At 38.9% G+C, this 144179-nt stretch overlaps 1 protein-coding gene across 2 annotated transcripts; it reads left to right on the forward strand.

The window, feature by feature from the left end:
- The first annotated feature begins 9531 nt into the window (after positions 1–9531).
- On the forward strand, positions 9532–110763 carry L3MBTL3 (L3MBTL histone methyl-lysine binding protein 3). Of its 2 annotated transcripts, XM_083379938.1 has the most exons (22): positions 9532–9602; positions 29694–29805; positions 35502–35613; positions 41045–41204; positions 45486–45615; positions 46467–46551; positions 54244–54335; positions 57066–57170; positions 57784–57919; positions 60384–60475; positions 62086–62237; positions 64699–64775; positions 66376–66461; positions 69618–69728; positions 71317–71431; positions 72430–72532; positions 84055–84204; positions 86760–86888; positions 101499–101587; positions 103399–103562; positions 107773–107835; positions 109336–110763. In XM_083379938.1, exons 2-22 carry the CDS (start codon positions 29704–29706, stop codon positions 109477–109479), a joined length of 2397 nt encoding a protein of 798 aa, XP_083236064.1. In that variant the 5' UTR covers positions 9532–9602; positions 29694–29703; the 3' UTR covers positions 109480–110763. The 2 variants fall into 2 exon arrangements, with proteins under 2 accessions (XP_083236064.1, XP_083236065.1); XM_083379939.1 differs by lacking the exon at positions 9532–9602 and having other exon boundaries at positions 29782–29858.
- The last annotated feature ends 33416 nt before the right edge of the window (positions 110764–144179 follow it).

Genomic DNA, 144179 nt, shown 5'->3' on the forward strand with positions numbered 1-144179 from the left:
ACCACAAAGAAATCTGGGCAGTTTGGCAATCGCTAAATAGATTGTGCATAGGTACAGCAAGATCAAGGGGTACCTTGAATAAATGGAGATACTTGGTGACTTCTGCCTACAGTGAATGTGGAGACCTGCAGACTACCACACTTATGTACACCTGCTCCCTGTGCCCTACCCAATGTACTCTTGAGGACCTTATGATCGCACAACAGAATGAAATCAACGTTGCACGCTGCTGGGTAAGCACTACCTAAATTAGGCTTTTATACATTCTAAATTTTAAGTTTGTATGTTTGTACTTATATTTGACACATAAAATTTAATAACGTGCTTCTGACACTAATAAATAAATAACCCTGGTCTTTTTAATTTCTTTCTTAGCTTTTTATTATTTCTTTTGAAAGGTTTATTTCTCTATGTCTATTTCATTGTGTCTAAGCCCACACCTGCTTGCACTGATGATGTTATCTAGTTGGATAATGAGACATTGCCAAACAAACAATTAAGCTCACAGACCACCAATGATTCCATAGTTCAACCTTAAGCTACAGATATTCTGTTCTCTTGTATATGTATGTATATGTGTGTCACACACTGTCACCGGTGTGACTACTGCCTGTCGATGGCCTTCAGGATAGGCTGACACAGGAAATAAAGATTTGTCCCATGTTTGGGGCCTAGCAAGGTAATCTAAAAAATAGTTAACAAGCGTTTGACATATATATGTCCCCTTGCTTCTCAGCTAACAAAGCGAGAGAGATCCTGTGGCTTAGAGGTGAAAACAACTGCCTAATGTGTAATCAGCCCAGGTTTGAATCTCAGAAGGGTATGGCTGACTGATGAAAACTAATAAGTTTGAAATGCATATCAGTCTCCCTTAATTCTTTGTTAGCAATTTAAAATTTACACAAATATGAACTGTCACCGGTGTGACTACTGCCTGTCGATGGCCTTCAGGATAGGCTGACACAGGAAATAAAGATTTTATATATATATATATATATATATATATATATATATATATATATATATATATATATATATATATATATATATATATATATATATATATATATATAGTTGCTATTGTGTTTTTGTATGCAACAGGAATAAGGAACTGTAGGCCCTCCAGGACCAATTCACTAACATCTGGAAGGTCCGTTTTGCACTTTCAGACATATAGTTTTATAAGAATCAGACAGTAGTCAATTATTTCTGAGTTCCTTTTTCTCTATAATTTATCTCCCTTCCCTCTATTTAATGTAATGTTTACTGACAAGGTATAAAATGTTTTTGTTTAATATAAAGGTAAAGGTAAAGGTTCCCCCGCACATGCGTGCTAGTCGTTTTCGACTCTAGGGGCCGGTGCTCATCTCCGTTTCAAAGCCGAAGAGCCAGCGCTTGTCCAAGGACGTCTCCATGGTCATGTGGCCGGCATGACTAGACGCCAAAGGCGCATGGAACGCTGTTACCTTCCCACCGTAGTGGTCCCTATTTTTCTGCTTGCATTTTTACGTGCTTTCGAACTGCTAGGTTGGCAGAAGCTGGGACGAGTAACAGGCGCTCACTCTGTTACGCGGCACTCGGGATTCGACCCAAACTGCCGACCTTCTGATCGACAAGGTCAGCGTCCTAACCCACTGAGCCACCGCGTCCCTTTGTTTAATATATATGGTCTTTTTAAGATATTATACATGATCTGTTTTTTATTTTTATGATTTCTTGATTTTTTAAAATAATAAGTGTAATGTATGGAGTCAGGCAACCTCTAAATTGTATATAACAAAGAAAAACTGTAAGATATTTGTTCCTGTCTTCAAAGGGATGCTCTGTTTAGTTATTTGACATCTTTAATTGAGGTGAGGATGTGGAGAGATAGTATCATGAATTTATTCCAATCCAGCCAAAGGTTTCAGGAAAGTAACCAGAGAGAGATACAGTAATTCCATGTGGTCAGCTAAATTGCCCATATTGCTGGGGAAGATGGGTGGTGCCTTCTCTGCCTGCCAGGAGGAGAGAAAATGACCTAGATAGGACCTACAAAAAATGCAGCCTCTCTAGGCATCTCATTTCTGTGGCTGTTTTTGTTGTGCATGTCTGGGGGAAGGGGGGAAGAGGCAGAAACTTGTAGAAATGGGCAAACATCTGCCAATCCTTTCTTAATGTTGTTGATCCCCATACCTGTTTTTTTTCCTAGTAGAAGAATGTGAGAAAGGAACCAATCCCCGAGCCTTCTCTATGGCAGTTGGGATGACCTTAAATAAAGCTGAACACAATTGGGACATCTTTGATAGTGAAGTACCAGTGCATGGAAGTGAGATAAAAAAAATGGAAAAAGGGAATGTCTTCATCGGTTGTGTCATGCAAGCACAGTTTCTATAAAAGCATAAAAACAATTCCTATTAATATTTCTATCCATTTCTGTTCAGCTTCTAGTTTGTTTTTTGTCAGCATCATGACTCCCACTCTGTCAAATATTAGTCACTTGTTACTGAAAGAAGAATGTGCTTCATTGGCATAACCATGTTTTTCACCTTTATTGGAACCGTGTGGTTTTGAAACTCTTTAAATAAAGTATGGGCTTTATTTCAGCAGTTCATGTAGATTGGTGAAATTGGAAAAGGGGCTCTTAAATTCAACCACAACCAAGTTTGCTAAGTGGTAGAAAAAAAGGAGAAAACATACATTCATCTCACTATTAACCCCATCAAGTTTTTGTGGCTACCTCGTTATCACAAACTAAAGTGCCAGTTTTTGCAACTGGTTGTGGATTGCAGGAAGAACATTTGCTTATTGGTTTTAAAATTTTGTAGCAAGAGAGCATGGAATTCCTCACAACCAATTGAGCAGTTTCCTGATGAAAAAGAAATGATTGTCATGCTTTTTTTGAAAGGTTTGTCTACCATTCCTGGTCTTTTCCATTACATTTATTTCAAATCCCCCTTGCTATTCATTGTGAGGATTTCATTCTGCTTCCTTGAGGGAGGTGTATTCATAAAACTGCATTTTCTGAAATAGAAACTGGATTCACATTCTATGCTAAACATAAGCATCTCTTGCCAGCCATGGGAATGTCCTGCACATCATCATGCCATTGTATAAATAATGTGAATTTAGTAATTAGCATCATTTTCTTGACATTTTAGCGTGCATGATGTTACTTACACTGCCCCCTCACCCATACGGTAAGTCCTAGTATGAGCTTGTTGGTTTTGATCTAGTATGTTGTATGATCCCAGCCTTTGTGATTAGAAAACCATGGCTTATAACTTCAACTATGGTCACACAATATTTTAAAGTCAAGATTTATTTGATCATTGGTTTATGAAAAAGCCATTGTTAGTGGGGCTCATACAATATCCCAAGTCAAACTAGGCACTATCTCATTATGGCTTGGTTTGATGCATAAACTCAATCAATTACTGTATGACTTACTCTTTAAACTGGGTAAGCAAACCTGTCAGTATAAAACAGTATTATATGTCTTATTTATTTGACAGACAGATTGGAGAGACATCTTTGGATTCTCCTGGTTTATTCTTTCTGTTTAAGTTTTTATTGGCTTTTATAATTTTAACTGTGCTTTGATGTTTTGGGTTGTAAATTGATAGAAGTCATTTTTGTTAAATCTGGTAGCATAGAAACAAAATACTCTGAAAGTCATTTTATCCAGTTTACATCAGATTTACATCAGTTTCTTGAGAAAAAGAAACATTCCATATAATAATGTGATATAGTTAACTTTAAGGCCTAGTATGTGTATTCATACCATGCTATAATGCAATTTGGTTGTCCTGTCTTGCAGAGTGAAGTTTGCCATTACATAACAGCTATTAAAATGTGATTTATGATTTAGTATTTTGTCTGAAGCCATTCATTTATTTAAAATATTTATTCATATTAAATGTATATCCTGCCTTTTTATTTATATAAACTGTTAAGATGCTTATAGCAGTGTCCATGGAGGAAATAAAACAACCTTCAAAATGGTGGTTACAACCATGTGACTAAAGCCCTGCATGTTTACATGCATGAACAATTGTGGGATGGTTGTGGCTGCCATCTTGAGATTTTTGTTTACCCCCTTTTGAAAAACAATCTTAGTGGCTTACAAAAATTAATTGTAATGTGTTCAATAAAGCAGGGCTAAGGAGGTAGCATGAGGTGTGAGCAGTGAACAACCAGTTCTCTGTGTGGATGTCGCTTCTGGAAGTCCATTCTGGGCCTGGGCAACAAAAAATTAGCTACCGGTTCTGCTAAAGTGGAGCGAAACGGCTGAATCCCACCACTGGGTATGACCCCAATCCACCTGCAGCATTCAGCATATAAAATCTCTTTTACTAGCCTGAAAAGACAAAGACCTCCAAAAAGCATTAGCATTCTGCAGTAAAGTTAGGCTGCTGAGTGGCCAACATCACTGACACTCCCAGCCTTGCTCTTCTTCTTTTCCCTTGCAAATTTTTCACGTTTTGTCAATTTTTTTCTATAGCGAAGAGGTAAAATAAATGATGAATGTATATTTCTAAAAAATGTATGCATGTTCCCATGCCACTTTAAAACATTTATAAAGAGGTAGACAATACATGGCTAAGATTCAATACTGTCAGCATTTTGGGACTTTCATTTATATCCAAGTACACGTGTGAGATAAATGCTGAAGTTGGATTTGCAATCCTGTAACAAAATATTCCCCTGGTTGTTAAAAGCTACTTTTTTATTTATCTTGCTTAAATAACATCCATTTTGACCAGCATATTTACTTCAGTTCACAGCTTCAGAATTGTGTTTTGGATCTGTTTTCAACACTGACAGAGAAGGCCTGAAGCAAAGATTCTATCTAGCCTTGCTTGTTTTCCTAATTGGAGAACTAACTTTATGAAGAAACAACGTGATCAGAGCTTAATTCATCAAAGTGACCAGAGTTTGAGATGCAGCGGAGTACATACATGCTTTTCAAGATTTGAATTTAAAAAGATACGACATATTTCAGCTTGGCCTTTTACCTAAGACTGTACTGTATCTTTGCAAGAATGATTGTTGTGTTATTACAGGTGTTAGTACACAAGAACTAACCGATTTTAAAGAACAAGAATTATGATGGCATCATTCTTACAGAAGTATTATTCTGTGTTTCATGCATGCATGTTATCCAACAGGGTATCCAACAAAAGAGTCATCCCATATGGTAGCCAAAATATTATAAATATATAGGTTGAGTTTGGTGGCTTTAAAGACAGAGGGCTAAATCTTGTTATGAGGTTCAAAGTTAGAAAGGTGAGAATGGTGACCGAGTATCCAGTAAGATTCAGAAAAATATTCCAGATGTTGTAATCAAAATTTCATTATTCTAATATCCCTCTCATGACTAATTGCTCATTTATGACCTCTTTTTGTTTGCATTATAGTTTTATATAAAAAAGCAATCTTTCCTAGGAGTTCTGTTTAATATGTTTGTTCTCAATATTCAGCTAACTTCCTCAACAGTAATTTGTAAAGCCCATGTTTGTGAACATAAGAAACTCGTATATAACACACAAAATTCTTGTTTAGGCCTATTTCTTTCCTTCCAAGAAGAACTGTGAAGTAATGGGATACATGCCCAGAATTAGTAGACCATGAATGGCCAACTTTCTTCATAGTCCAAATGACTGGATTTGCATGAGGTTTTAAATCACCTTCTAACACAGGCGTCCCCAAACCTGGCCCACTACTGGGCCTTGAGCTGTTTGGAACCAGGCCGCGGAAGTGGTGGGTAGGTGCCCATGCGTGCGCATTCCCCACTTGCGCGAGTGGCAGACAAGTGCATGCGCACCCCATTTGCATAAGCGGTGGGTGCACATGCCCATCACTTGCACAAATGGAGTTGCACATTTGTGCTGCTTGCCCACCATGCCCACCATTCACGCAGAACCATCCCCTCTCCCAACCCCCAGATGGTTCATAAAGCCAGAAATGTTAGGCTACTCTTTTCTAACATATAGTATCATATCTTGTGTGAACCCAGCTAAAGGACTCTTGGGAATGAATTTGAGACAATCTGTTTTAGGGCTGAGGTCTCCAACCTTTCTCAGTTGGTGGACCGGAGAAAAAGGGAGGGGGAAGCATTTTACACCCTCAGACGTGCACAGAAAGCAAACAGGACCGCAAGCACGCGTGATGCAAATGGAGCAGTGCTAGTGCCTGTGTGACACTCACTAGCATCACCTTGTTGTTGCCACGCATTGCCTCATTTTTGCCACACGGCGCCCCGTTTTTAGTGCAAAGTGCCCTGTTTTTACCACAGCAACGGTGATAGCACGAGTGGGGGTGAGTGCATGAACTCACAGCCTGTTCCGCGGCCCAGTGGCCAGTAGGCCACGGCCCGGTAGTGGGCCACGGACCACAGGTTGGGGACCCCTGTTTTAGGGCATTTTTACATATAATACTAAGTACAGGTAGTCCTCGACTTACAACTATTTGTTTAGTGACTGAAGTTACAATGGCACTGAAAAAGTGACTTATGACTGTTTTTCACTTATAACCATTGCAGCATCCTTATGGTCACGTGATCAAAATTCGGATCAAAATTCGGCAACAGTTGCAGTGTTTATGACGGTTGCAGTGTCCCAGGGTCACGGGATCACCTTTTGCGACCTTCTGACAAGCGAAGTCAATGCGAAAGCCAGATTCACTTAACAACTGTACTACTAACTTAACTGCAGTGGTTCACTTAACAACTGTGGTAAGAAAGCTCATAAAATGGGGCAAAATTGATTTAAAAGTTGTCTTGTTAACAACGGAAATTTTGGGCTCAGTTGTGGTCATAAGTCAAGGACTACCTGTATACTTTTTTGTGAACATTATTAATATGTGGTATCATGCACTAAAATGAATAGATTTTTAAATCTTTTCAATAATTTAAATATGAGTTTATTTGTGCACACATGTTCACATAATTTGGCAATGTATTAAATATATATCTTAATAACATACATTTAAAAATACAGTTTATTATATATAGATACCTTTTCGCCTTTAAAAATATACACACATTCTGGCATTTCTGTTTATGCTTTTTAAATCAGATACAGTACTGACAGACTGCACTGATATAATCTTTGATGAGAAGATTAATAACTCTGATTCTACTGTGTCTAGAAGTAAATCATGCTATTAAAACTCCACCCATTATTTCTAGGAAACAGTGTTTTGATCCTTTTTTTCTTTGATGCTACGAAGTAATTCAGATTTCAGATCTAATAAATAACTTATCACATGGAAAGTTTAGATGGAAGCTAGGTTTTATACTTTGGATGAAATAGTAGGTGAAGATGGGCTTTTTATACTTTTCCACTCTAAAGGACAAGTATTATTTGTCTGGTATGGCACAGTATAGTATAGTATACTGTATAGTATAGTATACTATAGTATAGTAGTAGTATATGGTACTACACCTAGTCCTCGACTCACACCAGTTCATTTAGTGATCATGCGAAGCATGACCGGTACTGGAAAAAGTGATTTATGACCATTTTTCACACTTATGACCATTGCAGCATCCTCTTGGTCATGTGATTTACATTGACAACTGATTCATATTTATGACAGTTGCAGTGTCCTAGGGATCATGAGATCCCCTTTTGCAATGTTCTGACAAGCAAAATCACTTAACAACTGTGTTACTCATTTATCAACTGCAGTGATTCACTTAACAAATGTGGCAAGAAAAGTCATAAAAAGGGGCAAAACTCACTTAAAAAATTTCTCACTTAGCAACATAAATTCTGGGCTCCATTGTGGTTGTAAGTTGAGGGCTACCTGCATTGCTATCTCAGTTTGAACATATGTCATTTTCAACCTCAGAAACATCTAAACTACTACAATTAATGTTTACATCCAAAGGCGCAATATTTCATACAAATTTCTCTTTATAAAATTCTGTTGGGAGTCTAATCAATTTCATATGAAAAGTTTAATGGCAAAATGGAATAGAGTTAAAGATTCTATTTTGCCTAGACAATGAGAAAGGTTAATTTTAATAGTAAGAACTGAAGTAGATCTTAGAATGTGTCTCAATCAACAAAATAGTGTTTTGGATTTATTGGGCACTGTTTATGTAGAAAAGACATATGAAATTTGTTCTTTGAAGATGTAGTGAAACTGATGTTTCATTTAACCGTCTTAGTGATGGTTTTTAAGTCCCTACATGGCATGGGTCCGGAATACCTCGGGGACCACCTGCTGCCGGCGTCAACCCCCCTCCGCCCTGTGCGTTCCCACAGAGAGGGCCTCCTCAGGGTGCCTCCAGTCAGAGAATGCCGGCTGGTGGCCCCCAGGGGGAGGGCCTTCTCTGTGGGCGCCCCGGCCTTATGGAATGAACTGCCGGTGGAGCTCCGGATGGCACCGGATCTCCGCTCCTTCCGGCGCGGGTTAAAGACTCACCTGTTTGAACAAGCTGGCCTGGCCTGATGGGGAGTTAATTTGGGTTTTTAAATATTTGTATATTTTACTGTTTTATCTTGGGCATTAATTTAATTCTATTTTAACTTTTGTAGTTTTGTACTTTTATTATTTGCCCTGTTCACCGCCCTGAGTCCCTAGGGAGAAGGGCGGTATAAAAATTTAATAAAAACTAAAAAACTAAACTAAACTAAAAAATCTTTGTACAGTGTCCTATTAGTGTTTCATTTTGGGAGGAAGTTATTACATGTATAACCTTTAAAACAAGATTTAGCATTTTCATATGTCCATATGTTCGGATCTTACGCATGAAACTTTTGACATCTGGACAAAAAAAAAGTGGATTCTCCATGCTGAATTTATAGCTAAAAGAACTTCAGCACAGGAAAGATAAATATATAACCCCAACTACACAATAGACTGTAGTCAATATCATCACTACTGTTAGGGTTGTTGTTTGGCGGAAAATAGGAGGATGGAGTATTATGTACATTTGAGGCCTTGACTTAGTTATAAAGTAATAAAAAGAGGGTAAAAAAATCTAATAAATAAATAAATAGTGTAACAAAATATGGCTACCATTTATGGGAATGCCTGGTTAGAACTTTTATGCATGACTCCACGAATATGTGCTGTTTTTATTTCTCTTGTTTTTGTTTTCTTGCGTTTTCTTTCTAACTTTGGGGACTGTTTCTTTTTCTTCCTCTTATTTATTTATTCATTTATTTTTGGGATCCCATCAGTACGAGCAAAATAAATAAATAATACAATCCACCGCTCAAAATGAGGAGAGAGTTCAAGGCTGCTGCGACTCAGACGTTTCCTTGTGTTTCTCTTCCCCGGTTTCCATTCTATTCCTAGAGCTCCCGAGGCATCTTGAAGATGTGATCTTGGCGGATCGACGCGGCGTGGGGAAGAAAAATACCCACGATTACGGCTATCGCCCGCCTGCTTTTCCCAGAGTCTGAGACATAAAAGCGAAGGGAAGAAAAGCCACTTCGGCGGCGGCGGCGGCAGCTACAGCAGCGGCGGCAGCAGCAGTTTCCCTTTCCCCAGCCCTGACTCTACGGGCGCATGCTCACTTGTGCCCGCAGCCCTGGACCATATTTGTCAGGACTACTCGAGAGACGGAGAAAAAAAATAAAGAGAGAGAGAGAGGATTTGGGGGGGTAAGGAAGCGCTTGGTTCGGATATGATTGCTAACCCATTAACTGCAATGCACAATGCTCAGGATGGCTTTAAAATTGCTTCCGTTCCTTCGCTAGGGATGAAAGTTGAGAGAGAGAGAGAGAGAGAGAGAGAAGGAGATAAAGGAAGGCAAGCGCACCTCCTCTGCCTCCCTCAAGAAACGGGCAAAGGGGGGGGGATTTTTATTTTTTTGGGGTAAGGAATTGGGAGGGAAGGCTTCCCCCTTAAAACATCAAGCGAAGGAAATGGAAGTAATCCGGGGAAAGTGGCCGGATGACTCTGAAGTGGCCGAGGAGTGGGTGGGTCGTGGGGGAATCTTTCCTAAAATCCTTTAAGTGCGTGAGAGTGAAAGAGGAACAAAAGAGCGAGCGAAGGAGAGGGTGCCTTCGCCTTCTGCGCCCCCCCCTCCGCTCGGGCTCTGCTTTTCCCCCCGAATTCTTGACCGGCATCGGGAGCGGAAGGGGGCAAGAACGAGACCGAAGTGGCCGGGAAATAAGGAGGGCAATTCACAGTCGCCCACATATTGATGAGCCGGGGTGGGGGGTGAGCGATTTGCGGCGTCCTGCCCCACCGCTGGTGAGCCGGAGCCAGGGAATTCTTGACACTTCCCCAGGAATGCCGGGGAAGGGAGGACAAGGGGTACCGCAGCAAAGATTCGGGGTGCCGGGCGAGAGGGGCGGACGGGGACAATCCATCCCAGCGCTCACTCTTGTTTTGTTTAAGGGGATCCCTCGGGAGAGAGGATAATGGCTTGCGAAGGAAGCACCCAGGTTTGGCTGCAGCGGGATATACCGGTTGAATGTGTAGCATGTGTTGTGTTGTCTCCTTTGCAGAAGGGAGGGAAAGGAAGAAAAAAAAAAAAGGCCTGTTCCGATCAGCGCGTTAGCAGCCGCCGCCAGCTTCGGAAAGGGAGTATTTGTTCGCGAATTGTGGTCATTTCGCCTCCTCGTCTCCCTTGTTGTGCAGCTTATGGACTTTGTGGCGTGAGTGCGCGCGTGGCGGTGCACCCGTGCGCGCGTGTCTCGAGCTATAGAAATATAATACCGAGCTCCCCAATTCCGCCATTTTGGGCAAACTTTGCACACGCACGCACACACCACACGCGCAGAGAGACGCGCCTAGCAGTTTGTAGTGGGAGGGAGCGCGCGGGCGCGCGGAGCGGCGGCGGTGGTGTTGGGGGGGAGAGAGAGAGAGAGAGAGAGGCGAAGAGAGAAAAGCCTCTTGGGTTTCTGTGCTTGTCTTTCACTAAGTGTAAACATGTGTGTGCGTGCGTATGTGCGGTGGGGAGCGGGGCTCTTCCCGAGGGAGAAGCGTGCAATTCGAAGGTTGTCAGCAAAAGGCACACACAACCCCCCGGCCGGCGAAAGCTCAGGCGACCGCTGCGTATTTTCAGGGCAACGAGAAGGATGCCTTGGCTGAATTCGGCTCGCCACTTCCACACCTGGGTGCCCCCCCCCCCCGCGCGCTCTTCAACTTTGCTTGCCCGTCTCTCCTTGGGAGGCTGCGCTTCCCGGGAAGCCTATGAATGAAACGGGAGCTGCCTGCCCACTTGTTCGGCGCTCGTTTGGGGTGGGTGGGCGGGGGGGGGCACGTCTGAGGCTGGCTGCGAGAGTGTGAGAACCGAGAGGCCTGAGCTGTGGTGCGTAGGGGTAGAGAAAAAAAATAAAATAACAGAAATGGGTGTCTTGTGCGTGGGCGCTCCTGCGGGTCCCCTCTTGTTTTCTTCGCAGTCGCCTATGGCGAGAGAAGGGAGTAACGACGGGAAAAGTTTGAGAGGAGCCAGCGGTCCCCAGAGGGAGACCCCCCCCCCTCTTCGGCCTCAGGTTTGGGGCCGGGCTAAGGAGACCAAGGAGAGAGCGAGCCGTTTCCCCTCCAGGAGGAGATCTGGAGCCCGCCAAGGAGAAGCCTGGATCAAGTGGAAAGAAACCCTTGACCCCTTTTTCTCCTTGGGAGTCGAAAAGGGCCCTGGGTTTCCCTCCCCCCTCCCCTCCCGAGGATGGGGAACGTGGAAGAGGGTTTCCAAAATGAGGAGGGGACAAAAGGCTCCGGAGCTTGCTTTAAAGGCAGCCTCCCCTTCCCGGTTTCCGTCGCAGCAGCCGCCCTAAGAAAAACGGGACTCGATTGACAAACAAGAGCCTTTCATTATGCAACTTCCTCAGTCGAGCGCCCGGTTCCTTTCCTCTCGCTCCTGCCCCGCGTACACCTTTTTTTGGGGGGGGGGACCGCCGTGCAAAACAATCGTACCGCCCTTTTCGGACATTTCCCTGAACGATGGAGGGGAGGCGATGGTAAAAGTTTTATTTCGGGCGTCCCAAGGGCGAGCCTGAATCCAAGCTACTTTTAATTTCTAACGAGAAGGAAAGAGGCAGATTCGGCGTGGGGAAGGAAAACAAATCTCGCTGCAGCCTGAAGGCAGGTTTGGGGGTGGGGGAGGGACGCCAGGAGAAGATGTACGCAAAAGACCACACTTTTTCGACTCCCCCTCCCTCCCCCGCCGCTCTTAATTTTGGAAAAAGTCGGGGGGGGAGGTGTCTGACGGGCTGATCACAGTATTTCTTCGGGAAAGTTTCAAGTGCAGCAAAAATTTAGTTCAAAACTGGCCAAGGAGGGACCCCTACTGGTCAGACGTAGGCATTCACCCTGGGGAGCAAAGTTCAAATTTAATCCTCAAGTTTTACAGAAGACTGTTTTTTCGCTGGGTATGAACCGGCAGAGAACTAGGCAAAGAGTTTGAAAGGCATATCTATATCTATATCTTGCTAACGGTTGTTTCCATATATCTGTTTCATATTTCAAGGATTAAAAGTAAGGAAGGGTGATTGTTATTTAAGAACTTACACCGCTAAAGGCTTAACGGGTAAATATATCTGGCAGTTGGATACAATTGTAACTGAGTTTATATTCCCTATTTTAAGTTCCTTGTTAGAGTTGGTCAATTTCACCTTTGTTTCCATTGTGAATAGTGATGGGGAAAAAACCCTAAAACAACTTTGTTCTGTTTATTGATATAAATTTAGGCAATATTCTGCGATGCTCACTGCAAATGCGCAAAGGTATTTATGAACTGAAACTTAGATTTCCTTATAAAACTTGGAAGTAAGCTGAAGTTATGTCTTGTGTATATTTTGAAAGTGGCATTGGTAGAAATGCTGAAACTAAAAGCTGGTTTGGTGAAAAGCTTAGAGCAATGAAATTCTGTACGATTGAAAACTAGAAAATTAGTAGGAATATTTGTGACAAAGCTAATCATGTGTGGAATGTAATTCTTTTCAAGTCCTGTTCTATGGATATAATGCAGATATGTCAAACTCGCGACATCATATGACGTTGCACAAGGTATCAGGACGGTTTTGCCATTGGCACGTGCAAGGTATCAGGACGGTTTTACCATTAGCACAGCTTCCACATGACACATCCGGCCTGTGGGCCTGCAGTTTGACACCCCTGATATAATGGCTTCGAAAAAGCTGTTCTCAGGCCATTTCCTCAGTAACTACTTAGTACCTTCAAGCACCAATCAGCTATCTTTGACATAATATAAAGCCTGTCCTTGATGAGTTCTATACTGAAGATACAGATTTACTCAACTGGTTGATTAAAGCTAGCTATTTCGTTGGTGTTGAAAGACTCCTCCCCCCATCCCTTATAAAGAAATTTTATGAGATTGTTGTAAAAAGCCAGAATAATAAAAACATTTAGTCTCTGATCTTCTTATAATGTTACTCACCATCCTTCCAGTTGTTCATTTTACTCAGCAGAGTTTGTTTCATTCTACTTGGGCATTTTCAGTAATTGTACATGCAAAAAATCTGATGGGATAGTGGAAAACAGGGCGACTGAATGAATACTCCCATGAGATGGCACTGCAGACCTGCTGCTCAGCTGCTTATGGGATTCTGGTCTTTGTGATTTAACATATTCTTAAAGATGATTGAGGAGGTCACCTGGTTCATGTCACTATAGTTCAGAGGTCCCCAACCTTTTGGGCACCAGGGACCTTTTCCGTGGACTGGAGGGGATGTGGTTTTGTGTGCTGCCTGCATCCCCCGGATGGGTCTTTGCTTGTTTGTGTGACCAGTTGCTGACATGCCACGGACCAGTACTGGTCCACGGACCGGAGGTTGGAGACTGCTATAGTTGATTATACCTAGGTCTAACCTTCTTCCAACTAATGCTAAGTTTTGAAATCTTGAACCTGCTAAATGGGCTGGCTATTGAGGGTGAGTTCAGGTGAAACTATTCTTTCCATTGATAGAGCAAATAGAGATTGGAGGAACATTTTGTTCTAGTTGGAAGGGATCTAGTTCACGCTTTGTGAAGGTTGTTGTGCCTAGCAGTGCCTTGGTTGGTGCAGAAGTTGAAGAAAATTAAGGCTGAAAAGGGTTGGTTTTAGCAATATAGGGATCCATGGTCCAATATAGGCGTCCATGGCACAATAATCTTTTGTGAGACTGAGGTTGATGAGTGTACATAAAGTGCAGTTACTAGCAAAATATTCCTATTGCAACCAATTATATGAACATGATACTAGTTTAAAATTTGGTATGTTTCGCTATGCAGAAATCTAGTCCAATGGGGATATAAAAGAAGGCCTTTTCAATGGCTGCAATCAGTTTGTGGAATTATGTCTGTAAAAAGTACAGATAGCCTCAATTTTGTTTAGTTTTGTGTGTATGCTAAAGGCAGGGCTTTTTTTCTCATAGAATGCTCAGAACAGAGTTCCGGCACCTTTTTTGGATGGAACATTGTAGTAGGCAAGGTGGGTTGTATGACATGTGTGAGTTCCGGCACCTTTTTCTTTTACAAAAAAAAGCACTGGCTAAAGGATTTTATGTTTTTTCCTTTTGGCTATTCAGTGATTTGAAATATGATTAGTTTTACTCCTTGATAATGAGTATTTTATTTCTTTTTGCTATTGCTTTTTGAGAGGACATTTTATACACTTTTAAACTGAATAATGTCTTGGGAACTTTTTGGTAAAAAAGACAAATCATAAATAATCTTATAAATTAATATAAAAAGCTTGAAACATTTCAAATTTGGTTATTAGAAGGACTTTTTTAAGCACAATTTCTTCAGATGCATTTATTTAAATTTATATGCTTCTCTAAACCAAACAATGCTGTTAAGCAGCTAATGATTTGGAGTTAGTAATCTCATTTTTTACGTATTCACTCTTAATTGGGAGAGGTAGCCTTTCATTTGTAAGGATGGTATATTCTCATGGGGGTGATAGAATATAGGGATATTTTCTTCCTCCATTTTGCATGAGATGCCTTTTAGTTTATTGTAACACTTGACAGTGCTGGGAATATTGCTAGTCCCTGACAAGTAGTATGACTTCATTTACTCTCCACTTAGCTCATTACTAAATCAATTAAATAAATTACATTAGGATAGCTTTTTCACATAATCTGATGTATGTGTTAGGAAGTTTTATGTCGTTATTTTAAAATTTGTCTCATTGAATCACTCTGATTCAAACAGTACATTTCAATACACTAAGTCGTGATCAGTTTTGGAAACAGATTACTTGAATGCAAGATAGCGTTTATTATGTTTTATTTAAGAGCTTGGCTTTAAGCTGTTCTTGAGTTGAAATTAATAGGCTTCTTCTGATGCATGTTGACAAAAACAGTTTTCTGATTGATAGTAAGAATGCATTTCTACACATTGCTTATTTTACACTGTCAGAATAGGTAGTCTGAGTAGAGCTATTGCAAAACATACTGTATTGATTACTGTTGAAAGGTTAAGCAATGCTATCTCATTTAAAACTTGAAGAACAAGCTAATAAACTGTAGAACAAATATGTAAGTGCCATAGTAATTCAGTAAATTAGATGTTTAAGAACAAAATGACTTTAATGCTAGAATTGTTTTATCAATATATTTCCAAATAAACTGAGTTTATAAGATTTATGCTGAAAGCCAGACCTATGTAACAGCATAGGATAAGTAGAGAACATTCCATAGCATAATACATGATCTATCAAAAAAGTCTTGAATGTTCATTGAGAATCTTTTTTCTTTTCTTTTTCCAAATGTGAATTTTCAGTCTTGACAAAACTACTTGTGATTGCAGTAACATACTGTCCTGAACTCCTGTCCATAGCTTGAGGGACTATCTAGTTATTGTATTTTTGCGCTAGGATGAATTGGATTGTGTATTAGCTGGCTTGCTGAACTGAAATTGTTATTGCAGTAGAGACCTTGGTTCAGCTTCAGAATGAGACAATTTTCTGCTACTCTATAAGTGCTATGAAAATGTATGTGTGTGTGTGTGTATAAAGGGAGACTGATATAGCTATTTCAAGCTTCTTTGTTCTCATCAGTCAGCCAAACCCTTCTGAGATTCGAACCTGGGCTGCTTTGCATGTTAGGCAGTTGTTTTAACTTCTAGGCCACAGGCTCTTTCTCACTTAGTCAGCTGCATTAGGGAAGGAAGAGACGAGGGGAGGAGATATGTCTTGAGTGTTTTGAGCACCTCCTCGGCCTATCTATCTATCTATCTATCTATCTATCTATCTATCTATCTATCTATCTATATCTATGGGACGCGGTGGGTTAGGACGCTGAGCTTGTCGATCAGATGGCAGTTTGGTGGGTCGAATCCCGAGTGCCGCATAACAGAGTGAGCGCCTGTTACTCATCCCATCTTCTGCCAACCTAGCAGTTCGAAAGCACGTAAAAATGCAAGTAGAAAAATAGGGACCACTACGGTGGGAAGGTAACAGCGTTCCATGTGCCTTTGGCGTCTAGTCATGCTGGCCACATGACCACGGAGATGTCCTCAGACAAGCGCTGGCTCTTCGGCTTTGAAATGGAGATGAGCACCGGCCCCTAGAGTCGGAAACGACTAGCACGCATGTGCGGGGGAACCTTTACCTTATATATAAATATATATCCATCCAATACTCTTCTCTACGACTCATGCAGGATACAGTGAAAAGAAAATTAATGGCATTTATGGTTGAAATAAAATACACCAAAGCCAAACGTACTGTAGGCTCTGAGGGCCAGAGTTATAGCTTCTCAGTTGACTAGGACCAAAAGTTTTGGATTATGCGTACAGCATGATTCTGTGCAGGCTGCTTTGAAATTAAATACTATTGAATGCCACTGATCTTATTGCTAAACAGATAGTTGTAGGAGTTTGCCTAAACTAAACTGCCAAAAATAATGAAACTCATGACAATTATGTGCCATCAACTTGTGCGATGACGTACTGTAGATCGCTTTTCTCCAGGATGATTGTTCCCAATCTGATCTTTCTAATCTTCTAACAAGGTACCCACTGCTGCTGTCGTCTTGATTACCCTCTTGTTCTGCCTTTCATTCTGCCTTTCCCAACTTTAGACAGACAAGAAAGTTAGGTCTCTGCCTAGTTTGTCCAAATATGATAATATGAGCCTGTTCATTTGTGCCTCAAGTCAGAACTCTGGGCTGATTTGTTTAATGATTCATCTGTTTGTTTTCTTGACTTCCCTGCAGCTCCAAAATATCAATACTATTTTTACCCTGTTTCTTCAAAGACCAACTTTCATAGAGTGCCCCAGGGAAAACCACTGCCTGCACAATTCTGATCTTTATAGGTCTAGACCAGGGGTAGGCAACCTCGGCTCTTTTATGACTCGTGGACTTCCAGAATTCCTGAGCTCAGGAATTCTGAGAGTTGAGGTCCATGAGTCATAAAAGAGCCAAGGTTGCCTACCCCTAGTCTAGACCTAGGTCAGCACCACTAGGTACAGTACATCACATCAAAAAAGTAAATCCAAAGACTAGTTAAAAGTACTTAATTATTTGGCCAATAGTAACAAAATCTTGCAAGTCTAAGTGTGCTTTATTTCTGCCCCTCCCCCTGCAGTGCTGTGAAACTCGGAATGGGACAGCTTGCCACAACCAACTCTCTGCGGCCAACTCACCCTGGGACAATTTAGCAATTCTATTTTAATTATTTAAAATAAATAAAAAATATTCTAATTTGTGCAGTTCACATTTCATTCTGTCCCTACTTTTGCACCCTTGATGATTCTGATGATTCTAATCCACTATTTCTTTGATATTAGTGTAACTCATTGCGTTGTCTCGCAATGAATGAATTGGCCACGTGAAGCTGAGGAGGTTTTGTTAGAGTTGTTTCCTCCTCTATGAAGATTGTTATGAACTTGAGCTTTTTGCCTGAGTACACTAGGAGCAGATCAAGGTCATCTTCCTTACTTTCTACATCATCCTGTATCTGAATATCTTTTCAAGGCCTTCATTGAACGTGCTAGTCTGAGGTTTATTTCTCGACTGCTGGAACTTTGACTGTAGTTAGCCTGAAAAAGCAGGAGCTTCAGTATCTACATCAAATGTGATTTTAGTCCCATGTTTTCACTTTGCTCCTTGACTTTTCAGTAGTAGATCTGGCAGATCCTTTACAGTTATCAGCACAGTACAGTTTACTGTTTCTTCCTCCAATTTTAAATCACGCTAATCTTTTTCGAGTCCAGCCTCCATCAGGTTGAATAAATAAGGGGAGAACTCATGGCCTCGTCTCACTCCTTTTCTGATCTGGAGCCAGGCTGTATTGCCATTTTCCATCTGGAGTCAGGTTTCCTGTCCTACATATAGGTTTTACACAATGATAATGAGATGTTCTGGGATTCCCATTTTCCTAAGCACATTCTATAGAGCTTGACATGGTTGACACATCAACCATGATTTCTATAATCAATGAAGCATATATTGACTTCTTCTTTTTTCTTTTTCTTTTATTGAATTCTTTAGCTTTCTGAGTCCTCCGGTCTGAATCAGCAATCATATCTTTTATTCCTTACCTTTTCTAAAGCCAGCTTGAACATCTGGCGCTTCCCTTCCCATTTAGGACTTTAATCTGCATTGAATGATCCTGAGCATTATTTTACTAACACGGGACACTAAGGAATATTGTATGACAGTCTGCACACGCTTTAAAATCTTATTTTTTATATTGGTGCCTTCCCATGTCTTCAGATGTTTTTAGCTGTTACATTGTTCTACAGATTTGCTTCCATAGTTTGATTAGAAGTTTTACATATTCTTCTTTTGTGACCTGCCATATATTCCATCAATTCCTGTAGTCTTATGAGAGTAATAACTATCTAAACGTTCAAACTGTATCTTCTAGTACTCGAAGTTTTTGTAAATACTGCAGGAATTATCTGCTAAGGTATCTGGGTTGGATATTTCTATTGTGCAGAATTTTAGTATATTTGTTCCACCTTTGCTTAGTCTTCTTTGAATCAGCTACTACCTGTCCTATCCTAAAGCATACAGTTTGAGGTTGGAATTCCTTCTGGAAGACTTCCCTCCCCCCCAACCTCTATTTCCATCCTTGATGTTTTTATAGATGTCATTGTAATACTGCATGTTGTCTCTTTGAATAATTCTCTGAAATTCCTGAGATCTTTGTCTTTCTTGGCTTTGACTTCTTTTATCTTCTTAGCAATTTCCACCCTTTATTCTGAAATCTGGTTTTCTGTTCTTTTCTTTGGCAGTCTCTCTTTCACGTCCATCGTTATCAATTTCTTTGATTTCATTCCACAGTTTTGGTCCCCTCTCCACCCCTGTAGTGATAAAAGGAAGGACAAAGGCCTATGGTTAAATGATTGATTGAATTAAAACTCTATTTAGTGCTGATTATCTTGAATTAAGAAGAAAGGAATAATTCTACAAGAAGCCTACAAGACAATCAATACTGGGAGGCTTTTGTATACGGTAATTGTCTGTGGACTAGACAGACAGTATAAAAACTTGACTTTTGAACCAGCCTGTAAGGGAAGGAAAAATAAAAAGACATTGTGATTTTTCTCTCTCCATTATTCTAGGGAAACTGTCCAGCTCTGATCTTTCATCCTTCTGGCAAACTTTTCTGTATGCCAGGAAACTGCTCAGAAAAGCTATATCTCCTTAACAGACTGGACTTGAGCCTGGCCAGTGTGACCATGAAGTGAGTAATTGGGCTTGCAGTTAAGCCCAAGGAAGATAATTGGGCCATGGAGGATTAAACTTAGCTCCTCCTGTAAATTGCCATTTTAGCCCTGAGAAACACAACAGGGGATTTGAGCTCCTGCACCATTAGAATCAGAGTGCATGCAGCCAAGGTATTATTTTTACAGCCTTGATGCTTACAGTTCTTAGCTGAATTTCTATTAACAATGAGAATATGTCTATATAGTTTTAACTGTCCAATCAGCTTTTTGTTGTAAAGATTTTTTTTAAAAATCAGTCAATTGTATTGTAATATATGTATCTGCTGATAGTGGAACAGATCACGAACTAGTCATCTGCCAGTTGTCACTTGAGGCAAAAATGACCAGGCTCAAAATATTCTACTTCAGACGCATTATGGTAAGACCTAGGTTTCTGGAGAAGGCTCTAATGCGTTCCCACAGAGAGGGCCTCCTCAGGGTGCCTCCAGTCAGAGAATGCCGGCTGGTGGCCCCCAGGGGGAGGGCCTTCTCTGTGGGCGCCCCGGCCTTATGGAATGAACTGCCGGTGGAGCTCCGGATGGCACCGGATCTCCGCTCCTTCCGGCGCGGGTTAAAGACCCACCTGTTTGAACAAGCTGGCCTGGCCTGATGGGGAGTTAATTTGGGTTTTTAAATATTTGTATATTTTACTGTTTTATCTTGGGCATTAATTTAATTCTATTTTAACTTTTGTAGTTTTGTACTTTTATTATCTGCCCTGTTCACCGCCCTGAGTCCCTAGGGAGAAGGGCGGTATAAAAATTTAATAAAAACTAAAAAACTAAAACTAAACATGTCAAACTCGCGACGTTGTGCGACGTGTTGGAACTTTTTCCCCATTGCCGGTAATGGGGTGGGCATGATTTCTTCGTGATGCGTCTGGCCCGCGGGCCAGCAGTTGGACACCCCTGCTCTAATGGTTGGAAAAGTGGAAAGAAAGAGAAGACAATCAACAGTAAAATAAATGAACTCAGTTACAATAGTGATTGATACAAAGTTTGAAAATCTGACAGATCAGATTAGTGGATTGTCATGGAGAAAAACTATGTGCAGGTTGAGCCCAAGATTTGTTGTTAAAGGAGTTTTTGCCTCATTTTACAAGCTTCCTTGCCACAGTTATTAAGCGAGTCGCTGTAGTTAAGTTAGTAACAGTGTTGTTAAGTGAATCTGGCTGCCCTATTGACTTCGCTTGTCAGAAAGTCACAAAAGCCAATCACATGACTCCAGAACACTGCAATCATCATAAATATGAGTCAGTAGCCAAGTGTCTGAATTTTGATTACGTGACCATGGGAATATTGCAACTGTCATAAATGTGGGAAAATGGCCGTAAGTCACTTTTTTCACTGCCGTTGTAACTTCAAATGGTCACTAAATGAACTGTTGTAAGTTGAAGATTACCTATATTTCAGTTGTTGCTCACAGTCAACACTGGATAGCATATAATGATCTGTATGGAAGTTGTTTTTAACTCATTGGTTCTTTTGATGAACAAGTGGCTAGAGCAGGGATCTTCAGACTTGGCCCTTTTATGACTTGTGGACTTCAACTCCCAGAATTCCTCAGCCAGCCACACTGGGGAGTGCCTGGCTGAGGAATTCTGGGAGTTGGTCAATAAGTCATAAAAGGTCAAGTTTGAAGATCCCTGGGCTAGAGCAATTAGTTAATTCAGTTCAAGCCCAGTCATTTCTTAAAGATAAAATTGTGCCATGGCGACATATTTTTCGGTGTGTGTACATACGGTACACATAAATACGTATGTGGAATTGCACTGGAAAACCGTGTGGAATTGTAACTAATGCAAATATTGCTATGAATCCCTTATGAAAGTAAAATTTCACAAATACATTTGAATGATTTTTGTAATACAGGCTTAAATTGGGTTATTGGTGTAACCTTATATAGGTGGTCCTTCATGTACAACCACAATGCTCAAAATTTCCACTGCTAAGCAAGACAGTTGTCAAGCGAGGTGTGTCCCGTTTTATGACCCTTTTGCCGCAAGTAAATCATGCAGTTGTTAAGTGAATCTCGCTTCCCCCATTGACTTTGGTTGTCGGAAGCCAGCTGGGAAGGTTACAAATGGTGATCGCATGATCCCAGGATGTACATGCCTGTTGCCAAGCATCCAAATTTTGATCATGTGACCACAGGGGATGCCACAGTGGTCGTAAGTGTGAAAACCGGTGCTAAGTTACTCTTTTCAGTGTCATCGTAACTTTGAATTGTCACTAAACAAATGGTTGTAAACTGAGGACTACTAGTAATGCCTTTCATAATCTGATTCTCAAATATTTTCAAGAATAGCTATCAGTCTTGTTTTACCTTCCAAGCTTAAGCTTAAGTTTACCTTCCAACCTAATCTCTAGGCAAAATAAAATAGCGCTGAGCAAATGGCTTCCATCTCAGTCAGTTCAAGGCCTTGGAATGAGCTCACGTCTCGGATCCAGACTCCACACTATATTGGCCCATTGGAGGATGTACTGTGGCTTGACCTTTTAATTCAGCTGCTTACCTATTTTGATTTTAGGGGGGATGTTTTAATACATTTTTTGATCGACTTGCATGTTTTACTTAAACATTGCTTTTATTCTCTGACAGGCCTGGGAACCTCTAAGGTGGTTAAAGAGCAGATGAAATACAGTTTAGTCAACGAATCCTTTAGGTGGTGATGCTAACAAAATTCCTCACCTATTCTATGTTGTAGTTAGCTGCGAAGTTGTGCCATCGCGACCCTATAGACAACGTTCCTCCAGGCCTTCCTGTCCTCTACCATCTTCTGGAGTCCATTTAAGCTCACGCCTACTGCTTCAGTGATTCCATCCAGCCATCTCATTCTCTGTCATCCCCTTCTTCTCTTGCCCTCAACCTTTCCCAGCATTAGGCTCTTCTCCAGTGAGTCCTTCCTTCTCATTAGGTGGCCAAAGTATTTGAGTTTCAACTTCAGGATCTGGCCTTCTAAAGAGCAGTCAGGGTTGATCTCCTCCAGGACTGACCGGTTTGATCGCCTTGCAGTCCAAGGGACTCGCAGGAGTCTTCTCCAGCACCATAGTTCAAAGGCCTCAATTCTTTAGCGCTCAGCCTTTTTTATGGTCCAGCTTTCACAGCCATACATTGCAACTGGGAAGACCATAGCCTTGACTATACACACTTTTGTTGGCAGGGTGATGTCTCTGCTTTTTAGTGTGCTGTCTAGATTTGTTATGGCTTTCCTCCCGAGGAGCAAGCGTCTTTTAATTTCTTGGCTACAGTCCCCATCTGCAGTGATCTTGGAGCCCAGGAAGAATTGAGAGGGCCGGATGCCATGATCTTGGTTAATAGCAAGTATTAAATAATATGCTTGATCACATCGTAGACATGTTACCTAGTAAGCGAGATTTTCTTTCATACATAAGGCTGGCCCTGTCTCTCCACTTTCCTGCCTTGCACTTGAAGATATGGCTAAGTCCAGTGTGCCATAGTTAGAGCCTTCTGATTCACACAACTGAGTTTCAGATGGTTTTTTTCTTTAAGCTTAAATACTTACTGATAATGTTTTTCTCTAAAACATAATAGCAGTGGCTGAAATTGATGAGGGCCTTGGCTAATGAGAATGACTTCATTCCTTGGAATCCTGTTCCTTGGTAATAACACTATATTTCAGTATCTCACTTAGGAATTTCATTGCTTTCATATTGAGTTTTTGAAGTTGGCATATTAAAACAACCTTCCTCACTGGGGAAGATGCATTGGGCTATGAGTCCCAGAATTCTCACTTCATTTTTAATTGATAAAGATTTTTTCTTTGTTCTCTGGCTACTTCCAAACAAATGGCACCAGAATTCTGCATTTGCAATCAAGCTTAGCTCACCTGTTCAGGACACAGGTACTGTACCTTGTTTACCGTAATCATTTGCATTCATAATTAATGCAACTGTATAGCTTAGCAAGAAATGCCGATTTGGTGCATGAACTTTAAAGAGCAAATTCTTTGGTTGACAAATCTATTTCATTATTTTATATTTGTACAATACGTATTATTTACTATATCTGGACACTCATCTGAGCATATGACACCAGCCAAATTATGTAATTTATTATCTTTAACATTTCTGTACTTGCAATATTTTAGAATATATATTCCTTACAGATTTCTTTCATTTACTCAGTGTTTTATCCATATGTTTTTGGAATGAAGGTTGGCAACTATTTAGCACTTCTCGAAATTGAAATGACTCCTACAGCGTAAGAATAAAACAAAAGTATAATTAAAAATCAAAATGGAACCAACGTGGATAGTTTTGGTAAGCCATATGGTTCATTGGGGCACCATCATGTCTCATTTCCACTTACTACTTTAAACTGAAATTTTGAAGAGCATCAAAAAGCACTGTCAGAACATAAATACGGTAAATGTTTTTGAGTATTATATTTGAGCATATTTAATTTAAGGTATGCCTGTGTGCCGTTAAAGAAAAGGGGAAAACATAGGTGGTAGAGCCCATCTGTGATGGCTGTCTGTGACACTATTTCCTCATTCATAATGAAAGCAAGTTTCAGTGCTTTTAAAGGATGTTGATTTTGAACTACTGGATTTTCAGTGTTGCAGGAAGTTATTATGAGCCTTGGTGGTACAGTGGTTAGAATGCAGTATTGCAGGCTGATTTTGCCCACAGCCAGGAGTTTGAACCTGATGGGCTCAAGGTTGACTCAGCTTTCCATCATTCCAAGGTCAGTAAAATGATGTCCCAGATTGTTGGGGCAATGCGCCGACATTTTAAATTGCCCCAAGAGAACTATGGGGCAGTATATAACGCTAAGTGCTGTTGATACTTCTATTGCTATTATATGCACTATATGCAGAAATGATACTAAACTGAAGGATGAATGGTTTTTAAAAAATATTTTACAGTGGCATTTATTAGAACACATTTGGGTTGGATGCCCACATATACGGATTCACCTAATGCTGTTTATACCTGTAACTATACAGAGTGCATTCCTCATCTTAGAATCCTGGGCCCAAAATTTGAGAACATAAAAGGGAACTAGGGTACCACAGATTTCTAAGGCAGGAACTAAGTATTATTCACATCCACGTATTGATCTAGACTATTAGGTCAAACTGTTTCTATACACTCTATTAGCTATTATGACCTAAAACACTAATCACACATAAAAGTGATTGGGAGAGCTTTTGTGTGTTAATAGTTTGGGTGGGTGTCATATTTTGTTTGTTGGCAATGAAAGAAATGTGAGAGGTCATTAAATTGCATGATTTGTTCTTGTGAATTATCGATATCTTTTTGGAACAATATTTAATGTATATATAAGTTTATAATTATGGGAAAATAGGGAGGAATACTTTATTAGATAAATTTACCTGTGTGTGTGTGTGTGAGAGAGAGAGGGAGAGGGGCAGAGAGATTGTAGATTGCTGGCTGGTGGGATAAAAATGTAATAATATTTTAATATTACAGATATTAATGTTATGTGGAATACTCTTGTCGGTTTCTTCTGGGTTGTTAGTCTAAAACTAGTGTTATACATGCAGTGTATACATCCGGATTACCTACGGCAACACCTGCGGCCGGCGTCAACTTCCCTCCGTCCAGTGCGCTCCCACAGAGAGGGCCTCCTCAGGGTGCCTCCGATCAAAGAATGCCGATTGGTGGCCCCCAGGGGGAGGGTGTTCTCTGTGGGCGCGCCAGACCTGTGGAACCGCTTGCCGGCTGAGCTCCGGATGTCCCCCGACCTTCGCTCCTTCCGGCGCGATCTAAAAACGTATTTATTTGAGCAATCTGACCTGGTCTGATGGGTTAGGGTTGGGGTTTTAAACATGTTCTTAATTATTGTGTTAAATTTTAAATTTGGGCATTATATTTAATTGTATTTTAACTTTTATATTCTGTTTTTTATATTTATTGCCCTGTACACCGCCCTGAGTCCTTCGGGAGAAGGGCGGTATAAAAATATAATAAATAAAATAAATAAATTGTACATGAAATAGTAAAATACTTTGAAAGCAGAATCCTGGACTGACAGTGTTTTTATCTGATGCAGCTTTGTTTTCCTCTGAACGTTAAAGTTTATTTCCCTGCAAGTGTTGTTAGTTTCCCTAGTGTAAGAGCCAGTTGATATTGTTTTGAAGGGTGTTAGCTCTTTTGTTTTTTTGGCAAATTGCTTCACAGAGGTAAATTTGGTTGATCATGGAATTAATTATGACAAGTTCTACAATTCAGAGTCAGTTTTCATTTTAAATCTTTGAAATCATGGCAAACTGAAGTTGTTAAAATCACTGCTTTTGTGACCATAGAACAGAATAAATATTTGATTATGATTTGAATTGTAAACATCAATAAACACCAACATTTAATTTGATTTATGTAATTATCATAAATGTCTTCAATTTTGAACTATATCCTAGATTAAAAAATTATATTTTTGTTCTTGTTGAAACCAGTGAATTCATCATAATGATGGATTCATAGCTAAAGGATATGTCCTAATAAAATTTTTAGTGAAATCTATTCTTACGAGTAAGGTTTATTCTATCTCAGTTCCATTATTTCAATTATATCTGACTGAAATAAATAAAAATAAAGTAGATTAAATCTATATTTCTCTCTCTTGTTCTTACAGCATCTGAATTTATAAATTAAGCAGTTGCATAATTAGCATCCTCTAGTTACGAGGCAAAAATTAAAATGGAGAGTTTGGAATTAAGAATATCACTAGGATTTATCATGTTTTTTTAAAAAAAAATTCTTTTAAATATTTTTATAGTACTTCCCGTTCCAAGCGTCTGCCAGCTCTGTGTGCATTAAAATGCTGTGTTTCCAATAAAACGCATAAAGCAATTTAAAAGCGTAAACTTTGTAAAGTATATAAAAAGGCTATTATTGTAGCAGCGCTATTAGAAGGCATCAAATGCCAGGGTAAATGTTTTTACTGTTTAAAAAATTCCCAAATAATATTACGTAGCTCCAGGATTTCTGGGGAGGAAACAGCAAACCGAAGACAGAACAGAGCCAGTGACTGCAGTAGAATGAAGAGCCGGTGAGTGGAGTGGCTCTTCAGAATTCTTCTACAGTCAGGGAGATGACTTGGGATAGCACACAAGGGCTCCTCACGAGCAGCCCATAGGGCAGTGGTCTCCAGCAGGTTTAGACCTCTGGGAGATGAGAGAATGCCACCTTTGCCCAAACCATGGTCTATGCCAGGGGTGTCAAACTCAATTTCATTGAGGGCCGCATCAGCATTGCGGTTGCCCTCAGGGGGCCGGGTGGGTATGGCCTGGGTGGGCATGGCCTACTGGGTGGGTGTGGCTAGAGTGCATATGGCCTACTGGGTGGGCGTGGCCAGCTCTACATCGTTCGCATCAAGGGTGCCTATGGGGGCCTGGGCAGGAGTGGGACAGATCTGGGGGTCTCTGGCAGAGGGAGGGTCTCTGGGCCAGGGCCAAGGCAGTGGGGGCTGTTCCTTCACTGTTTCCAGGATGGCTTCGCAGGCCACATGAAACCACTTCACGGGCCGCATCCGGCCCCCGGGCCTTGTGTTTGACATGTCTGGTCTATGCCTTTACAGACCTAGGATTTTCATACTTCCTATCCCAATAACTTTTTGAAATTGATTGTTGACTGCTTTTCAGCTTTTAGGAACCTTTGAAATGACAAGTTACAGCAGGGGTCTTCAAACTTAGCCCTTTTATGCCTGGCTGAGGAATTCTGGGAGTTGAAGTCCACAAGTCATAAAAGGGCCATGTTTGAAAGACCCCTGAGTTACAGCATTGGAGGAGCTTCCTTTAATTCTTAGAGAAAGAACCTTTAAATATAAGTTTAAGGACTTTTTAAAAAATTCTCTTTTTGGAATATACTGCAAAAGGGCAATTACAACATTGATTTTTGGAAAATTACAAATGGACTAAGTTGATATGGATTTGAAATAAAATTTTGGAATTAATTATAAGAATTCTTCCCATGAGAAAAAAAATATTGTTTTGAATTCTTAAAAAAAGACGGAACTTTCAAAGTTGGATACATTTGAGGGAACTAAACATAACTAAATAGTACAATTAAAGGACGAGAATACTTAAATTTGACTTACTAAAACAACATGGAACAAAATACTTTGGATGCATTGTGAGATATTTGTAAATAATGGACCCAGAAGTTGATTTCAAGAGTATCTGCCATTACAAATAGACTGAGTTTTAAAAAAAAGTTATGGAAGAACAAGAAGTTTTACTGGGCAAGACTGAAACTAATTTGGAAGTGAAAATAAAAGTTTCGTTTTACTCTTTTTTTCTGAATTTTTTGCTTTTTAATTGCAATGTTTAATAAAATTTAAATTAAAAAAAAATAAGTTGTTTCTTATAATGAACCATGGTGGTGCTGTGGTTAGAATGCAGTACAACAGGCTAACTCACTGCTCACTTCAGAAGTTCGATCTTGTCTGACTCAAGGTTGACTCAGCCTTCCATCCTTACGAAGTCAGTAAAGTGAGGACCCAGATTGTTGGGGGCAATATGCTGACTCTGGAAACCGCTCAGAGAGGGCTGTAAAACACTATGAAGCAGTATATAAGTCTAAGTGCTATTGCCATTGCTATTCTTACTACTTGTTTTCCAGCTTTAAAAAAATTTAGATTCCTTGTTAAATTAGCAATTTTTATATTACCAAAGCTGGAAATTAATTTTCATTGTATGGGAATCATTTTGCTTATTGATCAAGGAAGATTTTTATATCTTGAAAATATACACATGGTGGATAATGTTAGCTCCTTTATTCTGGCAGCGATAGGTAAACTTAACTTGGATAATTTCCATTAAATTCAGTGGGGCTTACCTCTGAGTAAGTATGCATGTTCTATATCCTTTGCATTATATTTTAATCGTGTTTGTGAACAGAATTTTCTGAGTCCTCTATTTCTTTCCCAGGCACTCAATTTAATGGCTTTGCATATCTTCATCCCGGGTTTATTCGGACATTCCACCTCTTGCTATGGGGGGTGAACTATTACCCCCCGTAGATAGGGCTCGCAACTTGGGAGTCCTCCTAGATTCACGGCTCACCTTGGAAGACCATATAGGAGCTGTGACTAGGGGGGCTTTCGCCCAGGTTCGCCTGGTGCGCCAGTTGCGGCCCTATCTTAGCCGGGATGATTTATGCACGGTCACTCATGCGCTCGTGTCCTCTCGTCTGGACTACTGCAACGCTCTCTACATGGGGCTGCCCTTGAGGACCACCCGGAAGCTCCAACTGGTACAGAATGCAGCTGCGACAGTTGTGTTGGGAGTCTCCCGATACTCCCACGTCACACCTTTGCTCCGTGAGCTGCATTGGTTACCAGTTGCCTTCCGGGTGAGATTCAAGGTACTGGTAATGGTGTTCAAAGCCCTCCATGGCATGGGGCCGGAGTACCTCAGGGAACATCTGCTGCCGGCATCAAGCTCCCTGCGCCCTGTGCGTTCCCACAGAGAGGGCCTCCTCAGGGTGCCACCGATCAGAGAATGTTGATTGGTGGCCCCCAGGGGGAGATCCTTCTCTGTGGGTGCTCCGGAGCTGTGGAATCAGTTACCGGTAGAGCTCCGGATGGCGCCCGATCTTCGCTCCTTTCGTCGCGATCTCAAGACGTTTTTGTTTGTACAAGCCGGCCTAGCCTGATGGGGATTGGTGGGGTTTTTTATTTTTTGTATTCTTAATTTTATCTTTGGGGTTTTATAATTGTATATCAATTGTTTTAACTTGGGCAATCATTTAATTTCTTTTTAATGTTTGTATTTTGTATTTCACTTTTGCCCTGTGAACCGCCCTGAGTCCTCAGGGAGAAGGGCGGTATAGAAATATTATTAAATTAAAATTAAATTAAATTAATAATATCCAAGATGGTGAAGAATCCCAGTCAACTGAGAAGTGTCACACTGATCTGTGACATTTTCCTTGATTCTAAAAGGGTTTTGTGCATTTTGGAATCATGTAAAACTTGTTATTAAAATAATACCAAACAAATGCATTTTTAAAAAATTATCTGATAATACAGTGTTTTAGATAAACATGAAATTGAATTAGATATATAAGTTTCCTGATTTATTTTACAGGGTATCCACCATGAATGAACCAGCTTGTAGTGGAAATGGGCAAGACTTTGATGTATTTAGTGTAATGGACTGGAAAGATGGAATTGGTACCTTGCCTGGAAGTGATTTGAAGGTACTGTAATTGCAGAGATGTACACAGAGCGATGTGTAATGTTTTATAAAAAGGTGTGATTATTTTAGTTAAAGAACAAAACATATGTTATTTTTAATTGTAAAATATTACATAGCAGTAAAGTAACAAAGGTATCTGCATAATAGAAAAGTATTAAATGACCTAGTAAAAACAAGAGCAGCATATTAATCTTAGATTTTAACGTTAACATCTTAACTACAAAGTCTTAAAAGTAAGGAGCTTTGGAAAGAAACTCCTCTGATAGTTGGGATATCCCCACACAACTGCAACTGTCACAGCATCTCCACATCATATGATCTGGCACTTGGCAACTGGCATTTATTTACAGTGGTTGCAGCATCCTGGACTCATGTGACCACCACCTCAATAGAAAGTTTGCTGAGCCAGTAATATGAACATGGTTTTGGAAGATTGAATTGTAGTTATATGCAAGCTTCAACCCACCATAAAGGCATTCATTGTTATTTCATGGATTAAGGAACTGTTCTATGAATGAAAACACTGAGCAAGAAGTCATTGGGAAAATGATGATAAATGGGACAGGGAACTTGATTGTAAGATGGCATGGTTGTAAAACGCAAAGTCATATGAATACTGACTTATGACAGCAATTCTGGCAGTTCCAGTTGCAGTCGTTAGGTGAATCCTGCATGATCATCAGATGTGATGTCATGTGATTGCCATTTGCAGTCTCCTACCAGCTTTCTAAGTGATTTTCTTTGTTGGAAGCTGGCAGTGAAGGCTGCAAATTGTGATCACGTGACCATGGGACACTGCGACCTTGTAATTGAAAGCCATCTGCTAAGTACTTGAATCACAATCACATGACTGCAACATTGAGTCATGTGGCTGCAACATTGAGGATTGTCCATAAACCTCAGTGCCATCATAATTTCTAATGGTTGCTGAACAAATGATCATTAATTGAGGGTTACCCGTAATTCTGAGGGCTAAACCCTAAAAGTCACATCTCTGTATGATTATGCTTATATAAAGAATCATCTCCAATAAATACTTCAAAGAGAAAAACTTGTCAAATGTATCATTTGATCACAAATAGTGACAAAGAAATACATTTTTTTCATATTTATTTGGGGGTATACACAAATACCTTAAAGCAATTCCAGTGTGTAGTTCTGTGGAGCTGAATGGAGATTTGATTCCAAATTATCTCCTCAGCGTTCAGAACGTTTAATTGAGGGAAATGAAATGTGTCCTATTAAGTTTTCAAGGACCATGCTGTTTTGCCTCTGGTGCTTTTCATCTTCTCTCCTATCTTTTTTCTCTTCTTTCTAGATTGAAACTTAAGTTTAGAGTAAGTCCTTTTGAATTTCTGAATAAATAAATAGAGGATGTTTAACATCTATGTTTTATTCTTGAAGCATAATTTTTAAATAAGGTATAGGTGTGTGAGGAGAAAGCTTGGGCTCATCAGCTTCCTTCTGTGCAGAAAGGGCACACTTTAAATACAGGCTTTTAAACACAGGCATTTTGTTCTTCATTGCATTCCTTGTGCTGAGGAGATGACTTTTCCTCCTGCTTGCTTACATTTTGGAAAGTGGCTTTCTAACTAAAATGACTTGGGGTTTCTATTGGAAAAAAGATTAATGCAGCAATAATGCCAGAAGATTTTTATTATTAATTTATTATTTCTTTAAGTTGTTTAAGCCAAATATACATTTTTTTTCCAACACCCCTCCCCCACCTTCAGTGCATGGAAAGTGTCTTACTTAAGCGTTAGAATTTTTTTATTTTTCTACAGCACCTACGGTCGTTCATTACTCATTCTTCTCTGTCTCCAGCATTTGTATTCAACTTATTCTTCCCACCTAAATACACTTCATACTTTACTCATACTGTACTAATAATGCATAATCCCTCTGTTATAGTTGATAATGGTTCTTTAACTAGGAAAATGTGGGAAGAACTCTCCTGCTTTGGAATAACAGTAGTTTAGAGCAATCTTATTTGTAATGATATTAGATGAAAGAGGTTGCCCATTTTTAAGTGGTAAAGGTATCATTACTTATATACTCAAGGAAGTGGATCAGTTTTATGTGGATAGCCTCACATTGCAAAATGCCGGGGCAGTTTTCAGGGTAGGACTTTGAAAATGAATAGTTGGGGGTGGATCTTAAGGCAATTCTATGAACTTTAATTCTTCAACTTGATCCAGAACAGATTGTTTTTGATAATTCAAATAGTGAATTAAAATTTTTATTAAGTGAGAAGGCTTAGAATTACACCAACAACAATCCTAGTCGGCATGGGAAACTTCTTCCTAGCCTCAAAAGAAGAAAGATCAAACAAAGGATCGTTCCAGAAAAAAATATTTATTATAGTGCATTAAAATACAGATCCTTTGAGTTATCTAAAAAAAATCACACTGCACGGTTATTTTTCTTGTTTTTAGTATAAAATGGTGGATTATTTATAGAAAGCAATTTCATATATGAGCCATTTTTTCCAAGTGAAGACTGCCTGCAAGAAAATAGGTCTTTCATTCATTATTCAGATTTGCTTCAAACATTGTATGTTGCAAATTATTTCAATATCCCAAATCTGTTAGTAAAATGTTCAGACAAAATGAAATAAAAATGCTGCAGCAGTCTGGCATTTAATGCAATAAGTAACTTTCGTCTGCTGTAGAGTTTCAAGGTTTAGGAGTTTTCCATTTGTCAGGCAAAGCAGTATGTTCAAATCAGAAACACTTCAGTATATTACAATTGCTGTGAACTGGGTAGAGGACTTAAAAGTTGATATTTTCCAAACTGAAGAGCATATATAAAAGTGAAGGACCCTGCTTTTCTGAACCATTCTGATGAGTACATACAGTCACCGTCACCTTTGGATTCAAGTGCTCCAATCAAATTGGACAAGCTGCAATAATTTAAAATTGCTTCCTGGTAAAGTAGCAGTATGTGGAACATTTTTTTTTATTTTTTTGTACTTGTGTGCTTTTTCAAGTGCCCTGCTTTCAAAGTGACGTTGCAAGTATGCCTAGTACATTGTTATTGCTAACTAAACAAGTGAATGTATCTATTTTAAAAAAAGCATTCTGAAAATAGATATAGCTGAGCCTGGGAATATATTCAGAACAGGCATGTGCCAAAACCTAATGGCCAAAAAAGAGCTAGCCAGGAATAAATCTATTATCAAATCTGGTTTGCAAGCATCTGAAAGTGCCTTAAATTATTCCATGTCCTTACTTGGAAACTGTATCAATACATTCCATTTACAAGCAGTTCCCATTGTCATTGTGTGATGCAGGGGTGAAGAGATTTAAAGCTGGGGGGTGCTATTTTGATTATATGTGGAACCTAAGGTAGTGAACAGGAGCCAACTGCAAAAAACAAGCTCTTAGAAGGCTGAGCCCCAGAGGATTCTGTCCCTCAGAGCAAATATCAGAGGATGGATTCTCTTCAGGACCACAGCAGGAGAGAAAATAATTAAATTCTCCATCTATTTCTGCTGCTGTCCTAATCCATTCTCCCAGCTGCTGCTATTTCCATTTTTAACCACCTGCATGTTAAGTGTGCAGTTGTCACAGATATGCCTTGCTTTGAGAGTGCAGTGCTTTGAAGCAAAACCACAAATTGACCTTTATGTGGTTGAATACAGGTAGTCCTCAGCTTACAAACACAGAATCACAGCCTCCTCTATCACAAAGCGATTTTCTGACTTTTTTTTGCCATGGTTATTAAGTAAGTCACCATGGTCATTAAGCAAGGTTGCCTTCACCCGTTGACTTTGCTTGTCAGAAGCGCCCTGGGAAAGTTGCAGATGGTGATCACATGATCCTGGGATGCTACAACTTTTGTAAATGCATGCCGGTTGCCAAGCACCCTGGTATTTATTAATCAAGTGACTGCAGGGAACCTGTGGTGATTGTAAGTGCGAGGACTGGTCATAAGTCACTTTTTTCAGTGCTGTTGCATCTTCAACTGGTTGTTAAACAAGTTGTCATATGTTGAGGCCAAGGTGTAGTGGAGCAAAGTGGCTGTGTTATTTTTTTCTTGACTGATTAAAGTGATTTTTGCACATGCACAGAAGCCACTTTCTTCAAGGCAAAGGCACCAGTTTGATTAGCCCCATATCCATGCTTTGCAACTTACAAAGCAAGACTTTTCTTTATGAAAGACTAATGGAGTAGATCTGCTTTCCATATCCCTGGAACAGGGGTGTCAAACTCGCAACGCCATGTGATGTGTCGTAACGTATCGTGAGTTTTTTTCCCATTGTCAGCAATGGCATGGGTGGGGTTTCGGCATGACGCATCCGGCCCGTGGGCCGGCAGTTTGACACCCCTGCCCTAGAAACACACATTTAATTTCATTTGACCCTCTCTTAAGAGCATAAGTACAATGCAAGTAGAAATTTTATCAGGGAAGCAATAAAATTTGGCACAATAGTGAAGAAACATAATATCAAGAATGTTTATGTAATCTAGCACGGGCTGAAATGACATATTAATTTTTATTCTGGGGTGTTACGTGTCACATGAGCGAATAGCACATAAAAGATTTTAGACTAAACTATGTATACAGTTCATTTTTGAACTAGATAAAAGTGCTAATATGTATGTGCAGAGCAGAAAAAAAAGTAGCCCTTACCTCCGTGTTTACAGTCAAAATTCACTGCAGGGGAAACGAGAGAAAGGAGAGGCTAGCAGAGACAGGAGTTTACTGTATGCACTTGTCTTTGTGAAAGTGCTGGTATCTAGAAAAATTGATGTTGTCTTTTTTGTTGTTGAAAAATGAAACTGCATAAAGCCATTTGATCCCATTCAGAAAGTTCATTCTCAAATGTATTTTCAGTGGAATTATACGTGACCACTAGATGGTACTGGCATTCTACTATTTTTTTCTTTCAATAGCCTCCCTTAATTTTACTATCATTTAATTATATACCCTTGTTTATTTTATGTTCACACTTTCTGTAATTTTCCCCAACGTTTTCATCTTTGATATGCATGCTATCCTGAGAATTCTGATCCTTGTTCAGTCTAAAACTGGAACAGATGTTTAAAAGAATATATAGAAAACTCTGAACTCAGGAATATGTTCACCGAGACAAATGCACTCAGGGATAAGCAGCCTTTGCCTGTCATTTCAGTTCATGTGGGAGAGACTGATATTTAAAAAAAAAATCAGAAGATAATATATAAATTAGATACTGAGTGGGATATAGCACCATAACTGAATCAGTCGCTTCCCCCATTGACTTTGCTTGCTGGAAAATGGCTGGGAAGGTTGCAGATGGCAATCATGTGACACTAGGATGCTGCAACCATGGTATAAATAATGTACTAATTGCCAAGTGTCTGAATTTTGAACATGTGACCATGAGGATGCTGCAGTAGATGTTGGGGAGGAATTGTTGTAAGTCACTTTTTTCAGTGCCATTGCAACTTGTCCGTAAACAAGGGTTATAAGTCAAAGGCTGGCTGTACATATAGCAATATAAAAGCTACTTTTGATTTTACTGGCTAAAACCAAGTCCATTGGTATTTTAAATAAGTAATGAGTTAATTAAGGAGCCAGTATGGTGAAGAATAATAAATATCACCATGTACGTGTGTGTGTATGTATGTGTGTGTGTATATGTAATATACAAACTACAGTTGATACTAAAACGTAACCTGTTCATATTGTTTTTTTACATTTTAAAATCAGTTTTGTGTGAATGAATTTGGTGCTCTAGAAGTGATCACCGATGTAACAGAGATGGAAAGTGTTAAGAAGGCTACAGCTACCACAACCTGGATGGTACCAACAGTCCAAGAAGGTCAGTGTATTGATTTTAATTGTGTTTCTTGGCATCCCAATTCACATGGATATCAGTGTGTCTAGCTTCCTAGGCAAGGTTATAATTTCTGATGTGCATATATTTAAATATGAAGAGATGGAATCTAAGCAGAATTGTTCTTCGAATACGCTAAAATTTGTTTCAATTTGTGCTATCGTAAATTCCCATTTTTAAACAGTTTGGGGCAGCAAGTAATGGAGCGGGGGGAGGAGGAGGGAGAAAGTGAAGACTGACATTAGAAATAGGCATTTGGCATAATCTAAGCCAGGGGTGTCAAACTCAATTTCATTGAGGGCCGCATCAGCATTGCGGTTGCCCTCAGGGGGCCAGGTGGGTGTGGCCTGGGTGGGTGTGGCCTACTGGGTGGGCGTGGCTAGAGTGTGTATGGCCTACTGGGTGGGCATGGCCAGCTCTACATCATTCGCATCAAGGGTGCATATGGGGGCCTGGGCAGGAGTGGGACAGATCTGAGGGTCTCTGACAGAAGGAGGGTCTCTGGGCCAGGGCCAAGGCAGTGGGGGCTGTTCCCTCACTGTTTCCAGGATGGCTTCGCGGGCCGCATGAAACCACTTCGTAGGCCGGATCTGGCCCCCGGGCCTTGTGTTTGACATGTCTGATCTAAGCATTCCACCTAAAAAAACCTTGCTGTTCTACCTTCCCTGCTACTGCCATAAGGGAAAGAAAGGATTAGACCTGTTTGTCTGCTGGATGGGGCCCCAATCAAGTGCTTGCTCTCTCGGCCTGGAAACAATAGTCATGTTAAATGCAGTTAAAACATTCACATAAATCTTGGCTCCAAATCAGCAGGATTTATGTTAAAAGTAAAAAAAGTTACTGTTAATGAATTTTGCTTAGAAGAAAGTTGCAGCTTCTGCTTTCTTGTAATATACAACACTATCTCTCAGCTCACAGAATCACATTTTGTCTTTTCAAATACCGTATTTTCCGGCGTATAAGACGACCCGGCGTATAAGACGACCCCCTACTTTTAAGAAGTTTTTCAAGGTTTTTTGTCTTATACGCCGGAAAATACTTACATGCCCTGCCCTCCCTGTCCGTCATAATCCAAAATTCCGTTTGGATCAATCAAACACAACTCAGTGATGCCAGACTGGATTTGCAAACAGATCCAAAACTGTCACATTCAGAATCACCATGGTATCATGTTCTCCTAGAGTCCTCCATTGAATTCAACAGACTGAAGTAATTAAGGAGAGGTTTGAATGAAAAATATGCTAGACAGTTTTAACTGGAGTGTTAAATCACCACTCTAACACTCACGCGCCCCCCCTTTCAAAGGATTGTTTTCATGGTCCTGTCTTTCGATGTTCTTATCCCATCTCTTTCCATCTGCAATTTTCGGACAGCTTTTTGTTTAAATAAAAAACGTATCCCAAGAGTTATCGATAGTCTTTACAAAAAACTAAGGCCCCTCGAGTTCAGAAGTCTGCTCTCCCCCCCCAAAAAAAAAATCCCAGGAGGAAAAAAACATTTTCTACCCGTCAAATAAAAATATAATGGCTCTCTCCTCTTCCCTTCCCCCGTTTCACATACCATTAAGCAGAGCCGAAAACCCCGTGCCCCTCCTGTTTAAAAAGTTTTGATCTTTGCAAATGACCTTAGCAAAACTTCTGCGCAGCAGATGTGGGAACAGCGGGGGCGTCTCATCCTTCCTCCCGCTCCGGATTGATCCCCGTCCCGCCGCCCTTCTTTTTCCAATTTGAGGCCGAAGCCAGTTTCTGAACCAAGAAAGGGGAGTTCAGTGCAAGGCGCCCCAGGATCGAGCTAAATTGCCGGTTAATGCAGAACGGAGAAGACGGGAAAAGTTCCCCAAGAGTTAGAGCAGGAAAGGCGAGGCAACCACTGACCAAGGGGATGGAAATCGTCCGAATCCACGCAAGCGCTCCTCGCAACTGCTTCTTGCCCTGCTTCACCCTCCCCAAATGAAATTAAAACAATCTCTTACCGCCTCGCCCGAGACGCGTTTCATTCAAAATAGTCAACAGGGTCGCAAGAAGCGTGTGGAGAAACCAAGGCGCAAAATAACTGCCCATGAACTGAGAAAAGTCAAGCGTGCAGCTGCCAAGATGCCACTTGCCACCAGTTTGGCCATATTTCAGAGCTGCAACATCACTGGAGTGCCCAAAAGCACAAGGTGTGCAATACTCAGAGACATGGCCAAGGTAAGAAAGGCTGAAAGACGACCACCACTGAACAAGACTCACAAGCTGAAACGTCAAGACTGGGCCAAGAAATATCTCAAGACTGATTTTTCTAAGGTTTTATGGACTGATGAAATGAGAGTGAGTCTTGATGGGCCAGATGGATGGGCCCGTGGCTGGATTGGTAAAGGGCAGAGAGCTCCAGTCCGACTCAGACGCCAGCAAGGTGGAGGTGGAGTACTGGTTTGGGCTGGTATCATCAAAGATGAGCTTGTGGGGCCTTTTCGGGTTGAGGATGGAGTCAAGCTCAACTCCCAGTCCTACTGCCAGTTTCTGGAAGACACCTTCTTCAAGCAGTGGTACAGGAAGAAGTCTGCATCCTTCAAGAAAAACATGATTTTCATGCAGGACAATGTTCCATCACACGCGTCCAAGTACTCCACAGCGTGGCTGGCAAGAAAGGGTATAAAAGAAGGAAATCTAATGACATGGCCTCCTTGTTCACCTGATCTGAACCCCATTGAGAACCTGTGGTCCATCATCAAATGTAAGATTTACAAGGAGGGAAAACAGTACACCTCTCTGAACAGTGTCTGGGAGGCTGTGGTTGCTGCTGCACGCAATGTTGATGGTGAACAGATCAAAACACTGACAGAATCCATGGATGGCAGGCTTTTGAGTGTCCTTGCAAAGAAAGGTGGCTATATTGGTCACTGATTTGTTTTTGTTATGTTTTTGAATGTCAGAAATGTATATTTGTGAATGTTGAGATGTTATATTGGTTTCACTGGTAAAAATAAATAATTGAAATGGGTATATATTTGTTTTTTGTTAAGTTGCCTAATAATTATGCACAGTAATAGTCACCTGCACACACAGATATCCCCCTAAAATAGCTATAACTAAAAACAAACTAAAAACTACTTCCAAAAATATTCAGCTTTGATATTAATGAGTTTTTTGGGTTCATTGAGAACATGGTTGTTGTTCAATAATAAAATTAATCCTCAGAAATACAACTTGCCTAATAATTCTGCACTCCCTGTATAAGACGACCCCCCAACTTTTGAGGTGATTTTCAGGGGTTAAAAAGTCGTCTTATATGCCGGAAAATACGGTAATTAAGCCATGATTCGAAGACGGAACAAAAATAAAACAAAAGCAGCATCAGATAAAAGGATCAGAGAAGGCAGTTCCGTAGATTGTTTAAGGTTTTTGTGGTTCCTATATATTTGTCTGTGGTAAAACTAAAACACAATCTTCTTGTGCCCATGGAAAACTAATAATAAGCAATTAAGAACTAGGTGATAGTATTCTGAATATTTCAGAAAAGAGCTACTGAATTAAATTGTGTTCTGGGCTGAAGTAGGCAGTTTCTGGCCTCAGGGATGTATAAGGCTGTGTGGGAAGACCTGGAAATTGTTTTGTAAGCCCCAAAGTGGCCATAACCCAGTTTAGGAAAAAAAGACAAATTACTTCATCTGCTTAAGCTCTGCCCACTCATTTCCCTGCTCACTATGGTTTCACCCTCCCCCAGATTTTATATTTGATTCCCCAATAACTAGAAGATTGCCCATTCCTGCTCTAGAGGCTGGAGATATACAGACTTGTGCTTCCAGGAAAAGGAGCTTATCTTTCATTTATGAAAGAGACCAGGTTCAACAAACTTAGCAATAGGGAGAGTAAAGGAGATTTCATTTGTGAATTCTTTCATTGCCTTGCAGCTAACATGCTGATCTGCAGTCCTCTGGAACATCCCTGCAGGAAGATGGCAAATTCATCAAAAATCACTTGTCCTTATTTCTCTTGTGAGTTCCAGTGAGCAGAAGTTTGCTCATCTGGGATCCAGTCCAATAGCTTTTATATATTGAAATCTGTTTGATGGAATATTTTTCCAAAGTTCTTAAGCTTGCAGACCACCTGATATAAATAGTAATTTAAATGTTGATTAGTAAGGACTTAAGAAGTGTCTTGCTGGATTCAACTGTTGGTCAATCTAATCCATCTGATCTCACAGTGGCCAACCAGTTATACAAGCAAGAATTCTTCCATGAATTTGGCCAACCCTTTTTTTTGAACCCAGCTAAGTTGGTAGCCAGTATTATATCTCATGGCTCCAAATATCAGAGTTTAATTATTTATGGTGTAAAAATACTTCCTTTTGTTACTTCCTATAGTTTTATACACCTTAGTCATGTTCTCTCTTGTTCCTTTCTAAAATAAATGCCCCCAAAGTTGCAACATTTCTTTGCAAGATGCAGTCCTTTTATCATCTTACTTTCTTTCCTCTGGACTTTCTCTAGTTCCACTATACCCTCTTGAAGATGTGGTAACCAAAACTACCCACTATATTCTAGATGTGGCTGCAACATTGATTTATATACAGTTATTATTTATTTAATTGTTTGTTTGTTTGTTAAAATTTTATTCCTCCCATCTCCACTACAAGGCGACTCTAGGTAGTTTACAGATTATAAAACAAATAGAAAAATAATTAAAATGATTAAACTATTAAAACAAGACATATTTAAAAATTTAAAACTACACAAAAAAACAAAACCATGGTTTTATGATATTGGCTTCTCTATTTTCAGTACGAATTTCTTATTATCCTTGACACGCTGTTGACTTTTACAGCAGATGGATGCTGTACTGATATCTTCATCGAATTGCTCACCATCGCTCTGAAAAATAAGGTTGTTGTTGAGTAAATAGTTCAGATCAGGGGTAGGCAACCTTGGCTCTTTTATGACTCGTGGACTTCAACTCCCAGAATTCCTGAGCCAGCATGGCTCAGCTTGGAAACTCTCCCTTTCCCCTCAGCATGCCTGGCTCAGGAATTCTGGGAGTTGAAGTCCACAAGTCATAAAAGAGCCAAGGTTGCCTACCCCTGGTATAGATGAAGCCAATAAGATTTTTCTAAAGTGTCAGCACTGATAGCTTGTGGGAAGCCTGAAATCCCTTTCCAAAATGTGTATTGGTAATTAAAGAGGTGCAGGAGGTTGAACTCAAAAGCAAAAAGATGCTTTGTAGCATGCATGTTGTAGTATAGATTGTTCTACAGCTGCAAAAGCAGCCACAAAATCCTGGGTAAAGATACAGCTACTTTAAGGAATGGTAGACATGTTCTAGGTGTGTTTCCCAGCTGAAAGTCTTGGTCATTTTGTTTGACATGATTTATTGATATCTTTTTTTTCTCACCTGTATATGTCATATTGAGTATACACTGCTTTCTTTCTTCGGTGTAGCATTCTCTGAAAAAACAGACGTACCACCAAAATTGAAGGAAACTGCCAAGGCAGATGGGCTTCATTTTTGTGAAAATTGTTTTCAGTCTGGAACATCAGTGGAGTTTGTAGCTGGAGAAAGAATGTGCAGCCAAAAATGTGCCCATCTGTTTAAAAACAAGTAAGAGTTAATGTAATACATACAACACAATATCGTTGCAAGTACATTGCAAATTCTGCTGTCACCTAAGAGAAAACTGATTAAAAATACTTGCTGAGCTGTCAGTTGATTTTTAAAAAATGAAATCTGTGTTGTATTACTGTGCTAATTACTGCTGGGGTTTTTTTCTGAAGCAAAGGAGAAAAAGTACAGGGATATTAGAAGCACTAGGTGCTATTATGCAAGCCTTATACCGGTTGCAGGTGCAATTCATCCACCCTTAAGAAATTCCAGGACTAGAACACAAACGACCTTACAAAAATTCAAACATTTATTTGTTAAGAATGCTTCTATGTGAGTTTGGGGATACTGTAGATAGTGTAGTGCTTTTAATGCTGCATTATTGACCCCTGTTCAGTTAGATAAAAGAAGGCAGATATTTTCTACAGTTGTTTAAGTAAGTTTATAAATAAAAGAATTCCCAAGAGCTTGAAACAGAATTGACCTTACACATCTCGGGGAAGCCATATTTTCTCAGTAATTACCACTGTTTGTTTGTGAGCATAATATAAATCTGCCAAAATAGTCATATATTTGATTACCGTTCAGTATAATTCATAGCTAAGTGTCAGTAGGAAGCAGCCTTGGGTGGAGTCTTGTGCACATTAGGACAGCCATATTCTTTGAAAGAGAACAGGAGCATAAGATATTCAGAAGCAGTCTTAAAAGAAATAAACCTGCAAAAAACACATGGCTGTCAAAGATAGGTGCTTCATTCACATTCCTGCATGCTGCAAGAATTGGAACAGTTCTGATACATATCTATTAAGAAATAAATCCCAGTAGGTTTGACTTCTAGTTAAAGATTGCAACATCAGTATATATTTATAGAATTTTGCTTATTATATCAGCTTGTGATAAAAAAAGTTTGCATTATTCACTTTGATTTTATAAAGGTTCTATTTAAATGCAATCAAATATATTGGAATTTACAGAAGCAAAGTCATGTGTTTTTATTCAGGACCATGCATTAACTGTTTCACTCTCTGTCAATAATAGTATAGTTCAGTTTATTCCTAATGCAAATAGTTATTGCATAGTTGCTTTTACTGTGTTTGTTCATTTGAGAAATTTGTTTTGCTGGGATTGGACTCATTCTTACATAATAATCTCCAGTCTTTCTTCTTTTTTAAAAAAGGTTTTTTTTATTATTTTTCCATACATTCAGTAGTATTTATTCAACAAATGTGCTGTCTGAGTTTACATTTGCCAATACATATTTAGTTCCTAACCCTTTATTTTTTCCTCTAGCCATCGATAAACTAAGTCCCAAGTTTGATAATATTCCGTTTCTTCTTTTTTTTTTCCAGTCTCAGAGTATCTATCCATCTCCGCGCATTCTGATATTTTAAAATTATTTCTTCATCTGATGGTATTCCTTCATTTTTCCAATATTGCGCAAATATAATTCTTGCCGCTGTTGTATTATGCAAAGTCAAATATATGCTTTGTTTACCAGTCTTTTCTGGCATTATACCTAATTAAAAAAAGTTCAGGTTTAAAATCTACGTGTTCTCCCAACATCTTTTCTAGCAAGGCATGTATCTTTTTCCAATAACTCTTTGCTTTGGCACATGTCCACCAAACATGGTAATAAGTGCCTGACTTCTGTTTGCATTTCCAACATCTGTCTCACATATTTTTAAACATTTTTGCTAGTCTTGCTGGTGGCAAATGCCATCTATAAAACGTTTTATATAAATTTTCTTTGTAGGAAGTTGACACTGTCAGTTTATAATTTCTTTCCCATAAATTTTGCCATTTTTCAAATTCTATATCCAATTTTTTTGCCCATCTTATAATTGTTTCTTTAACTTGTTCGCTTTCCATTTTCAAAGTTAATAAAAAATTAAAAAATTTCTTAATTACGGTAGTTTCTCATCAGAAGTTAACAATATCTTATCAAACAAAGTTTGCTCCTTAAGAAATTATACAATTTAACATCTTTATCATATCTAGTTTGCATTTGTAAATGTGCCCATCATGATAAATTGATTCCCTGATTTTCTATTTCTTGTTTAGATTTTAAATTCCCTTCAGAATTTAGAATATCTCTGTATGTCCAGATTTTTTCAAAGTCAACTAAATTTGGGTGTACAAATGCTTCCATTGTTGACACCCACCCTGGAATTTTCAGATATATTTTACATTTAATTTTTCCCCATGTTGTTAATAATGCATTTCTTATATAGTAATTTTGGAAGTATTTATGAATTTTATTTTCCCCGTACCATAAGAATTGTGAATTGTAAATCATGCCCCTCCAGATATAACAACCTTTTGTTTCTAAGAATTATCCATTCTTTTACCCATGTTAAAACAGATGCTTGGTAATATGAAACGCACTCTGGTAAACCCAAACCTCCATTTTCCTTGGCATCTTGTAACATTTTCATCTTAGTTCTAGCTTTCTTTCCTTGCCAAATTTCAAAATTAATGAATTTAAATCTTCAAAGAATTTTTTCTCAAGTTTTATATGCATTGTTTGAATAAAAATAAGATTTTCAGTAATATATTCATTTTCACTGTAGCAATTCTTCCTAATAATAACAATTGCAAGTTTTTCCATTTTTCCAATTCCACTCTTATTTGATTCAATAGCTTTGCATAGTTATCACACCCTGGACAGTATCTCTTTACTCTCCTACCATCGGGTAGGAGATATAGGAGTATAGCCGGCCGTACCAACAGGTTGAAGAACAGCTTTTCTCCATGGGCTATTAGGCTTTTGAATGGGAAATAATTTTATAAACTTTATGCATAATTGACTTGCAAGGCCGGTGCATTGTGCAATTAGCTCACATGGTGTAATAAGATGGAGGGTTTGTGTCACTGTAAGTTGGGGTGGGGGCACAATAAAGGTTCATTCATTCATTGTTGAACATCTTGCTGTTAAGTATATTCACAGATATTTGACCTTTTAAACTATTTGTAATTCTATTTTTTCTGACATTTTTTTTGTTTATCTGAAAGATTTTTGACTATTACTTTAGTTTTTTCTGTTTATTTTCAGTCCTGCTATTTCTCCATACTGTTCTATCTTTCCCAGTAGTTTAAGAATCATCTCCAGAGGTTCTTCTAAAATAAATATCAAATCATCAGCAAATGCTTGTAACTTGTATAGTTCACCTTTTATTTCTAGTCCTTTAATTTCTGTATCTTGTCTAATATTTCTATTTAAAACTTCCAAGGTCAGAATAAATAACAGTGGAGATAATGGACATCCTTGCCTTGTACCTTTTCTTATCTCAAAATTCTCTGTATAATCTCCATTCACAATCACTTTCGCTGTTTGTTTATTGTATATTGTTTTAATCATATTTATAAAGTTTTGTGCAAAGTCCATTAATTTTAGTTCCTGAATCATAAATTGCCACGAAACCTTATCAAATGCCTTTTGGGCATCTAAAATATTAGTGCCAATCGTTTCCCTGAATGTTATTCATAATATTCCAATACATCCATTGTTATTCTTAAATTATTTTTAATTTGTCTCTTTGGTAAAAAAAACAACACCATTTTGATCTGAATGTATAAATTCAGTTAAGAATCTTTTCAGTCTCTGCCATTATTGAAGTAAAAATTTTATAATCCACATTTAATAACTATATAGGTCTGCAATTTTTTATCTGTGTCAAGTCTGAACCTTCTTTTGATATTTAGGTAATATTTGCTTCTATCCATGTATTTGGGAGCTTAGCCTCCAACAAAATTCATTACAAGCATGTTTCAACGGTTCACTTAATATATCTTGTAAAGATTTATATAGCTCTGCTGGTAGTCCATCTGGCCCCGTCATTTTCTTGTGTTTTTCTCTTCTTATGGCATCTGTTATTTCCATATTTCCACCACTCCTTCTAGATTTTGATTTGCTTGTTCTAATTTTTCATTTTCTTGTATTAGTATTTCCATTTTTTGGCTCAGGAGTTGAAGTCTGGGAGTTGAAGTCCACGAGTCATAAAAGAGCCAAGGTTGCCTACCCCCTGGGCTAGATTTTCCAACAGGGTGCAGAGGAAGTTTTTTTTTCATAAGTCTAATGAGATTTGATTGCAGTCTTTCTATTATTCCACTTGACAGCATTCAAATTTGCTACTTCTTTCTTTTAAAATGCCCTTTTAAAGTATGTGCTTTGAGGAGAAATAGGAAAGGAAACGTTTGAAAGATGTGGTCTGTTTTGTGGTCTGTTTTGTGAATCATAACTTTTTCCTTGTAGTAATTAATGCAATTTAATTCTCATTCTAGGGAATCAAAGGAGGAAAAAGATGTGTCCGAATGCAGTGATGAAGACTATTCTAAGGGCATTCAAAAGAGAAAAAGCAAATTGCCATCCAAAGGAGAGGTTATTGAAGAAAAGGATAAAGACAAGGAAACAGTTAGTATTTTTCAGTTAATAGTTCTAGATTAGACAATTTCTTGTAGTTTTAATAACTGTTCAGTAATCCTTGCTTGTAAAACCTGTGTACTTTAAGCCTGTTGCCAATCATAATTTGTTCAGAGGTAGATTGAACAAATCATAAATGGAATACTATGTTTTAATCTAAATTTAAATGATTTGCCTTGTCTCATGAGATTTCCAGAATACGTGATATTTCAGCAGTCTCAAATCATTCTTCTCCCAATTTTATGAACTTGTTTTTTATTTGAAATCGTATAAGATGTAAGTATATTGAAATCTTGTAAATTTCAACAATATCATGGCATTCCAATCATTTGATTGATAGAGCAACATTCATTTAATTTTGCCATTGACAAATATTGTGAATTCTTGCTGAATTGGATGTTGGAGCTGGGCTGGTGTTAAATATATATATACTCTTCTGACTATTGCATTTATTTTCATGTAGACAGAATGAAAGAATAGTACACTGTATATCTGTTTTACAGTGTAGTCATTTTCTTACAGAGTCTTATAGAGAGTATATTAATATTCTCTCTTGTACTGAGAGAATAATTAGGAAAGTCTCGTATTGTAGTTCACTGTTAATATTGCAAATCAAAATTGAAGTTTATTCATACATTTAGTTTCCGGTGTACTTAAATTGTTCATCATACCATCTTCCTAGTTTAACACCACTCTGCAAGCTGGAACTTCATTCTCCATTGATTTTTACATGAACTGAATTCATATTTAAGTATTCAAAATAGAATCAGAACAGAAACTTCTGTGTTTGATCATTATAAATGATAATTATGTCTGCCACAATATTTAATTTTGCAATTTAGGAAGAGAACTCTGAAGGAAGAATACTGAGAGTATCTCAAAGAGCCACAAGGAAAAGGAAACGAGAGGTAGCAATTTTAAAACAAAGTAAGTTGATATATAAAAAGGTAAAGGTAAAGGTTCCCCCGCACATGCGTGCTAGTCGTTTCCGACTCTAGGGGCCGGTGCTCATCTCCGTAGCAGAATAAAGTTTTCCTTCAGTTCCTCAAAAAACTTAAAATTTGTCTTGAGGTAAATGGATTGATTAAATGTACAATCAGAAGTGAACAACCATATTATATGAATGTGTGAATTTTATACAGTATATAATTTATACAGTTTGCAAATATCTTCTGGTCATTGATTTTTCATAATGCCACATGTGAATATTTCCATTGTATGTTTGGTCAATAAAATTGATATAGCCCCCATCCTCTGGAACATCATTCCCTCCCCATCCTGAGGTGAGGTTGGTCCCAACTCTGTTTTCCAGAAAGCCCTTAAAATAGGGGACGGCAACTGTGACAACTTTATGACCTGTGAACTTCAACTCCCTTGCTGGCATAGGAATTCTGGGAATTGAAGTCCACAATTTGTAGAAAGTTGCCTTATTTGCCCACCCCTGCCTTCAGACATAGCTTTAACAACTAGTTTAGTGATACTATGATAGAGGGGAACCTGTTGTATAGCTATATGACAATTAATGGATGCACTCTGGTTTTATGCCATTGCTTTTTAAAATTTAATTTATCTTGTTTTTATTTTAATTTAAATTGATTGTTTTCAATCAGTTTTTATACATTTGTGATTATTACGTATGCTGCTCAGCGTCACTAAATGGGTTGGACCAGTGGTGGGATTCAAATATGTGAACAACCGGTTCTCTGTGTGGATGCCGCTTCTGGAAGTCCATTCTGGGCCTGGGCAACAAAAAATTAGCTAACAGTTCTGCCGAAGTGGTACAAACTGGCTAAATTCCACCACTGGAATGGACAGTTATGCAAATACTAAATTAAATAAGTAATTAAATGAATGTACTATTATTTTATATTAAGTTAATATCACCTTATTATAATAGCTATGCTGTACATGGCAAAACATTCAGTATTTTGTAAAAGAAAAAATGGAAGAGCATCATCCTTCGAGTGCTTACATTTTATTGTTTTATTAAAAGCTTCAAATATTCTGTCTTTAATGTTCCCCATTCCATAGGAGAGTTTAAAGTAGATGTATAAACAAAATTAAGACAGTACTCTTCCCTGAACACTGATGGGGTTTTTTGTTCCGCATAGATGAAATTGTTCAACTAATTTTTGGGAACATGTAGAAAATTAAGTATTGCATATTTTAAAAAGTGACAAATCCAGAGTGTTAACCAAGTAGTAAAATGCTACCATATCACTGTGGAGCTAGTTTCCTAAAAGAGTGAATATGCTTCTTTAAGGAAAATAATAAGATTAGGCAGTATTAGTTACCTGTAAGCTAATCTCTAATTTTCACTTTGATGGTAACCATCTACTATCTCTGCTGTCTTAATTAACAGCAAGCTGTTGCCATGCTGTTCACACAAATAGAGGTAGTCCTCAATTTACAACCACAATTGAACCCAAAATTTCTGTTGTTGAGACATTTATTAAGTATATTTTGTTCCATTTTACAACTTCTTTTGCCACAGTTGTTAAGTGAATCATCACGGTTGATAAGTTAGTAACACGGTTGATAAGTAAATCTGGCTTTGGTCATAAGTGTGAGTCAGTTGCCAGGCATCTGAATTTTGATCACAAGACCATGGGGATGCTGCAGCGGTCATGTGAAAAACAATCATAAGTCACATTTGTCAGTGGTGTTGTAACTTTGAACAGTCACTAAATGAACTGCTGTAAGTCGTGGACTACCTGTATAGCAGGGGTGTCAAACTCAATTTCATTGAGGGCCGCATCAGCATTGCGGTTGCCCTCGGGGCTGGGTGGGTGTGGCCTACTGGGTGGGTGTGGCCTACTGGGTGGGCGTGGCCAGCTCTACATCGTTCACATCAAGGGTGCCTATGGGGGCCTGGGCAGGAGTGGGACAGATCTGAGGGTCTCTGGCAGGAGGAGGGTCTCTGGGCCAGGGCCAAGGCAGTGGGGGCCGTTCCCTCCCTGTTTCCAGGATGGCTTCACGGGCCGCATGAAACCACTTCGTGGGCCGGATCTGGCCCCCGGGCCTTGTGTTTGACATGTCTGCTGTTGTTCTGAACCAGCCCTCTTCTGGCCTTGTAGTAAGGCAAACCCCTATTCAGAAAGAAGAGACTGGAGAGCGTCCAAGGCTAAAAGGCATCTGCCAAGATTTATTACGCAGTTTAACAAAAACACTAGAGCTTGTCTTCTCAAGCGGAAAAGTTGCTTTCAGCAACCAGCCCCTCCCCAAACACTCCTTTTATAGAGAGCTCAGGGCGTGGTCTCCCTGTGCCTCCTCCCGAGGAGTCCCACAGCCTTTCTTTGTTTGTTCCTGCTCGACTGCCTCCTGCGTCGGGCGTCCTTGAACAGGGCCAGCTGTGGGTCATCTTCCTCCGCACACTTGGGCTCACGCAGCTGAGAAGAGGTCCCCGGCTGAGGGCTCTGCAAAGCCTCCAAACCATCATCAGCCGGTTCGTTTCCCTCCTCCCCCTCATCTGAGTCATCCGATACATCGGAGCCGGCTGTCGGACCCACAGGCTGGCCCTGAGTCACAACACTATCCCGCACCGCAGGGCCCTTCCCCCGGGTCTGCCGATCCGGATGCGGTCGGGATGGGAACTGTTCGTGAAAAGCAGTCACCAACGCAGGGGCATGAACGGCGGTCGCGTCTTCCCATGTGAAGTCCTCCGGCCCGTACCCTTTCCACTCGATCAGGTACTGGAAGCGACCTTTCAGCCAGCGGGAATCCCTGATGCTGGCGACCTCGTACTCGGGGGTGCTGTCGCCATCACGAGGTCCTGATGGGGGAGGTTCCGCTTGGCGAAGTGGACAAGCCGGTTGTTCGGGGACCAACAAGGACCGATGGAAGACGGGGTGCACGCGCAGGGAACGTGGCAGAGTTAAACGATAGGCGACCGGGTTGATGACGGCCTCGACTGGGAACGGTCCAAGGTAACGGTGGTCCAGCTTCCTCGCCGGCCGAGTGGATGGTAGGTTCCTGGTGGACAGCCAGACCCGATCCCCCACCGATAATGGAGGCGTATCCCATCTCGACCGATCGGCGAACCTCTTGTAGTCGGCCTTGGCCTTCTCCAGCTGCCGTCGCACCAACCGATGGATCGCCTGTAGTTCCGCCATGAATTCGTTCGCTGCCGGCTCCGGTGAGTCCACGGGAGAAAGGGGGAAAAACCTGGGGTGATAACCCACGTTGGCCAAGAACGGTGTCATCTGCGTGGAGGTGTGCTGCGAGTTGTTAAAGGCAAATTCGGCTATGGCCAAATAGTCCACCCAATTGTCCTGCTGCAGGTTAACATAGTAGCGCAGATACTGCTCTAAGATGCCGATGACCTTCTCGGTACCCCCGTCGGTCTGAGGATGATGCGCGGACGAGAGGCAAACCTTAATGTCCAATGCCCGCATCAACTCCTGCCAGAAGCGGGCTGTAAACTGGGCCCCCCTATCGGAGACGACCCTATCGGGAAGGCCGTGCAGCCGGAACACCTGTTGGATGAACATGCGACTAGTGGTGCGAGCTGACGGTAAGCCGCGACAGGGGATGAAGTGCGCCATCTTGGTCAACATGTCCACCACCACAAACACTGTCGTGAAGCCGGAGGATGGGGGTAGATCCGTCAGAAAGTCCATGGACACAGCCCCCCAGGGTCTCTTGGGCGTTGGCAAAGGCTGCAGTAAACCAGGCGGGGCCCCTGTCGCTGACTTGGCCTGCCTGCATGGGACGCAGGAGGTGACATAAGACTGGACATCGTGTCGGACTCGGGGCCACCAGAAGGTACGGGAGACCAGGTTCAGAGTCTTGAACAGGCCAAAATGCCCCGCAGCCGGGTTATCATGACATTGGCTGAGGACGAGTCCCCTGAGTGGCCCTCCTGGAACATAGAGCCGGTCACGATAATACAGGAGTCCATCCGTGACCGACCAAGGCGAATCTGGCCCCACCTCTTCCTTCCGCTGAGCCACCCACGCCTCCTGCTGCTGCGCCTCCCGAATCCGAGCCCGTATATCCACCGGCTCCCGCACCGCAGCAAAAGACTCGACGGGGATCACTGTCCTGGGCGGAAGCTTGTCTTCCACTCGGGTGTACTCGGGCTTCCTGGACAGAGCATCCGCTCTCTGGTTGTGCCCGCTTGGTATGTACCGCACCCGGAAGTCAAACCTCGCAAAGAAGAGGGACCACCGGATCTGGCGTTGGTTCAAATTCTGAGCGGTCTGCAGGCTTTCCAGATTCTTGTGGTCTGTCCAGACCTCGATTTGATGCCGCGCCCCCTCCAGATGATGCCTCCAAGCCTCGAACGCCGCCTTGATGGCCAGCAGCTCCTTCTCCCAGATGGTATAGTTGCGCTCCGAGGGGTTCAATTTCCGAGAGTGATACGCGCAAGGGAAAAGGGTACCGTTGGGCGTCGCTGCCTGGAGTAACACGGCCCCAATGGCAATGTCGGAGGCGTCCGCCTCCACGACAAACGGCCGTTGCGGGTCAGGATGCTTCAAGATGGGCTCCTTCATGAAGGCGTCCTTCAAAGCTTGGAACGCCTGTTGTTCGGGGGCGTTCCACTGGAACCGAGTCTTCTTCTGCAGGAGCCGGGTAAGGGGGGCTGTCAAGGCAGCAAAGCCAGGAATGAATGTTCGATAGTAGTTGGCAAATCCAAGAAGTCGCTGAACATCCTTCACGCGACGTGGGGGTTGCCAACTCTGCAACGACTCAACTTTACTCGGTTCCATGGCAATGCCCTCAGGAGAAATGCGGTGACCCAAGAAATCGATGGTCACCTGGTAAAACTGGCACTTCTCCAACTTGGCAAACAGCCGATGTTTCCGGAGGCGCTGCAGGACCTGACGGAGATGCTGATGATGCGCTTCACGCGACGGGGAGTAAATCAGGATGTCGTCCAGGTAAATCACGACAAACTGGTCCAACAGATCTCGAAAGATGTCGTTCATAAAATGCTGAAACACAGCGGGGGCGTTGGTCAGGCCAAATGGCATCACCGTGTACTCGAAATGTCCATAGCGAGTACCAAACGCCGTCTTCCACTCATCACCCGGCCGAACCCTGACGAGGTTGTAAGCTCCACGCAGGTCCAGTTTCGTGAAGATCTTAGCCTCCCGGAGTCGGTCCAAGAGCTCGGGGATGAGGGGCAGTGGGTAGCGGTTACGCACCGTGATGGCGTTGAGTTTCCGGTAGTCACAGCAGAGCCGTAACTCGCCCGACTTCTTTTTGACGAAGAGCACGGGCGCAGACACTGGCGAGGACGAGGGCCGGATGAAACCACGAGCCAAATTCTTTGTCAAGAAGTCCCGCAATGCAGCCAACTCGGGCTCCGACATGGAATACAAACGCCCCACTGGGAGAGGCGCATCAGGAACTAGATCAATGGAACAGTCATAGGGCCTGGCAGGGGTAATTGGTCCGCCTCTGACTCGCTGAACACATCAGCAAAGTCGGACAGTTCGGGAGGCAAAGAAACTCCTGGGGAGCCCTCCACCTGGCCGGCACAGATATGGCGGGTGTGGTCCACGCACTGCAAACTTGGGAAGGTGACCAAGTTCTGAGACCAATAGATCTGTGGATCATGCGCCCGGAGCCACGCCAGTCCCAGGACCACGGGGAAGTGCAGATCCGAAGTGATGTAGAACTGAATGGCCTCCACATGGGAACTGATAGCCATACTCACTGGTTGCGTGGCGGCCGTAATAGGCCCGGACAGGAGCACTCGACCATCAATAGTCTCCACTAGCATGGGCGGATCCACCGGACACTGAGGAACAGCCCATTTGGCCACGAAGGCCGAGTCCATAAAGTTAGTGGTAGCCCAAGAGTCAATTAAGGCATGGACCGGAATCCCCTCTGGCTTGCCAGGAAGGATCAGTCGTGCCTCCAAAATCAAATGCCGTGGAGGTTCACAGGCACCATCGGAATGGCGTCGCTCGGCGTGGTCGTGGTGGGTCGTCCGATCTATCACACCGACTAGATCGGGCTCGGGCCGTTTCCCGACAGCAAAGCAGGGGACTTTCTCAGGGCCGGCTTGGTCACTGATGCCCGCTGACGCTTCTTTGGACAAGAAGCAGCCAAATGTCCAGGGTCCCCACAGTAAAAACACAACCCCTCCGATCATCGTCTGTCCATTTCCGTCACCGATAGACGGGACCTGGCGGCACCCAGCTCCATTGGCTCCTCCCTCTGGACTGGGGGCTCACGCACAACAGGGGCGGCAGGGGTCTGTGGGGTGGCACGGCGACTCTTTCGCTGCTGCAGCCGGGCATCGATCCGCAGACAAAGATGGATCAGCCCATTCAGATCTGAGGGAATGTCCACGCGGGCCAGCTCATCCAACATCTCCTCTGACAAGCCATCCTGAAAGGCATCCACGAGCGCAGCCTCATTCCAGGCGGAATCCTGGCTAAGCAGCCGGAAATCGCTGATATAGGCCTGTAGAGGGCGCTGACCCTGCCTCAAAGCTTTCAGGCGTCGGGTGGCAGTCTGCGCCTTAATCGGGTCCTCGTACATGAGGCGCATATGGTCACAAAACCCCCCAAAGTTATCCAACAAAGGGCTAGGCTGTGCCAACAGAGGCGTGCCCCAACGAGCTGCATCTCCCGACAGAAGGCTCAACACGAATCCCACCTTATCTCGGTCAGTGGGGAAATCAGCTGCTCTCACGCTGATAAAAAGCTGGCATTGTCCCAGGAAGGCAGGAAACAGTTCTGGATTACCAGCAAATTTATCCGGCATAGCTATCTGACATTTCCTCCTGGGTGGGGGTGCAGCATGTACCTGAGCTTGCAGTTGAGCCACCTGAGCTGCCAGCAAAGTGAGTTGCTGGGTGAGCTGGGCATTCTCGGCAAGAAGCTGCTCCATCGTAGTAATAAGGGGTGGGTGGCTGAAAGCAAACTGTTCTGAACCAGCCCTCTTCTGGCCTTGTAGTAAGGCAAACCCCTATTCAGAAAGAAGAGACTGGAGAGCGTCCAAGGCTAAAAGGCATCTGCCAAGATTTATTACGCAGTTTAACAAAAACACTAGAGCTTGTCTTCTCAAGCGGAAAAGTTGCTTTCAGCAACCAGCCCCTCCCCAAACACTCCTTTTATAGAGAGCTCAGGGCGTGGTCTCCCTGTGCCTCCTCCCGAGGAGTCCCACAGCCTTTGTTTGTTCCTGCTCGACTGCCTCCTGCGTCGGGCGTCCTTGAACAGGGCCAGCTGTGGGTCATCTTCCTCCGCACTCTTGGGCTCACGCAGCTGAGAAGAGGTCCCCGGCTGAGGGCTCTGCAAAGCCTCCAAACCATCATCAGCCGGTTCGTTTCCCTCCTCCCCCTCATCTGAGTCATCCGATACATCGGAGACGGCTGTCGGACCCACAGGCTGGCCCTGAGTCACAACAGCTGTATAGTAACATTGTTACTAGATTTGAACTGTGTGGGATGATATTACCATATTTACCCAGTAGTAATACAAGAAACTTATTACCTATGAATGGGGCAGGGAAGAGAATCATCCTATACTTGCTGATAAGATGTTTTTCAGTAGTTTGAAAGCCAAAAAATGGACAGTTACCTGAGTGCAGATAACAGCTTACACAAGCTGTGACTAGATTTTATTTTCTAATTTCTTTAACTGCTTCGATTTCTAATTTCAGCTTTAATGTCAAAGGGAAAGAAAGCGTGGAGTTGGTCTTCATATTTGGAAGAAGAAAAGGCTACAGCAGCACCTCCTAAGATTTTTAAAGAGGTAAGCTCCCCTGTAAATTCCTAACTGATTGGTTTGAGGACTATATACTTAGCTAGTTAAGCGTCTTTTAAATAAATGTGAACTTAAAATTTTGACATGGCTGATAAAGGTTATTTATGTTGGTTCCCTTACTTCTGAAAGGCAGTTTACAGATGTTACTATGTTTATATATAATAACTGATGTAGATATCACCCCAGATGTTGTTCTGTTATAGATACCTGCATATAAGTGGGCAGGTTTTCATAGTGACAATGTAGTTCTGGAGTTCTAGTTGTATTATATTTTAACCCTTCTAAACATTTTTTTTAAAAAGCAGCGGAAAACTTGTTTGTCCCAGCAGGAATGTTGATGTTAATTTAGCTAAGCATGCTTCTGCCTCAGTTTAAAACTGAATTGTTTGAATTGTTATTTCATATTTCCTTGTATTTTTTTATACTGATTGATATATTTTAAGATGATTTTTGTACGCTACTAAGTGCCCAATAATTCCAAAACATTGCAATAAGAATTCGTTGGTATTACTGCTGGCAGCCTGAAATGTGAGCGCTAGCTGTATGCATTTGTGCTTGGTTTCGGTTTGTACACTGGTGAAGATACGTTTTTAACATGTTTTCCGCACTCCAAATTCTGGGATAGGGTTAGGTATGTCCATTTGGAATAAATTGTCTCTTTTGGTTATAGGTTTTTTGGTTCACACATTGTTTATTCTTTTTTGCTTTATTTTAGCAATTGGGGTTTTTTTAAAAAAATTGCATGCAGCTTAGAGTCAGTAATGAGTTAGAGGAGGGACTTATATATCTAAAATATATACAAAAACTTGGAGCACATAATATGAACAATCCTGAATAGAAAAGAAACCTTTCAATAGTTGTAATAGATAATAGTTAATGGCTTTTCAAATTGACATTATGTAAAATATTTTTGCATAGACTAAAATTAAGGATTGTGTCAGTGAAACAAACATAAATCTCATAATTTTACAGGGAGTTAAATCATTCTAGATGATGTCATTCTGGCATACAAAAACAGTGCTCTTTATATGGAACATTTCTTTGCCTCTTTTTTCACACTGTATCCATTCCTGGTATTCTTCTAATGTATATATACAGTAGGTGCTGTTATACCTACAGTGTGGATGCTGTGAAAATAGTAAGTTATTATGGAGCAAATTTAATAAGAATTACAAGAAGGACTGCACAACAATCTACAATACTGTATACCACTTAAGTTGAATGCATATGGATCCTGTGTACTTTGACAGGATCAGTGGTTATAGTCTTGATTACTAGCAACCTCTGGTGAGAAGCTTCAGTTGATGTAACTGTACATCAATAATTTTATTGGAGTAATCCTAATTAACCACAGTTATTGTTGTTAATAATAGTCATTAAAGTAGACAAAAAGGAGTGGTGAGACTTGGGTTCCTAGGAAAGGATTAACGTAAAAGTTGTGTATAATCTTAACAGTACTTCCTCTGCCCCCTCCCCTCCCTGACATTCATAGACACACATTGCTTCTTAATTGTGGTTTCTTTTGCCTGGAGCATTGACTTGTTTTGCTGTATGTCAAGCAGTTTCAAAGAGTAAAACAATACGCCTGTTGAAAACTCGCAAATCCTTTCATTCTTACACTTGTTTTAGTACAAGCAGTAATGCAAAATCCTGCTCGTAAAATTATTCTTTAAAGTAAATGTATAGATAATTGATTTTTGCATGGTTATATCTTCATGGCATAACTAGAAAAATCATTGTGGAAGAAGCAGATACTTTTCACAAACCAGAATTTTTGAACTTCATATAAGAAATTTGTCAAACTCTTGGTATTAAAATTAGCACAGTGGTAGAAAAACTTTCGCAATAAATACCAGCCACTGAAGAGGATCCAAAAAGTCAATTATTTTTCAAAGCTAGCAGGTTACTATCAGTCATTAGGGGGGTTTTTTGGTATCCTGATGAACTAAGAATAAGAACTACTAGGTTACATAGGTCTTAAAAGAGAATGTTGATTACCAACAGTTTGACAAGGTGTATTTGTTAATAGGAGATGTCAATAGAATTACTTTACAACGATTAAAGAAAATGATAACAGAAAGGAAGACAATTAGTATCCTTCATTGTATGAAAACATAGAGATGCATTTTTTTGAAAGAAAGCTTACTTATATATGACTTACACGAAGTCTCTTAATTGTTATTCCAACAAGCAATTCCTAAGCTTTGCTGCAGAGAGAGATAAGGAAGCACAGCTCTACTCATCCTTGTATTTACAGTCTCTGCTTAAGGCACAAACTCTAAAATCAATTAGAAACTAAAAGGCGTAACTGACACAGTAAAGAAAACCCCATTCTTAAAGGTCATGCAAAGACATATATGCAATATTGTATTGTATAATGAAGCATATGATGACATAATTACTTAACCTAAGTTCAAAATACAACTCGCACTGCAGGAATGTAAAAGATGAGAGAGGAATTACACAGAGCCATTAATCTGGAAATATATTAACATATTTATTACTTAGGAAATGCATAATGTACTTTATATTGAAGATTTTGATCTAGTTTATACCCATATAGCTTTTCTTGAAAAATGGAGGTGGGGAAAAAAGTTTCATTAGCTGGCATCAATATGGAAGATCTGGATTTTCTTCTTAAATGAAAAAAATAAGGTATCTATCTTGGTGTAGTTTAGAAATGCTTATGTTAAATAAAACGTGATGTTTTACTTCTAGTACCAGTCCTTCCCATACAACAAAAATGGATTCAAAGTTGGAATGAAACTAGAAGGAGTGGATCCTGAGCATCAGTCAATGTACTGTGTGCTTACAGTAGGAGAGGTGAGTGACAGGTGATCCATTTGTCTGTATTGAAAACAAATTATAGTAAGCAATAAGAAAATAACTGCACCCCATCATTTAGAGCCAGGTAACATAGAATTATAAACTATAAATATAAGAAGAGCTTCGTTGCGCCAAATCAAACATTGAGTGTAGTCCAACATCTTGTTTCCCACAATGGGGAACTGTTTGAGATTCATGTCCCTGTAATAATGATAATGGCTATTGTTTTGCTTAGGTACCTTCAAAGTCATACTTTCTGGTACTTCTGTAAAGCTTTTTAATTTTTCTAAATTTTTCTAAATTTGTAACCATTGCATCTTTTATTAAATGTTGCATGATTCAACTTCATTGATTAGACCTAGGTTCTAATATTATTACAAGAAATACTTACAATGTTCCCTTGGATTATAGCTGGAAAGAAATATTGGATTTTTACTTATAAACTATGTATATGTTGAATGAAACTTGATAAAGATGTGATAGGTTTGCACTACTTTATTGAATGATTATGCAGTCTAAAGTTTGTTTGAGAATTGTCCCCCTATTCAATAATTGAATCTCTAAGGCCCATGATTAGATATACTTCTATTTTTATATACTATGATTTTAGATTTGTGGCTACAGAATTCGACTTCATTTTGATGAATATCCAGACTGTTACGATTTTTGGCTGAATGCTGATTCTTCAGATATTCACCCTGTTGGGTGGTGTGAGAAAACCGGGCATAAACTTCATCCACCAAAAGGTACTACATTATCCATAAACATTTTATGTCCTTTTTTATTGTGTTAAGGCAGAATAGTTACATTTTTTTAGTGAGAGACTTAGGAATCTACAAGTAAAAATTTATAGTGGCTATAGTAAAAAAGTAGTATATATTTTCATTTCATGTTTTCTTACATTATAGATTATAAGTGAATTCCGAAACATTTAAATTCCAGGATCTGAAAAAAATCTGCTGTATTTTTTAAAATGTTTTTTATGCTTTGACCAATAGTTTAATGGTTGAATTACACTGTATTCTCGAAAGGAAACCTCATGAAGAACTTTTAATAACTACATCAGTTTAATTCTTCAGCTCTGACTGGATGGTGAAGAATGGAAGGATTTATACTCCTTGCAGAAATCCTTCCATTCCCCACCATCCAGTCAGAGCTGAAGAAGCTTCTTGGATGAGAAGCGAAATGTCTTCAAAGAAAAACAAGAAAGTCTAGTTGCCTTGTGAAAAAGCACCTTTGGGATAACTATGACCTGGATGATTGAGAAACTCCATAGATATGTGATAGATCACACAAGACTCATAAATGAATGCTTTCTCCTTCTATGACGCTCTTCAATTTTTAGCATCTAATTCTAGCATTGATAGCAATTCCATTTTCTTTTGCCACTGCAAAAGACATTTTCTGAGGTGTATTTCTAATATTGATATAATTCCCTGTTCTTGCTTGGTATTGCTTTCATGATAACTGACAAATATTTGTGTGTGTGTGTGTGTGTGTGTGTGTGTGTAAAACACACACAGAGGAATTTTTGGTTGCACTCATCTCCTCTATTCGTATAGATCGGGGGTCTCCAAACTTGGCCCTTTTATGACTGGTGGCCTTCAATTCCCAGAATTCCTCAGCCAGCGTGCCTGGCTGAGGAATTCTGGGAGTTGAAGTCCACCAGTCATAAAAGGGCCAAGTTTGAAGACCCCTGGTATAGATCCTATGTTTTATCTCAAGAAGGTAAGCCTGCATTGTGATCTCTCACCTTGCTCCCTAAAGTGGCATCTGACTTTTGCCTCAGTGAAACTATTCTTTCTCTCCTATTCTATACTGAATTTGGAATTGGATTGTTCTTTTCACTTTTGTCTTGTCACATCTTGGCTTTTTGTGCACTCATAATAACTTCTCACACAACATTGTAGTTATTTGTTTACTCTTTGGGAAAAAGAAAGATTTCTATTTCCTCTTAGCAATTTTATCACTGGATTAAGGACATCAATTATTAACTGGCAACCCTCTTGCTTGTTAATGTTTATGGAGTCACTGTATTATCCATTCTGGTTGGAGAGTGAGACATTGGCACCAGCTCCAAGTAAGATTTGCTGTTCATCTGCAGTTGCTTACCTGTAATTGCCATCCCTAAAAATAGTCACCTCTGCATTCACAGCATCCTTGAACCATCCTTTCTGCAGGTGTTTACATTCCTACTGTAAGTCCAATACTAGATGGGAATGCAGATGTCTGTGCAGATTGCCACCAACATTTTTATAACTGTAGAATGTTCTAGAGAAGGCTGCAGCATAGGCATAACACTCATAGAATTCATTTTTAAAAAAACACCACAGTCGGGTAAGCATCTGGTTCTTTGTACATTACTTCCATTGGAAATGTTTTTGCAAGTAATATCCCAAAAAAGCTTGGGTTTAATTGAGGAAAATAAGCATATTAGGTGCAATGTCATCTTTAGCAAGAGGGCAACTTCAACTTTGAATACATTTGGTCCATACTTCCGTACTGGTTAGAGATACTTCTTTATTTCTCTTAATGCAAACAGGTTTCTTTAGGACAGATCACAAAATCAAAACCAGAAAAATAGAGGGGTGTTTGGTAACAGCATGCAATAGTTTGTTATTGATCTTTAAAAATTGTTTGGATATCATAGATTTTTTTTTTACATGTAATGCTTAAGCTATGTTATGTCACTATATTCAACCTTGCACTAATTCAGAATTCTTTTGTTGGCAAGCTGTTTATCCCCCCTTTTCTTTTTTTGCTTTTGTGGACATAGTTCCAATGAAATTATCAAATATAGTTCATATTGTACCTTTATAATTTAGGATTGCAGACTTTTGCTATTTTCACTTCATAAATGATAAAATATTAGACTTGCTAGTTACAAGAACTAGCCAACTTTCAGTGTGTATTATTGGCAAATACTGCTTTTGTACCTCACTTGAGTTAGAAAAGAGATATTCGTAACTTCTGAAGGCGGGCTAGTGCTTTTGGAATTTTCAGTTTTTACTGACTGATCTTGTTTTTAAATTACTATGGTGCCTGTAATTATATTCTCAAGGGGCTTTCAAAAGTTAAATGTCTTCTGTTTGTTCTTGAAATGGACAGTTTGGCAGACACTGAATGGTGATACTGACAGAAACAGGTGCAATTAAAGTTAAGTGCACTTCAAATTTTAAAAAATGCTTTATTCTTCTTTATGGTTTCCAGGTTATAAAGAAGATGAATTTAATTGGCCTGCATATCTGAAAAAATGTAAAGCTCAGGCTGCTCCTAAATCCTTGTTTGAAAACCAAAACGCAGTAAGTTTTTTCCTTATATTTATCTCTTGTGTTCACATTAGCATTTGTGTAATATATTGATATACCCAATCTAGTTAAAAAATGTAATGGATTTTATCAGTGTAATAAATCAACTCCTTATAGTAAATTTATATAATAAATTTGTACATGTTCAGTACCTATCTCTTTACTTATTTTCAGGAGATATTTTTTTCTATTTTCTATATCTTTTTTCTTTGCCTCTTAATGTTAATTTAATTTGAAAGTGTTTGTTAAAAGCTTTAAATTTTGGTTATTTTTTTAAAAAAACGCATTAGAATAGTATTTCCCTATATGGGTAGAAGAGGGTAGCCACTAAATTCTGATTTGCATGCCTTTTTATTAAAATTTTTAAAAGAATATGAAATCTAAGAAAAACTATTATAAAGTAAAGAAAAAAAGAGGAAAGTGCAGAATTTGCCAGCTTGATCTAAGGTATCAAGCTAGAAAACAGAGACTGCGAGTTCTAATCCTGCCTTAGATATGAAAATGGCTAGGTGAATAATTTTAATAATATCAAGTCTGAGTAAGAATTAATGTGATCTTGTAAGGTTTACGTGAAGGAAACATTATCAAAGGTTTTTCCAACATCCTTTTTTGACTGGATGACACCCGCTGTGTTTCTTTCAGTATTGAAGTAAATTAAATGTTAAAAAAAGTTGGTGCAGGGGATTACAAAATGGATGAGACAGAAATAAAAGAAGTCTGAATTCAAATTTGTTTTGAAATAATCCAACCATTTGATTTAGGAAATAAGAGTTTATCTTATTCCCAAGACAATGTGATACAAGATATAAGATACACCTTTAATACATGGTCACACATCACTGACTTCTCAGAAGTCCTAATGTGACTGAGTGATTACATATTCACTGTCAGGCACAAGAAGCCAGGAACAGGAGTAGAGTTCAAAACACTAAAATTTTATTTTATTCCACCTATATACAAATCTACCAATTTGGCACTAGATAAAGACCGGCAGAATTCACAGAAGGCTGGATTGAGCTCCCTTATGGGAATGTAATGATTGTATGTTTTATGTCATAATAAGCTAGGAAAGACCAATTTATTTTGAAAAGTCTGTGAAAAGTTACTCAGTTTTAACAGTATACCGTGTGGTAAGATGGGCAGTCAGTAAAATAAAATAATGAAATAAAATAGATAATTTTGAACTTTTTTTTTAAAAAAGTTCAAAATTATGCAATGTCAGAAGAATTTGAGGATGTAGAAGCAGAGTTCTCCAACTTTTCCAGCTTTGTGGACCTGCTGGGTATGGAGAGGAGCTGGTTACGGACAAACGGCCTGCAAGTCTGCACAAATGGAGCTTGCACACATATGCTCACCCGCTACTTGTGCAAATGGAGATGTGCGTGCTTCTGTGGTCCAATTCAAAATGGCTCACAGCCCAGGGATTGGGGATCCCTGATGTAGATAGAGTTTTTTTAAAAAATTAATCTGCAGTGTTATGTTTTGTGTTTGGTTTTCTATTGATCTGCAGTTTCCTGTTTTCTTTTGTTTTACGCTGTCTCGCCTTATGCGGTTCAATAACCAACTTTCTACTCAACATTATTTTTGAACTTCTCTTTGATTAGACTGTGATCCCATCAGGATTTCGAGTAGGGATGAAGCTTGAAGCAGTAGACAAAAAGAACCCTGCTTTCATATGTGTTGCTACAGTAACTGACATTGTGGACAACCGTTTCCTGGTTCATTTTGACAACTGGGATGAAAGCTATGACTACTGGTAGGAGTGTTTTGATGATAGAATTTTAGAGATACTACTCTTTTTCCCCCCCTCTGGCTTACATTGTCATTTTTCTATTTAATTAGGATGATCAGATTTTTTTAAAAAAAATCATTTCTCCTCTAGAATAATTTTATATGTTACAGACCCCCTTAAAGAGATGTAGCTGTTGGTAGCAGTGTAAAGAATAAAAGTGATAATAAAGTGAAAGTCAGAAAGAAAAATAATCTGAAAGTGAGAAAAAAAGTTACAGGCTAGAATACAAGAAAATATACTTGAGGTCAGAGGAAAGTTTTTGAAAACTTTTATGTGGTCCTCCTTGGGTTAGGAATTAAGGTGTGGAAAGGCAGAAACATAAAAATAATGAAGCCGCTGACTTCTGCAGTCTGCCAATGAAGCCTCCTGCATTGTTATGTGAAAAGTGGTGAGACACACAGAGCCTTCTTGAATATGATGGGTAGACAACAACTTAGAGTCGTTTCTGCACAAGTTCAGATCCACCTGGTAACTCATGGGTTGACACAGTCTCACAAGTCCTTAATATAACATTGTGATAGCTGGAGAACTCTTGAGAGGCTTCCAAGGTAAAGCTTTGAAAGGACAAAGACTTCATGGAAAACTATATTGTAACTATATTGTAACTCCAAAAATACAAACAACTAGCCTATAATTTAAAGACTAAGCCCTGCACCCTTAATGAATGAGGAGAGAAATAGAATTATTTTCAAGAGCCAATTAAAATCTAGGATAAATAGGACCATGCTTATTTCTCTAGGACAGACATGTCAAACTCACGACACGTATCGGGACAGTTTTGCCATTGCCAGCAATGGGGTGGGTGCGGCTTTGCCGTGACGTATCCGGCCTGCGGGCCGGCAGTTTGACACCCCTGCTTTAGGAGAACCCTATTATGGCAGTAAACCTGATAAGCTGGCTCTTTAAAAACTGCAATGGCACCATGAATGAACTCAACAGAAAATATTCATATTGTGCCATTAATGCTTAAATTTATATTTGCGAATAGCCTTCCTATTCTCTTCTTCACATTCTTCTCCCTATCTACGAGTACTTTTTCTGTAGTGTATCCATTCAAATTCCTTTTATTCTGCCACAATTCTCTCCCTCAAACTAATGAAAAGAACCTTTAGATTTTGGTGACTTGGACACAAATAAAAAAATAGCTGCCAGAAAATAACTGCCTGTTCATAATTTGTAATTAATGTATGAGTTTAATTCAATCTTGCATATAACTATATTCCTGATTGTGAATACATAGATCTCCAAAGTCAAGGGTCATTTGTCCTGTTCCAACTTACTCTGCTTCTTTGCAGGCTGCAAGAGAAGACAGCTTTCTCTCTTGGGCGCAGCCTACAGAATATTCAACAAATATGCATTTTATTTTTAAGGCAATATCTCCCATAAGTCAGAGAGAGGCAAAAACAAAAAAGAAAACCTTTGTCAAGGATTTTTCTTTTAACCTTTGGGAGATAAAAAGTGGATTGCTAATCAGACTGCTTCCATTAACACAAAACATGTATGACTTACAAAGTTCCTCATCTGAACGCTAGATGGGGCTATAAGATGATCGGTATATTATTCTTCAGCTTTGAAATGGAGATGAGCACCGGCCCCTAGAGTCGGAAACGACTAGCACGCATGTGCGGGGGAACCTTTACCTTTACTATATTATAAGATGGATATCTGATCCTATTAAATAGAAACCAACAAAAATGTTTAGTTGAACTATCCCAATTTTAAAAAATGAACAGTAGCATGGGTAATAGAAAAACACAAGCAGATTTTTTTTGTTTACTAATACAGTAATAATATTTTTTTAAAAAAGCAAACTATTAGAATTAGTATTTTGCATATAGTTTACTATTTTATTGTATTTATTTCTATGTCTCATTATTTTATTAACTTGTATCTACCCTAGGACATAGCTTTTTATAGAACAAAGACAGGTAACATAATGCAATTTTAATATTCATTTTTCACCTCTCTGTATACTTAAGGTAATTACTAGTGTCTAAAAGATGTTTATGTAATACAATAAATATAGTAACAAAATTCAGTAACAATAAAATAACTATAAATTAGTTTTAAATAATAAAAATATTCAGATGCATCCAGTAATGTATTAAGCATCCATACAGGGCATTCTTTCTGGATTAGAAACTTTAAAAGTATAATTTTGTTTGTTAAATTGTCTTAGGCCAAATGTTTTTATTAGAAAATATATATTTCAGCTTTTCCTAAATATGTTCACACACTCTCTCTCTCTGAAAAAAGCATTTGAATAGCATAATGAATTTACTGGTATTCAGTGTCCTCATTTAACAAGCAGTCCAGATGTTCATGTGTGCCCCCACTGGCCTTGAATTGTAATAGAAAAAAAACTTAATTGCAGTTAAGATATTTATAGGAGAGGTACACAATTAATACAGTATCTTTCCTGCAGGTGTGAAGCAGCTAGTCCACATATTCATCCCGTTGGATGGTGTAAAGAACATAGAAAAACACTTGTAATTCCTCCAGGTCTGTATAAGATAGTATAACTTTACTTATTTATTTCACTTGTTTAATATTTATAATGAGAAATTATTAGTGTGCCAAAATTTAAAATCTCTCAATTTAAGACTGAGTTAGGTAAAAACAAATACGAATTTATGATTGGATTTTACGATTGGACAAGGTAGTTTCACATGCATTTTGGATAAAGGTTCAGTAAAAAAGAAATGATTTTTAATTCCATGGAGAACTTACATGAATGAGAAGTTCATATGAACAAATGATATATGAAAAAAGGGAAAAAGTTACCAGGCAAATACTAGTAATTACAAACAAACAATATAGATTTTGAATAACATTCTGTAGCTATAAAATTAGAATGCAAATCTACTTGTTGAACAACCTTTACATAAGCCATAAATATTTAACCTGTAAGTGAAATAATTGTAGTTTCTCAGGACCCAACTCTATAATTTAGCCCACACAGTGGTGGAATTCATTGCCATACTATGAGTCACTTGGAAAGGTAATACATTGAAAAGTGTTATCTATTAACAAGAGACATTTTATCAACAGAGGAAAATTAAAATCTGCCTTCTAGCATTAACAACTTTTCTCCCATTATAGCATTTATTACAACCTTATATTAACATTTATATACAGTCTTCACAGAAATTTTGTTCAGTTGAGCTTTGCTAGGAAATTGCTTTATCTATGGATACCTGTATTTAAAAGACATGTATCTGTGTGGATGGCCTCCACCTACAGACTGCGGTTGGGACCTGCAACTTGTTGCTAAGAGTCTCAGTTGCAAAGTGACATGTCATGTGATCATACCAACTTACGGTGTCAGTCCCACTCAGGTCATGAAGCAAATTGTCATTGATCATTAAGTGATCATGGCTTGTGACTTCCTGCTAGTTTGCCCATTGACTTTGCTTATGAGAAGCCAGCAGGTCAAAAAATTGTAAAACTATCTAATGGTTGTACAGAATTTTGCAGTCCAGATTTGAAAATCTTAATTGAGATTCCAGTTAAAAAAAAACTTTGTAGAGTACTTTGCAGTGAGAATATTTATCCCTCCAGAGGTTAGTAGATGGCAATTCCTAGTGCTCCTCTGCATTGACTGACTGTGCAAGGAGTTGTGGAACACCCACTACAAGGCAGGGTGGCATTGTCTAGGCCAGGGATCTCCAACCCCCGGTTCGTGGACCGACACCAGTCCGCAGCATGCCAGAAACTGGTCCGTGCAAACAAGTGAAGCCCCATCTGCAGGTCCCAACCGCAGTCTGTAGGTGGAGGCCAACCGCACAGATACATGTCTTTTAAATACAGGTATCCATAGGTAAAGCAATTTCCTGGCAAAGCTCAACTGAACAAAATTTCTGTGAAGACTGTATATAAAAGTTAATATAAGTTTGTAATAAATGCTATAATGGCAGGCAGCACGCAAAAAACCACACCCCTTCCGGTCCGCGAAGAACCCTGTCTCCATGGAGTCGGTCCTTGTTACTCAAAAGGTTGGGGACCTTTTATTCCTTTTAACTGAATGAAGTCTGATGCACAGTGCTTTTAATAAATCTGATGCATGATATATTTAAATTTTGTATCATTATTTATCAATTAGACTATCCTCATGGCAAACATTTTTCTTGGGAAAAGTATTTGGAAGAAACCAGTTCCTTACCTGCACCTGCTAGGGCTTTTAAAGTGGTAAGAAGCATTTCATACTTATTCTGCTTATTTACCGCCACTATTGCTGCTGTTATTGATGTTAATATCTAAGCTTATGATCTTGTTGCTTTGACTTTAGATATATTTTTTCATTTTTAGAATTGAGCCTTAATTGATCTTCAAGCCAGATCCAACACCTTGACAATACATATTTAAGATATAAGACAATATCTTAACTATTATTTCTTCCCTTTTTATCCTTTAATGATATTTCATGAAAGGAGAATTGAGGAAATTCACTACCTAAACATGGCTCATTTTCAGTGTACAGGTAGTTCTTGATTATGACCACAATTGAGCCCCAAATTTCTGTTGCTAAGCAAAACAGTTGTTAAGTGAGGTTTGCCCCACTATATGACCTTTCCTGCTACTGTTGTTAAGTGAATCATTCCAATTATTAAGTTAATAACACGGTTATTAAGTGAATCTGGCTTCCCCATTGACTTTCCTTGATAGAAAGTTGCAAAAGGTGATCGCATGACCCTGGGACACAGCAATGGTCATAAATACATGCTAATTGCCAATTGTAACCATGGGGATTCTGCAACAGTCTTAAGTGCCAAAAAGAGTCATAAGTCACTTTTTTCAGTGTCATCGTAACTTTGGTCACTAAATGAATGTTTGTAAGTTGAAGATTACTTGTGCCATTTTGCTTCCTGAACCAATACAAGAAAAAAGATTTGTTAAATACTGGATACATAGTTTATTTTATTTTTATTTATTTACTTGGTTTATAGGATTAAAAGCAATATTTTTTAAAAAAAATATATATTATAATTGCATAAATATTAACATAAAACTGGGAGAAATATTCAAAAGAATAAAACAGTTTCTTACTCCTGCGGGATAATTACAGTGAACCAGGCTCCATGGCTTGATGGCTTGACAATCAAAATTTTCACTAATTTCCTGAAAGCCATGAGGGAGTGACTACTTTGGTGTTGGAGCTGATAGTTATTGATGGGAAGAGAACAACAACTGAGAAGGCATAATTGATGGTCCCTGAATATGGTAGCCTTTGATAGAGGGACATAATCTACTACATCTTATCAGGCAGACAGTTGTAACTAGGAGAAGGTGACAAGCCACAACCGGAAACTAACCAGGAGTAAAGGTGTTATATGGGTGCCATTGCTTGATTTATTCTATAATTGCTTGACCTATGTATTTTGGAACAATTGTAGTTTTGAAATGCTTCATGGGCACGTAGAGTGTATTCCAATATTGTAGTCCAATTTAGAACTCACTAATACATGAGTGACAATGAGTAATAACTCCCATTTCAGAAAAGGTCCCAATTGGGACACAAGGTTAAACTGCCAAGGCCCCCCTGGCCATAGTTACTACCTGTTTTTTAAGAGTCCAAAGGATCCCAAATTGTCAACCAACTTAATAATTGTATACAGTTAGTTAACATTTTATAGTTTAGTTTAGTTTAGTTTATTAATATTTCTATACCGCCCTTCTCCCGAAGGACTCAGGGCGGTGTACAGGGCAAGAATAAAACATAAAGTTACAAAAATTAAAAAGTTTATTAAATACATGCCCATAAAAAACAATAAATACATTAATAAAACCCCCAATAAAATGATAATAAAAACCCCTGCAATCCCACCCTCAGGCCAGGCCGGCTTGTTCAAACAGGTATGTTTTCAGATCGCGGCGAAAGGAGCGAAGATCCGGCGCCGTCCGGAGCTCAACCGGTAGCTGGTTCCATAGCTCCGGAGCGCCCACAGAGAAAGATCTCCCCCTGGGGGCCACCAGTCTACATTCTCTGACCGGTGGCACCCTGAGGAGTCCCTCTCTGTGGGAACGCACAGGGCGAAGGGAAGTTGACGCCGGCAGCAGGTGTTCCCTCAGGTACTCAGGCCCCCTGCCATGTAGGGCTTTAAATACCATAACTAGTACCTTGAATCTCACCCGGAAGACAACTGGCAACCAATGCAGCTCACGGAGCAGAGGTGTGACATGGGAGTATCGGGAAACTCCCAACACAACTCTCGCGGCTGCATTCTGTGCCAGTTGGAGCTTCCGGGTGGTCCTCAAGGGCAGCCCGATGTAGAGAGCGTTGCAGTAGTCTAGTCGTGAGGTCACGAGCGTAGATCATCCCGGCTTAGATAGGGCCGCAACTGGCGCACCAGGCGAACCTGGGCGAAAGCCCCCCTAGTCACAGCTCCTATATGGTCTTCCAGAGTGAGCTGTGAATCTAGGAGGACTCCCAAGTTGCGAGCCCTATCTACGGGGGGTAATAATTCGCCCCCCATAACGAGAGGTGGAATGTCCGAATAAACCCGGGATGAATGTATGCAAAGCCACTCGGTCTTGTCGGGGTTGAGTTGAAGTCTGTTCCTCCCCATCCAAACCCGAACCGCCTCCAGGCAACGGGACATCACGGCGAGGGCATCACTGGGGTGGTTTGGGGTCGAAAAGAAAAGCTGGGTATCATCAGCATACTGATGATACCCAACTCCAAAACCACGAATGATCTCACCCAGCGGTTTCATATAGATGTTGAACAGGAGAGGCGAGAGGACCGACCCCTGAGGAACTCCACAAATGAGAGACCTCGCGGTCGACCTCTGCCCTCCTGCCAACACCGACTGCGAGCGTCCCCGGAGATAGGAGGAGAACCACTGCAAAACCGTGCCTCCCACTCCCAACCCCCGGAGACGCCGCAGCAAGATACCATGGTCGATGGTATCGAAAGCCGCTGAGAGGTCTAATAGGACCAGAACAGAGGAATGCCCCCTGTCCCGAGCCCTCCAGAGATCATTCACCAGCGCGACCAATGCCATCTCCGTGCTGTACCCGGGCCTGAAACCCGATTGGCACGGGTCTAGATAATCCGCTTCATCCAGGACCAGAGGGAGCTGATGTGCCACCACACTCTCAACAACCTTCGCAAGAAAGCGAAGGTTGGAGACAGGACGAAAGTTGTTCAATATAGCTGGGTCCAAGGCAGGCTTCTTGAGGAGAGGCCTCACCACCGCCTCTAGAATATCAGCATTATTGGTTCCTTTTGTGTGAAGTGCATGTGAGAGCAAGCTTCTTCCAATGAATCCTATCCTGGGCATAGAACATTGTGGTATAAATAATAGATACAATTTAAACTAAAAGTACTTTCTTCTGTTGTAGAAACTTTCTCATGGATTTCAGAAGAATATGAAACTTGAAGCTGTTGACAAGAGGAATCCTGCGCTTATTAGAGTAGCTACTGTGGTTGAAACAGAAGACCACAGAATTAAAGTAATTTATATTCTTTTTTTAATCTCTTGATTTTTAAATGGGAACATCTATTACCTGCTGAACAACTATAAATGGATAATACCTTATTACATATAACATTTCTCTGGTTTCTTTATTCACTTCATTGAATAGGAGGAACATATCTTTATCCTATTGAATTCATCCCTATTCAGTTAAAAGTCTTAACAATTTTAAGTTCCATGATTAGATATGAAAGTGGTTTTTTTAATTTGTGGTGTGCTAATGATATATACTCACCAGTTTTAACAAAATTATCTGGAGTATAGTATGGTAGATTCCCTAAAGAGCACCAACGTAAGATCTTATTTCAGTTCTGTTTAATTTTGATAGGCTTTCAGTCAACATTGATGTTTAACTTTATGGGTATCTGTATTATGGGCAATCTTTTTGCAACAAAGAGTTGTATCATATAACAGTAAGCAGCATGTGAGGGGACTACAAGCTGTGATTAGACATGATGCTCTCACACATTCCCAAGGCACCCTATAAATTTGCATCCAAAATCTCCTATAAACACATAATCAAAACAAAATCACTTTCCATCTTTGTCAGTTTGCATGGATTGTGAGGTTTGCATCCTGTGGAGATACACATTACACTTTACTCCTAATTGCACTGTTAATTTGTGCTGTCAGTAGTTGAAGAAAGAATCAACTCTCTTCAGTGTTAATCCAGATGATTGTACCAGCCGTTTCTGCTGTTATATTAAAGTGAAGGAAGTGACATCTTGGCTTGTTAATTTGGTAAATTAACCATGGTTTGTGATTTCAGACCTACAAATTCAATCAACATCATCTTGATTTTTTGGGGGTGATAACCAGAATTTAATTTCTTGAGTACTTAGCTCATAATTACGGTATTATGATTAGGATAAATCATAATGACAGATCACAGTGATTAGGATACAGGGATTTCAGGATCTAAACATTTGATGCTTTACTTTGGAATAATTTGAGAACAATTTGGAACAACTTAGTTAAGAGAAATTACAAGTAGTCCTTAATTTACCACTGGTAACTTAGTGAGTGTTCAAAATTACAACTAACTACCCAAGAGGTATTTATGATCGGTTTTGAAGTTCTGGGTGGGGGTTTTGGGGGTACCTGTATTTACAGCCATTTGTAGCATCCTGCAGTCACATGACCACGTTTTATTATGTTATTGCCAAAAACAAGCATTTACTTCTGGGGTTTGGCCAAAACAACCCATAGTGAACCTTATACCATTTTTGATAAGCATTTGGCAGGCTCCAGAAAAGAAATGAGCTGAGCTGCATTTAGCATTGGGAGCCAAACATCATGTGAAGATTGAATTTGGAAATGTTTTGAAGCTTGAGACATGTATTAATAATTTAAAGGACCTGTTAAAATATAACTGAAATTGTTATCTTGGCAAGGTAAATATAAAACCACCATAATTAGTACAAACATGATGTGCTTCTGTATCATTTGACACTTACGGTTTTTCATAAATAATCCACTAATTATTTTTTATAAGAAAAAGGAAGTAATCTGAGACTACAAGGGAAATCTTTTTAGTCTCAACATTCTATATCTTTATGTTTTAGATCCACTTTGATGGCTGGGATAGTATTTATGACTATTGGATTGATGCAGATAGCCCGGACATACATCCTGCAGGCTGGTGTGGAAAAACAGGACATCCTCTTCAGCCCCCTCTTAGTAAGATATAAAAATGCAAAAAATACAATAAATACTTACCAGTCTGTTTTCTTCTGTGTTGACAAAATAATGTGCTGTGGCAGAGCCAAATTGTTTAGTAATAATTCATAGAGCAGTGATGGTGAATCTTTTAAACACCAAGTACCCAAAAACTGCCCCCCCTCTGCGCCTGCTCTGCCCCCCCATGCCCTGCCCCCCTCGCACGGCCACCCACCGCCTCCACGGCCCACTGCAGCAGATTGCCCAGGTGGCCCTGCAGCACCATGGTGGCCACGCCCTCCGTTTGTGCCCAGCAGCATCATCTGCGCGTGATGGGGCGCAAGGGCAGTGTCTTGTCCCCGCTGCCTGGCTGCTATGTCCTTGACTGCGCTGCTCCGCGAAGGCTGCGCCCCGGGGCAACTCTCCTCCGGAGCGGCTGCTGGTGAGGAGGTGGCCATGGGGGAGGCGGGGCTGGGGTGATAGCGTGCGTGCCCACAGAGGGCTCTGCGTGCCATCTCTGACATGCGTGCCATAGGTTTACCACCACTGTCATAGAATGAATGCTTGCAAGATCTATGGAAACCAGTGGATACCTTGGGAAAGCCTGACAATTGAAGCTTCTTATAATTGTGGGTATTCTGATTTTCAAGATGAGAAAATGTGTACATGTTGCAGGTGGATTTCTTCAAAGCTATAGAAATCATTGTTTTATCAATATTCACATGATTTGATTGAAGAGCCAATAACACTGTTGCAGTGTAATTCAAATATTTTATGTTAACTTGAACACTATTTAGCATTTAAAAAGAGATCATAGGGGGTGGGTCATCATTTACATTCTAGTGCAGATTTGGGCATTTTATGACATCTGGCCCTTCACCTGGGGGGGGAACAGAGTGGTGACGGCCCTCCACATCAGTCCATTTCCCGTGTCATCTTAGGAAAACTAGTTGCCCACCCCCATGATTTGAGTAAATATGAAGCTAATGCTGAAGTTGGTTTTTGTATTGTTTGTCTAGGTCCACTGGAATTAGTAGAAGCTTTAGAACAAGGAGGGTGCCCCACAGCAGGCTGCAGGGGAGTTGGACACATAAAAAGAGCCAGGCATATGGGCCATCACAGGTATGTGTTATGAAGAACTGGTGCTTCAGTAGCTCAGCAGAGGTGCCCCATTAGAATAAGGCTATGAATTTGATGTAATTGTTGTCCATGAGACAAAGAAAAAGACAGGTATTCATTTATTTAGATTGTTTTGGTGACTTCATTGCAACCTGAATATAGCACTTAATTAAGAGAGCGCTCACCATTGATGAGTAATATTTTAACTTTTCAAATATGACGCTCTTTAGAAAGAGATTTCTCCTTAGGTATATTTGCCTGTTGAATATGGCCCTTCTTCTCTGTGGAACTATTAATGAGATTCCTTAATGAAAATCAAGAACTCAGTCTGTATTGGCATAAAACTTTAATCTTGTAGCCCCACAACCTGCTATTTTTTCATAATTTTGCTCTAAGTTATAAACCAAATATTTGAAGTCTATACGTTACTATAAATCAAACTTCAACCAAATGTTTCAGTTGCATTGAAATTGATCAGTAAACGTTAGGTATTTGTCACTAAATCAAGTATTTATCCAGTTTTAATATTTTACAATGAATGGGGAAGCTAATATTCTTCTTTAGCCTTCAGTTTTTCAGATCCTCTCATCTGCAATAATCTTATCTACATAGAATATCAGAAAGAATACCTTTTTTATTCTATCACACTTGCTTTTCTTTGTCTTTGGACTGATCCTGACTAGAACACAGATTTTACCTTTTGCGTCAAACACTTGTTTATTTGTCTTTGTATAATGAATGCTAGTCGACCAATAACTAACAAAAGTACATCCAAATCACCAGGCATTATATTGATTCTAATACCCACTTGGCTAAATTAGTAGTTTTTAGGAATTAGGCTTACTTGGTTTCATTTTTGCCTCTTAATAAATTGTGTCCTTAAATATTTTCCTTAAGATGGAGTGGAAAATAGTACGTGTAGAAGGAGTCAATAAATATATATACTGCTTTTATTATTGTATTTTTTGATTACTGGTTCTGGGAAACATTAGCAGAAGGGTGCTATTATCTTATGGGCTTCCTGTCAGCATCTAGATGGCTACTATGACTAAGAATAAGGAACTAAACTATTAAAAGCATGCTTTTATTTAAACAACAAAAATAGTTGTAATAACTTGTATTTGCTGCTACTGAGGTTTGTAATTTAAAATGGTTACAAATTTGCTATATGAAAAGCATTGAAATATAAGAGTGTAAGTAACACTCAGGGAACTAACATAATATTGATATCTCTCCCTGAGCAAATCTGTATTGTCCCCAAACTCTCAAATTGAAATTCCATTTGAATTAACAGAGGCAGTATAAAATGGGTATAGTTATTCACATCTGGCTTCAGTCCACTGTTTTTATACTCTCCGTTGAAACTTTACTTAAATACACTTTTGGAAATGTTCATGACAAGATGCATTTATGTTGTCAAGTAAATGTCTGAAAGCAGGTTGATTAGTCATTTTCTGATAGCACAATGCTTAAGCTGGATGAAAACTTTCAGTGACAAAGTATGACAGGGCTAAAATGAATCCCTTTTTTAAATGCAAAATGTTAATAATGACCTTGGGCTTCTATAGTGATAAAAAAAACAGTTCAGATTTGCATACAAATGAATTACTGAGTATCTTGTGTTTCTTTATGAGTTTCCATATTGTATGCTATATGGAGTAGACTTGCCAATTGTTTTGTAACTCATATATCCAGGTTATTAAATGGCATACACTCTTGGGAATATACTCTGCTAATCCTCTAAACCATATGTGTGTGTAAATTTTCACAGAGAGAAAATGACAAAAAGAAATAAATACTTTCAGTTGGCTAGGCCACCAATAGTAAACAATAACATATACAAATCCATATTACAAGGTGGAATACAGGTTGCCCTCGTATTGAGCTCGGAATTTTGGTCATAAGTCATTGCAGTTGTAAGTCGAGTTGGCATGTGACCAGATTAAGCTTTACAATCATTTTTACAATGGTTGCTAAGTGAGTCACGTGGTTGTAACTCCAAATCAAGCTTATCCAATGTTTTTTGCCAAAAAACTGTAAAATGCCCCATAAAACATAGTTGCAGGATGCTGCAATTGGTTGCATATGTAAGCCAGTTGCTAAGTACCTCAAATATGATCACATGACCTCAGAGTGATACATCAATCATTACTCTTGAGTCCAGTAAATTTTTTCAAGTTTGTTGTAACTTTGAACAGTTATTAAGCAACCAGCTGTAAGACAATGACTTAGTTTAAAATATTTTAGAGAAAGAATGGGCCATATTATAGATGCCAAGCAAGTCTCTCTTGGGAGGACAAACCACCTATAAAAGTTCATTAATAAAACATAATTTAATTGCTACTTTCCTCACCTTATTTGATGGAGGCATGAGGAAAAGGACATTCACTGAACATTGCTCGAGACTTCAGCAAGACATAACAGTAAAGGTAAAGGTTCCCCCGCACATGCGTGCTAGTCGTTTCCAACTCTAGGGGCCGGTGCTCATCTCTGTTTCAAAGCCGAAGAGCCAGCCCTTGTCCAAGGACGTCTCCATGGTCATGTGGCCGGCATGACTAGACGCCAAAGGCGCACGGAACGCTGTTACCTTCCCACCGTAGTGGTCCCTATTTTTCTACTTGCATTTTTTACATGCTTTTGAACTGCTAGGTTGGCAGAAGCTGGGACGAGTAACAGGCGCTCACTCTGTTACGCAGCACTCAGGATTCGACCCGCCAAACTGCGGACCTTCTGATCGATAAGTTCAGTAGGTAGGCCTTAATTATATAATTTATTATTTAGCTTAGTTGGAAAGGCACTTCAATAATGCTAGTTTGGGAGCCAAAATAATTGCATATCAGACAGTAATGGGGCAGTGGGCGAGAGGCAAAGATGATGACCTTGACTGATGAACACCAGGGAGAGTTGCCATATTGCACATACTGAGCAAAAAAAGGTCGAACCAGAATCTTAACAGGGTAGACCTGACCACACGGTGACTCTGAAAAATCTCAGGAGCACTGGCCTTCCATAAGCTTCTGTCAAGATAATTGCCAGTGCACCTTAAGTGCCTTGATCAATCATGAGTGAAAATCGCACAGACTAATAATAAATTTTGTGCTTTTTCATTGCTTTACCTGTTGGGTAAAAATATTTGTATTTGGAAATAAAAGGTCAGTGTATACCGATAGTTCTCGACTTACAACCACAATTGAGCATAACATTTCAATTGCTAAGCAAGATAGTTGTTAAGTAGGTTTTGCACCATTTTATGATCTTTCTCGCCACAGTTGTTAAGTGAATCTGGCTTCCCCATTGACTCTGCTTGTCAGGTTGCAAGAGATGATCACATGACTCCAAGACACTGCAACAACCATAAATACATGCCAGTTGCCAAGTGCCCAAATATTGATCACAGGACCATGGGACCATCATGTGAAAAATGGTCATAAGTCAATTTTTTAGTCCCATTGTAATTTTGGTCACTAAACTAATGGTTGTAAGGCAAAGACTACCTCAATGAGTTCCGATTAGAAAACTCAAAATCAAGGAATCTTCAAGGCTTTAAAGTGTAGAGTACACATCTCAGAACTGAAGAAGGAAAACCAGCTCTGGTCTTCCTGTGCGAAAATTTGCCTAGTTAATAGTTTCCCTTAACCCCCACCCACCGGATGTTCACGTTCCCCAATCATATCTTTGGTTTGTTATGGGAATGGTCGACCAGACACCTGCGTTACTGACCTTGGCATTCTTGTAGGCTGTCATGGTCCATGGACGACTTCTTAGAATCCTATTTACTTCCTAAGCTTTCTACTCTTCCCCCATTTCTATGGCAAGTTGAGTAGCGATAGAAGTTAGCAGGCATCTTAGCGATTCAACCTTGACAGTATGTAGCTCAGGGTTGAATTGTGGTGTTCTTGGTGTTTTCTAAGCTTGTTTGCTTGCAGATGTTTCATTACCCAACTTGGTAACATCATCAGTGCTAGTGGGTATGGAATGTTGCTCTGTGCTTATATGCAGCCACTTGCCCTGCCAGTTTGGATGGGGGTGTGGTTCCTTCATTAGGGAATTGTTTTCTGCCTAATTGTGTGTCTGGTATTAGCCCCTGCTTATTTGGGTGTTGGCTGATGGAGAGGAAGTATTCTGTTTTTTTGGTTTGCTTCTTAGCTTTTTTTACGGTGTCTTTTGAATGGCGTGTAAATATGATTTATTTCTATGTACCTGTTGATGGTCATTTGTCTGAATGCCAAGCTTTAGGAATTCCCTAGCTCTTTTTTTTATTTGGCTTGATCTTACAAGCTAACAGTTTACCAGTTGAAACTGTGATTGAGTTTGTCCATGTGTTGTGAGATGAAGGATTTCTCGCATTATCTTTTGATTGCCAGTCACTATTCATAGATACTTTCTGCTAGTCTTCTGCAGTTTTCTAAAAAAAAAACTATTTCTAAGAAAAAGTATTACATAGGACTTTTGTCTGACTGGTAGAACTTACTTGCTTGGTTTGCTATTGTTATAAAAGCATTGATTTTATTCCAGATTTTTGGCTTTTGCTCTGTAGCAGGGGTCCTCAATCCCCAGTCTGTGGCCCGGTGCCAGGCCATGGCCTGTTGGGAACCAGGGCCATGCAACCGGCAGGCGAGCACGCAAAGCTGCCTTTGTGCAAGTGGGACATGCACAAAACCATCTCCTCTCTGCCACCATTGGTCTGCAGAGCCGGAACGGTTGGGGACTGCTTCTCTGCAGATCTCCAAAACCATAAAAAAGCACTTTTCCGTCCAATAGTCAGCCAATAATTAAGGGAGAGAGCAAGATATTTTCAAAGATAAGAACTGTCTCAACTCTACATATTATAAGCCCAGACAAGAGGAAAAAATCTCAGCTTCTGCCTGAAGCATGACATACATCAATCTCTTGTGCTTGTGGGGAGTAGTATAATTGTCAGAGGATCTTAGTGCTTTGAATATTATTCATTTGAGTATAATTCATTTCTGACCAGTCGCTGTCATGAATTGGCATGTTCCTCCTAGCCTTTTAATGTAAAAGATAGTCAGATAAGTGGTCAGCTGACAAGTCACACAGGCAAATGTTCAGTCAAGTCATTTACTGAGAACACACAGTGAAGAAAGTTAGACTAAGAAGGTTTCCCTTCAGGAAATAACGTTTTGGAAAAGTATATTCCAAGGTAAGGGTTCAACCACAGAAATTTGTTAGAATTCAGGCACAAAAAGGTGCAACTCACATAGCGCTCTTCAGTTCTTGAATGCCCACAGCCCTTGTTAATGTTTCTGCCAAATTATATATTGATCTTTATTTTTCTCATTATTCCCTCCAACTTCTTGTTTTGGTCCTATCCCTGTATTATGTTTTAAGGGAATTCCCCAACAGTAAACTAGCAGAGCATGACTGACTATAGCAAGACTTCATCTGGTAGACTTCTAGGTATTCTGTTAATCTGAGTAAATCAAAAGACTATCTGTGCATCAAGTACAAGAATCTTTCAAAATGCAAATATGACCCTTTAGAAGAAAGCCATTCAGTCCAAAGCAGGCAGACAATGGACAAAGCACTGTAATCGGTATTTATAAAATAGTGGGTTAATTTCCTTTCTTTTTGTCCTCCATCCATCTGGGCGTAATCAACATGTTGGTGACCCCTTACCATAATCACTAGAAAACATCTTTCCAGTAATTTCATGTAGATGTTAAAATTTCACTTTGTTTTGAGAAATTAAATCTGCATTTCAGTGAGGTTGGATGGGTGAGGAACAGGTACGGGAGAAAGGCTGATGCACAAGATTCTGATACAATTGTAAGAGATTTGTTTTTCCCTCACATTTGTTCCTATTGCTCTGTTTTCATTTGGAAGGATTAATCCATTCATTCCCCATTTTTCTAGAGTTTCTTAGTTTTGCTTAGTGCTCTTAGAAATGTACAGTGCATGTACACTGCAATAATGTTCTCAAAGAGTTAATACAGAAATACTCTGTTTCTTTTGCTGTGTATTGCATTGAAACTAGGAGATAACATTGAGAGCTCTGTTATTCTATTAAGCATGCTTACGATCTGTGTAATACTTAAATTTAAATCCTGAAAAAATCCCTTCTTTAGCAAAGTTGCTGTCAAGCGAATTGTATAATTTCTTATTCTTCACAAACATCCAATGTTCATCTTTTACTTGAAGGGGATATCCAATCCCATTGCGTTCAAAAGCTCTGCCACAATTTATGGAGTAAATCAATATTCACTCATTAATAATAGGCTTGTTATATAGGGGTTTGGAACCCGTCTTTACTCACTGTTTTAAAAAACTGTTGGCTTCAAAGGATAGACAGAATGGAAAAGGTAATTGATGGCTAACAGGCGATTGAGCTAGGCAAGGGATTAGTCAGGGATTAAGATAGGCAAAGTCAGAAGTAAAGGTAAAGGTTCAAAGCCGTTTCAAAGCCGAAGAGCCAGCGCTTGTCCGAGGACATCTCCGTGGTCATGTGGCCGGCATGACTAGACAACAAAGGCGCACGGAACACTGTTACTTTCCCACCGTAGTGGTCCCTATTTTTCTACTTGCATTTTTATGTGCTTTCGAACTGCTAGGTTGGCAGAAGCTGGGACGAGTAACAGGCGCTCACTCAGAAGTAGACGGAACTAATTAATTCTACTTTTCTTTCTATTCTGCATCATTACAAAATCATTAAGAACTTTCCTATGTATATGCAGTCAAAACTGAAGGCCTTTATTTCAAATGTTGCTTCTATCCTTCAGGGCTGCAAATTTTTATATACCATAATATGAATATACTGTAATTCTCTTTTTCACAATGAGGCTTTTATCTGAATAGAATAGAAAGGATTGAAAAAAGCATATTCATTGAGTGAAGAAAATCCCACCTTAACCATTATAGTTAGTGGAGGTAAAAAACCTATTACTGATGCATGGGTCAGCAGGGAACTATGGGAAAAAGAATTAATGATTTTGGTAACTTCTATACTGGTTTGCTAATTGAACCCCATCACATAATGCATATTATATTATAAAGGTAAAGGTTTCCCCGCACATGTGTGCTAGTCGTTTCCGACTCTAGGGGCTGGTGCTCATCTCCGTTTCAAAGCTGAAGAGCCAGTGTTTGTCCGAGGACGTCTCTGTGGTCATGTGGCCAGCGTGACTAGATGCCAAAGGCGCACGGAACGCTGTTACCTTCCCACCGGAATGGTCCCTATTTTTCTACTTGCATTTTTACATGCTTTCGAACTGCTAGGTTGGCAGAAGCTGGGACGAGTAACAGGCGCTCACTCTGTTATGCAGCACTTGGGATTCGACCCGCCAAACTGCTGACCTTCTGATCGACAAGTTCAGCGTCTTAACCCACTGAGCCACACATGTGCGGGGGAACCTTTACCATTATATTATATTATAGCAGGTCTCTAATACCCTGGTCTGAGGATATGTATACTCAAGTCTGATGATGTCAACAGTTTGTTGACGAAAGCTCAGCAATAAAGAAGAATTTTCTCTTATATCCCGGAGTTCATCGTTTTTATTTTTACTAACTTCAAATGTCTACACCTGGGATTCCAGTTTTTAAATTTATTAAATATACTCAAGACTGCGTACATGCTTGTTCATATAGACATGTGAATCCCACGGAACTTCCCAACACACAGTGGGCTGAATTGTTGTATTCATGCTTATCATGTTGGTTTTACACCTCATGACAAAAGCTAGTTCAACAGTACAAAGAAAGTTCCCAAGTCTAGTCTTTATTCCTTCCAGACCTGTGGTACAATATTGATTTTTTTGCCATGAACTTAATAATAATAACAACAACAATAATAATATGCATTTTGTTATCTTCTCCAGTTCTTTCTTGTTTATTCTGCTGTCTCCGGGCACTGCCACATCCACTATCCAGACTTTTTTGTCGATAAGAAAGACAAACAAGTCTGGATAGTGGACGTGGCAATGCCTGGAGACAGCAGAATAGACTAGAATGAACTGGAGAAGATAACAAAATACAAAGACTTACAAATAGAAATAGAAAGACTGTGGCAAAGGCAAGCAGGGGTAGTACCAATAGCAATAGGCGCCTTGGGTGCAATCCCAAAACAACTGGAACACCACTTGAACACCATTGGTTAATTGTTGTAACTGTCAGGAAATTTCTCCATAGTTCTAGGTTGCTTCTCTCTTTGATTAGTTTCTATCAGTTGCTCCTTGTCCTGCCTTCAGGCGCTTTGGAGAATAGCTTGACTCCCTCTTCTTTGTGGCAGCCTCTGAGATGTTGGAACACTGCTATCATGTCCCCCCTCGTCCTTCTCTTCATTAAACTAGACATACCCAATTCCAGCAACCGTTCATTATATGTTTTAGCCTAAAGTCACCTAATCATCTTTGTTGTTCTTCTCTGTACTCTTTCTAGATGTTCTAGACTCAACATCTTTTTTTACATTGTGGTGACCAAAACTGGATGCAGTATTCCAAGTGTGGCCAAGTGGTATTAATACTTCACGTGATCTTGATTCTATCCCTCTGTTAATGCAGCCTAACACTGTGTTGGCTTTTTTGGCAGCTGCAGCACACTGCTGGCTCATAAATCTAATAAAATAAATAAATAAATAAATATTTAAGTGATTGTCCACTAGGACTCCAAGATCCTTTTCACAGTTGCTATTGTTGAGCAAGGTATCACCTATACTATACCTGTACATTTGTTTTTTCTTGCCTAAATGTAGCACCTTACTTTTTTCACCATTGAATTTCATTTTGTTACATAGCGCCCAGTGTTCAAGTCTGTCCAGATCCTCCTCTATCTAAGTCTATCTTCTGGAGTGTTGGCCAGCTTAGTGTCGTCTGCAAATTTGATGAGTTCCCCATCTATCCCCTCATCCAAATTGTTGATGAAGATGTTGAAGAGCACTGGGCCTAGAACAGAGCCCTGGGGCACCCCACTGCACACTTCCCTCCATGTAGATGCAGTTCCATTGGGGACCACACGCTGAGTTATGGCTGGTCAGCCAGCTACGAATCCATCTGATGGTGATGCTGTCTAACCCACTTTTTCTATCTTATCAACTAGTAGGTTGTGATCTACTTTATGAAATGCCCTACTGAAGTCCAAGTAAATTATACCCACAGCATTCCTCTGGTTCACTAATTTTGTCACTTGGTCAAAGAATGCAATAAGATTTGTCTGGCATGATCTGTTTTTGACAAACCCATGTTGGCCTTGTTTGCCTCAAGGTGTTCGCTAATTCATTGTTTGATTATCTTTTCCAGAATCTTCCCAGGTATTGAGGTCAGGCTGATAGGTTTGTGGTTTCCTTGATCTATTTTTCTCCTTTTTTGAAGATGGGAACTACATCAGCTCTTTTCCAGTCCTCTGGTAGTTCCCCAGTGCCTCAGGATCTTTCAAAAATATACTTCATTCATTCATTCAAGAAATTTATATGGCTCCCTACTTGCTCCGAATGACTCTAGGTGGTTTACAAGCAATAAAAACACAGTATAGAAAATACATTTTAAAAACAATAAAAACAATGCACACACATAAGCACACACACACGCACACAACAACACAGAGTCAAATGAGCTACTTGATGGGCTCCATCCTTCTTTGGGTTCCCCAGGCCCGCTGGCAAAACCAACTCTTCAGGGCCTTATGAAAGAGTGTCAAAGTGGGGTCCAGTCTCATTTCGGAAGGGATGATGCACCAAAGGGAGGGGGACACCACTTTCTGAGTCCTAAGGCTCACAGGCCTGCTGACTTAGGAGTTAGGAATTGAACATCAGACTTTCTGCATGCAACTACTTTTCTACCAGTGATTTCCATGCCCTCATTCATAGTATTGAACTTAAATAAATGGGCATACCTCTTTATGAGCATGAACAGATCATGATGAAAAGGATCCACTGCCTAATAAGAAAGTGACAAAATACACTGACTCTTTGTGGTTGATGAAAGTCAGTAAAATGATAAATGTGTCGTATTTGAAAAGAAGACACAATGCTTAAATCTTCAAATAGTTGCAGAGAAATGGTATGAACAAAAATAGATTAATATGAGAATGAGGGGTTTTTTGGAATGCACAGTTTCTTTAATTTAAACCTCAAAAAGCCTGGTGTTATGGACTATTAAAAATGAGCTAAACATTACACAAACTCGACTGTTTCTGTGGCTAACATTTCATAATGAATGGGCATTTGGTTAGGGGTCTCAAGAGGTTTGTGATAATTTTGTCACAATGAGTGAAATGTGAGATAGTATGTGGGAAAATGTCAATGGTTTTGGGAGAAAAAGAAACAGCAGATAAAATGTTAGGAGGGGTGTTTTTTTAACTTCTATGAAGAAAGACCTTGGGTGGAAAAGAATTAGCATATGTCATGAAGTCAGGTGCTTCAGTTTATTGACAAGAAAATTCTTACTGAAATTTTTAATAAACACAGTAAAAACTAATGCAAACTAAACTGGGAAAAGCTCCGGAAAAAAGAAAAAGAAAAAAGGAGAAAAGAAAAAAAACAGCAAGGACAATAATAAAGAATTGGCTTCCAGCCTTTATGACACTGACCATAAGCAAATTTGTGCTCATTTTATAGTGTTCTGACTTCAGAAAACAATATTGAAGGAAGGCAAATAGGCAAGAGTAAAATCTTTGGATTCGGTAATATTATGCTATTCATTATCTTTTCAAAAGTCCGGGGAAAATAAAGCTGGCGGCTTTTATCTGATGAAACTAAATTGAAGAACACAGATACTGAAGATTAGTATCTCATGGAACGATAGGATGGAGTTGAGATTTTTAAATTGTCTTGGGATACCTTCAGATTTCTCGAGCCGTTGATGAGGTTCCTTCCATGAAAGACTAAAAAAAAGTATTCACTTCAACACTGGCAGTTTTCTATTATAGAGCTTTGCCTCTTGATCAGAGATTAAAGTGGTGCGTTTTTTAAAAAAATGTACGGGTCCACAACCTGAAAGTTTGAAAAACCTGCGATAAGATTATGATCCTCACACTGATATTTGTAATTACTTTTCTTTCCTCTTAGGAAAACTTATAAAATGCAAGACTTCTGCTTCATATGTTTTTCTTGCCAGATGGTACAACAGGGCAATAACATTTGGCTAAAATAACAAGCTACTATATACTCTCAATAGTGTTAATGCTCCATCGAAAAAGAAAGCGGAAAAAGAGAAAAGCGGAAAAGGAGAAACGACCCATTTTTAGTCATAATTTTTGCTATCCTTTCAGAGTACTGCATTATTTTGCTCATTCCCTTAACCTATTGAGAATATGTCTTTCTTATTTCTATATATAAAATAAATATCCATCACAAATTAATGTGCTTCATAACAAGCTTCCCTGAAAATAAACATTGTATGCTTTAACATAACTTGGTAGAAAGCGATGTTGCCATTAGGAACACAAGGCATTTATGTTTCTGTCTGTTAATGAATTCCAAGTAATTGCAGAGAAATTGCAACCAGCATGATATTTGTTTCAACTAGGAAGTGCTTTGGTGTCTAATCTGTTTTTCCTTCTCTGTCTCTTATTTTCAGTGTGGTCAATTGCCCATATTCTGAAATAAACCTGAACAAAGAGCATATTCTTTCAGACCGTTTAAGTGGAGAGACCCCTCCAAATAATCCACCTATGCATTGGAATCGAAAGTCAGAAATAAATGAAAGATCAACCTCTCCTATAATCAAGTAATTATATCAATGAAATTATGGTCAGACTTTATAGTACTATGTGTTTTACTGTGACTGAACCTGAAGAACTTATGTTGTCTGTGTAGTGTTTGTTTCAGGATACAGGGGCAAACTGAAAAGGCTTTGATTGATTTTTTTTTAAAAAAAATGTGAATTCTTTAAGTGAGTTCATTTGGTACTTGTAAGAAGAACTTGGAAGTTCTTTTGACTCATCAGTATGTATTTTCTGAGACTGAAATTTAGAGAAGTGCTTTAGGTCTCTGTAGTATGGCTGTAGTTATTCCCAGAGGATTTCTGCTTTTTTCTTCCATTTCAACAGCTAAACATGTGTTTGAATCTTTCTACGTTTTTTAAAAAAACACGGGAAATTGTTATTCAAAAAATAACAAACCCAAATTCCATTGGGAACAAATTGCAGTGATTTCAATCCTGACAAGTATAAATGTCTTTTGTTAATGCCATATATCAATTAAATACATGCTTATATTTATAATGCATGATTTTATTGAAGACAAATCCTTCAGGCACACAAAGCTGGGGAATTAGGTTACACATATTATCTTTTTGTGAGAGTAAATGTATGTGTTAAGACAATCTTTTCTTTACCATGGACCCTCCTTAAATACCTTTTGTGGCCATGGACCACCAAGACTTAACTCAAGATATAAATCATAACATTTCTTCAAGTCTTCGTGATCCCCCCTGTGAAGACATTGTGGACCCCCAGGAGTCCACAGACCACAGGTTGAGAACCAGTATGTTAAAATAGAGAAACAGTAGAAAGAGCCATGGTGGTGCAGGGATTAGAATGCAGTACTGCAGGCTAATTCTTCTGACTTCCTACTGCCAGCAGATTGGCAGTTCAATTCTCACCGGCTCAAGATTGACTGAGCCTTCCATCCTTCTGAGGTTGATAAAATGAGCCAGATTGTTGGGGGCAGGGCTTTTTTGTCACAGAATGCTCAGAACAGAGTTCCGGCACCTTTTTTGGATGGAACCTTGTAGGGTAGGCAAGGTGGGTTGTAGGACGTGTGTGAGTTCTAGCACCTTTTTCTTTTACAAAAAAAGCACTGGTTGGGGGCAATATGCTGACTCTGTAAACCTCTTAAGAGAGGGATGTAAAGCAGTGTGAAGCAGTATATAAGTCTTAAGTGCTATTGCACCTGAAAATAACATTTGCACGCATTATTTATATTATTAACATATTCAGTAAGCAGTAGAAAAAATAGATACCTTTGGATGTTTGTATAGAGGAGAACTTTTTAAACTAAACTTTCCGAAATGATCGTAAAATTCAACATTTTATCAGTTTTTAATAGTTTGGTTTTAAATAGAATTCAATAATAATCTAATCCATTTCAGAAATAAAAGAGGTAGAGTTTGCATTTCATTTGAGCAATAATTTTACCATCTGCTCCCCCTTTCAACCTCCCACGGATGATCTGCTTAGGGAAACGGGGACAGCCTAGATACTATTGTTCACCCACCCTGGAAAGGTACCTTTAGATTACTGTAATGCTCCTTTTTGTGGGACTAACTTTGCCATTGATCTAAAAGTTGCAACAGGTACAAATGTGGCTGCAACATCTCCGAGTGGGGACATCAGACATACGGTGTTAAATCTTAGTTGAAGTAACTGCACCAATTGTTAGTCAGATATCGCATCATGTACAACATTTTACTTACGATTTAAGCACTGTGAGTTGAAGATTGTACCTGACATGTTGGCTTTGCTATTAAGCAGAGAGGGTCTTACTGCATATTCCAAGATTGTCAGTGGGCCATTGTGCTTCCTGGTGGGTAGGTCTTCTCAGTGGTGGCTCCTGTTTTCTGAAATGCTCTCCATCTGTGCGATGTTCCTCATTTGTATTTGCATTTAAGTGGTTTTGGAGATAAATTTCTTCGCTTAGCCTTTTCTCTTTGTCGATATTGGTTCTACTTTGCCTTGTTTTACTTTGTTCTCTTTTATCTTTTTTTCACTGAATTTGTTTTTGTTGTCTGTATTTCAGTTTGCTTTTATTGTTTTCTTTAACATTTAGTTGACAGGCATTTCTTAACCTGGACTGAATTTTATTACTTGCATTTGTTTTTAAATAAAATAATTTTGAGATGCAAATGAAAAAGTGAAAAATGATACATAAGGTCTTGAAAATCTAACTGCGTGGCCAGGTCTGGGGCTCCATTTTCTGCTTATATTGCCATGAATGTGTTATAATATCTCCTGGCTGCTATCTGTGTTTAATTTCTGTTTTTGTATTGTGTTTTTAACTTTTTTAATTGTTTGTATGATTGTCACCCAGAGTCACTAGTTAGATATGGGTGGCTATACAACTCAATGAATGAATGTTATAAATAACTACTACTACAGTTGTCCTTACTCAAAAAAATAGCCGTAAGATCTGAGATCTTAGATATATAAATGCTTTAACTAAATCACCAGGTTTATGCTAATTATCTGTAATTAATAAATAAAAGATACTCAGTAATATTCAATTTTAAATTTCCATCAATGCAGGATTTGAAATAATTGCTCTTTTTAAAAAAATTAACAGTAACAGAAAATGTCCCAGTCCCAGTCACACTGGAGTTAAGCCTGCACCTCATATACAGTCTTCGTATACAGATGTGAAACTTCCTTGCAAAAAGCCTTTAATGTGTGATGTCAAAGAAGAAAACTACAGGTATCTTTCAGATTTGTTTCAAATATTGGCTACTGTGGCTCTAATTTGTGTAATCTGAATACCATTATTTATTGCAAAATCTTTTATTCAGGCCCTTAATTGTATCATATCAATGATGCAGCCAACAAATCCATTTGCTAAATTCTTGAAAGTTGTTCCTAGACATTTTGCTATAGGCTTATAAATAAGGATGGTATCATTCGCTTCCAGATAATTGTAGTATTTCTGGTTAGTACACAAGGTTAAAAGAATTTTGATTAGAGGGATCTAGGAAGAGAGAGCCTTCTCTGCCATTGCCTTTTGGAACACCTTGGCCCCCAGAGGTGAAGCGGGCCCCCACAGTGTTGGTCTTCAGAAGAGAGTATTCTGATTCTGCCAATTGGCATAGAAGTCAAAGACTGGTGTGTAACCTTGGGGATGTTGGTGTCATGAGGATGTTTTCTCCACCTGTTTAATTCTAACTTTTAATATTTTAACCTTTAGTACTGTTTTAAACTTTGTTCTTATTTATGCTTTTATATCGTGATATATTTTTATTGTAAACTGCCTAGGGTCACTTAGGTACTTAACTACCGTACTTTGAAAATCATTGAATTTGCTACTCAATACCTTTTGACGTGAAAATTTTAAAATTTTGTCCTGGTACTCATTGTTTGTTTGGTACTCAATGCACAAGCTATAATATGTCAGTGTTGGTTGCTTTGTAACTCAACACATTATTTCTTATGGGAAAAGTTTGTTTGATACTCATCATTTTTGGTACTCATTGAGTCCCTTGGAACCAAGTAACGATGAGTCCCAAAGTACCACTGTAGTGTCATTATCATCAGTTTAGCAAGCAGGAGCAATCACAGAGAGGCTCATAAAAGTCAAGAGTGCAGCTCTGACCTTTCAGTCAGTCATATTGGCAAAATAATCAATTTGGTATTTATGACTTCATAATTTAAGCCTCATCCTATTTTATGTTCATTGCACATGTAATGTAATGTTAAAAAAAAGTGGGGCTTCACTTTCTAGATTGTGAGTGCCACCTTCACTTTGTTGACCATGGGCTCCCCTAGGTTTGAGCAATATTATCACCGTGTATATTCTTAAAAGAAATTAATGGTAGTCCTTCACTTAACTATAGAAATTCTTCTGCCTTTTTTCTGCAGGTATAGATGTTTATTTTTTAAAAAAGAATACTTGTGTACAAAAGAAAAAAGAAAATAGTATCCCAGCACTAGTAGTAAGAAAGACAGAGGAAAATCATGTTTGAGAATTTGATATTATTATGCTACACATAGCATAATGAAATATCCCAAAGTTAATATTAAAACATACCATATTCATAACATCCATAGTGTTAACTAGTTATAACAACCTATGACTGACTAGGGAGAAAACATTGCGTTGGGAAAGTTAATTGAATGCAGTTCATATTTCACAGCAGTGTCTGGATTACTATAGCATCCTATTTAATTAAAAACAGTTCAAACCCTTGAAACCTGGATCAAATTATTTTCATTAATTATAATGTCTAGAAGCTTATTTTTCAATATTAGTGTCTTCCTAGAAAGGAGAACAGAATAACGGAAGACAAATATTCAGTCTTTTCCTAATTATTAGGAAATTCTGAAGACCAATGGCAAGTACTGTCACAGAAATTCTATATCCATTTTAAAGCTTCATTAAAATTGTCTTTACCATTTTAATGTTTATATTCTATTTATATTTCCCATTTTTGCATTTTCCATATTCAGAATGTACAGTATCTCATTCTTCCTACTGCATTTGTTTCTTGAATCCAGACTGTTTATAAATGAACATCAAATATCTTTGAAAGATACAACATACCTAGAAAGAAGAAAAGTTTTAGGGATTAATTAGCACCTAAAGTAGTAGCACTTTGTTTTAATCAATAGAATCTTGATTAATCCAATGATTCAACAACAACTACATTTTCCTGGAATGAGTGTCTTGGTCTCCAGAACCCAAACACTTCTTTTTATTATTTGAAGCAGCCAAAACTTTTGACAGGTTCATGTGCTGCTGAGAAAGTGAAGCATCAGAAACAGAAGCAGCCACATGAGTCTTACAAAAGTATTAACTACTTTGGAGGGATGAAGAGAGATGCTTTAATTGCAGTTCTTTGAGCTACAGATAAAGCAAGTGCCCAGCCCTATTTCATGCCTGAGTACTAGAGTTTTTACAGATGATTCCAGATTTCCTTGCCCTTCCCAAGACACAAGGATGCACTTAATCTGTTTCATACATGCATAACCAGAAACTGCTTCCCTGAAACTGGAATATGTAAATGTGAGTGGCGGTTCATGTGTGACTTCATTCATAGATCAGTCTAAATCAGGGATTCCCAACCAGGGGTGCGAAACGATATTCCAGAGGGTGCAAAAACTTGAGTTTTCAAAATTATAGTGTATATGCATAATTAGTTGCAGTTATTTTGAACTTTTTTTTTTTTTATTGAAAAGTTTTACAATACAATTTTCCATTAAAAACCCCCATCCCCCCCTCCCCTCCCCTCCCCAGCTCCCCCCTCCCTCTTCCCTCCCTTGCCTCCCCCCTTCCCCCCTCCCTCTTCCCTCCCCGTACCTCCCCCCCACCCTCCTCCCCCCCCGGACTTCCCAGAGCTAAATACAAGGTATATATATATAAAAACAATCATAAGCAACCATATACTAACAACCATAAATTCTAAAATCCATCACCCTCTAACTTGTATAAGAACAAACAAAACTTAACATTATTAAATATATATAAAAAAGAAAATTGGAAAAGAAAAGAAAAAACACGAAAGAAGACTTATTCAAATGCTAGATAAAACTTCTTAACCCTATACTTATTCTGGATAAACTCAATCCACTTTCTCCATTCCATAATATAACGTTCTTGCGAGTGATCTTTCAAATAAGCCGATATCTTCGCCATCTCTGCCAGGTCGGAAACCTTTAAAGTCCATTCTTCTATGGTCGGCAGCTCCTCTTTCTTCCAATATTGTCCTATCAAAAGTCTTGCTGCCGTAATTAAATTCAGCATCAACTTAGAGTCCACCACTGTAGCATCAACAATTATTCCCAACAAAAAAAATTGCGGACAAAACTTTATCCTTCTTTTAAAAATCTTCTGTATATTCCACCAGATTTTAATCCAAAAGGCCTTAACCTTTTTACATGTCCACCATATGTGAAAATATGTTGCATCTTCAGCCCCGCACCTCCAACACTTAGGCTGATAATTCGGGTACATACTTGCAAGTTTTTTAGGATCTAAATGCCATCTATAAAACATCTTATAAAAATTCTCTCTTAAATTTTGAGCTTGAGTAAATTTCACATTCCTCACCCAAATCTTCTCCCACATGTCCATAGTAATAACTTCCTGGATATTTTGGGCCCATTTTATCATACAGTCCTTAACAAGCTCAGTTTCTGAATCAATCTCAATCAGTGCAAGATATATCCGTTTAATGTGTGCAGGTCCCTGATTTCTAATTTGCTTTATCAAATTTTCATCAATCGTTGCAAATCCAATTTTCTGGTCTTCTTTCCACCTGGCCCGTAGCTGAGTATATTGAAACCATGTTTGTACAACCTTCTCTTCTCGCAAGAAGCTATATGATTTCAAACACCAAACATTCCTTTCTAAACTTAAAATTTCCTTGTAGGTAGTCTCATCGTGTTTGAAACCAGCATGTATATTTTCTATTGCGTGTTTTGGAATTGCCCACAATGGTATCTTACAACTTAGCTTATGTCTATACTTCTTCCAAACTCTCAGCAATGCCTGTCTTAGAATATGCGTCCTAAACACGGTACCTACCTTCTTATCATACAACAAATATGCATGCCAGCCAAACAACAAATCATGGCCCTCAAGATTTAATAACCTCGATTGCGTCAAATTAATCCAATCACTTATTCCTACTAATGCAGCAGCTTCATAATATAATTTAAAATTAGGCAATTTAAGGCCACCTCTCTCACGAATATCCTGCATAATCTTAAGTTTAACTCGTGGCTTTCTCCCTGCCCACACAAATTTATTGATACCACGCTGCCATTCCTCCAAGTTAGAATCTTTCTTAAGAATCGGTATCATTTGAAATAAAAATAAGAATTTGGGCAGGACATTCATTTTCACTGCTGCAATCCGTCCCAACAAAGTCAATTGCAATTTTTGCCAACTCTCCAATTCTTTTTGAATTTTCCCCCACAATTTTTCGTAATTATTTTTATATAGCTTTGTATTCGAGGGCGACAAAATTACCCCCAAATATTTAACCCTTTTAACAATCTCAAATCCAGTTAATCCTTCCAAGAAGGCCTTCTGTGAAACTGTCATGTTTCTAGCCAAAATTTTAGTTTTCTGTATATTTACTTTAAATCCAGAAACCTTCCCATATTGTGTTATTATCTCTATCAGGTCCACAACAGAATTCTCTGGCTGGGTCACTGTAACAACCAGATCATCTGCAAATGCTCTCAATCTATAGTCTTGATCTCCAACTTGTATCCCCTTAATTTTTTCCGAATTCCGAATCTTGTTCAATAATATCTCTAAAGTTAATACAAATAGCAAGGGCGATAACGGACATCCTTGCCTTGTACCCTTCTCAATATTACATACTGCCGTCAAGCTATTGTTAACTATGATTCGGGCAGTTTGCTTTTGATATAATGCCCTAATCGGCTGCAAGAAATTTTCCCCAAAATCCATTTTATCTAACATTCTCAACAGAAATTGCCAATTCAATTGATCAAAAGCCTTTTCAGCATCTAAAAAGATTAGCGCTGCAGAGATCTGGTTGTGTCTTTCCAAAAACTCTAACACATCAACTATATGTCTAACATTATTTTTCATTTGCCTACCACTAATAAACCCCGTTTGATCCCCATGAATCACCTGTTGCAGAACCCTCATCAGTCTATTAGCCAAAACCTTAGCAAATATCTTATAATCTGTATTTAAAAGCGAAATCGGTCTGTAATTTTTAACTTGAGTAGCATCCTGATCTTCCTTCGGAATCAATGAGATAAAAGCTGTTCTCCAAGACGGTGGCACCTTTCCCCCCCTCTGGATTGTCTGGAACAGTTCCTTTAACGGTTTTATCATCTCAAATTGTAAATTTTTATAAAAGGCCGCAGACAAGCCATCCGTACCGGGCGCCTTATCAACCTTCAAATCCTTAATTGCTGTAAGGATTTCTTCTTCTGTGATCAGTTGGTTAATCCCCTCTCTTTGTGCTTGCGTAAGGACCGGAATATTAGCATTCTCCAAATATTTATCAATGTCTTTTACCTCAATTTCCTCTTTGGTATATAATTTCGAATAAAAATCCACAAAAGCATCCTTAATTAGATTCTGTTGAAACACAACCCTTCCTTTATATTCAATCTTGTCTATGTTAGAGGCCCTTTGTTTCTTCCTCAGTCTATAGGCTAACCATCTGCCTGGTTTGTTAGCGTTGCAAAAAGTATTATGCCTAGCAAACCGCAGATTGGTTGCCACTTGGTCTGCCATTAATTTATCAAATTGTCCTCTTAACAGCCTAATAGCCTCTTTAATCTTCACGTCCCCTGGATTCAAAATCAAAACCCTTTCTTTTTCCTTTATTTCATTCTCCAGTTCTTTCCTTCTAGTTTCCATTACACGTCTACGTCTATTATTCATATATATCAACACCCCTCTCATATAGGCCTTACTAGCATCCCAAACCATATCCATCGAGGTACCCTTATTCATATTAATCTCGAAAAAATCCTTCATCCGCTGTTTACATTCTTCCACATTTCTCTGATCTCTAAACAAGTTCTCATTTAGGCGCCACGAGCGCCTATCTCTTTTCTCCTTATCAATCTCCAACCAAACTGGACTGTGGTCTGAAATAGTTCTTGCACATATCTTCACTTTTTTAGTTCTCAAAAAGAAGTCATTAGTCAACAAAATAAAATCAATCCTTGAGAAAGATTGGTGTCTGTCAGAGTAAAAAGTATAATCCTTCTCCTGCAGGTGCCTCTCACGCCAGATATCTCGCAATTCCAAATCATCCTTCAATTCAAAAAAAGTTTTAGGCAATCTGGCGTGGCTTGGAACACGCTTAAAAGCTCCAGCTTTATCCAAGTGTACATCCAGAACACCATTCCAATCTCCCATAAAAATAAAAGATTTATAATCCAACTGGGTAAGCTTTGTATGAAGTAAGCTAAAAAAATCAGCTTGTTGTTGGTTAGGTGCATATAGTCCAACTAGAAGCATCTTTTTACCTTCTAACAGCAGCTCAATCATAACATATCTTCCATGCTTATCTGCTTCAATTAAATCTGCTGTTAGAGCACTTTTAACATAAACAACTACTCCATTTTTCTTATTCTCTGCAGAGGCAACAAAATGCGTACCCAGTCTCGCGTTCAATAAATACTTTTGATCCAAAACTCTAATATGCGTTTCTTGCAAACATATAACGTCTATCTTAAATTGCTTTAAATATTGAAAAACTTTCTTCCTCTTCTGCGGTGAATTCAGTCCATTAACATTCCAAGTTAAGAATTTAGTTGCCATGAATATTCTCCAGAAGCCCATGGACCACAGCCTTGATAGGACTAACTTCTTTAGGCCGTGCTCCTCCCACAGCTTGACTATATGTACGTTGCGAAGAAACTGAAGACTTTTGTTGATCTTGTTCTATTATTTTCTTTGCTCGTTTTAAAGCAGCACGCGTCACTCTTTGCTCTCTAGGATCATCCAAAGAAGTTGTAACTTGATCTCCTCCCGCTCCACTTTCCTCCGTTTCCTCCTCTTGTTGTTCTTCTTCTCCAGATCCTTTTCCAGCTTCCAGGAGCGTTAATGGAGTTGCTTTTAAGACATTGTTGTAAAAATCACGCGCTTGCTTCACAGTAATCAACCGGTACCTTTTACCTTCATGCATCACCATCAGCCCCTGAGGAATCTCCCATCTGAACCTTATATCTCTTTGCTTGAGCTCATGCACGAGGAATGTATAATCCTTCCTTCCCCTTAAAATCCTTGGAGGAATTTCTTTTAAAACCAAAACTTCTTGTTCAGCAATCACCACTTTAACATCATAGGCAGCTTGTATAATTTGATCTCTGATCTCTCTTTTTGCAAAATAAACCACCACATCTCTAGGCAACTTCCTCTGTCTGGCAATCCATGAATTCACCCGAAACACTTTATCCATAGCTGCTCTTATTTCAGATGCTGGCAGGTTTAATACTTCTTCAAAAGCCTCAGAGATCAGCTGCTTCAAGTCTTCTTTAGTATCCTCTTTTAAACCTCTGATTCTGACAGCAAACTGCATCTGGTAAAATTGGGCTAAACTTAAGTCCTTCTCCAGTTTATCTCTTACATTTTCATTCTCTCTTACTTTGACTTCTAATATAGCATTCCTTTGATCCAAATCATCCATCTTTTCATCTAATTCTTCCACACATTCCGCCACTTTATGCACTGAAGACAAAATGTCTACCTTCATCACGCTGAGCTTCTGTTCCATCCTCTCTTCCATTCTCTCCTCCAGTTTCTCCAATTTCTCCTCCATCTGCGCAAATTTATCAGCCATTGATTGATTAATTGAGTCCAAAAGTTTATCCACAGCATCTCGAAACTCCTTCGCTGTCAGCGCTTCAGAAGGGTGCAACGCCTGTAAAGATGATTGTTGCACTGGCGAGGATCCACCACTCCGAAGAGTTTTAGGGGGAGGTTTCGCCGCCATCTTTTAATCCTCAAATATGACGCACTTTCACTTAGAGTTTAAAAAGTTCAAGTAGTTAGAGAGTATATTAAAATAAGCCTCTTCACCTTTATCTCTTGTACCGCTCTGCCTGCTCCTTTAAATCATAGTCCTTTCTTCAGGCAGGGATGGTTCGCAGACGCCTGGCTCCGCTCCAGAAAGTTCAGAGCAGACACGCCGGCCAGCTGGGAGCAACCCAGGCTACGGGGGAGTTCAATCCTTCAGCCGCCCAAGCTCCAAGCTCAGGCGGCCTCGGAGAGCTCTACCCCTACCTGGGGCCTCACCCCCTCCTCTTCTCCCGAGGAGGGGGCTTCAATTTCGCCCGAACAGCTGTTCGGCGCTGTTACGGGCGAAAAAACAAACAGCTGAGCCGCGGGCAGCCCGGGAAGGCTGTCTTCGGCGCCGCGACGCCACCGGAAGTCCCGTTATTTTGAACTTTTGTAAGGGATGCGAGAATATATCAGAAGCAATTAGGGGTGTGGGGTATAGAAAAGATTGGGAGCTATTGTACTAAACCACACTTAACAATTAGGTAGGTTCACAACACATTAAGCCATAAACAGTGATTTATAGCTCACAGTAGCCAACTTCATGCAGCACATTAAGCAAAAATCAAAGTCAGTGAATTAATATTAAAGTTTCCTTCACTGTATTCTGAACATTATTGAATTAAATATTAAGAATGAATTTGATTTTGCATTGCCACAAATGATAAGGTGTCATAGCTAACGGTCTTTATGTATGTGAATCTGCATTTTGTTTTGTCCAGTTTCTCTACTGTTTTCATTGCTCCAGAATATAGATGTTGCTCAACTTAAAGGAAAGCCATAAATTAAAACACCCATCTGGCTGGACCCATTTTTCTGACATTTTTCGCAGTGATTTTAAAAAGTTAGACAAATCCATTCTTTTGAACAGGCAGGGGTTTTTTGCCAGAAAAACATCACAAATTGTAGTCTTGTAACTGTGGGACACTATAACCTGCAGTTATGTATCCACTGGGAGGTGTGTGTGACATATAGCCATAAAGCACCCATTCTGAGGTTCTCGTAATTGCAGACTTTCATAAAAAGATCAGCCGTTAGTTAAGGACTGTCTGTTTCATATTTTTCAATGTTGCAGATTTCAAAACTGCATCATACTGATGATTCTAAATTTAAATAGCGGATTTATTGACAGTGGATTTATTGACAGTCACATGCATGTTTTTTCCAATAAACACTCATCTGATTAGTTTATTACTGACATTAGATAATTATTAATTATCTTCTACATTTTAACATGTAGCATTTAATAATTAAAATTTATTTGTTAAATTATAGAATTGTTGGTTAATCTGCCATTTAATCACATTTTTCACATACCGGTAATTGCAGTTGCAAAAAAGAGATATAGCTAACCAGTTTTATTTTTACTTACAAACACAGGAAAATGAAGTAAATGAATCTGATGAACAACATTTTTTATACAAGCAATTCATGTCCCAATGCATTTCATACTCCTTACTTGCTTTTATCACAATTAACATTTAAAAATCTAAGACACATTTATGTTGATATCATGCATGACATAAGTGAGTTGGTGAAGAGTCCTGCTGTTGTACAGCTGGATAGCCTGCTATTGAGATAAAAATGTCTTCTTTTTCAGCATATTTTAATTTAATGCATTTCCATATTAAATGAAGGACACAGAATCTTTAGGGCACTCTCCTTTCAGTTTGAGCAGCAAATGGTTTCTTTATCTAATGACACCTTCTATAGTCTCATATGTGGAGCTTGCAAATAAATATGATAGTTGAAATGAAATGAACCTTTATTGTCAAAGTACAACTATGTGTACATTGATATTAGCTGAGCCTCCCTGCTCACATAGCAATGCTAAGCCAAAATTGTTAAAGAAAAAATAATGGTCTGGTTCTGATGTAATATAATACCCTAGGCTCACCTATAAAGATAAACATTGCTTTATGACTTAGTGTGATGTGTCACCAAAACTACAGTATTGATAGCAGATATAGAATTCCAATATAGCTTGCCTTTTTGCTTGATACAATATATTTTTTCCCAGATAAACATCTAAATTTATCACCTGCCAGCAAATGCTGGCAAGAAACTGCCTTTTGCCCACATTCTTATTTCATCTGCATGCTAATTAAAAAGGAATGATGCTTCGGTATGCATAATTTCCTAGCCCTGAAAATAGTTCAGTAATTTTTATGGAGTATAATGGAATACTGTAAACAGGAGGATCTGAAACGTCCTACATTTGACATCTGTGTAGTAAAATATATTATGTAAAGGTGGCAGAAAAACTATGTGCAAATTATCCTAAAAAACTCTAGTTTTTCCTGGCTTGTTTTCAAGGTTGTCAACTTCTGCATCTTTAGTAGTCAGACAGCAAAGAATTCTGTGTGACATTAGTTCTTATGAAGTTACTCATTCAGAGAATGATAAAATATCCTACTAAGTCATAGTTCTTCAGTGGTTCCTCCCTCTGAAACCAATTCCAGTTAGTGGTGATAGGGTGAAGAGACATCCAGTTCTAACTTTCTACTTTGTAGGGTGCCACAGGACTCAAGTCATTCTCCACTCCTGTTTTACTTTCACCTGAAACTGTCATCCATCAAGGTCATTCCTCAGCATGGGGATAAATGTCATCAGTACAAGGATGATACTTAATTGTACACCTCTATCCCATATACAGATGAGGCATTTTCCTAGTACCTGGAGGAAGTATTCGTCTGGTTGTGGAAATCTTGGCTTCAGATCAACCCTGGCTGTACAATCCCTCAAATCAGTGATTTTCCATCATTAATTCTGAATGGGTTTACACTGCTATAGGCAGAGTTGATGCACAGTGAGAAGTTTCTACCAGATTCATGCCTCCAGCTTGAGGAGCATTGGTATAATTACATATCGTTCACTTGTTGCATCTGTTCCTACATTGAGAAGCATTGCTCACAGCCACTCATGTTTTAGATGTTTTTTTGGAAGAACTGTTACAATGTATTCCACATGGGGCTGCCTTTGAAGGCCATTTAGAAGCTTCAGCTGGTCCAGAACGTAGCCACTGAGGTCATTTTGGGCACACCATGTATGCCCATATGACACTGCTACTATATGGATTCCAGTGGTTCCAGTAGGCTTCTGGGTGCCATTCAAGATGCTAATGGTCGCCTTTAAAGATCTAATGGCATGTGACCAGAGTGATTGCAGGATCCCCCATTCCACTGGTTTCTACTCATCTCACAATATCTGGCACAGGGAATATGTTCTGGGTCCCTGGTGAAGAAGTGTCACTGCTGGATCCCAAAAACTCTGTCATGGCACCAGCTGTATGAAACAACTTCCCCTGATATATAGATGGTCTTGACTGTTGGCCTTTCAGAAGGCCTTGAAGACTCTGTCCAAGCATTGGAATCGGATGTTAATTCTGAAGTTCTGGTGTGAATGTATGTGATAAGTGGAATTAAGATTTTTATTGAGGCCTCAATTGGTTTCTTTTTAGTTTTAATAGAATGTTAGATTTTACTTTGTTCACTGCCCAGAATTTGTTGGGTTTTTTTAGGTGGATGGGAGGCCATATATATTGGATGGATGGATGAATAAATTTTGTATAATTTCTAGATTGGGAATATACAAAGCTTTTAGTTTTTTACTACAGAGAACAGCTTTTTCACATCCTGATTATGTTACATTTACAGCTCCCACTTTTATTGAACAACTGCATCTTTTCAGACAGTCTCTCCATTGGCTTCAAATATAGTCATATCACTTGGTGGCTTCAGGCTTTTTAAAATGTCTTATATGCGTGACCAAGTAATATGGTTTATAGATCAGAAGGTGTCAATTCTACTTGATAGAAACATGATGTCACATTTTGGGGTTTTTTATGCCTGGTGTGCATTCTGTGGAATCAATTGTCTTTGGACTCATCATTTAACACTTAATAAAATTGTAGAAGGAGTTCAGATGTCCTGTCTGGTGTCGTAGCAACGTGGCCAAAGGATTGCAGGGCTTTGCACCCCATAGCTGGTTTTGCACTGCCAGGGGACCCTAAATGGGTCTAAGAGGCGACGAAGGAGGGGCCCCCCGCTGATCACAGAATGACTGCATTCGATCTGCTTAATCCAGGGGAAGCCCTCCAACCCAACAGGAGAAAGGCTAGCCATACCTTGCTGACTAGCCCAAGTTACAGGCAACCAAAGTCCAAAAGCACTAACCAGAACAATGGTGAACTGTGTGCTTGGAACTGGATGAGAATATCGATCTTCTCTCTCCTATTTTATAATTGATTTCCTGGAAAAGATCACCAAGAAGCAAAAAATCCTCCAAAAGTGAGAAGGGAGGGGACTACACCTCCATTCTTCTATAGACGGAAGCGGCAAATTAATGTTTATGGGGGACAGAAATATACTGAAAGGAAGTTAATAATACTACAGTCTGGATAAATCTGAAGATTATGAAAACTGTTAAGATTTCACATCTGAAACAGTACTGATGAAACTAAAAGAAAATAATTCTTTGTCTTAAAAGTTGAAAAATGAATAGACACTGACACCGAGTAGAGGATCAGAACATAACTATAGCTGCATTCTCAGAAATTGGCAAGACGCCCAGAAATAGAAAAAAACTGTTCCTTTGAATCCCAGTGAACAGCTAAATAACAGCTGGGAACAGAGGAAAGAAAAAACAAGGCCATCTACTACAGAGTGAGAACAACATTGGCTTTAAAAATTGTTGACCCTCTGGGATTATAAATACTCACTGAGCTGTGATTTCTAAGCCCAAAAATTGTTTACAGAGAAAGAAAAATCTTGACTCTTGGCTAATCTTCTAGGGGGGAATTTACTGAAAAGCTTTTAGTTGGATAAACATTCTGGACTGCAATTTTGGATTGTTGATAATTCTAAGATTCCTGAACGGAAGAACTGTTATAAAACACTGCTTTCAATGATGCCTTGACAATTGGAAATGCACTAGACTACAAAAGCCATATATAAAGATAAGAACCACATAAAATTCGGTTGCTTGGATTTGGCTGGTTGATAAGGCTAATCACAGAGACTATGGTATCAGTAAAAGACTGTCTGGAGGGGGGGAGACCAAATTGATGTTGCATACCTACCTAAAAGTGACAAGAAACTACACCTAATACTCCCTAACCTGGAACATCAGAGATCTGCAGGAGCAATACTCCAAGACTCCCAAGACAAGGCAAATACTTTCCAGGACGAAATTTATGCAATGCTGCGACAGATTCAAATGACAATGATTTTAAACCGTGATGAGATTAAAAACAACTTTGATGACATAAATGAGCATATTCTCAACTTGAACTTACAATTAAAAAACACTCAGAAATGATGATAAAGAATGTACAAACAAATCAGATAATAGAATGCAAACCAGCAGAAAGTGACTTAAATAAGGAAGCTACAATAAAAAGAATTACAACTTAACACAAACAGAAGAAAATCTACAATATTTCACAACAACAATGAAAATGGAAAAGATATTTTCTTTCAGGACTTCAAAACAAATTCGAGGATAAGAAAGAAGAACTAACAAAATGGATTGTAGATCTGCCAGGGAAATCATTAGAGTCTGGGAGATAAAAAGCGTACTTGTTTCTCTTACTCCCAACAACATTTACAAAACTACAGGAATCCTCTGGCAAGCGGAACATACTGATTTGGAAAGCTGCTTGGCAAAAGAAGAAGGCTAGAGCTAGATTCAAGAGATTTGATTCTACCTACCAGATGGAGTACTATATGATTAAACACTTGTTTGAATATGGTTAAAAGAATAGATAAATTTTGTGTATAAAGAGGGATAAGATATATAAGTAGTATAGTATTTTTATAATACCTGAAATGTAAAAATACTGTGATGATGTATGTGAATGAAAAGCTTTGATACTTAAAGGTAGCTAATTTGGAGAAAATTATGATTACCAGAAAGGGTGTTATACGTGGATGTTATAAGATATATAAGTAGTATAGTATTTTTGTAATATATGACGTGAAAATATTAGGATGGTGTAAATGAAAAGTTTGGATATTTAAAGGTAATCAATTTTGAGAAAATTATGAGTGAGAGGAAATTAAGCTTAAATAAGAATTTTAAAAACAGGACACATAGTGACTTAATAAGATGACTTTTACAAATACAATTGAAACATAAGCCAACCAGAAAATATGTTTTATATGTGGATGCTATTGTTATTTGTACAAACACAAAAAATGTTTATATCCAACCTTATGTATCAAAAATATTAAGAATTATATTTCTTTAATGTTGACAAAGGAGAATACTATTGGAAGAAGAGAAGATCAAGGAAATATATTATTAATACATTGATTATGGAATTATGGCAATTAATCACTATTGATTGTTTTTAAATATATGGACCCAGACAACATGCTGTTTACTAAGCACTAAAGATTGTTATTTTAAAAATATATTTTAAAAAATGTAGGAGTTCAAAATAACTTTATATGATGCTCCACTCTAAAGAAAACATCTCACCTTCTAGAGATCTAAAAATATCATTGTTTTCAGGTTTTTTATTTATGGAAGACAATGGTGATGGAAATATTATGATGGTTTTTGGTTTTTTTACCATTTTATATAGTAGACAGGAAAGTTGATTATACAAGCTAGTATTAGTTTATGAAACCAGACTTCTTATCATTTTGTTTTGAGAAATAATTTGATTTCAATTTCTATAATTTATTTTATATATGATACGGTACAATTTGTATTATACATCTTATAAAATGTTGAGCTAGAGGTAAAAAAAATCCTGTATTATTATCATTACCAGATAATTAAATGTGAAGGTTTTGTATTACTTAGGGGAGAGCAGGCCAAGGAGCTCACTGGGAAAGATGACTGTGAAGAAAGAAAAACGGAAAATGAAGTATTGTCTATAAACGAAACCAAAGGTAGCTGTTATTTCATGCTATATGTGATGTACAAAAGTTTCTAAGGCTACAAATTAATACTTTAAATTGGCTTTATGGAATAATTTCATTCTATGAAAAATCTAGAGCCACACTAGATTGCTTTCATAGAACTTTTTTGTTTTAAATTGCCTTCAGGGGATAGGCCATATCCCCCTGAATTCTACTATGCAGTTCCCAATGGCAAAAAACAAACAAACCCCAAGATATAAGTAAACATACAAATAATGATTAAAACTAAGAGACTAAAGGTGGCATTTACTTATTATTATTTTAAGAGGGGTTTTTTTTAAAAAAAAAATCCCTAGGGACTCTATGCAATTTACAGATTAGAAGACATGCTAACAAAATAGTGTTTGATTGTCATCATCATTGCTATCATCATCAAACTAGTAGTTGTAGACAAAGAAAGAATGCAGGTTCAATCTGTAAAAATGGAAGGAAAAGCAGTCTCACATAGGAGAATGTAGAAGTAAAGCTTTCATTTGTGTTAGGTGGGTTGTGAGTGACCAGCTACAAGTTGCAGTGAATTTTTCAGCCAGGACTAAGGTTTTGTGATGGGTTTGTGAAACTGGCGTTTATAGGCAACCATAAAAAGAGATAAATCGAAGAAAACATTACACTGGATTACCCAGTGAGAGATTTCAGGTTTGGGTTTTTTTAAAAACAACAGTGACAATCACAGCATTTATATAGCCGCCCATCTTATAATAAACTCTGGGTGGCTTCCCCCCCCCCCCAAAATTAAAATAACACAAAAGCCATATTAAAACTATTAAAACCATTGGTAGCATCACTGCTTCAGAAAAGAAGGCGGTGCAGAGAGTGGTGAGGATGGCTGAAGATCATTGGCAGTTCCCTCCCTTCCATCCAGGATACAGCACATAAGTGTGGCCTGAGCAGAGTCCATAAGATTGTCTGGGACACGGCACATCCTCTTCACGACCTGTTTTCCTTGTTACCTTCTGGGAGGAGGCTCCGTGGTATCCGAAGCAGAACATCCAGATTCAGTCACAGTTTTGTTCCATACAGTATTAACCTTGTGAACTCTAAAGCTTCCTCTTTCCGTTATGTATTCAAGATGGACAGTGATTAATAGTTATACCGTATGTTATTTATATGCAAAGTGAAAGTTTATATATGTTGTATATAGCATGTTTAAATGTGTGTTATGTATGTGTACACTTTTGAGAGCAAGCAACTAAATTTCATTTTTAATGTGTGCCAATGTGTTCACAGTAAAAAATGACAATAAAGTTATCTGTCTAAAAAAAACCCCACCAAAAAACAACAATAAAATTGTGGAACCAAGTCCAGCTTCCGATATACAGTTCGTCATCTTATTCCAGAGTTTGGGAACCAACCCAGCTTTTTAGTGCTTTCCAAAAGACTGGGAGGATAGGACTTCAGGGGGCAGAGTGTTCCATAGTGCAGGAAACGAAAAGACATAAGATGGCAATGTTTAAGGGAAGGGACTAGGAGCATCTCATCCGCCATTGGGAGCTGAAGCAATGGCATAGTTTTTAAAAAATGCCAGGGAAAATAATGGCTGAATGTTTCCCATTGTTTTTCATGGCAGGTAACCACATAAAGTAGCTTAAACTTGTGCCCAAGAAAATATAGTTATGTATCTAGCCCAGAAATAACTAGTACACATTAAAGTATTTATTATTTAATGCTATTTAGTAATAATGTCAAATGGGCCAAATAAGTTATATTGAACATTTCTTTTCTTTACACATGTGGTCACGTTGTGTGTACAATAATAAAGCTTGTTTCATTATTGCTTGCAGATAGCAAGGAAACCAACAGCAGAATTTCCCATCTGCAGCCAGTCATTTTATCTTCCAAGCTCACAATTCCTGCATTTCCATTGCGGTGGGAACAGCACAGTAAGCTCCTTCCTACAGTGGCTGGGATTCCTGCTAGTAAAGTTTCTAAATGGAGCACAGATGAGGTATGACTTAAAATAGAATTTGTCACATTAAAAAACTGGAAAACGTTTATAGACTTTTTGCTAAAGAACCCCCCACCCCCACCCCAAAACAATAATTTATGGATTTAATTACTGAGAAAGGTAAGAATTAAATAATGGGACTGAAGGGGTTTCTGGAAGATTTAAGAGGCAGGGGAGACAGTGGGTTTCTTAATAACATTTGAAGAGACAGTTAGAAGTCATCTATTTTAGTTTCTTTAGATGTTTCAGTTCCTTCCTTCCTTCCTTCCTTCCTTCCCTTCCTTCCTTCCTTCCTTCCCTTCCTTCCTTCCTTCCTTCCTTCCTTCCTTCCTTCCTTCCTTCCTTCCCTTCCTTCCTTCCTTCCTTCCTTCCTTCCTTCCTTCCTTCCTTCCTTCCTTCTTAAATGTTTTTAAATCTTTAATAAAAATAGAATTATCATTCACCATCAGCTAATATTGTTTGATAGAGTTCTATTAGAACAAAATATATTGTAATTATTGTGATGATATATTTCATTTCATATTTCCATTTCAATTTTGCCTTTTTATATTTTAATAGTGATTTTGAGGTCTGGCTGTTTAGAACTATCTAATAATGTAGGCTAGTGAAAATGAAAACTGATCTGTTGATAGGGTATTTTTTCTATCTTTGTCAGGAGAAAGGTATTTTGTATTATTCTTTATTTATTTGCTAGATTTACTTCTCGACAGTCATTTAGCACTCAAGATGGCATAGATAGCATTTCCCATCCCCCCCATTCAGATACAGCCCAGTGAAATAGATCAGGCTGAGAGTGAGCAAGCACACTCAACTCCACTACTGATCTTCTATGGTGTCCCTCTCCTCCTAGAACCTCTGCAACCACACCAGCTTTCTAAATATGCTTTCAAGATAGCTTATTCCTATTTTTTTCCCCATCTGTTGCTGCCATAGAAGTGTCTATGAAGATTCTCAGTCATCCAGGTCATGATTGTCCCAAAGGTGCTTTTTCAAGAGGCAACTGGACTTTCTTGTTTTTCTTTGAAGATGTTTCGCTTCTCATCTTGTACCTTTCCTTGGGATAATTTTAATACACATCACAAAGATTAAGTATCTTCTTCAGGAGATTCAAACTTCTTTATAGGTTTGTCTAACATTTACAATTCTAAGAGATATTTTAGGGAACATGGGAATGATCTATTTCTCCTCCAGACTATTTTACTCTGAATGTGTTAATCCTGCAAATTGGAAGCAATGCAGACTATTCTCTACATGGTGTTCTGGACAAAACAGGCCTGTTTTGATGCTGGTTTCTCTGCAGTGTTCTGTTCCCAGACTTACTCAGGTTTCCCTTCCTGTCTATGAAAGCAACACATTTCCGTCTTTTTTTCATGTTCCGAGTAGTAAACCGTATGATCTTCTGACTGAAAGTTCATTTCAATTTGCTGATGCCATAGATGTCAATATATATAGTCCATTCATTTCACCTTTCATTGCATTCAGGTTTCTTATGTTCTTGCGTCTTAAATTCCATATTCCCACCACAGTTTTTTGCAACTTTGAATTTTCTTTTCCTGGATGTCAACATCAGCAACTAGAGTCCTGAAGGCTTTATTCTAGCTATGTACCAATCAACATTAATTCTTGAAAAGATCCTCAGCACTTCCTCAATAGTGTGTTGAGAGGGCCATCCAACCTGGGAGGCCACCATCCTGCATTATCTCAATCACTTTACTTTGTGTATCAATTTAATATTCTTGGTAAAATACAGGTTGGTCTATTATTGCTTTCTCCTATTCACTATGACTTTGCTATTGTCACTAAAGTGAGCCTCCATATCCAACATCTTCCTATATTGCTGTTATTTGATATAGGTGCCTGTTTGTCTTAGTTGGACAGCAGGGATGACCTTCATGGCTTGACTGATCCCACTAGAAGAATAGAATAACAGAGTTGGAAGGGACCTTGTAGGTCTTCTAGTCAAAACCTCTGCTCAGACAGGAGAACCTGTACCATTTCAGACAAATGGCTGTCCAGTCTCTTCTTAAAAACTTCCAGTGTTGGAGCATTCACAGCTTCTGGAGGCAGACTGTTCCACTGATTAATTGTTCTGTCAGGGAATTTCTTCTTAGTTCTAGGTTGCTTCTCTCTTTGGTTAGTTTCCATCCATTGCTTCTTGTCCTGCTTTCAGGTGCTTTGGAGAATAGCTTGACTCCCTCTTCTTTGTGGCAACCCCTGAGATATTGGAACACTGTTATCATGTCACCCTCGTCCTTCATTAAACTAGACATACCCAATTCCAGCAACCGTTCCTTATATCTTTTAGCTAAGAATTTACTTTTAATATATACTCCCACTGTTCTTTGCTCATTCGTCCCAAGAATACCACCACGCTGCAGTGAAGCAGCATAGATGGAGCAGGGAGGAGCTTAGAATCTAAATGCTAAGCAATCTTTGCTTCACTGACATCATTTACATCAGCCAGTAAAATTGAAGAGGCAGAATGCATGATTTGTAGATGAAATGCTGTTACAGGTAGCACATCTACAGCTCGCCAATTATGGTCGTAAGCAGTCCTTTTTTTGTGTAAAAAAAAGTGCTGGAACTCACACACGTCATACAACCTGCCTTGTCCACCCTACAAGATTTACTGTTGTAAAACCACCCTTCAATTTTTAGTGTATCTAAAAGACTAGGATTTGTTCAAGGTAAGCTAATACTATTAATGTTACCATGCATTGTGTGGCTTTAAATTACAAGAAGGCATTTTATTAATCTTTTCGGACTTTTACCATTGGTATACCCATTTAGTTTAATGAGTGGAAATGTCAGCTTTCTATGTGGAATGAAATTGGCCGAATAAAACAAAATTCAGTTGCTTGTAAAAGATTGAATTATTTTTAAGAAGTTGTCAAACAAGGTGGAAAAATTTACATTTGGAGTTTAATATGGATATTGACTTGGAACAAATTAAAGTGGAAACTTTGTCAGTGAACATAGTACTTTTAATTTATCTTTAAGTTAAACCCAAATGTATCTGATTAAACATCATACTGTAGGTCTACCTGTACATCTGACCAATACATAATTAATATATATTATTAATAATAATAATAATACCTCCAAGTCACCAGACATAGGCTTTATTCTTATTCTTCCCCTGTGCAGTTCGAATATATAGTATAAAAGACTAAAAAGAGATTTTCGTAGACATCCCAGGCTTTGAACTACCCAGGGAACTGAAAAAGCAAAGTTTCGCTGTTGGACAAACTTCCACGCCAGCCGCCTTCCTTTCCTCCATCTTCTGTAAGGGAAGGCAAAAGGCTCACTCAGCCTCTCATGAAAGATGGCCTCCATGTTTATGTGTCTCCCAGCGCCACCATTGGCTTCACACCACATGGTCTGACCCAGCCAATCAAGCCACACTCTGGCTGTGGTGCTCCGGTGCCTCATGGCTCCTCCTAGAGGAGGCAGACAGTGCCGGAGTGGACCCCACTCGCACCATACCACCAGCAGGGCATTTTCAAAAAGAAACAATAGGAAGGAAACAATAGGAAAAGAACGCAACTCTAGAAAATCCATCAAAAAAAGGTGCCAGAACTCCATTCCGGTGTGTTCTATGACAAAAAAAAAAAGCCTTGGTCGTAAGTAACAATTTATGACCATAACTGAGCCCAAAATTTCTGTTACTAAGCGTGGTAATTTTTAAGTGAGTTGTGTCCCATTTTATGACTCTTTTGCCACAAGTAAGTGAAACATGCGGTCATTAAGCAAATCTGGCTTCCCCCATAGACTTGGCTAGTCAGAAGCCGGCTGGGAAGGTTATAGATGGTGATCACATGACCCTGGGACAGCGTAGCTGTCATAAATACATGCCAATTGCCAACCGAACCAATCACATGACCATGAAGCTGCAGTGGTTAAAAGTGAGAAAAACCAGTCACAGGTCACGTTTTTCACTGCCGTTGTGACTTCAAATGGTCACTAAAAAAATAGTTAAAAATCAAGGGCTTTATACAGGACTAATAAAGGTTAAGTGGAATATAGGATTTAGAGAACTTGATCATTGCTATTTATAAAATTGGAAGAAGGCATAGTTCCCTTGCCAATTTTGAAATGAGCATTTGCTGATTTCCCCCCCCCCCCCAATTCCTATCACTTAGAAGCAAGATAATGTGCTAAATGGACATTTATTCTATTATTCTTACTCTCTTATTTTGTTGATTGGCAGGTCTCAGAGTTTATTCGGAGTTTGCCAGGTTGTGAGGAGCATGGCAAAGTATTCAAAGATGAGGTGAGTATAACAGATCAGTCCTTTGGTAATCAAGGTTCAGTATTCTTACGGGGTTTCATGTAATGTTTAACTGGCAAAAGATAACATGTGTACATTAAATCAGCCCTGTTTTTAATTTCATTTCTGAAGACAGTCTCTCAGCATGGTTTTCACCAAATTGTCTTAAAACTGACTTCAGTGAAATAAAATGTGTAATTAATTTTGCCCTAGAAATCCAGGTGGAATTGGAATTTTTCTTTCTCGAATCAAGGCTGCATTTTTTAAAGACGTTGTTTGTTAGAATATTTAAAGTATTACTTTAAATTATGTGACAGTATAATTATTCTTGGAAGCAAGGGATTCAGTAAAAAGAAATTGGGCAATGATACTAACCAACTTTTTAAAAATCAATTATGCCTATTTAATATATTGGGGTGTTATTTACTGCATGCACAACACACTTACGAATTTTTAAATGTTGCTAATCTAGTCCAACCAGCATGGTAAGCAGTGTTTAGAATTGTAATTCAGTGCTATCAGGAAGACTTCATCCCTCCATCCCTATTTATTGCTTGTAAAGAAATAAAAAAAGAGGAAGACTAAACTAAATCAGTGACTATGATGCCATTGTTGTCTTGATTAATATAAAGAGAACGTTTAGGAAAACAAAAATATTTCTATACCACTGTAATTTAAAATACCAGGATTTCTCTGAAGAATGGGATATAATATAATAACTTTACTGCGTATCCTATTTTTTTAACTCAACCAGTGGCTTAGAATTGGTATGCAGGTATTTGCATATAATCATTGTGACAGATTTCAAAAGCTAAATGTGAAGGCTGTGATAATCCTTTGAAAAGAGGCTTTGGAACCAACACAAATATCTCATCTTGAATTTGCTTGAAGTGATTATGCCCACATAGACATGCAGAAGAAATTACAGGCAGTTTCAGCATCAATGATGCAGCTTTTTTAAAGAACGTGAAAAGAGCTTTGTACATATTCCAGCATATTCCAGAGCACTTCTTCTGAAGCCTTTACACAGACCTCCTTCTTCATACAGCAAACAACATGCTTCTTGTTTGCTTCTGTATTTTAGGAGATAAATTATTCCTATTCCCTTTAGTCCTTTGATACAAGTTAAAAGAAACTTTTAACTAGATATTTATTGGCATGAGCTGAATAGGTGCTCAAAAAATTCTGGATAGTGTTTTGTGGTGTGTTTTTTTTTTACAAAAGCCATCCTGACCTCTGTTCTTATAGCTGAATAACTTATGCAAACTAGAGAGACTGAAGACGTGGCAGGCAGTCTTGGGGGTGAAAGTTGATAAGCATCACTGAGGAATATTTCTCGTGCAACGAGCAAAGGAGAATTCAATTCACTTTTAAGATTAACAAATTCCATTTCTATATATCTGAAGTGAATAGTTAGGTCCCATTTTAAATTATTGTTATAGAGTTGACAGTACATTCATAACTGGGTGAAGTCATTCACATGTAGATTTTTTTTCCTTTCAGCAAATCGATGGGGAAGCTTTTCTTCTAATGACCCAAGCAGACATTGTCAAAATAATGAGTATTAAACTGGGACCAGCTCTAAAAATCTTCAATTCCATCCTGATGTTCAAAGCTGCTGATAAAAACTCTCATAATGAACTCTGATAAAAGGTCTCCAGGACAACCTCTGCACTGCAGCCAATGTTTTACCCAAAGCACAAAGATCCAGAAAGAGGAGCCTAGGATGAACATTTCAAAGAAAAAAAGTTTTAAGTGCATGAAATAGAGATGCTTTCCAAAAATTAGGGCAACTGGACACTTCTGAGAAGTGCTTAAGATTTTTAGCGAGATAAAAATTTAGTAGAGCAGGTACATAAATTTTGCCAACCTGGTGGTTTTAATTTTCCTACAATTAGCCACCTTAATTTAATTGGGGAACAAATAAAGAAGAGAACATATTGGAATCATGGTTATATTAGACTTTTTAAGGAGTCACAAAATATGTACTTTGTGAATTTACCCATTGGGCTTATTTAATCTCTTTGTCCTATTTGACCATTTTCATAAGAAATTTTTCACAACTTAAAAATAGTTTGGGTGCAATTAGTTAATGGAAATGGTTAACTCTTTAATTTTGCACTACATTGAAAACTGCTATTGACCCTGGTTGGTTTATTCTAAGAAAACATTGCTGAAGATCAGTGCTGATTTTTAAAAATTATTTTTGCATGGTTAAAAGAAAAAGAAATACTTCCATTAGCATATTTGGTATGAAGTTGATAAGAACTACAAAAAGTTAATGTAATTATATTTCATGTTGCATTATATTACTTTAGTTCATTCTGTTAAAATAGATACCAATTAAATGTGCATATGCAGAATACAAAATAATCCTGCAGTGTAAAAAAAAACCCCACCTTTTCATAAGGAATTAAATTAGTTGAGCAGAAATATTAACTCAATAATCTAAAAATAGCAGTAAGGGAAAAGTTAAAACAGTTCTATCCAATTTAAAAGGAATTTGTAAAAGTTAGGTCCCTTGACTTCGACACGTGCAATAGAAAACAGTGTGAAACAAGATCACCAAGGGTTATATTGCATTGTTCTGTTCAGTCTTTTTTATAAATGTTGCATCTTTTATATTTTGTTTGGACTTTTTACACTTAAAATTGCATTTAAAATTGTTATGCTTCATAACTGCCAAAATGTGGAAGATTTTTGTATGACTCATTTTTCATGCAGTTGATTTGTATCAATATTAGTACAGTCATGTTTTTTCCACTTGTCTTAGTTTTCACTGGAGGTTGTGGTGAACAATCTCCTCCAAAGATGAAAGAGGCCAAAACTGTGTGTTGCACAGTTTTTGGGGAAATGGAGTCCCAAAGACCAATTGGAAGCAAGAAGACCAGCAAGAGCTGTGGCAGAGCTTCTCCCTTCTTCCAAAGAACTACATGCATTTATATTAAATGGGCATTTTATTTCTAGCGCGGAGTTTTCACACTTTCACCTGGTTTAGAAAAGTATCCGTAAACATCTGCTTACACAAATTCTAGCATGACTTGCATAGATGAAAAATTATGAACATCATCAGTCTCTCAAAACTTAGAAAGATATTTGCCTGCCCCTTCTTTAGCCTTTAGACTCCTTTAGACTCACTGGAGAAGAGCCTAATGCTGGGAAAGATTGAGGGCAAGAGAAGAAGGGGACGACAGAGCATGAGGTGGCTGGATGGAGTCACAGAAGCAGTAGGCGTGAGCCTAAATGGACTCCAGAAGATGGTAGAGGACAGGAAGGCCTGGAGGAACATTGTCCATAGGGTCGCGATGGGTCAGACACAACTTCGCAGCTAACAACAAAACCTTTAGCCCATGTTATTTACTTTGTGTGTCTGCAAAGATATGTGAATTGGTCACAGTTTTCTCCTGCTGTGCTGTCTGGAAAACTACTGGCGTGAGACAATTCAGGGCAAGGGGCATAGCATGAAGATTGCTGTTTCTGCCATTTTACCAATTTTCAGCCTACAAAAATAGGCAGCCGATTCAGGATCCAGCCTTTGGCCCCCAACTCATTTATCGATTGCATGCATGCCTTGAAGTCACTTTTAACTCCTGGCAACCACCTGCATTTTTCATGGTAAAATGAAAGCGTTTGTCTTTGCCACCTTCTTAGGGCTAAGAGAATATTTGCCCCATGCTTAAGGCAGGATCAGAACTCATACCCAGTTTCTAGACTGATGCTATTAACTGCTACACTAAACTGTACAATCTTTCTTTTTTTGGGTGTGTGAGTCAGTGATGGCCCTTGCAGTTTGCTTGAAGTTTCTCAGGTGTGGTTTCTCCTTGCCTGCTTCCTAGGGTTGAGAGTGAGTGACTGGCCCAAGATCACCCAGCTATCTGTATGCCTAAAGCAGGACTAGAACTCACTGTCTCCCAATTTCTAGCATTGTGCCTTAAGAACTGTTAGAAGAATGAAAAAAAAAAATAGATTAATGAGAGGGGGGAAATGAATTTCAACAACTGTAGAATCAGGCTGCAGCATAACAAAATTGACAAAAGTGGAGGGGGTCTGAATACTTTCGGAATGCACTGTATTTGGCGCTTTGTATTTAATGAACTATTGCTATCCCTGAGAGAACAATTATGTTCTGAAACGTCAACGCCAAAGCAGTTTTTATGTCAAGAGAAAGCAGCTCTTTCCTTGGTGCTTATCATTTAACCCAGCAATGACAGCTCAAGAATTCAAATTGAAAAAGCAGGGTAAGTAATAAGAACATTTCCAAACAGGAGACTGAATTGCTGGCCCTTGTACTTAATACTAAGCAATTAATTACCGTACTGCTTAGAATTTCAGAAATGTAATTGTCAAAGAGCACCGTCATCTTTCCCCAAAGATGTTATCTAAGGAAAAAAAATAGTGTATTGTTCTCTAGGTCAAAGGTCTCCAACCCCCCCCCCCAGTCCATGGACCAGAACCACACACAACTAGAGGTGAGCAAAGCTTCATTTGAATTTGCAGCTGCTCCACAGTGTTAGCATTACTGCCTCAGCTCCATCTCAGATCATCAAGCATTAGATTCTCACAGGAGTGCAAACCCTACTGTAAACTGCACAAACATGCAAGAAATCTAGGTTGCAAGCTCCTACCCCCTCCCTGGTCTGTGGAAAATTTGTCTTCTACAAAACGTCCCCGATGCCAGGGGACTGGTTGGGGACCACCGCTGTAGGCTATCCACCAAGTAATCAGCTATTTACATACGTCCTTTTTATTACCACCTATCAAAAGCAAATCTGCAATACATTAGACAGAAGTGAAGGCATCCCTGTCATCCACATTCCTGGCAACGATTTTTGCAGGAGGAAGGGAAGAGATGATTCCAGGATTATACCAGTAGTCAAAAGTTTTCAAGAGTGTGACCAAAGCAGGATAAATTTGGAATTTCGCCTTAGTGCTTGATATAATAAAAAGATGGGAGTTTGTTTCCATGCATTGTTAACATGACAATATCTTTAGAATGAAAAATTAAACTTCTTTTCAAAATTCTAAAGAATCCAGGTTTTTCAGATTTGGCAACTTTTAAGATGTGTGCCTTTCAGCTCCCAGAATGCCATAGCCAGCATTCTGAGAGTTTTAAGTCCACACATCTTAAAAGTTACCAAGTTTAGATTCTACTTAGAAGCCAATACAATGAATCTGGGATGGAAAGCTATTTCTCAATAGCCTTTTGGAGATGAAGTTAATTTTAGATTTTCTAAAATAATGAGTTCATTTAAAGTTTTAACTTCCGAACTGCTGATAGCATTTCCAAATGTTTTCATACATTTCCAAATGTATTATATCAGACTTGTTTTTTTTCATACAACATCAATTTGAACATTCTTTATCCAGTTCATTGTTAATTGTGTTATCTGTGTAGTTATTTTTGCATGACATTAATCAATGGGAAGTGTGAAGCAATGGTCACTGACCCAAACCATTTATGTTGCCTACGGTAAAATGTCAGGGCAACAAATAGGAGTTTTCTGCTAGGAAAATACCAGTTAGAGTCTACATTATTCTAATAAGTACAAATGGTGCTTTTTTTTATAAACATGCTAAAGCATGAACAATGTACAGTAATAATTAAGAAGGGGACCTTGCAGACTTGGAATAGTTTGAGGATGTATCATTTTATTCCTAGTTTTGGCCATTCTATTATCCACTTCTGTACTTCTCTCTTTCATCCCATGGATTTCATCCCAAGGCTTCATTTATTCCAGTGCTTCTTCACTGGGAACATGGTTAATTTATTGGTCTGTGCATTGCTTAATTTTACCAAAGTGCATTTTTTGAAAGTGGTCACAAGTGAGAAAATAGCAGTGTAACCCTAAATCAAAGGCAGCTTTACTACGAAATGAAGTGTAACAGCTGCTCTAAGCAATGGAGAGGGACAGGTGCTAAAGTTGGATCATGCTCCTGCAAAACGCCCTTCTAATCCACTATTTATGTATTTATCCTATTTACACACCGCCCATTTCACAGAAACATGACGCTGGGCAATGTACAATAAAATAAAAATAATTGGAAAAATATTAAGAGTAAACATTGTAATTAAAAAAACCCCTAAAAGTTAGGGATAGCAAAGATGTTACATTCAATGTGGCCACCTCATTAAATCCCCATTTTGGTGAAACCTCCAAATCTGTTGACATCAAGGAGGGTGCCAGTGTCACTAGGGAGGCAGTGTGATGTTCCAAACGGCTGGCACCATCACCACAGCAGAAAAGGCCCATCTCTTGGGTCCTGCCAAATGTAGTTCCTTAGCAGACAAAGGCATCCCTTTGTAAGCATTTTTTCTATCCATAGTATGGAAAACTGGAACCCTTAATACATTCTAAAGAATTTAAAACTTATCTCCTGGACCAAAAATGCCTTATTTGATGCCAATTTAGTGCCTATTATGTATTTAATTATCTGGAGAAAGAATCCCTCCTTATAATCACCACAATTAAGTAATTTAAACATTGGTTTGAGCAGTTGATAAATCTACTAAAAAAGATTATTATAGTGTTACTAACTAAGTCTAATCTCAGCAGTAACTACAGGATAATACAACTAATAATTATCAACAGTAGCTTTAAAGGTGAATTAGCATACATGAAAAAAACAGGATTAAGTTCCTTCAAACTAGAGGAAACTTTAAAACAAAAGATAAACTAAGACTTTAGATAGATTCTTAGACTACGTACACTGCAACTGATCAAATGTATTAAAAGCAACATTTCATTCAAAACCAACATGATTAACATGATTTCATTATACTTTCTTTGTATAAATCAAATTGCAATATTTGAGGATATATTAGGAATATTTAAGCAGAATCTGGGTATCTTCCAGATGGAGATTGTAATTTCCAGAATTCCCTGTTATTTTAACCATTATGGCAATGCTTCCCAAACTTGAGTAAATTACCCAAAATTGGATACAAACCCATTACCCAACCATAACAGGGATATTTAAATTCTTAAAGTGTTTTACCCACACTAGGTACAAAGGACTTTCTAATAAGCAGCCTTGGGTAATAAAGGAAAATGTTTGGGAAGCATTGTGTTATGGCTTCAACATACCTGGAAATCAGTAGGTAGAGCAAGTCTAGGTTCTCTTCTATTCGTTATCCCCCAGACCATATTCCATAGAATATCTTTCTATGAAAGTGACATCATTTCTAAGCATTCAAACTGGTTGCATTGACACCCCATCCCTCAGCTCAGAGATAATGTATTCATCAGACACTTTACTTATTTGCACCTTTATAAATAAAATGAGGTCACAGGCAGGCCATTGATAAATAAATGACTATCTACTGGGAAACATTTAAGAGTCACAGAATGTGGCAACACCTGCTAGATCTCATCTGAGCTTGAAACTTTAGCAGAGTCTGGCTTTGTTGGTGTCTGAGTGGGAATCCTCCAGAAAATGCCAGAATATAGGATATGCTGGGAAGTTGAAAAACATGCTAGGAAAGATGAATGGCAAATCACTGTGACCAAGAAAACTGCATGGCTGTGTCCAATAGGAGTATTCACCAGAGACAAATGCAACTCTTCAGAACAACTGAGGTAGACATATCTTCAATTACTGTCCATGCAGAGTTAATAATGTTGAAAATGTTACAAGTCAAGTTTATGGTGCAGAATGTCCTCTTCTCTTTGAGGCCCTCCCCCTTCTCCTGCATTGCTCCTACAAAATGAAATTTGGAATACTGATTTAAGATGTTGGCTGGGGAATTCTGGGAGTTCAAGTCCACATATATTAAAAGTAGGTGAGAAACATTGGGCTAAGGGCCTACTACCTATGGTTCACTTGGTATCAAATGAAACACTTGTGAATAAAATTTGTTATCACTGAACTTACTGTATGATATTGCCTATCAGGCTATATATCTTTCACTGATTTCTGGAATCATTATTTATACATTTCCAGATGTTTCTTCAGAAATATTTTAGATACTACCCTTCAGCTTTCTTCTTGAAGACATTACTAAATTTAAAAATAGGGCAAATTGGAACATTTACAGAATGTCATGCAGGATGCCAATTATCACAACATCTGTGATAGATAATGGTTAGGTCAGTCTTCCAGTCTTCCTGGCTGTTAGCTTGATATCTTTACTCTAAAGGAAGGATCCTGGTTAGAATTTGAGTTTATAGTACGTGTTTAGAACTGGTAAGCTTATGTTCCTTATGTTCCTATATTATCCTTGGTATGCTATATTACTCAAAGCATATAGCATAAATGAACAAATGAAACAAAATCTAAATACAGTCATCTCATGTAGTTACTGGGGAATTAGCAGCCAGCTCCCTATTCTGGGGTACAAACAAAACCCTTGTGTTTCGAGGCTCAGCACTTCCAAAAGAGAATCACTGCTGTTTGCTCATCCTGCAAAGCAGTTGAGAACTTTCTTCACATCCTTGGTTCATACTCCCCCCCCCCCACAACCCTACTGCTGTAAAAATTGGTGATAAGGTTATAAATGCTTGCTCTACCATGGCTGCAGAAATCACATTATACTTATAAACAGGAAATAAAATAAAATTTAGTTTCAATGAAGCATTATTGCATACAGTATGATAACACAATGGTGAATAAGATTCAGTCGTTCATCTTCTCTTTTCCCATTTCCAAAGAAAGAGAATATATTCTACCTGCTAGTATTAAGCTGACCAAATTGATCAGGATCTCTTAGCTTAATCTATGTCCATTTATTCCATCTTGCTGCTCTGTGCCACAGACAAACCAAATGTATTCACATTGTTAGGGGCAAAAAGCCTTCAACCTTCTTATGAATAGCACCTATATCTTGTCCATTTTACAGGTGAAGAAAAACATTTTCTTTTTACCTTCTTTCTGCCCAGGATGTATAATCCTGTTTCTCCTCCCCAACATACATTGATGACTAGGACGGTAAGCCAAAATTTGTAGGCCGCCACTCCCAGAATTTATCAAGTGGCTTTGCAAAAGAATAAAAGTAACAAACAGAATAGACCCTGGCTTTCCTCCAGGCTTCCCCATTTGATTCATTTCTTGGCATCTCCTAATGCATTAATTACATCTTACCACCAAGCATCTTTCAAGACAAAGTTCACAGCTGGCAGAGGTCAATTTATTATCATCCTTATAGAAATTCACCTCACGCCAGACTTCTCCCACAAGGCAGAATGTTAAAAACAGCCATACTTACAGTGATCCATCACAGTACTTCATCATGTCAGCTGGCAAGAATTCAATTATTCAAATTCCCATATTATGGTCAGGGTAGTTCCCCTCTGCTAATACATTTGACATCATAAGGAAACATGGGAAGAATATGTGAATGGGTTCAGTGTAATATTTGCTATCTTGCTAAAACATGGTGTTTTTTTTCTATTAAGGGAAGAGGACACAAATCTTAATAGCTCTTTCAATATTAACAACCTGAGGATTTTTAAAAACTAGTCCTATCAATTGCTTCTTTATAATCAAGGACAAACCAACCTTGATTATAAAACCAGGTCTTTATGTTACCATAATTTTTTCTGCAGAAAGGTAAGCTGCATCTAATGTTATTCCACAGATTCTACCCAGTCATCTGAATGCACAATGGGTTTCTTTTTCAATTTAATGTTCTTCATAAGAAATCATGCTTTCCTGTCATGTAGAGTTTGGACATGAAGTTATTTAAGCACTGTGGTGTTCATATTATGGATTCTTCATGGTATTCAGCAGAAGAACCACACAGAGGTCAATATAATCTAATCGAATAAAGGCATTAATCCAGAGTTAAAGTCAAGTGCAGAGATGGCCTTAATTTCCAACATTTGTGCTATATTAAATGAATGCTCTTTCAGGACTGTTCCTTCCAAACTATATATCTCTTGATTCAAGGCACAATGCTATAATGAGTCTTTTTCCCACCTTTCTTATCTCCCAAAGTATCGTATATGCATATAAATATTTCATTCTGCTGGGAACATACTGTCTTAGAGTCAACAGTCACTATTCAATGATCAGCAGCAACATCAGATATTTAAAGTTAAAATAATTTAAACATAAGGTCTTATAAGTTAATCCTCTTGACAATATTACAAATATTCAGATGCTTTTATCTAACATATGTAGACTTTTCTCATTAATTCACTTTTGTTTTTCTTTGGTGTTTTGTGGTTTTCATTAATAAGGGATGTGTTTATTTGCTCTACAGCTGACTGAATGCCAAGGGTCCTATAAGAAAATAAAATACTAATTGTTTATAACTTCTAGTTAAGCACAGGGATGTAATTATATTAATTTTTTATGGTGATGTCTATATACCTTTTTATATACTAATTTCATCACAAGTACAAACAATTTTAGTAACTTATCTTCTCTTAAAGTGCAACAAATAATCTCTTCTTCCCAAATCCCATCTTTTATCAATAAACATAATCCATAAAACCTGGTTATTTCTGTATTGATATCCACAAAAGTTCCATTACATGTTACCAGAGAGAACAACATATCTATTCTAACCCTGATTAAATAAACCAACTTTATATTCCTTGTAGAGAAAAATTTCAAAGTTCAGAAAACTTGTGAATCTGAAATTATCAGCAACTGGAAGCTTAATTTAACACCATTCCATTATTCTATTATTCTGTTATATGTCAGAGTATTTTTCTATTTGAAAGATAGTAAAAAAAAAGTGTGAACCTTTCTGGTAAATTTATCAAGGAACTGTTATTAAATTATTTATCAGAAAACTACCAATGTACTTTGAAGTTAATCAAATTTTATCATAAAATTTCTCTTAAGAATATAATTGCCAACCCGGAGGCTTATCAACATGTTTTGAGCGATGCAAATGAAGAGAACTGCAATAGGAAAAGGCATATTATAAAGGTATGTAGACTTTACAAAGTTAGGACTCCTCCAGCAGAGAAGGAAAAACATTTAATTTTGCTGTCATTTAATAAATAAACATAAAGTAGTTGTAGGTATAGATATATAGATGATTGTAAGCTTTATTGAGTGGCATGTGCTTGCTCTGATCTAGATACAGCAGGCATGTCAAACTTGCAATGTCACGTGATGTTGCGTGACATATTGTGACTTTTTCCCCATTGCTGGCAATGGGGTGGGTATGGTTTTGGTGTGATGCATCTGGCCTGCGGGCTGGCAGTTTGACATGCCTGAGATATAGGAATTGGTCAGGAATATGCTGGGTGTCAATTAAACTGGAGTTCATCTACAGTAATTTTCCCACAACAGTGACAAAGCATTACTAAAGTAGCTTATAAACCAAAGGAGCTTTTTAAAACTTTTTTTTTCTGTGTTCAAGTACATCAAGCAAAGAATATTCATTACATGTTTCACTAAGCTTTCAAACATATGGCTTTGGGAGGATTCCATGAGGGCAAATGAATAAGCACTACAGTCCAGAAGTGATTTGCCTGCAGTGCCATTATTTCAGCTACTGTTTATAAGAAACTTCCCCACTGGGTGCTCCTGGTGACTCAGGACAAAGCTGCTCAGAGCCAACAGCCTCCCTTCATCTGTTCTTTGCATGTTGTTTTAATCATACCCATTGGCACTGCCTGATGCCCAATTTTCTTGACCAGCTGCTGGACCACCCTATCCCTGAATGCCAAAAGAGAAGACCTCTGCTCCTACCTTCCCTTGAGGAAAGAATCAAGTAATAATTACTCTTCTATTCTCTTTTGCTTCTAGTAGGCAGATGTTTCAGACCAAAAGGCATTAAGAGTCTTTTTGCAGCCATTCAGAAACAGGGCTCTGTAAACTTTGCAATAATCTATTGGTTTTGGACCACATACTGCACCCATTCATGACATCAGAGGATTGATCAATGTTCTTAAACTTATTAGCTTTTAGACATATGAGCATAATTGCCAATTTGAGTCAGGAGGCAGAAATCTGGCAAAGGTCCTGTTTTGTATTTGCAGAACTCTTTCCTCCCAATCATAACCACTAGAGTCCACTTATCTAAAGAAAGTGAAAGTATATGAAGGCGAATATTATGTTTATGCGGTGGCTCAGTGGGTTGGGATGCTGAGCTTGTCGATCAGAAGGTCGGCAGTTTGGCGGGTCGAATCCCGAGTGCCGCGTAACAGAGTGAGCACCTGTTACTCGTCCCAGCTTCTGCCAACCTAGCATTTCGAAAGCACGTAAAAAAATGCAAGTAGAAAAATAGGGGCCAATATGGTGGGAAGGTAACAGCATTCCATACGCCTTTGGCGTCTAGTCATGCTGGCCACATGACCACGGAGATGTCCTCGGACAACCACTGGCTCTTCGGCTTTGAAACAGAGATGAGCACTGGCCCCTAGAGTTGGAAACGACTAACACTCATGTGTGGGGGAACCTTTACCTTTACCTTTAATATTTTATGGCTGCGTCTTGGCAAAGAAAATAAGGCTTTGGGATAATTTCTCCGCTTAATTCGCCATTCAGGTTTGGAAGCACAAATGTCTTTCCTACATTCAGAAACCAATTCTCTCAGCAGGAGAGCTAGGAGGCAAATATTTACTTTCCAAATGAATAATTTCAAACAGGATTATATAGAATGAATCATTAAATATATATAATAATCTTGTTTTATTGAACTCCTTGGTTTATGGATACATCCATATATGCTCTTTACCTATTTTTGAATAAATACAAGCTTACAAAGAGAAACAAATAGGATATACCAATCTACTGTTAAATTTAGGAACCAGGAATCCCAAATTCATCTCACTGCAGACTTGGTAACTGTGATCAACTTTCATCTTCAGATAGTTTCGTGGTAGCTTGAAGAATAATATATATTATTCTGAGTATCTCAGTTCTCCCTTTCTCCAAAGGATCTGCATAAGAACTCTTTTTTGCAAGGCTAATCAAAGCTTCTATCCTACAACATTAACATAATTCATGCCATTCATTTTTATATGGTACAATCATGCCTACTGAAAGCAGCTGGTTTCACGATGCCTTTTTCACTTGCTCTTAATATTCCAATCTTGTTTTTGCCTGTTCCAGACAGGAAGCATAATACTTCATAATACAGAGCACTCCTAAAGCCCACATCATTAGCACCCAGGCTTCTACGCAGAAATGAGAAACATGTGAAATTCACCATACTCATTAGGAAATGACTGACATTTTACAGAAAGAAGGAGGGGGGGCACGCAAAGAGTCTTTCAAGTACAGTAGTGCTTTATAACAATCTTAGCACAGTAACCCTGTCTGCTCCATAAAGAAGTTAGTCGAGTGAATTATATGGTCTAAAGCAGGGTTCTTCAAACTTGGCCCTTTTATGACTTGTGGACTTCAACTCCCAGAATTCCTTAGCCAGTGTACCTGTCTGAGGAATTCTGGAAGTGTATGTTCTGATGTGTATGTTCTGCTTGATTACTTCCCCAGTATTTGGAATGCATCAAAACATCACAAAGTGTACATCTGTCATTAATATGCATTGGCCAAAGGAATCATTAGCAAAACTGGAAGACCAAATGTATATGTGATTTAAGGTTATCAGTAGCTGAAGTCCACAAGTCATAAAAGGGCCAAGTTTGAAGACCCCTGGTCTAAAGAGAAATCACAAAGAGTCACATGCGCTTTTCCTGAAATCTTCTGCACGATCTATTTCAAAAAAACAAGGATCTTTGTGTGCAACCTGTTTGCTCCTTAAAGGACTGAGCTGTTGGGGCCCAATTCTGGCCTCAGAAGAGGGCTGGAAGGGACCTCAGAGGCCCAGGGCCTCAAGCAGGAGATTCTATACCATTTCAGAGGTACTTGTCTCTCCTGTGACCAGTTGTCCAAAGACTGTCAACAAATATACAGTGGTGTTTTTTGTCTTTGGCATGCAGGAAGTTTTCTCAGCCTAATTTTTTTTGGCCTGATAATATAGAAAAGGAGAGTGAAACAAAATAGCAGTAGATTTTTATCTGGTTTGTAGCTCAGAGGAGTTGTTACCTTAGGGAGAAAAGGAGGGAGGACCTCTTGGCAAAAAAATAAACTTTTCTGATGGTTCAGGAGGAGGAGAAGTTCTCATTTAATGTTTCTTTGGCTGGGTTGCATGGCATCCCAGACAGTGGTTGGATTCAGCGGGTTCGCACCACTTCATCAGAACCAGTAGCTAATTTTTTTTTGTTGCCCAGGCCCAGATTGGACTTCCAGAAGCGACATCCACACAGAGAACCGGTTGTTCACATATTTGAATCCCACCACTGATCCCAGGCAATAGACTAGTTAATCGTAGTTTATCTGATGGTTTCTGCAAACCTAGCCTGGGGGATTACTTTATGGGTTAGAGCATCAGGCCCACTCGGAACGTTATATTAATTCAGCAAATTGTGTTTCAGTTAATTGTTGTGTAAATGCAGATCATTCTCTCGTACTTCAATTCATTCCAGAATACAGTGGCATGCACAGTGGCTCGGTGCATCTAGATCTGCCCATGTTGCACCTCTGTTGCATGAAGTGCACTGGCTCTCATTTTCCTTCCAGAGGCAATTCAAGGTGCTTGAAGACCCTAAATGGCACAGGAATAGGTTATTTGCAGGACTGCATCTTCCTTGGGGAATCTACCCATTTATTCAGATTGGATAGATTGGGTGCACTCCAATCCTTCCCTTGCTGTCCAGTCAAGTGGAACCTCGGAAATGCACCTTTCTCTTGGCTGCCCTGTTTGGGGGAATATCCTCTCCCTGTTGAGTCAGCAATCCACCCACCCCTACTTTAGCTTCCTGAAAGGTTATCAAGACCTGGTTTTTAACCAGGGTTAGACTGAGTATGTCTGGTAGTTATGACAGGTTTTTCTTTTAGGTTTTTATGGTTCTGTGGCTTACTGTTGTTGCGAGCTACTGGTGGGCAGCCATACAAATCTTTTAAATCAGTGTTTCCCAACCTTAGGAACTTGAAGATGCGTGGACTTCAACTCCCAGAATTCCCCAGCCAGCTATGCTGGCTGGGGAATTCTGGGAGTTGAAGTCCACGCATCTTCAAGTTCCTAAAGTTGGGAAACGCTGTTTTAAATACTGTGTTTCCCTGAAAATAAGACCCAGCCGGAAAATAAGCCCTAGCATTTTTCAGGATGCTCCTAATATAAGCAGCACCCCCAAAATAAGCCCCAGTTTAGATCACCAGCCAGATGGACACATTTAGTACTGTATTTCCCTGAATATAAGCCCTAACCAGAAAATATGCCCTAATGGGTCTTTTGGAGCAAAAATTAATATAAGACCCGGTCTTATTTTCAGGGAAACGTGGGTAAATGAATTGGATGCTCTTCTTTCAAAATAAGAGCAGCAGCATTAACCCTTCCCCCCCATATATTCCAATTATAGTTTTTTTAAGAACTGATAAATTTGATAGTCAATGTTTTTATTTTGCTTTTGGTGCCCACCAAAACAACATAAAAGTTTAGAGTTCTTCATCTTAAAAAAAATGTTTGGTAATATATTAGTGAAAAATTACAGTAGGAACTAATATTTTTAAATTTTTTTTATTGTGATGAAAAAGGGAAATTACTAAGCACAAGGGAAGCAATCATTCTAACTGAATTCAGGCAATTTAAGTTTGCTTACTTCAGGCTTGAAGAATCAAGAACAACACAAGGATGTCTCAAAGGCGCTTTTTCAAAAGGCAGTTGGACTATTTTTTTTTCCCCCTTGAAGATGTTTTGCTTCTCAAGAAGTTTTATCAGTGCTAGCTGGATGGTGGAGGAGACTGCAGGATTAGTTCTGACCCTAACCCTGTCAGAAACTAATCCCTTCATTCCCCACACATCCCATCATCACCACCACCAGCCAGCCAGAACTGTTGAAGCATCTTGGATGACAAGCAAAACATCTTCCTTCTTCCTCAGTGGAAAAAAAACATAATCCAGTTGCCTTTTGCAGAAGCACCTTTGGGACAACCATGACCTGGGTGACTGAGAATATCCATAGACAATGACACAACGAGTTATTTCAGAGTAGTTTCTTTATTGTTGCTTGCACATAGAGAGAAATCTTGCCGGACTAAAGCACTCATCTGCATAACTACTAGATCTACTCTGTAAACTGCTAAGGAGGGTCTGCCTTGGGCCTTTTTCCACATACCAAAGATTCTAAGCTTCTTTGTCTCTTTGCTCCCTGGGAAATATGTCCTCCCTCTTGTGACTCTACATTCCACCAAACTGTAGGTTTATCCTGCCCCTGGGACTTTTAGAAATGAATGCCACTCCAAAGGGAAGTTGGCCCACGGTATAAAGACACTGTATACTTCTGCTCTGTCATTAATACTTTCTTGTATAAATCTAAAATAATGCAATATCTTTCTTAAAAATTGTGGCAGCCTATTTGACTAGTTGGGACAACAGAAGCCAACACTTGCCCTGCAAGGAACAAGCTGTAACAGGTGTGAGAAATCATTATTTGCTGGGAATGTTAGTGCAAATTAAAAAATCACACTTCACTGTTATATACCCTTTGCTACCTTGAATAGGTAATGATTTTTTTTAAAAACAACAACAACAACAACACCCAAACCCTTATATAAAAGCAGCATTTTACTGGGACAATACAGTAACTGTATATTTTAATTCTTCATTCTTAAAAGTAGATCCCCAAAAGAGGGTAAGCTGAAGTCATAAGTGTGCAGTATTTATTATTTATTATTCTGTCAATTGACAAATGCCACCTAACAGGTCTGCTCCATCCCCATGTTGCAAATATAATCTCTTAGCCATCTAGCACATTTTGGAAATGTAACACTGCACCCAGCGCGTTTCTAACTCATGCCTGTAGCAGCTTTGTCATTCCTGTACAGTCTTCACCTGATCAGTTGTGGCAACCACCTCAAGTGACAAATGCTAGGAGGCACAGCGGTAATTCAGTATATATTTTTCTTCTGCACTTTCCTTTCTTGGATGATTAGGCTGCACGCGATACATTATCTGTATGACTATTTAACTTAGCCTGTTGCCTTTGAGAGTCTAATTCCATTGCTAGGTTTGATAAATAATAAACCAATATATTAGGGCACTATTTTAACAAGGAACTCAGCTGACTGCTTTGAAGTATATTTCAAATTCCTTTTATTTAAATTTAAAATTTTACAGTTCCTGGACAATAACTGTATTTATCTGTCAGTGCCTTTATTTGTAATTACTGACAAAATAATTTGCAATGCCATATATCTGGATGCAAAGAAAAGCACTCCTATAATCTGAAATTTCTGCTCATGATGCAAATTTACTTAAAAGCTGCACTTTTTCATGTCAGTATCCTTAAGTTTACATAGACTTCTTTCACTGTGTTTTTACAATGCAAAAGGATGATACGGGCACAGAGAAATATTTCATGTTTTTATTTCCAAAACAAGTTCTACAATAAAAATTACATTCTGCTTATCTGTTTATCATATCTGTGTTGATTTACATCTGTCTGGATCACCCCTAAGGTACCTCAAATCTGCAACTGTGCATGCATACACTTTAACTACCCATAATGTATACCATACTATCCACTGATATTATAAGCCACATAGAGATGTAGTCTTTCTACGATGTACATGCATTGTAAAGAATGATATGCAAGCTAATTACAGCTCCTTCAGAATAAAGACTCAGAAAATCTTCCACAGCCAAATTTTACTGCGGGGAATGACATATTGCTGTCTCTTGTAGAAGTGAGATCACTCTAGCTGATTTACCATTAAGAAACCCCCCCCCCCAGTGGTGGGATTCAAACATGTGAATGACCAGTTCTCTGAGTGGATGCTGCTTCTGGAAATCCATTGTGTGCCTGGGAAACAAAAAATTAGCTACCGGTTCTGCCAAAGTGGTGTGAACTGGCTGAATCCCACCACTGGAACCCCCTCATCATCTGTGATGGCTCAAGAGGATTCTTCATAAGAGAATTTGAAAATCAGCATGTTAAGACCTTCCCACCCACCCTCATCTCTCATCTATCTACCAGGAAGACTCTTGATACCAGTTAAGAAACAAGGGTTATTTTCTGAGTATTAACTGTTCTGTGTTACTACAATTCCTGAAACAGTTGTCTCAGTGTCTCTATTTTTCATTTTTCTGTTACTGGGATTTGAGAAAATTTTCTACTCTGATGAAAACCTGATAATTTCAGAAGAACCATTATCCTTTTTTAAAACTTAGAGGTTCCAGTTAGGGCAATCAACGCCCATATACTATTCACTGAAAATGGAATTGGGGAAAATAAAAGTGGGAAACCTGCATTTATCATAAATATGTGGTTGGAAATATCAAATCACAATTACATCTTGAGATCTAGAACAGCTGTTCTCTTTAAAAAAACAAAAACAATATTAAGCATCCTCTTTAAAAGCCATCACAAAAATGTCCTCAATCAGCAATACATCACAACATTCTGCCTATACAGAGACATCCTATATGTGCTTATTATTTACAAGTAAATTCCACTGATTTTGATGTATGTACACATTTAAAAGTGGGCAGAGAAATGTATTGCATTATTTCACCTGTGTGAAGGCATCTGGGGTGACAATATGTATTTGCTGCCATCTGCAGCCAAGATAACAGAAGATAATCAGAAGAAGAAGAAAAAAGATTTCCATTCTTTAACTGGAGGGGAGAGACGTTAACAAGTAAAGAAAATAATAACTTTGACGGTTAGGCTAACTGATAATTGTAAGAAAATCTGGTGATTATTTACCCTTCGTGACATATTGTTTCTTATTCTGTTAAAAAAAATCATACATTCTAGTTATAATGGGCTATAGTGCTTTATTATTTTTGCAGATACTAATACATTGGACAAATAATGCTAGTTGGTTTGAATTTATAATTTGTTCTGTTTTTCTGATGTTTCTGATTATTGTTTTAATTTAGCAAGCTATTATATAAATGATCCCCTACATGGTTATTGCTTCTCTACATCTTGATTCTGCCTAGCTAAGTAGCAGTACTCACTAATCTTGGCTGTTCCCTAATAGTAATAATAAAGACAAGATCTGGTTAGCAATTAGATGGGAGGCCTCTAAGAAATTACAGGAATTTAGGCTAGGCAGGATAGTTGGAAAGCAAATCACAGAAGGTATTTGCAATCAACCTTCCTCATTCAACCAAGAATACAACATAGTAATCAGAAGTCAAACTGAACTGAGAAAACTCTTCCTTTTTATTCAGATAATAAACATAAATTGCATGGATAACCTTTTTTACATAATGCTGGGGGCTAGTTCCCCTTCTATCCCTTCTTCCCAAACTTTGCACATTCCTTGGCATGAAGCCTAATATTCACAGCTGGGAGGAAAAATAAGCATGATGGAATTCTACTCCCTGCCATCACTGACACAAACGCAGGCTCAATTTCCTTCTCAAGAATTATACCTGGTCAAAACAGAACAATCTGAAAATGGAGTAAAATATGTTTTACACTGAGTCCTCAACTTCCTTGAATCCCAGGTGTAGACATTTGAAATCAGTAAAAATGATGAACTCCGGGATATAAGAAAAAATTCTTCTTTATTGCTGAGCTTTCGTCAACAAGCTGTTGACATCATCAGAGCATGATGATAACATCTGATGATGTCAACAGCTTGTTGATGAAAGCTCAGCAATAAAGAAGATTTTTTTCTTATATCCTGGAGTTTATCGTTTTTATTTGCATTTGACTCTTCATGATTGCATCCATGTAACTTTCTTCAGAAGAACATAGAAGTGATTTGTCACTGTCTTCTGGGGATTTTTCATTTTCCTGGTTGGGCCAACAGCCTTGGAATTCTTATGTCAACCGCATCCAGAGAACCAGTTTGGTGTAGTGAATGCTGGCTTAGAAACTAGGAGACAGGGTTCTTCAGTTGTCTGGGGGACTTTGTGCCAGTCACTCTCTCTCAACCCAACCCAACTCACAAGCTTGTTGTTATTATGGGGAAAATAGGAGGAGGAAAGACTATTGGGTATTTTACCACCTTCACTTATTTATAAAAATAATAAAGGTGGAATAAAAATATAAAAATAAAAACAAATCCAGGCATTGGTGTGTGCCTACTTCACTTCTGACATGAGACATAGTCAGTAAAGGATGTACCTGCTAAGATATTGTACTTAGAACTGCACTTCCTGTTGTCAAGATGCCTCATTGGGAATGAAATTAAAGCAACTTCTTATGTATTATTTTATCTGCCGGGAAAAGTGCTTCTGATCTAGTGGAACTCATGACTCTTTTTAAGAGAATGTTTTGCCATCCATTCAGAAAATGGCAGTAAGAGTAAGCAGTTAGCATTTCTGCAAGTGACTTCAAAATGAACTATAGTTGTAGGAGAACTGGGTGTTCTGATTTGGGATTGGGACGTGGGATATGGAATGGTTAATACAGAGTCCAAATTTAAACTAACCCCCCACCCACCCATTTAGTAATTTTAGCTCAAACGTTTTCATAAAGATCCATAGGGAATTCAAAAGATATCAAAACTTATTCTATGCATTTCCACAAAAATAATACTAAAATGGAATCTCAAAACCTGCTTGTGATTTACATATCCCGTGCTATAAATCTATCTTACAAGGACACAGTTCAGCCAAGAATATTTATACCCATATGATTTTGATGCTTCTGCAAATTGTCTCCCAAATAAATTGAAGTTTAAATGGTGTTCCGTTCTTATGGGATTGTGGTCAGTCTGTTCAAAACATTCTTATATGGAAGCAGAATAATTACAAGTGACTGTCAGACTGTTATTTCTGAAAAGAAGCCTTACAAATATTTATGCCAACATATCCTTGGAATATGATCAGCCTCCATCATCAATAGATTTGCCTCAATTGATTATGCGCTAAAGCAATTTGCAGTAAATTTTGTAGATACGTTGGAACTAATGAAGATAAATGTCATAATTGCATCAATTTTTACTTGATTTCTTTTCTCAACATATTCTTGCTGAAGCATGAAAAAATGCATGCCACAAGTACTTAGTGTCAAGTGTACAAATAAATATGATGGAGACATTATTTCCAAAAGCACTGAAAAGGTGGAAATGTTTATACAATTTCAGGTAAAAACCTATGGGTATATATTTTCATAATATTTTCTGATTGCAAAAAGAACTCAAATATTTATGCTAGACATTTAGGCAGGTGGGCAGGCAGGCAGGTAGACAGACAGAAAGACAGACAGATCCATGTTCTGTTGCTAATCCCGTTCAGGATAACCAAGATTATGCAAAATGAGAAAGAAATTATGTCATAATGATCTATAAGAAGACTTTTGGAGCCTTCAAACATCCCACTGGTACACCAGAGGGCACATAAGGAAGTTAGCTCACATTTTGATGAAGTATTTTGATGCCCATGCAGGTATTTCATGAATACTTTAGACTTCTAGGCATCCATCTTATGAGTGATCCACCACATGTTCTAAAAGCTCCAAATGTGACTTTTGCCCAAAATAGTATCCTTGGTCCCAACAGTTGAAAGACAAAATATTTGAAGGAGACCATTCTCCAGTATGCATTTGACTTCTACCGAGGCCCTGTTTCCCGCCTCACCATTACTAAAAGAAGAAAAAAAATGTTGCCTTTACAAGAGAGATTTTTCAACATTAACATTTTGATTGTATGGTATTGAAACATCCTCTCTCTTTTTCCATCCCCAAGAAAATTAGATCAGCCACTGGTATTTGTTTTTAGTTAAAAATGCAAAAGATAAATGCAATGTAAATTAGATATGACAATAAAATGCAATATATATGAAAAATGAATATAAAATAATACAGTGATGTATTTTCTTTTCATCATTCTTCCTGAAAAATGTCAGAGCAACATCTACATTTCTAGTCACTGAGAAGCAACCATAGTTCTTGTCTTACATTTACTTACAGATGCTGTTATATGACAAGAAGCTCTTTTTGTATGAATAAAAACTAAAGGAGGGCATATCGTTACAAAAGCAGAAGCCATTCTGCTTCCAATGCCTTAAATGCTGATTTAATTTTCCCTGAGAGCTTTTCAGATAATGCAATGTCCCACATTCAATTCAACTATTATGATTAGAGAGACTGGAAGCCTTGTTGAGTGCAATCTCCGTAGAAAGAGCCATGTGCAAAACACAAAATCCATCTTCAAGCCTCGTATTAAAAAATATATATATATCTTTCCCAATGGATAGTGTTGAATGAAAAATCTTCATCAGGGTCCAGTCCAAGCAGGGAATAAGCAACATGGAGACTGCTTTAGAAAGAAGGTTGTAGTTTATTGAAGAGGAGAGCCAGACAGAAAGATGGTTCTGGAAAAACTGACCACATGGAGCAGAGTGGTGGGTTTTTATACCTTCTTGAGTTTTTGTTCGGAGTTTTTCCTATGGCATGAACTTTGACCTGAGTCTGAATGTGCCTTTCTGGTATTCTGATGGTGGTGGGTTAATCTTATTATGTCCCAAAGGTCATATCCTGCTTCCCTGGGGCTGTGGCTGATGACTTTTGGATTTTTTGGTTTGAGGGATTGTTGCTTCTAGGGATTTTTCTTTCTAATCCCAGCTTCCAGACTCTAATCTTTCTGACAAAATTATCACATCTGCATTTCTGCAGACATGATTTCTGTTTGGGGCAGAAAGACGTGGGGGGGTTGGTTTCTGCTTTTAAAATCCTTCGGGGAAATATATTCTGCCTTTTTAATATTGCCCAAAATATTGCTTTCTCTGGATTCTTCCCACAGTAGCAAGTCCTACACACATTATAGGTTGGGCTTAGAATTTAGTTCTGAGAATTGGCAGAGACTGCTACATAGATCTATTTCTGGGTAAATGGTTTAGTCCAGTTTTTGTTTTTAATGATTCACTGGTTCCATCCAAATTAACAAGGATTCGTGCATTATTAACTACAAACATTTCCCCCCCCAAGCTAAGAGTCCCTTGGCTTTTCAATTGGGTACTGGAGATTATACCTCAAAAGAGTATAGGCCAGGGTCTAAAAGAAAAAAGTCAATATTAATTAACTACTAACAGATTTTTTTCAATTACTCATACATTTATAACTTTCCTCTTTGAACATTTGGGGACAATGTTTGGAGAGATTCTGGAACCTTCCACCCAGGCATTTAGAGCTCCCATTGATCCTGGAGCTGTAGATGGGGTCCCTCTGATTTAATATTTAAAACACTGCTGAGAGTGTCTCTTAAGATGGAACTGGAAAAATCCTCCCAATGCATTAAAACAGGGGTCTCCAATCTTCGCCACTTTAAGACTTGTGGACTTTAACTCCCAGAATTCCCAAGCCAATCATGACTGGCTGGGTAATTCTGGGAGTTGAAGTCCGCAAGTATTAAAATGGGCAAATTTGGAGACCTCAAGAAATTTTTTGCAAAATATTGATAGCTAGCACAAATATTAAGTGCATTGAAAAATTAAGCTGTTCCTGCTCCTGATAAGGAAAAAAACAACAGAGCAGCCACATGGAGTACTCTGTCTTTCAAGTGCAAAAGTTCCACTAGATGGCAATCTAATTAGACTTTTGTTGTCTTCTCAACAAAATTAAAGATACCCTTGCTAAGGGTCTTTCTAAAAGAGTTTTAAAAGGTTTTTAAAAAAGATTGGATTCCTCCTCCCTATCCTCTCATTTTTGAAGGTTATATTTACACTATCAGTCTCCATGTCAGAAGTGAAATTCTTGAATTTTACTCATTAAATTAAACCTTGAGTCTGATAAGATTAAGCAGGTGGAGCTGCCAATTCTACTATTATATTACTGGTGGTATCATAGAACACATGTAGTTATAGTTATAATTCTGGGTATTAATATCGATTATTGTGAAATCCCGTCCACACAGAACATCCTTCACATGTCTCTTTAATTCTGTTCTAGCTCTTAGGACATAAGATATATTTATCAGGAACTTAAGGAACTAGGTCAGTGGTTCTCAAAGAAGATTATTTGGGCATTTCCTGGTCGTAATAGAGCAAGTGGCAATTGCTTATTTGAAATCTGGTTTAGGACTGTCATTCCAAGAAAACAGCAGACTTCCTTTGGTGGGATAATCACCTTATTCAAACCTGGGAAAAGGGTCAAGCAGTTTAAGAACCACTGTATTAGGTGCTATACAATTAATATGGAATGTTAAAGCCATAGGGCTCATTAAAAGCAAAATCTTCTTCAAGTCAAGCTTGATTTCTGGTGATTTACAACCGTAAGATCAGGGCTGCCATCTAGTTAACCTGCAGATTTTTCCCATGCAACTCAGCGCATACAAGGACATACTCATGATGCACCAACATTTTGACACTAAGCTGCAAGCATACATACTTAAGTGCTTGTTCCCACACCACATGCCACCGTGGTGTATTTTGGCCTCATTATTTATTTATTTATTTATTTATTTATTTATTTATTTATTTATTTATTTATTTATTTATTTATTTATTATTTAAATTTATATACCGCCCTATTCCCGCAGGACTCAGGGCAGTTTACAGGGAAAAATTAAAAATACATAACATACAAAGTTAAAATCAGTTAAAACTAAGATTAAATTAAGTCCCTGAATTTAAACTAAAACCCCATTAATAAATAATTAAAACCCCTCAGTCTGGGCCAGACAGCTCAAAAAACCAGGTTTTCAGGTCCCTGCGAAATGAGCGAAGGTCGGGGGCAGTCCTAAGCTCCGTGGGAAGTTGGTTCCAAAGGGCCGGCGCGCCCACAGAGAATGCCCTTCCCCTGGGAATAACCCGCCGGCATTCCTTGACCGGTGGTACCCTAAGAAGGCCCTCCCTGTGGGAGCGCACAGGACGATGGGAAGTTGATGCCGGCAGCAGGTATTCCCTTAGATAATCCGGACCCAAGCCATTTAGAGCTTTATAGGTCATTACCAGCACCTTGAATCTCACCCGGAGGGCAACCGGAAGCCAATGCAGCTCACGAAGAAGAGGTGTTACACGGGAGTATCGGGAGACTCCTATAACAACTCGCACAAAATATTGTTTGTTTAAAACAAACAATATTGGTAATGCAGGAGAAAAAAGACAGAAATACATAAAGTATGACTGCAGCTACGTTGTGGAACAAGTCTCGGCTGAAGCAAGGAGAGCCCTCATGCTCCATTAAGATCAGGCTTTTCTTTCAAGGACTGGGTCAGGAGGGGAGCTGAGGTTTTGGTACTAGGATGGGATTGTTAAGCCCTTGATGGTTTGAAAATTTTTAAACATTGTTTTATCATTTGTTAATTATTTAATTGTTACTGAATAGCATGGTGGCCCAGTGGTAAAGATGCTTGCCTCCCACTAGGAAGATTGAGACTTCAATCTTAAGCAGAGGCAGATATTTCTCTCCTAGGGCACAAAGAAAAAATTAGGCAAAATCCATGCAGTGTCAGGAAGGGCATCTGGCTAGTAAATGCTCAGCTCCATCCAGTTGCCCCAACTTTACCCTGAATTAAGGGATTATGGGGTCACAAAAAGGGAGAGTTTTATTTGCTCAATTGTTGCTAGCCATCCAGAATTACTCCATACAAATCTTATAAATACAAAAATAAAATCCGTTTTTGCCAGAGCTGAAAGATAGCTTTGTAAAAAAAAAAAGTCTCCACTAAGACAACTTTCATCAATCAAAATCTGGGCTGTGAATAACCTAGCCATCAATACTGATCAAAGTTTGGTCTTATCACTTGAGAAAGGGTTTTCTCTACATACATTCAGTCTCTCATTTTCCTGTAGATTTGGGGTGAGGAGGAGAAGCTCATCCTCTGGTTTAGAAGCTTCTCCATCAACCACTCCTATTAATTAAAAAAGAAGTTTCCTTCAGTTTCCCTTAACAATTGAGGATATTTTGAAAGCTTCATCAGCAACAGTGGAAGTGGAAACAGATGGTTATGTGGTGTGCATATATAGTTCTGGGGAATAGAAATCACCTAATGAGATCATCCTTCCCTCCCAATGCCCCACAATTCTCTGACGCAATCTCTCCTGGATAGTATGTAGAGAAGATAGGTCAGACATAAGGTAGTAGGAGGAAATATTCAGGGAAATGGCAGGAACTGGAAATAGAAAGAGTCCTCCTTATTGCCCTGTGGAAAGAGTGTGGGTTGATCCCAGTGATGGGATTCAGCCGGTTCGCACCTGTTCAGGAGAACCGGTAGCTAAACGTTGTTGAGTTTGGAGAACCAGCTGAACCCATGTTGCTTCTGGAAGTCCATTCTAGGCCTCAGAGGCCTGGAGGAGGCCTCCCAGGCCTAGAATGGCCCACAGGAAGTGTGTGGATGTCACTTCTGGAAGTCCATTCTAGGCCTCGGAGGCCCAGGCCTGCAACCATGCAGAGAACCGGTTGTTCAGGTATTTGAATCCCACCACTGGTTGATCCTTTCCACTTGAACCCTCCCACATTATGTTTGGCTCCATCAACAGCTGGTATTCCCCATTTCAAGTTAACTCCAAAAGAATGCAATCTTGAGGCCAAAAAATGTTTCTGCCTCTCTTAGAAGCACATTTTGTCCATACTTGGATTAAACATAATTCTAATACAGTTGTAATGTATTGGGCCCATTTACTTGAACTGTTCCACGTGTCTTTGAATGCTGCTTGAGATTGCTTAATCAGGGAGTCTGTGTAACGGTCGCAGGCTGCCCAGACAGGCAGTCTCCAGGATGACCATTGGTTGGCTCTAGGGTGGGAATAGGTTCCTTCAAACCTATTGGCCGCTGCCTAGTGGCCAGCAGTATAAGTAGCTGCGTAGAAGCCTTGGTTACCAATTCAGTTCCTGTTATTCAATAAAGCAATGTTCCTGTTTGAACTCTCTCGTCTCGCCTCGCCTCCTGCTTGCAAGAAACCCAGTACACAACAACAGTAACAACAATACACTCTAAAGCAGTTTGGTCTCACAAAAGATATGTCCTTAGGAGAACCAAGTTCAGTGTGACCATGTTTGCCATGTAATTTTTCTGAATCCTAAATTATTAATAATAGTTTTTAAGTTCCATCTTGTCCGCATTAACATTCCCCTCTAGTAACTCAGCAATGTAATTACCTGATTTAATAGTCAGCCTGTAAACTCAGCTTGCTCTTGCTGCCTATTCTGCCAGACCTGCAATCAGCTAATAGTTATGTTTCTTATTAGTTAGCCCTTTGGTTTCATAAGAAGTCCTCTAGGCGTGTAACAGATCCATCCTCTTTTCCCATAAAAAACAAATGTGCTTCTTGACCTTTTTTAAAAAAAACCACATTGTATGGATTTTAAATATTCTGTCCCCATTTGCTGTCTCTCTCATACCTCCTTTTCATTATTAAAGAAACATTTTGAGGGTTAAATTCATTTCCCACATGACATCTGGTCCTGATATTTAATCAAAGGGATTTGCTGCTGGTCGCACATTATTTGAACTCTCCTCGCACTTTATATCATTTCAGCCAGATTTCCTGATTAAATTATGGTATTGCTCATTTGGGGATGATATATTCCTTTATCCTGCTAGGAAGCAAAATTGGATAACGAAAGGTCTGTAACAGTGCCTTGTAAATAGCTTTGTTCATAACCGCAGTGGGATCCAGGCTCTCTACTTGTTTATATAACTTCTTAATTCTATTTTATGCCTAGGAAGGCAAACTATGTGTGATGTTTTGAAGATTCTGGTGTTTATTTAACATGTTTTCAAAACGTTTCAGCTTTTAGAACATTTCAGACAAATACATGGTTAAAGTGGGGGGGGGAGAATATATGTAGTCCTCTACTTATATATGTAGTCCTCTACTTACAATAGTTCCTTCAGTGGCCATTTGAAGTTATAATGGCACTGAAGATAGTGCCTTATGACTATTTTTCATGCAGCCGTTGTGGCATCCCCATGGTCATGTGATCAAAATTCAGACACTTGGTAACTGACTCATATTTATGAGGTTTGCAGTGTCCTAGGGTCACTGAGCACCTTTTGCAACCTTCTGACCAGCAAAGTCAATGGGGGGGAGCCAGATTCACTTAACAATCATGTCATTAACTTAACAACTGCAGTGATTGACTTAACAACTGTGGCAATAAAGGTCATAAAATGGGGCAAAATTCACTTAACATATATTTCACTTAGCAACAGAAATTTGGGACTCAATTGTGGTCGTAAGTTAAGGACTTACCTAAAATTAAAATTAAAATTATCACGATGCCTGATTAAGGCTACTTCAACAGAAGTTTGCTGGAAGTCTGAAAGTACAGATCTCCTGAAATCTCCTTTATAGCCTGAGAAGTTAGGGAGGATCCCTTTTAAGCCTCTTTCTCTACCCATTATGCAGCTGCAGGCTATGTCCTCTCTTATCTGACTGTTCCCTGGGCAGCATTTCTTCCCCCTGTCTCCCAAGATTTTTCTAACATACCATTGTAAGATCTTACAGGTTATAGCGCCATGGTGGTGAAGTGGTTAGAATGCAGGCTACTTTTGCTGAATGCCGGCTGCCGGCAGTTCAAGTCTCACCGGCTCAAGGGTGACTCGGCCTTCCATCCTTCCAAAGTTGGTAAAATGAGACCCAGATTCTTGGGGGCAATATGCTGACTCTGTAGACCGCTTAGAGAGGGCTGTAAAAGCACTGTGAAGCAGTATATAAGTCTATATATATAAGTCTAAGTGCTATTGCTATATGCCTGTCTTCAATTTATCATGAAGCAGGCCAATAGGGCTCAATGACAATATAACATTGCTGTACAGAGGGCCAATTGTAACACAATGAAAGATCAATAATTTACCTATATATCTATAGGTAAAGGTAAAGGTTCCCCCGCACATGCGTGCTAGTCGTTTCCGACTCTAGGGGCTGGTGCTCATCTCCGTTTCAAAGCCAAAGAGCCAGTGCTTGTCCGAGGACGTCTCTGTGGTCATGTGGCTGGCATGCCTAGATGCCAAAGGTGCACGGAATGCTGTTACCTTCCCACCGTAGTGGTCCCTATTTTTCTACTTGCATTTTGACGTGCTTTCGAACTGTTAGGTTGGCAGAAGCTGGGACAAGTAACAGGCACTCACTCTGTTATGCGGCACTCGGGATTCGCCCACCAAACCGCCGACCTTCTGATCGACAAGCTCAGCGTCCTAACCCACTGAGCCACTCTACTAAAAAAAATGTTTTTTTCTTCCAATGACATAAGATGCTGAGCTGAACTGTTAGCACCAGCAAATTAAAATCACTGATGAAACCTTGCTGAGTGATGCTTAATTACCCAAAGAGTTTAAGCAGCAATCCAAAGTCAATACACCAGTATTTGCCTAGATGAGATGGTAAAGATTAGAAGGATGGCAGAGGTCACTAATCCATCAATTTGCAGGAGGAATTTTCCTCTGACAGTTAAAAGTTGAAAATAAGTGCTTTTTGGAGCTGATGCTTCTCCCACTTCTTGAAGAAAAAAAAAGAGTGATAAATTGGCATAAATGTCAGCTGGAATTGCAGTTCTGGCTATTAAGAGTAAATGAGCAAACTTTTTTTGAAGAAAGTTTCAGGGAGCAAAAAGTAAAGCCCTACCCTTCTACAACATATGGTCTCAGTAAAAACTTCATAACTTTCCCCTACGATGGGTGGGTCACTTTTGAGAGGATCATAAATATTGAGAGGAAAAGCTCAAACTTCTAAGCTTCCATTGGTTGACAGATGAATGTAACTGTGAGAATTGTGGCTGGAATTATCATGTTTGGTTTCTGGTGAAAACAAGAGCGGGGAAACTAATAGTAGAGAAAAAAAGTAAGACCACTTCCATTCCACTATTAAAACCTTAAAAAGTGACTTGAAAATTACAATTTTTAAAATTGACATTTGGATATTTTCCAGAGCTTTAAGGGGCTTAAGAATGGGAGCACTTTATGTCTCAGTTTTATTTTTTATCCTTAAACTCCCCAAATGACACCCCCCCCGAAAGAATAAAACATGATAAGGTAACTAAAATCTTGGAGTGTCTTTTGTTTTTGCTTAAGGATGGGAAAGAAAAGGAAACGTGAAGAGTGATAAAATTCCCTGTTTCAATTGCATCATTTATAGCCTTCCTGGACCATGATGCTCTGACAACAGTTCTCAATACCAAACCCCCACCACCACCATTGTCTTATCCTTGACTACTGTCATGTGCTTTACATGGAGCTGCCTCTGAAGATTACTCAGAAGCTGCAATTAAGTACAAAACAAATAACAGCTGCCAATTTTACATAACACTGATTGCAAATAGACTTTCAATACAATTCAAAGTCTTAGTTTATTCTCTAAACTAAAGCTGGGAATCTGAGAATTTGAAAGACACTTTCTTCAGGGATGTGCATTTGAATTTTTAACTAATTTAAACTTAAATAAAGAGAAGGGGTTATCCTTGGCAATCAAACAAACTCATTTGCATGGGTACTTGGGATCTTTTTCTGAGACCACACGTTGACAGCACTCATCCTTCATTTGTGTTGGGGAGAGGACACCAGCTTGGAAAGATGGCAGGTGACCAAATAGCAGCCTATAAATTCTAGTGTGTTTCAATGACAAATAAGTGAGGAGAGGTAATCTGTATGTAAACACACCCTTTACTTAGTTTCATAGACATTTTATTTTTATATGATGCTGCTGTCGGTGAATGGTTAGAAGCAATGGCTGATTTATTTATTGCTACATGTAATAATATATAGAGAGGGCAATCTCCTAAGTCTTGGAATAATCATCAAAACAAACAATAACTTTGGGTTCAGCTATACTTATAATACTACATTTGAGAATATGAATCAAATTAATTTAATACTTCTTGTCCCAAATACTAGCCACCAATACCAGTTACAACACCTGGATGGCTCTCTAGGCCAGGGCTTTTCAACCTTTTCACCCATTGTACCACTTTTAGGATATGGCAACATCGGAGTACCACCAGTCGCCTAGCAAGGTGTCAAAAACTTGATGATCAAAAAAAAAAAAGGAAAAAAGTGATGAAGTACAGGTAGTCCTCGACTTACAACAGTTTGCCTAGTGACTGTTTGAAGTTACAATGCCACTGGAAAAAGTGCCCCCCAAGCCACAGCCGAGCAAGACACCTGCCTGCCCGCCCGGCGGCACTCTTCCTCCTGTCCGAGGTTTTCACTGTTGTAAGCATTTCTGTTGAGGATTGGCAGCGGGGGTGGGGTGTGGGGTTTTGGTTTTTATTCTCCCCGTCTGCTGGATAGTTGCAGCAGGTTTTGGTCACTTCACATGACCCTGGGACACTGCGACCGTCATAAATGTGAATCAGTTGCCAAGCATCTGAATGTAAATCGCAAGACCCTGGAGATGCTACAACATTCCACCTGATTGGTGTTTCTTCTGGGCTCAGAAGTGCCAGTATCAGCACCAAGTTCCAGCTGGGGCCTAGCGCTGATCCTGGCGCTTCCACTGAGCCCTGACAGCCCTGCAGCTCCAGCCTTCTCTCGCTCAGGCTTGTGCGGTGCTGCCACTGGTTCAGCTGATTCCCCTCCTCTGCTACCACTTTCCTAGGATGGTCGTGTACCACCAGCCAGGTGCCAATGTACCACAGGTGATACCCATACCACTGGTTGAAAAGCCCTGCTCTAGGCACTCGCTTTAATGACCTTTTCTGATAGGAAGACAAAGAGCATTAATATATCTCTAAGTAGGGTTGACTTTTCAAAAAGTTTGTTCATAAGAGTTCAACATTTCCAATTTGGTTCAGTTAATTATGCAAGTTCCTATGCAGAGTGATATTTGCTTGAGACCTCTAGAGAGACCTTATAAGAAAGAACTTGAAATCACTCCACACAAGTAGACATTTGTGACGCCTCACCTCCCACATCGCTTCAGTGTGGCATCACTGAAGACTGTCCTGGCAGGGTTTCAGTATTTTCTTTGGCACCACAAGGAAGAAAATTGCTACGACTTCTTATATTTAGGGCTGTCAACAAATCAACACTATTAAAAATCTAATGAAGCGCTATAGCTCCAGTCTAGGAAAGGAAGGACGAGGAGGGTGAGTAGCAGATGGAATTAGAGGCACAGCCTATGTTCTGGTGTTTTGGTTTTAAAATTCCTCAGCAGTAAGTTACCTGACATTTACAGTACTGAGTTTCTGATTCTCTTAAGGTAGCTCAAAAATAATACATGAAACAAGAAACTGCTGGTCATCAGCCGTGAACTCTGGAAAAAAAAAGTACATCCCATTTATGCATACTGACTTGAATGGAGCATTAGAATTGCATGACATCAGAATGACATAATCTTTTTTTTAATTTTAATTTTATTTTAATCCCATTTATATCCCGCCCTTCTCCGAAGACTCAGGGCAGCTTACAATTTAAGCACAAACCAATGTGCTTAGCAATAGCCTTCATTCTATGTATATGCCTGCTTATTAGGGCTTTCGCCCCCCCCCCAGCGGCATTATTACAAAGTCAGCTTAATTGCCCCCAACAATCTGGGTCCTCATTTTACCTACCTCGGAAGGATGGAAGGCTGAGTCAACCTTGAGCCTGGTGGGATGCGAACCTGCACTAATTGCAGGCAGCTGGTGTTACTTAAGGAGGCATTAGCCCACTGCTCCACCAAGGCTCTTTTTGAAGTTACCTTTTTTTTCCCCCCAGTTCAAGGCATAAAGCTCTTCTTAGCCAACTACCACTGTGTATGCTTTCTCCCATATGCTCCTATCTATATCCTAAGACAGCTTCTCTTAAATATTTTTCCCCCAGATTCTCATCCCAGTTTTAAAAGTTATGGAGGATCCCAAAGGGCTTTTTTTTTAGTTATATTTATTAATATTTACTATATTAAAAATTAAAAAATGACACATCTTCTCCTGCTACCCCCCTATCACAACTGTTTGAAGGGATATTAATATTTAATTTTTTTTCAACATAGGCCAGGAAATAGTTTTGATTTTGTCGGTCCTTGAGAGGGACTTGTGGGATTTCAGGGGACTTTGAACTGCACTTGAGAAACCCTATCCTAAAACACTCTTTTCTGTCACTCCCAGACTGAGTGTGGCAAACAGCTGGTGCTTCGGTTTTGAATGCTTTTCCCTAGCCTGACACCAACTGGTTATCTTCTATCTACTCTCTGAAGCCTTTCAACATATTAATATTGTATGTTTGGATGCTGGAGCAAAGCTTTTTAACAGATCCGTGCTGGCTATGGTTCTTTTGCTTCTATATTATATTGTTTAATCAGTTTAATTAGTTTTTTTAAAAAAAATAAAATCATTTTAGACTCTTTACTGGAGGGAAATACATTTAAAATAGTTTTGCTATTCCGATAGTAATTGATTTTAGAAGTAGATATATAATCTATCTCTGCTGACTTTATACATTTTTGCTCTCTTAAACTTATGGCAAATAGCATATATATCTCTACCTGCCTGCCCCAAATGTATTTGGATTACCAAACCTAAAATATTTAGCCAGCAGCAAAACAAATGAAGTAATCAAAAGCATTTTCAGAATTGTGCTAGCAGGAGGTCGGCCAATAAAACAGCACCACAGATTTTTAGCCTGTTCATGTAAAAATTAACAACAGTGGGATGACTGTGATCACAACAGGCTTGTTCCCTCTTGATTAATCTCTATAATGAGCCAGGAGGCCTGAAAATGTTGTGTCTTGTTTACTGATCAAACAAAGGACACTATAATTTGGAGGAGCTTTTTTTCTTGTTTGTTTTATTAAAACTTCTAAAATTAACCCCCAAGTGGCTACGAAAACTACAAAATATACAAACAAGCCAAGATAACCAAGCAACAAATAGAGCCAGTTTGGTCCAGTGGTTAAGGCATCAGGCTATAAAGTGAGAAGCTGTGAGTTCAAGTCCTCCCTTAGCTATGAAAGCCAGCTGGGTGACTTTGAGCTAGTCACTTTCTCAATTCAACCCATTTCACAAGGTTGTTTTTGTAGGGAAAATAGGAGGAGGAAGATGGGCTGGATTTGTTTACCACCTTGGATTGTTTGTAATATTAATAAAGGGAGGCCCCCAGGGGGAGGGCCTTCTCTGTGGGCGCTCCGGCTTTATGGAACCAACTGCCAGTTGAGCTCCGGACGGCACCGGACCTTCGCTCCTTCCGGCGCGGTCTGAAGACCCATTTATTTGAACAAGCTGGCCTGGCCTGATGGGGGATATTAGGGTTTTTTAATGGGTTTTTATATTGTTATTGTTTTATCTGGGCGATTATTTAATTCTCTTTTAATTTTTGTATTTTCTATTTATATGTGCCCTGTTCACCGCCCTGAGACCTTCGGGAGAAGGGCGGTATATAAATTTAATAAATAATTAATAATAATAATAAACAAACTGCAATATTAGGCATACTTAATCAATTAACAATTGTTGTTGTTAGTTGCGAAGTCGTGTCCGACCCATTGCGACTCCATGGACAACATTCTCCAGGCCTTCCTGTCCTCTACCATCTTTTGGAGTCCATTTAGGCTCACGCCTACTGCTTCAGTGACTCCATCCAGCCACCTCATTCTCTGTTGTCCCGTTCTTCTCTTGCCCTCAAACTTTCCCAGCATTAGGCTCTTCTCCAGTGAGTCCTTCCTTCTCATTAACAATTACCCGTTACTTTATAAAAGTTCTTTACTTGTGCTACACTTGTTTTTGAGAACAATTATGTTGTCATCATCATCACCATCATTTTAGCCATTGTCTATCCACTCTTCTGCATGTTTCCAACCAAAATAGTCCTGAGCCTTCTTTTGCCAATTGGGCCCGCAATTCTTGCTGATGTTCTTGATCCATCTTGTTTTAGGTCTCTTTCATGGACGCTTTTTGTCAAGTGGGATCCATTCTATGTTTCAAACTGCCAAACTACTCTAGAACAAGGCCAGTAAACGGTAAATCTATTGGTTGCTATTTATTCTGTTGACAGAGATCTGGGTGATTCTTAGGAAATCAGCAAGGAATTTGATTGTTAGTAAGTATAGTAGCAACAAATGATCCCATTGAACCACTGAGATAAAGAAAGCGTGCAGTAATCAGAAATCGATTTTGTGTAAAGGGATTGTGAGCTGTGTTTGGTTCTCTTATTCCAAAAAAATGCCTAATTCAAAATGCTTTCCCAATTTTCGCACCACACTCTAATGTGTAGTTCTCAATGTATGTTTTGTAGGGCTCAAATCAGCTGGTCTTCACTTTTTTCAGGAAAACTTGTTTCTTGGTGGGATCTAGAATCATCCTGAGACTTGTTAGTAATGGTCGGATGACACCTCCAAATGAAATGAATTGGGCAGAATGGGCTGTATTTGCAGTCATCTTCAAAGATGTTTGCATTGGGAGCTTCGTCATATGGCAATAGTACCTTGTCGTTAAAAAAACTGCAAACTGTAGTGTTTTATTTCAAGAGGAGTGTTTAGCTATGGAAATAATATTCATGACAGCAACAACAAAAACATCTTTTTCTGTCACAGCGCAGTTCTAAATCAGTGCCTGAAGTCAGCATTTCTTACTTTAAAAAAAACCCTTAACACTATGAATTATTTCGAGTCGTGCAAATTTTGTAGGTAATTTGCTGCACTGCACTCAGAAAGAGTTAATAGGAACAAATACCATACGATGACATGATTTAGGTATAAAGAACCAAGAGAAGAGAAGAATAATCTCCACGCTTCTCAAATTCATGAAGAAATACCTATTCCCAGAGAGAAAATATTTCACTTCTTTCTCAATTCATCAGTCCAATTGGAAGCTCCTGATAGATTTTCTTTTCTTCACAGAGACCTACTTTGTACTGCTCGTGACTTTTTGATGTGTGCACATTCTGTTGTTATGGTTGTAAAAAAAATTAATAATCACACAATACATTTTCTACCTTTTCTAGAAAAGCAAGATAAACCTTTATTTCTTTCACTGACAGCGCTCAGTATGTCAAAATTAATGTCACATACCTGCTCCAGATGCTTGCTGACATTTCCCATGCAAACACAAAGCATATGTTGAAAGTACAAACACACTTTATCCTTCAGAGAGTTGGACATTTATGCTGCTTCTGATTCGGTAAAGACAAGAATAAGAATGCTGGCTCTGTCTTAACCTTTGGAGATTTTCATTCTTCTCTAATCTTTCCCTGGCTTCTCCCACCTTCTGAGATCTTTCACAAGATGGTTTCAAATGAGAATTCTTCTGTTAGTTTTGGATTTCTTGGTATTCTAGTATCACTTGAGCTCCGAAGGCTACAGATAAAGGTCCCTTCAAGGTAGATAAAGCCAAGAAACAGGAAGAGCAGGGATTTCAGATGATGGACTGTTTATTATTGAGGCTATAAAATAATAGAATCTTGAAAGTTGATCAGCTTCTTTGTACCACAGCTTATATCAAACCAAACCAGGCCTGGTTATTTTGAGTTTCTAGGAATGAGTAATCTTTTCAGAAATTCTTCCCCTAATAATTTGTTCTCCATTTCAAGGACCAAGTCTGCCTTCCCTCAGAGTATTCAAAGAAATCTTAGGA

The sequence above is a fragment of the Vipera ursinii genome (genome assembly GCF_947247035.1).
Source record: "Vipera ursinii genome assembly, chromosome: 1".
Classification (NCBI taxonomy): Eukaryota; Metazoa; Chordata; class Lepidosauria; order Squamata; family Viperidae; genus Vipera; species Vipera ursinii.

Bases quoted from the DNA above. Each gene is read 5' to 3' on its own strand.
- L3MBTL3 (XM_083379938.1), top strand. From the start codon at position 29,704: ATGAATGAACCAGCTTGTAGTGGAAATGGGCAAGACTTTGATGTATTT. The intron at 57,920-60,383 runs GTACTACATTAT...TATGGTTTCCAG, and splicing joins TAAACTTCATCCACCAAAAG to GTTATAAAGAAGATGAATTT. The intron at 60,476-62,085 runs GTAAGTTTTTTC...CTCTTTGATTAG, and splicing joins TGTTTGAAAACCAAAACGCA to ACTGTGATCCCATCAGGATT.